General features: G+C 40.1%; 5 protein-coding genes and 1 long non-coding RNA gene across 11 annotated transcripts in view; 3 read left to right on the forward strand and 3 right to left on the reverse strand.

The window, feature by feature from the left end:
- Positions 1–2,879, forward strand: part of SLCO1C1 (solute carrier organic anion transporter family member 1C1) — a 19,448-nt gene extending 16,569 nt beyond the window's left edge. For both annotated transcript variants that reach the window (XM_053977683.1, XM_053977682.1), the window contains 2 exons: positions 867–984; positions 2,043–2,879. In XM_053977683.1, the coding sequence (XP_053833658.1) occupies positions 867–984; positions 2,043–2,265 (341 nt within the window). In that variant the 3' untranslated portion in view covers positions 2,266–2,879. The remainder of the gene's footprint in view (positions 1–866; positions 985–2,042) is intronic.
- Positions 2,880–10,005: 7,126 nt separating this feature from the next.
- LOC128807708 (solute carrier organic anion transporter family member 1B3-like) lies at positions 10,006–25,987 on the forward strand. The gene is made up of 16 exons (XM_053978257.1): positions 10,006–10,108; positions 12,294–12,404; positions 13,355–13,507; positions 14,757–14,898; positions 14,976–15,108; positions 16,413–16,528; positions 17,085–17,231; positions 17,946–18,044; positions 19,459–19,704; positions 20,572–20,736; positions 21,231–21,426; positions 22,319–22,481; positions 23,195–23,379; positions 24,401–24,465; positions 24,611–24,728; positions 25,622–25,987. The coding sequence occupies exons 3-16, from the start codon at positions 13,379–13,381 to the stop codon at positions 25,833–25,835; spliced, it is 2,118 nt and encodes a 705-aa protein (XP_053834232.1). The 5' UTR covers positions 10,006–10,108; positions 12,294–12,404; positions 13,355–13,378; the 3' UTR covers positions 25,836–25,987.
- Positions 25,988–36,817: 10,830 nt separating this feature from the next.
- Positions 36,818–56,160, reverse strand: LOC128807172 (solute carrier organic anion transporter family member 1C1-like). 3 transcript variants are annotated; one of them, XM_053977330.1, is made up of 16 exons: positions 56,075–56,127; positions 55,334–55,364; positions 53,757–53,897; positions 52,403–52,544; positions 52,174–52,306; positions 51,177–51,313; positions 50,826–50,972; positions 48,521–48,619; positions 46,894–47,130; positions 45,601–45,765; positions 44,057–44,252; positions 42,149–42,314; positions 41,206–41,387; positions 39,780–39,844; positions 38,479–38,596; positions 36,818–37,732 (listed from the first exon to the last, which is right to left on the reverse strand). In XM_053977330.1, exons 3-16 carry the CDS (start codon positions 53,865–53,867, stop codon positions 37,510–37,512), a joined length of 2,121 nt encoding a protein of 706 aa, XP_053833305.1. In that variant the 5' UTR covers positions 53,868–53,897; positions 55,334–55,364; positions 56,075–56,127; the 3' UTR covers positions 36,818–37,509. The 3 variants fall into 3 exon arrangements, with proteins under 3 accessions (XP_053833305.1, XP_053833304.1, XP_053833306.1); XM_053977329.1 differs by lacking the exon at positions 55,334–55,364 and adding an exon at positions 55,450–55,471 and having other exon boundaries at positions 56,075–56,103; XM_053977331.1 differs by lacking the exon at positions 55,334–55,364 and having other exon boundaries at positions 56,075–56,160.
- Positions 56,161–64,900: 8,740 nt separating this feature from the next.
- LOC128807179 (uncharacterized) lies at positions 64,901–66,792 on the reverse strand. Its single transcript, XR_008437076.1, has 3 exons — positions 66,637–66,792; positions 66,246–66,310; positions 64,901–64,987 (listed from the first exon to the last, which is right to left on the reverse strand). It is a non-coding gene; the product is annotated as an uncharacterized LOC128807179 (long non-coding RNA).
- A 1,004-nt stretch (positions 66,793–67,796) lies between these two features.
- Positions 67,797–98,281, reverse strand: LOC128807173 (solute carrier organic anion transporter family member 1A2-like). 3 transcript variants are annotated; one of them, XM_053977333.1, is made up of 16 exons: positions 98,236–98,281; positions 95,611–95,656; positions 82,953–83,051; positions 81,743–81,884; positions 80,240–80,372; positions 79,194–79,300; positions 77,193–77,339; positions 76,807–76,905; positions 76,141–76,374; positions 74,231–74,395; positions 73,173–73,368; positions 72,175–72,340; positions 71,407–71,591; positions 70,812–70,876; positions 69,609–69,726; positions 67,797–68,754 (listed from the first exon to the last, which is right to left on the reverse strand). In XM_053977333.1, the coding sequence occupies exons 2-16, from the start codon at positions 95,632–95,634 to the stop codon at positions 68,595–68,597; spliced, it is 2,040 nt and encodes a 679-aa protein (XP_053833308.1). In that variant the 5' UTR covers positions 95,635–95,656; positions 98,236–98,281; the 3' UTR covers positions 67,797–68,594. The 3 variants fall into 3 exon arrangements, with proteins under 3 accessions (XP_053833308.1, XP_053833307.1, XP_053833309.1); XM_053977332.1 differs by lacking the exon at positions 98,236–98,281 and adding an exon at positions 95,925–95,953; XM_053977334.1 differs by lacking the exons at positions 95,611–95,656; positions 98,236–98,281 and adding an exon at positions 86,390–86,442.
- On the forward strand, positions 97,600–100,943 carry IAPP (islet amyloid polypeptide). Its single transcript, XM_053977339.1, has 3 exons — positions 97,600–97,688; positions 97,828–97,962; positions 100,534–100,943. The coding sequence occupies exons 1-3, from the start codon at positions 97,609–97,611 to the stop codon at positions 100,721–100,723; spliced, it is 405 nt and encodes a 134-aa protein (XP_053833314.1). The 5' UTR covers positions 97,600–97,608; the 3' UTR covers positions 100,724–100,943.
- The last annotated feature ends 22,622 nt before the right edge of the window (positions 100,944–123,565 follow it).

Below are 123,565 nucleotides of genomic sequence, written 5' to 3' on the forward strand. Positions count from 1 at the left end.
GATTGCTTTTCAGGCATATATATTCATTAGTTTCTAAGGGAATTAATGTGACTACAGGTGTGCCTGGGGGCAGGGTTCACTGCAGCCTTGTGGTAGAGCCACCTGAAATCAAGGGTGACATGAGATGCCAATGAACTGGAAATTCTAAAATCCTCTAGGTCTTCATGAAAAAAAAAATTAGCAAGAGGCAAGCACCCTATTTACATGAGCAGAGTTAGATGAACTGGATGAAATTAAATCAAAGCAAGCTGTTGGCTTCTTTCTTACACCTTTGCAGGCCACAATTTTCTCTCCGGGCTTACATTCTCCTCCAGCAGCCCAGGTGACACAGAGTGCAGGATGTCCTCATCAGCACAAGAAAAAAAGGCTTTTCCTTTCCATCAGCCCAAGAACTGCAGTTGGTTTGCCCCTGCCACCGCAGGATCTCAAGATACTTGGATGCTTTCTGCAGCCCCACTGTGTCTGTCCCTTCTCATCCCCACCCAGCACACAGGACACCCCTACCCCCAAGCTGAACAGGCTCCATTGCTCTCAAGAAAGGAGATAATTCTCCTTTCTATTTTTTTTTTTTCCCCCAGAGATGTCCCGCAGGGTGAGGAAACCAAACTGTGGCCAGCACTCCTTCCAGGGACTTCCACAGGCTTTTTGATGTTTTGTCATGTTTTCCTGGCTTCCCACAGGGAGGAAAGGGTGGTGTGTGCCTGGGCAGCACAAGGCACGTCTTCTCCAGCCAGCAATCAGTGTGCAAGTGTCATTGCTGTTGGAATGTATTATTGCATGTTCCGCATGAACCTGCCTCTAGATCGAAACTGATCACCCCTGGAAAGTAAATTTCTCACCTCTGTTTATTTGTTAAATACACCCAGCGGGGATCCCAGCCCCAGTGTATTTTGGAGTAGCCATAGACACCACTTGCCTGAAATGGGGAAGCAAAAGATGTGGGGGAAGAGGAGCGTGCAGACTCTATGACTCCAGTGCACTCAGGTAACAGCTCTTCTCCATTCCTTCTTTACCTTTTGTTCTTAAAGTACGTCTACATCTGGCACAGGTGGAAGAATTTCTGTTAGAAGATTCGAGTGAAAGATCTGAAACTGAATGAAAAACTCTGACCAACAATATTAACAATAATACTTACATTTCACTCTTTTGATTTAATCTCTTTTTTTTGAGGGGTGGGGGAAAGGGCTGATCATCTTGTTTCAGTATCAGCTGTAAATAACTGTCACTTAATAATTCACAAAAAAAAAAAGCCTTGTGTTGAAACCTCAATTTTATGCTAAAGTTCCCCTCAGCTTTCAATATCTCTGCTGTCATAGAGTATGTCTGTGTGTGTAAATAAGTTATTAAACCTCATTTTTCTCCATGTTGGAGCTGTTTCAAAAAATGTAAGGCAAAGGTGCCACAGAACATGCTTGGCTTATCTAGAGGCTTAAGTGCAGAGTTGTCTTTATCAATTTATTGCTAGAGGACAGTAATTGTCTGAACTGCATTTGTGAAAGGCTTCTCCAGAAATGAAGAATGGAATAGCAGTGGTAAGAGGAAAATGGGAGAACAGGTTGTCCCTTCTCCCACCACAAGGAAAATAAACATGAGAGAAGGGTATATCCTGTTTTAAAAACTTGAAGGAAAGAGCAAAATCTCAGCTGGGACTCTTTTTGCTAATAAAACATGATGACGTTATTGTTGCTGCTGTTGTTGCTGTCATTATGCCTGTAAAGCAAAAATGCCATCAAATGGTTTTGATATCACTGGTCCTGTTTGTGAGACAACCAAAAAAATAGAGTAACTGCCCTAAAAATATTAGTGCTCTTCTTACTGAAACACATTGGGGTGGAGGTTGCTCAATGCCTGAGATGCTTTCTTGAGCACAGACCACTCTCTACCTGACCCAGGTGAGCTGACAAGCTCCCCTCTCCAGGGTCATCCCCTTGATTGCAGCGTCCTTACCCAGCCTTACCTGATGAAAATATGAATGTGTCCTTGATGCCTTCTAGTCGTGTGTTGCCTTTGACATAGGCTCTGATCAATCATTTCTCTCTCAGGTATGTGTACCTGGGGCTGACTTTGGTCTTGGGCACGGTGTCCATTTTCTTCAGTGTTGCTGTCCTTTGGGTTCTCCGAAAAAGGTCATCTCCACAAGATGAGACCCTCTCAGCCAACGGGGAGAGAGGCGCCTGTGGGACAAAGAGCAGAAAAGATAATTTTGTCAATAGTGACCAGTTAATTCAGTCAACTTACTGGCCAGAAAAGGAGACCAGACTTTAGGAAAACTGAGATCTCCACCATGATTTTACCCAGTGAGTGGTGTTCCAGGCAAAAATCCATCATCAGTGAAGCAGTATCTTAGTAGCCACCCTGAAAATGTTCACCCTCTTGCAATTTTCACTGTGAACCCCAAAAGCAAAGATTTTTTAGCACGTGAACAGCTCTAAAAACACTGCTCACCGTTTTTTTTTCTGCCGAGTGAGGGGATTTCCTCCAGCTGGGGAGGTGCAGTTGTGCCCTCACCCAGACACCGTTTTTGCGGCTGCCCCTCAGCTCCCTCCCTCCTCACGAAGCTGCCAGAGCTGCTGCTGCCCCTCGGTCTCCTCCTGGGTGTGAGGGGCAGTGGGGAGGCTGCCGTGCAGCCATGGGACCAACCAGGCACAAAAACCTGACTTGGCAACCTGGAATGTGGAGGGATCTCCGGCACGGAGCCCGTCCCGGCGAGCAGCGAGGCACGGGCCAGGAGGGAGGTTTGCTGGGAGGAAAAATCAGCCACAGGCTCTGGGCACCTCATGAGTTCAATCCAGAACACACCTAGGATGTCGAGAGTTGTGGTTAGGAACCCGTTCTCCAGTAGCTTTTGTTACAGCACAACAATCAGCAGTAGAAGCTGTCGTTACAAAGAGTGCCATCCAAAGGAAACTGGAATGAAAATAGAGCTTCTTTAGATTTCCAGCAGTTTCTTGCTACTTGCTAGTACTCAGTGTACTAAATGATTCCATGCACTTTATGATGTAATAACAAAATTATACAAGATACATATGATTTATATTTTTAAAAGCTATGAAAAGACAGCTTGGGAAAAATAAAATTAAAATTAATTAAAAGACCAGGTGATCTGGGGCTTTTCCTTTTAATTTATTGTATTTTCTAGCTGAAACTAATACATTTTTGGGCTTTGTCAATAATTTATATTATTGTATTTGGGGTGGGCAATGCAAAGGAGAGCTGTTTAATATGAAAAAGATCTCAAGAAAGCTTGCACTGGAAAAGATAACGGGAGCACCACAGGGATATCCTTTAAAGCAACCAGAATTTTTGAGCACATGATGAAAGGCAGGCTTCATCCTTCACCGTGATATTGGCAAAACAAACCCATGTCACATCATTTGTGTCCCAGCAGTGACTGTAGGTGCCTTACTGCCTCTCCTGTGGGGTTCACTGGCTTGATCAATGATCAATGATCAATGTTTGTCCTGTGCCATCAGGGACCTACCTAACCCACTCAATAGCAACACCAAGAAGGATGGTGCTTAAGCACCAAAAATCTGCAGAAGGTAAAGCTTTAAGCCCGTTACTGGGGAAAATGCATTTGTCAGAGGAAGAACCAGTGTCACCCAGATTTGCCACGTGGGTGAGTGTTGGACAGTGGGCTGGAATTTGGAGACCCAGTCTCCTGTCCCAGATCTTTGTCCTCCCAGGTGAGTGTCAGAGGCTATGGGCAGTGAGGTCCTGCACATCTGTGGCTGTTCCCACTGGCTTCAATATCCCTGGATGTTGTACTAAACAAACATAATTAAAATAATCTGAAGGCTTATGAATATGGGACTAAGGCAAGAGTTGTGGTTGGGGTGAATCACAAAGATCGGCGTTCCCATCTCAGGTCTCATTCATATTAGATCATCATAAAAGCAGCAAAAAATGTCAAACTGCACCAGCACCCAGGAGTAAGAGCAAAGCTGGGAGCCTTCCATAGCCTCCTGAGGAGGGCACTTCCCATAGAAATGAGCTGTCAGATCCCATGAGAGAAAGGAGGAACCCAGCCTAAGTGCACACTGGGGTATAAAGGGAGAGATATCTGCATTTCTCTCAGTGCTTGCTGTGGTGTGTGTGTCAGAGCAACGGGGATGATTCCTACTTTGTGACCCAGTCCTGGCGAGGACACCGCCACTCACCAGCTATGAAGCTGTCACAGCGGCAGTGCTGCACATGCCTGGCAGCAAGAGGGCCAGGAAAATTTCACTGATGTCACCTGGGAGAGAGAAAATTTTCTTCTCAGGAGCTGGAAGAGTGCTGTTATTTGGATTCAGTAGGAGAACAATGTCGAGAGCACACTGATGTTTTAGTTGTGGCTGAATTGTGTTTACCCCAAGTCAAGGACTTTCCAGTTTCTCCTACTCTGCCAGGGAGAAGCTGCACAAGAAGCTGGGAGGGAGCATGGCCAGGGCAGCTGGCCCAAACTAGCCAAAGGGATATTGCCTTCTCTGGAATGCCATTTCCAGTATTTAAACTGGAGGGAATTGGCCAGGAGGAACCAGTGATTGCTAAGGAACAGACTGGATATCAGACAGCAACCATATCATGCATCAAAAAGTTGTCTTTCTCAGGTTTTGTTTCTCTTTTTTTTCCTCCCTTTTCATTACAATTTTTATTATTCTATTTTATTTTATTCTAATTATTAAACTGTTCTTAACCCACAGGGTTTACCTTTCTTTTTTTTTTCAATTCTCCTCCCCACCCCTCTGTGGAGGCAGGGTGAGCAAGCAGCTGCATGGTATTTAATTATTGGCTGGGGTTAAATCACAAGAGGCAAATAAAGAAATTAAGATAAATAAACATATCCTACTCTAATTCAGAAAGAAACAAGGATATAAAAATCAGCTTCATGGGTTATCTCCTTTGTTTATGTATCAAGCCTGTACTTAGTGAATAATTCTTTAAAATACAGGCTTTCCTTCCATAACCCATTTTCTTTACACATAGGAATACCAGAAAACAACTTGTTTCAGTAACCCTTATTTGCACTATAGTTTTAAATTGTCCATTTTTCTCCTCCCTTCCTTCAGCTGTGATAATCCTAAATTAGCGAGCAGATAGAAACCATTCCCACTTTGAACTATTTTTGAGTCTGCTATTTGATTTTAGTGCTTTAAGTAGTAACAGGGATGCATGGATGAATGTCTGACCACAGATACACATTCTGGACTTGTTATAATACTTGAAAAAAAATTATCTCAGCACTATTTGGATCTGTCATCATCTTCCTACCAGAATTCTTCATCCTAAACTAGATCTGCAACAGGTGCTGTCTCACCAAGGTCAACAAACCTGGATCTTTTCTTTCCTTTTTAGAGTTAGAGATCCTAAACCACAGCCAAGAGAGTGCAAAGAAGCAAATGCCTTTCACTTTCAAAGGTGAGACTGCTAAAAGAATTAGCTGAGGTGATTTCCCAACCTTTGCTGTCAGCCTTAGAGGCCAGAGTGGGACTCACCCCCTTTTTAAGGAGTACTGTGTGCCATGTAAAGGTGGGATATTATAGCAAGGTCCCCAGCTGTCACAGGCAGGACAAGGCTGGGCTAACCAGGCCATACCACGTAATAAAACCCCATGACCCAACTTCCTCTCCTACCTCCCAGCAAAAAAATGCAGCTCTGAAATGAAATTACATGTCTTAGTTACAGGCACGTCATTTTTAATCATGTCAGGAGGGAATCCTCAAGAACTTCTAGCAAATAAAAAGGCAAAAAGGAGAGATCAGAAGACTGAGGGAACAATGCATTTTATATAGATATATATAAAATATAGCTAATATAGCTATATATTAGCTATAGCTAATATATAAAATATATATAATAATATATAAATATACAAAATATAGCTATAGAGCTCATGCCATCCCAGCATCAGAGGGAATTACCGAAAAACAGAGAGCAAGGGGTGTGGATCTCTCACAAAGAGTAAACAGGATGCATAATTATAGATTGCCTCCTAGAAATGCTCAAAATAATGAGGAAGATTGATGTATGAAAGCACTATTGCAATATTTTGAAATAACAGCACAACTGATATAATCTGAGAGAAAACACCGACAGCACAACTTTTGGCTGGTTTGACTGATGATGACACAACGTGCAGCTTAATTCTGCAAAACATTAAAAGTTACTAAAAATTCTAGAAGCTATGAAGTGCATAGACTTGCAAGCAGCTAGGTTGCAGGGGTATTTTAAAAGCAACTGCACATAGATAGACATAATAATGAATAAAAATTATTAATTATTAATTTATTTATTAATTTAATTAATAAAAAAGAATAATAATTCTTAATAATCTAGCCCAAAGGCTGTTGCCTAGAGGGATCATAGATCTGACCCAGTCTGATTGTCTTTTTTTGTGCCCTGGAGCATCACTAAGCAGGTGCTGCTTGAGGCAGTTCCTCATCCAGTGCTAATCAACCTCTAGAAGGCAAAAAGTCCATAACTGCTGTAGAAATGATGAGGGGCAAGTTAACTGTGGGGCCCTTTAATGATGATTTAAAGTGCTCATTAAAAGGACCTTACTGAAGCAACATGTGGCTAATATCAGGAGGTTAGTTAAGCAACAGCTCATCCCAGATTAGTGCAGTTCATTGAATTTTGAAGAGAGTAAATAAGGAAAGGATTTAGTGGTGAGCACATTCTCACAGCTGGGTGGTGACCAGGCCAGGAAGCTCTCTCTCTCTCTCTCTCATGGCTCTTGAGCATGGTAAGTTTGAAAGGTTGTTGTACACAACCTCTTGTTGATCCTGTGATGTTGGCACTTCTAAAATAAGATGTGGGAAAACACAAACTTGTTTAAGTAAAAAAAAAACAACCCATGATAAGATTATACAGTCAGCAAAAATCTGTTTATTTAACCATGCAGACAGACTGTTTTCCACTGTCTGGAAATCAAGCAGGATAAAACAATAATATATATATATATATATATATATATATATATATATAATATTTTTTTTTTTTTTTTTTTTTTTTTTTTTTTCACTAAAACAGTCTTTGGGATGTTCCTGACATCTGATAGATTTTTCTGTCAGGAAAAAATCAAGACTCACCCATTCTTGCAAAAGATCTGCTCTAGTGTAACAAGACAGATGAGCAGTTTATTGCAGTGGTTTTGTACATAACACCAGGTACTCAATTACGTGAGCCATATTCATTTTTTCAGTCCTGTTAGCTCAGTTAATATCCCAGACCATGTGAAGGTATTGGGGGGGCTTGCCCTGGGGTTTCACCTGAAGTCAGCATGGTTTTTGTTTCTGATATTCTGTGATGCAGCTCACATTTGGATGGGCTACTAAAAAGGTCTAAGCACTCTCACCTGCCAATGATTCACACTTAATTCTATGTCTGTAGTAACAGCTCCAATCCAAGCTGCTGGTTAAGACTGAATGCAAAGAGAAGCTGTAAAACCAGCGTTAATATCTACCCCTTGTATTTTAAATTGAAAAGAAAAAAAAAAAAAAAGAAAGAAAAATCATTAAAACAGCACATCATCGTCTAGTTTTCCCCAGACAGATGCATGATGCAAATCAATGACAAAATTATCAAGTTCTTTTGAAAGGCAAATGCTCCACTGAGCAGTGGAAGGATAAATTCCCAGACACTGACTAAGATGGAGACCACAGATCAGCTGTTTTTCTCTCTCAGCTCATCAGCACCCAACAGAAACTAGACACGGGGACAGGAGCACCAAAGAATCTTTTTCTGTTGTGGAAAAGGCTATTTTCACCCCCTGAGGATTCCTGTAGTATCTTAACTACCGGAGTATTTGCTTACACTTTCTGTACACTATCCCTTTTATTTAGTTTGCTAACAAAGAGTTAAATTTTAAAATACATTGATTTTCTGTATCTGGGGATTAGCGTCCTGAGAATAAGAAGGGCTCTAATCAAAGCTGCCTACCCCAGCTGGCCCCTGCCTGGCCAGCAGCTCCCTGCTGCTGCCTGCCCCCTGCAAATTGTGCCTTGGCAGCCTCCTTCTGGTGGGATCTGCTGCCACCCTCTGCCTGGAGGAGTCTGCAACCAGCCAAAGGTGACTAAAGGTGACTTACTGTGGTTCTTGTAAGGACTGCTTTTAACCCTCAGCAGAAATCAGAAATTACTGATATCCCGGTGTTCTAAATTAAGGGGATTTTTTACTACCATAATAATTTTATTTTATTTTTTTTCCTGCAAGTGTGAGTAATATGGAGGTGGGTCTTGGATGGAAAAAGAGATATGTCTCTCTTTTTAGGTGTGAGACCATAGTCTGATTTTACTTCAGGAGTTTCCCATTCTGGCAGTTTGAATCAACAGTTCTTGGTTCAAGAGGTCAGCTTTGATTGTGAGTGCTTCCACAGACAGTTTGGACAGCAGCAGGTCTGAAGACAGAAAAATGCTTCTCAGCCATACTGAAAGCAAAGTACAAAAGATATTTTAATCCTGGAAAGTTATAAATTAATGGTATATACAGGGCTAGGAAAAAATAGGAAGAAACTGATTTGTATTCACTTGTCAGAATGCTGAAAACAAAGAAATTTTCATATAAGGGAAACATTCTTTGTTTCTTTGTAAAAAAGAAAGTAGCACCGTTTTCTACAGGTTCTACTGCTCCAAAGTAACAGAGTAATTTTAGCTCCATCCCTTTCCAGATGCTTAGGATTAAAAGGCCAAAAACCCACTTGGGTAGGTCTGCTAATACATCTGAATACAACCTGAAAATGAAACCTTGGGAATGCAAAGCTCCACCACAAAACTTTGTAAAACAACAGGGAATACATGCTTGTCTTGTGACTAGAAGTGGGTAGCTGATGTTTTATGCCACAACAGGGCATGAAGGATCACTAACTCTGAAAAAAGAGGCCCATGAATTTCCATCTCTTGCATTCAGTAATGCTCTGACTGCAAAGACAACTCTTTTAGAAAAATTGCAGTGATGGCAATGTTGATTGTTTTGGGTTTTTTTTTCATTCAGACTTACATATAATGGATGCAATCATAACCTAACACCATGGATTTTCTCTGCAATGATGAATGAAGTCCCCCTTGATCACATTATTGATCAACTAGCCATGGAAAACTAAAAATTGTTCTACACAAAAAGTTACAGCCAAAATGAATCAATAAAATACCAGCAGAGATTTATGGAAGATTATAGAGCAAGTTAACCTTGAGGCCATTATTGGACACAATGGACTGGTGATCTGGAACAGTCAGCATGGATTTATCAAGAGCACATCAAGGTCTGACGAAGCTGTTTGATTCCTGTGAGGAAATGGCTGGTGATGTGGTGAGAGTGCTGGCAGGGAAGCGGGCAGGAGCTACCAGGAGTGGAATATTTTGGTGTAACATCCAGGCAGACAGCAGTCATACCTCACCTGCCTCAAGAATAACTTACCTTTCACGTACACTTACGCTCAAGAATCAGGCAGAATGCACAGCAGGGACACAACCAAACAAACCTGGTGGGGTTTCCTTGAACTAGGGTTGTGAGTGATAAAGGGCTGCTCCAAAGTACACACAGCCCTAATAAACTTTTATATTTCACCTGCCTTTGCTGCTAATAGCAATAAACTATAAATATGATCAGTCTTCGAAGCATGAATGATTCTTGAACACCTTCTTTCTTCCATATACCCAAGGCATTACCTTTTCTCTTCCTGCAAGTTCTTGGCTGGCTCTAGCAGATCTGAACTGAATGGATTTTAGCCATAGACTGTGAAAATAAAACTTCATAAGAAGATGAACTGGAAACAGGAATATTTCTAAAGTTGGAACACCATAATTTTAAACACCAGGAAGGTGTGAACCATTCTAATCTAGACAATTTCAGGGGGGAAAAAAAATGATGCTTCACAAGAATGTACAAGAGGAACACACTTGCATGTCTTCTTCCTAATTAACTTTTGACCTCTGTGGATAAACATGGATTTTGGGACCTTCAACAGAGGGCAGAACTGGGAGGAGACAAGATTAAAACATTGGTTTGAGTTGGAAGTTAATGATTCTTCTACCATGTACCAGCAGAGCTTTGCTTAAGGAGAGAGTTCTCCGGCCTTTGAGCATTTCTGTGGTAGTATAACTGCTGTTGTTGTGGATGCAGAACCTAGGTAGGAACCTCTTCAATACTCTTTCTGTTTGTCTTTGAAATGTTGTTGTTAGTGTTTTCAGCTATCCAGCAGGACCTGTGTAGTTTCCAGTTGCATTTGCTGTTTGGTAGCAGCAGTACCAGTCCTGGTGGAAGTGTCGATGCTTTGGTGGTGGCATCCTGCACTGTGTGTGTGTCTCTGAGCTGTCAGCATGGTGGGTCTTGAGCAATGAGCACTGGGGTCTGCACAGCTCTGTGATACTCATTTTTCATGTTAGCTGAACTTCAAAGCTCTTGCTATGGGTGTACTTAAAAATCAGACAGTTGGATTAGCCCTGCAGTTAGTGTAAATCACTGCAGTTCCATCAGTTGCTGGAGGAAATGTGGCTCTTGGTTTGTGATTTGCTCTACTGCTGGGTGATGTCACAGTCCCTGAGAGTGCAGCTCTGGTGACAATCAGCCCAAAGACTTGGAGTGTCTTTGCTGCATTCTTAAAAGTCCTCAAACATTTTCTTTTTTAAGAGTCCACAAAACCTGCAGCAAACCATTGTCTTGACCTTTGTAAACTTATTACCCGTTATTCATGTGGAGGTTTTTTTTAGTTGATGTTCTTATTCATTATAATTCATGTGTAATTAGGGGGTATAAAACAAAACTGATTTTTTTTTTTAATATCAAATAAGAAACAGATCTACTGAAGAGGCCCAGATCTTATAGGTCATGGCCCCTATAAGATCATGTCCCCTGAAGCACAGGAGAAACCTGTCCTTTGCAAGGCTGGCTGCATTCACTCTGCAGTTGAATTGCAAGTTGCTGCATGATTTCCCGTGGCGTCCTGGCAGCTGGCAGCTCCCAGCAGCACTAACAATACACACTGATTATTAGTTGAGAGCCTTGGTTTCCTCCCACCCAAAGTGGTTCTCAGAAGAGACTGTACTGAGCATAAAATCAAGTGATTTTGTCAAATGTTCCAAAAAGTGAACTGAGTGTTAAATTTCATCTGTCTGTGCTGCTTAGGACTTTTTAGTGGATCTTTCTTTTTTTTTCTTGGTTTTTGGAAAGAGGTTTGTTTTCTTCCCCTAGGAAGAAAGACGGGTTAATTTGTGTTTAGGCTGATTGACTACCTAAACAATACCAATTATTTACTTGCCTAATATTGTCTTTCTGCAAATGCAACTCTCTCAGATCACTATTTCAGACGAGTAGCTCGTGCAGGCAAAGAATGATAGTTTTAGAGAACTCATATTAGTGAAAGGGCACGTTTGGTGCAGAAAGCTTCATACTTTTGCTTTCATACTTCATGTTTTTAACCAGACCCTTTATTTATTAAACATGGAAAAATGCTAATGAAAAAAAAATCTAAAATTTAAAACAACTTTATCAATACTTAAAATTATCAGGCTCAGCAGCTACTGTATGTTGTCATCAATTGTCAATTGACCTTTTATCTTTTTTTCTTATTCTTTTTTGGCCTGGAATTTCCCCAGCCTCATCTCTTCCATCTCCAGCTGATATCTGTGTAGGTCAGGGTCATCTGAGGGTGGGAGGAGATACTGCCACCAGATTCTAAATCATGCTGTACCTTTAAAATCTCAAAAAAAAAAAAAAAAAAAAAAAAAAATTCCACTTCTCCAATTCTGTGCCCTGCAATGATATGCTCCCCCAGCATATTACTGTAGTCATCAATGTACCACAATTATGAGGAGAAGTTTGTATCTTCAGATTACACAGAGACAGGTGAATTTCAGAGGACCAGCTGCTCAAAAATATTTGTGTACTAGCTTTCCCTGAGCACCAGGAATTTTATTTCATAACATTTTTGTTCATAGCTATGCAGTGTTGGAGAAATCCTTTCTCTACTTCTTCTCTATGTCTGAGTAGAGTAGAAGGAGAAGCCAATTTTTTTTTTGTCCTGATACATGTGTTGACCCAGCCTTATAGCATGGCCACAAAAGAGTTTGGGAAGTAGATATTAGCAGTGGGAAAGCAGATGGACATTTTCCAGCGTTGGAAAAGTTCATCCAACTTTTTTCAGCTGCATTCAAGCATATAAAACCTCTCTTTGTGTGATTTGCTCCCCCTCTCTCTCTTTTTCACCCTTTCTCAAATGAGGAGAGTATTGTGAAAGGTGAAACAAATCAGATCATGTGAGCTGTGATTTCTGAGTTCTGATTTGAAGGCATTAATTGCAATACTCCTATCTGCAGATCTGAACATGGCTTGTTTCAAGTGACCCATTTTTTCTGAGGGGCTCTGCAGTGGCTTCTGGATCGTCCTTGAGAAATCTGTTCTGATTGTAGTGGGAGTTGCACAAACAGGCAAGTGTTTTCATTCTTTAAATAAACTTTGCAAACAGATTATATAGACTTCCTTTACAGCTTTTCTCTGAAGTTTCCTTTTTTAGTTGTTGTCCATCTCTCAGATACAGAGTTTTTAAAAGTGTTTGTGTTTTTTTTTTTTTAATGAGGTATTGAACTATCTATTGCAATAAACCAAAATACAGCTTAATAACAAAACAAGGCTTTCAACACTAAAACATTATGATGTGTCAAAGGATATATGCTTGTCTATGGCTACAGGAAGTTCCTGGGGCAACTGGAGCAGTTCTGCTGAACTGCTGAGTGGCAGATCATTTCAAGCACCTGGGCATATAGACAGCACTCTGCAAACAGCAAGAGATCAGGAATACCCTGCATATTATTCAAAAAGAAAAAAAAAAAACCTAATAATATCCTTACAGGAGGTCAGTTCGGTGAAATAATAAACACTTTTGTCACTAAGAATTATTTCCAACAAGCCAGTGCAAATGAATAAATTGGATGGCACAGTGTTGCTACAGATTTTACCAAATCAAAGCCTGAGTTCTAAGCCACATGACCTGCAAATTTAGAGCTTCCTAAGACTCCCTGTGCTTCAGCACTACTGCTTTGTTGACCCTTGTAGTTTATTTTTGGACAGAGACTTTGTCTCTTACTTCTCTGTCAAAGCTGCCTTTTTAGCATTAAAAGACAGGACAGGGTAGAAAGGGGGGGTGCTCATGTCTCTTAAAAAAAAAAGATGTCAAAACTAGATGCTTCAGAAATTAAACAAATATACACTTTGACACATGCAAGTCATTGAGCCAAATCGTTTTAAGCAGAAAGGTTCAGTTTCAACATCTCAGCATTTTCCTGTAATTAGTTTCACCAGATTCATCAGAGAGGTCCTTGAGCAATTCCATTTTGGCAGAAGTGCTTTGGTATTTATTGATGTTTTCTCTTGAGCTCAGATCACTCAAGTAAAGATATCAGCCATGACAGTGGAAACCAAACCCAGCAACATCAATGACTCAAACCAGGAGGCAGAACCTGACCAGCTTTTGGATGATGATGGAAACAAAACCCCACCGGTCAAAAAGACTTCCTCTTGCACTGGATTGAAGGTTTGGAGCCTTAGCAATACCACCATGAATTACCATTGGTTTTTTTTGTTAAGAAATGTTGTTCAAGATGTGACATGCCAAATTCCTTCATTCCTCTTCCTGTCTTTTGAGGAAACTGGGTATGCACTAGAGGTCCAGGGGACAGTCAGATCTTATATTTTTTCTAAAGAAAATAAAAATTCATGATCTACTGTATTTACACACAAGTAACTGTGGGTGGATCCCCTTCTTGGTCACTAGAGAGAGGCAGCAGCTTCCAGTGGAAGAATAGAGCCAGCCTCAATTAGGTGCCTACAATGCACCTGTCTGGAGGTTGTTGTCACCACCAGTCTGTAGGGTCAAAATAAGGTGAGGTGAACCACATTTCATCACATGTTTTGAGGCTTACCTGAGGATTGCATTTGAAAACCCAAACAACCCCAGTGATTTTTTGTGTTTTCATGCTTATCAGCAGTTTGAGACTTCACCCAAACCCTCTGAGAGTACTGCTGGCATAAGGCACAAAGGGTGATTCTCAGAAGTTTTGCCAGTCAAGCTCAGGAAATATAGAACATATCAGGACAAACCCCACACTTGGAAGTTTTTTCATTCCTGACAAAAAGAGAGTAAATATACCAATTTTCAAGGTTTTGCTTCCTGGATTGGCTTCATTTCTTACAATAGATAGCATTGCAATGTCTAAACCTATATTTACTTTGTTTATTTACCCAAGTTTATGTTGTATTAGAGCTCTTGCCCAATGAGCAACAAGTCTATTTGGTTTTTAGACTATGTGGAAATCACTGGATAATATTTAAACAAACTTAAATATTTTTCCAAATAAATCTTTATTTGCAAAACCCACAAGTTGTGTTGGTGGAAGCAACAGTCAAACTACCAGAGAATATTACACTTTTCCTTGTGAGACACATGGTACACAAGCAACATTTCAGAACATATCATATGAGACAGAGATGAGCTCAACCAGTTAGTACCACATTCCTCATACTGATGTATCATAAAAGCTTTCCTAAAGCATCAAAATGATGCCACATGATTGAGTTAGAAGCAGTTATGAATTGGCCTAAAATAAGGGACATGTGACCCAAGCAAGAGGTAATTTGGCTTCAGATTCACTTTGCCACTCCAATTTGAGTAACAGATGCATCATGGTGATGATCGCTCCACACACCATTTTAAATCTATTTGATCCCTCCGTGACCAGTTTTCCTGCCTCTCCCTCCCATTTCCTGTCTGGATCTTTCCCCAGGTGTTTCTGGCTGCTCTGTCCTTCAGCTACTTCAGCAAAGCCCTGTCTGGTACGATAATGAAAAGCTCCATCACTCAGATTGAGCGAAGGTTTGACCTGACCTCCTCTACCGCAGGGCTCATCGACGGGAGCTTCGAGATGGGTAATGGATGTTCCCTAACACCCAGAGAACTGCTCAGGGACAGCACCTGGCACTAATTCTGGTTCTTTACCTTGCAGGCAACTTGCTGGTGATTGCATTCGTAAGCTATTTTGGAGCTAAGCTGCATAGGCCCAAAGTAATAGCTGTGGGATGCTTTACTATGGCTTTGGGATGCTTTTTATCAGCCATGCCTCATTTCTTCATGGGGTAGTAAGTACCAATTATGGTTAATTTGGGTAACCTGACACTGGAGTTGCATTGTGCTTTCTGGTTTTTAGATGAAACTTGTTGAACATTTAGCCTTTAGGCTTCCAAAGGCCTGTGGAACCTCACTTCCAAGTGCAATGAACCCCACGTGACACACACAGCACTGTTGTGATGGGGAATGTTCATTTAAAAAATACAGCTCTTCTGAAGGGAAAGTTCAACTCCTCGAGAAAATGAGAACATCACAGTGCTTTAGTTTCCACTCAGGCTCGTTCAGAAAGGAGGCAAAGAATGCAATGAGCCTGCAGATGGATGAGTGCTGGTAGAACTCACACCAGGTTTTTCCTCTTCCAAATGCACATGCCTGGTTAAATTGATTTTCTGCATCTGGTTAATTTTTATTCACCTTCTCCAGGCTCAGTAAATTACTGCATTATGCTTATATGTGATAATGTTTCAAGCCATAGCTTGAGCACAGGGATAACGAAAAGAGTAACACATATTTCTGTTGATTTCTTAAATATATTAGAATAATTTTAGGTATACTACTGCAAAAAGAAAACTGAGGAATGCTTTCTTTCATGTTAGTGGATCTCGCACTAAAACCAGACTTTTTATCAGATTTTCACTCTCTAAGACAGGCCATGTGTCATGCTCATCTACACTGGGCAACTCATGGACGTGAGCCTGAACGTTGGTAGGGGAACTGCTCTGCACTCTGTCTCCTGATGGCTGCTCTTGGATTCAACCTGAAAAATAAGCCTGCCTGGTCTGACAGAGCCAGGGCAATTCCTTGAAGCAGAATGTGTGCTTTAGCATGTTATTCTGCTAAAGCTAATTGTACTTTGCCCCTCAGCTGCACTCATTTCTGGGAGACAGATCCCGTTGAAGCAGCTGAACAGACCAAACACATATCTAAGATGGAAAGGGGACCTTTACTCAAACTCAAGACATTCATCTTTTTCTCCTTGGCTGTGGGGTCAACACAGGGAGCTCACTTGGACCTGACCCTCAATTTAGACACCAAAAATTCAATCCTCTCTGAAATACTTTCACGAGTCCTTTTGAATTTTCCAGCTTAAAACATTATGCCTTCCAGACAGAGAATTCTAAGTTTCATTTCTCTTAATTTCAGTATTTTAGTTTTCTACAATGTTCTTTAATAATCTTATTTGCTCCTTTGAATTGATATTTAATCAAAGATACCTTTCTGTTTAGGGAAACAGCAGCCAAGGTGGTTCCAGCCCTACCACACTGGTGTTTCCCTGGTGAGCACTGCTTCTAAACCTCCTGTTGTGTGTTTGCAGCTACAAGTATGAGACAACATCACACACAGCTGCTTCAGCCAACTTAACTTCCACCTTAAATCCCTGCTCCCTACATCAAGATGTGAATGACACTGTCCTGGAAGTCTCACGAGCAGGTATGGAACTGTAAATGAAAGTACAAATGCAGGAGTTTTGTTTTGTCCTTGGTTGCAAGGAGCTGGACCTGGAGTTGGAGACAGGACAAGAAACTGCATGGAGTTTAACAGAAATAAATGGAGATTCCTATAATCCTCCTTACAGTATGGAATATAGCTGTTTTATGTGCTGCTTGTATGGGACACAGGTAGAGAATGAGCCAAGCTCTGCCCCAGAAACCATCTCAAACTTCTCACATTAAAGATACATTATATTTGCTAGGTAATATATTTATGAAAATATCATTAAGTTATTTTTTTAATGAGCATTCTTTCTGATGGGTGATGCTTACCTGTGCTTTTAGAAATCAAATGCAATGGAGGTGGAAGAATGTGTTATTAAAAGATCATGAAAAATTATAATGGGATTGACAGGCTTTCATTTATCTTCTATAAGGAAATGTTCTTATTACCTTGATCTCTAATCTGTTATCATTTCATGTGCTACATTTCCTGTGATTTTTCTCTGTTTCCCATTCAAATATTTTATTACAAAGGTGTGAACTCTCCTCTGCAGGCTGTGAGAAGGAGCCATCATCATACATGTGGATATATATCCTACTGGGAAGCATGTTACGTGGGATTGGTGAGACACCGATAACACCGCTGGGCATCTCTTACCTCGACGATTTTACTAAAGAAGAAAATGTTCCTGTGTATGTAGGTAATCTCAACAAGAAGTAAACTGGGAGATTCCTAGTCTAGGAGGTCGAGCACCCTGTGCAGAAGGCAGCATTCAGCCATTAGAGGGTATTAGAATCTGCCTCATTATTTTTTTCCTGCAAGTGTGAGTAATATGGAGGTGGGTCATGGATGGAAAAAGAGATATGTCTCTCTTTTTAGGTGTGAGACCATATTCTGGTTTTACTTCAGTAGCTTCCCATTCTGGCAGTTTGAATCAACAGTTCTTGGTTCAAGAGGTCAGCTTTGATTGTGAGTGCTTCCACAGACAGTTTGGACAGCAGCAGGTCTGAAGACAGAAAAATGCTTCTCAGCCATGCTGAAAGCAAAGTACAAAAGATATTTTAATCCTGGAAAGTTATAAATTAATGGTATATACAGGGCTAAGAAAAAAATAGGGAGAAACTGATTTGTTTTCACTTGTCAGAATGATGAAAACAAAGTGGTTTTTTTTTTCATATAAGGGAAACAAAGAATGTTTCCCTTATGTGAAAAAGAAGGTAGCATCATTTTCTACAGGTTCTACTGCTCCAAAGTAACAGTGTAATTTTAGCTCCATCCCTTTCCAGATGCTTAGGATTAAAAGGCCAAAAACCCACTTGGGTAGGTCTGCTAATACATCTGAATACAACCTGAAAATGAAACCTTGGGAATGCAAAGCTCCACCACAAAACTTTGTAAAACATTGTATTTTCAGCGTGTTTGCACACCGTAGCCATGATGGGCCCGATGTTTGGTTTCCTGCTGGGATCTCTGTGTGCAAAGCTGTATGTGGATATTGGATTTGTGGATCCAGGTAAGCAAAACAGAGGAAAAGTGAAAGTGAGCTAATGATTGTTCGTAAGAATTCCCTATAAACCGCTGCATATGTTTGCATTATATTAATTATATTAATATATGTTGTGTTTGAATTATATTTATTTCATTATTTTTATTGTAGAATTTATTGCAATTTTACTGAATTACTAAAAGCTCTTAGAGTAGAGGCAGAATTAGACTGGGAGCATATTTCAGCACTGTGCTTTAAAGGATTGTAATTACACACTTAACTCTAAGAATTAGTACCAAGAACTCTCACAGAACCAAGATTTTTTTTTTTTTTTAATCTGGAATTTTAACAAAGAGATTCTGCTAGCACAGCAGCTTTACAGTTTGGGGGAATTACCCACCCTTTCCACTGAGTATTTTACATTACTTACATTTCACACAGTTTTTTTGCAGCACAATATACACTTTTTTCCCAGCCCTTGCTTATTCAGATGAAATGAAAACACATGCATGTGTTCACATCTGCACAATGCCAGAGGGGACACAGCAATCCCTGTAAGTTGTAGCTGTTCCTTTTCAGCCACCTTGCTTTTCTAGCAGGACAGAGAAGTTTTCCAATCTTCAGAATCCTGTAGCTAGGTAGGTGAACTATTTTATCTTTGCCCTTTGTTAAGCCAGTGTTTGATTTTATTTAGGAGTAAAGCCAGTGAGCCAGTTTCAGTCATGCAGTGAAAAGTCTTGGTCGCCTACCAAACATGCCAGAATTAAAAACCATAAAAATACAACCAGCTGCTCTCATCTCCCTTGCAGTACATTTAAAGCCATGGGTAATTTCACTGACACTACAGAGAATGTCCAATTGCTTAATAGCAACCTACCCAATTCAGGAAACAGAGCGTGGGCTCAGGAGCCAAAAGCACACTTGAGGCCTGTCTGCCACCCCTTTTGGTTTCCCATGTGTTGGGTAAGGACCTTGGTGTTGCTGTTTGCAAAACATCAGTCAGTGAAAGGTGTAGAATGGCAGATAAAATAACACTGGACAAACAGGAATGGCTTCAAACCAAAAGAGAGTAAGGCTGGGTTAGATGTTAGGAAGAAATTCTTCCCTGCAAGGGTGGTAGGGCACGGGAACCAGTTGTCCAGAGAAGCTGTGGATGCCCCATCCTTGCAAGTGTTCAAGGCCAGGTTGGAGGGTCTCAGACCATCCTGGTCGACCCCAAGGTGTCCCTGACCAGAGGACACCTTCCAGTCCACACCAACCCACGGTTGTGTAACACCATGCAGGGTATGACTCCTGATGCCTTCACTGCATGGCTGGTCCCTCACTAGATGTTTATTGCTGGAAGTCAGACACTATAAAATGTATCTGCCATAGCAGAAAAGGGCTGGGAAGGTTCAGCTTCTTCACTGGGGTGACTTGTGCTTGTTTCCCTCATTTCCAGGGAGCATCACTATCACCCCACAGGATTCCCGCTGGGTGGGTGCATGGTGGCTTGGCTTTTTAATAGGTGGAGCAACCAGTTTCCTATCTGGTATTCCATTTTGCTTCCTGCCAAAGAGTCTGAAAAAGCCAGAGGAAGCCAAGAAGGACAAAACTTCACGTGGGCTCTTGGATAACACAGGTGCCGCGGGGAACAAACTTTCTCCTGAAAACACTAAGCCAAGGAAGTGGTCAGTAATGCTGAAAGGCAAGTGTTTCTCATGTTGTATAAACGTGAAAAGCAACAGGCACAACACACACAGGAAATGTAACAGTATATTTTGCCTCCCCTGCGCTTCCATCTAAAGCAGGCAGCTATCCCCAGGAAAGGAAAGGTCCACCAAAAATTATTAGAAGTGAAAGAGCTTGTTCAGGACACTGAGGTTCTGCGTGCATCACCTGAAATAAATCATCACCTGAGTGGCACCTACCTCTAAAATATTGCACTGGGAGAAATTTGAACAGTAGAAAAGTGCTCCTGTATCTGAACCTAAAGAAAATATTCAAAGGCTCCTTTTGCAATATGGAAAGACAAAAATTCATTTGAGAGAGTTCATGGAGACTGAAGTTCATTGTTGCCTGATGAAAAATACTTCAGTCTTGAATAGCTCTGGTTGTGCAGTCCTTAGGCCAAAAAAAGTGGTGGAAAGGTGATGGAAAGAAGTGGCTTTGCTTCATTTGTCAAGTTTTTTGTTCAGATCCCAGTGGAAGACACTGGACATCCCCAGTGAGGCAGCTCTCACTTAGCCTTGAACCTGTGATAATATTCATGCAAGCTGAACAAAGTCTGTGCTGCTTAATCTGGAGCCCCTTAATCTTCGTGTACATATCTCAATGGAGCAGCCAGGCCTTAACCCATACTTCTGTCTTCTTTTAGGGCTCCCTTCCTGTATCTCAACCTCTGGTGTTTTTCAAGAACCTGATTTTGCTTTCAGATACCCTCATGCAAAAGGAAACCAGCACAGCTTGCACTTGGACAGCTGAGAGCAGGACCTTGCCCTAAGTTTTGCAGGTTACTCACCAGTAATTATGCCATGCATCTTTCAATGCCAACTCATATGTCCCTTTCTTTCAGATTTCTATAACTCCCTGAAAAAAGTGTTGGGTAATCGAATGTACTTTACATTTTTGTGTTGCTCACTGTTACAGTTCAGTAGTTTTATTGGTTTCGTGACTTACAAACCAAAGTACATGGAACAGCAGTATGGACAATCCACATCCAAATCCAACTTTCTAATAGGTGAGTTCCACCGTGCAAGGACTGCTTGTGCTGTCAGCAGTGCATGGGGATGGGTTCTGGTGTGCTTTATCTGGGGCTGAATTCCATGCAGAACAGGTGGAGGTAAATGGTGGTCTGGCCTGAACCTGAATTATAAAAAATACAGGGTTTCTGCCTGGGGGACCATAAGAAATTTTTAAGTTCCATTACATTGCATTGCATTTATATTGTATTTTTACTAAGGGCACCCCAAATATGCAATGAGTGTGGTGTGGAAGCTTTAGTTGCTGAAGCATGTGGCGAGTTCCTTGCAATGGGAGTGGGTTTGGAGGGTTAGGCACTTCACAAACAGCATGTGCAACCCAGGGGCTGGGCTGAACACAAACCCTCCTGAAGTCGTAACACACCATAAAGCTGCCAGGAACAAAAAAAAAAAAAAAAAAACTAAGGAAATACTTTGGCTCTTAAGACTATAATGTTTAATTCTAACATTCCCCTTCTGTAATCTCTTTCAGGAGTGACATCCTTACCTCCTGTAGGTCTTGGAATTTTCCTAGGAGGGCTTATAATGAAAAAGTATAAAATGGGCATCATTGCAGCGACAAAGTTTTCACTTACCATGTCATTTTTGTCCTATGCTGTCAGCTTGTTACACTTTTTTGTTGGCTGTGATAACCATGTGGTGGCAGGAATGACAGTGTCCTATGAAGGGTGAGTATGAAATAGAAAAAGAAATATTGTGTTTTTCTCCATAGTTCTCAAAAAAATGTACTGTGACATCAAGGCTAAAGGAGAAACATGCTTTTGCAATGCTTGAGAGAAAGTGACCACTGCCACATGTCACTGGGGGAGTTTTGTTGGTCAGCAGAGTGTCACCTGACAAAGCCCAACACTGGTTAAAGATTAATTAGGAATCATTTCATTAGCAATGTAGGTTGTTTTGTTGGGGGAGGGAGGGAGTATTGCTGTGCAAGGTTTTCACTAGGAATGTAAATGGTGGACTGGGAATACACTTAGGAAGCACTGGCATGAGAAACTGGCAAGCACATCAGTTTCATTTACCTAGAAAGGAGAAGATGAGTGAAGACATATCTTTTTTGCTCAATACGCAAAGGATGTCTGAAAGCAAAAGATAATACTAAATTCTTCATCTCCTCTATGAAAAGTTAGGCTAGGCTTTAGCAGAGGAGTATTTTTTAACTGCAGAGACCAGGAGATTTGGTTTCTGTCACCAGTGTGTTTTTACCAACTGATAAAGATATATTTGATAAGACTGTGATAACTCTTGCTAGCTCTAAATTCAGTTAGGGGTGAGTCCAAATGACCTCTCCCTCCTTTCTCTTTTCTGTCTACACCTGCAAAATCAGTAGCAATGTATTCATTTGTTTTAAAGTTCTCTATAATCTAGTAATGGCTTTAATGTCAGCGCAAGTAGGATGGAATCTCAAACAGACCCATAGAGATGTAGAAACTCAGCTGTGAAAACACGTCTTGGGCGTATGAGGTGGGGCTCAGAACAGCAACACCGTTGCACAGGAGGGTCTTCACTGACTTCAGCACTGAATTAAAAATGTCTTACACTTGTCTGAACTTAATTTCCAAGCAACCCCATTCCGTACCACAACAATTCCCTCTTTTCGGAATGCAACTCTCACTGCAAATGTGTCTCCAATGTGTGGGATCCTGTGTGTGGAGCCAATGGGATCACCTATGTTTCAGCATGTCTGGCTGGGTGTGGGACTTCCGTGGGACATGGAAAGAACACAGTAAGAGACCCTGCTTTGGTTCCCGAGGTTTCCTACCAGCTTATTTTCCATGTAACATCTGGGATTTAGTAGGATAATGCATTTCAGGAAAGCCGAAGTTACTGGGGACTCGTCAGTAAGGGATTTTTGGTTTCTGGCTACAAACAGCACAGAAAAGATCAATTTCTCTGAGTTATTGCACATTAAGCAAAAGGCCCTAGCTCCTTGTTCTATATATTAACTTTCATCTTCTGTAGGCTGAGCACAAGAGGGGGAAACACACAAATCAAATTGGTTTCATGTTGCCTGAAGGTTGTCCTTAGGTTTTTCCTTTCATAAATGTCATTTTGGCTGCCCTGAGGCTTTACCTAAGAGCTGAAGTACACTAAGGTAGAGTAGTATCTTCCCTGCTACTGATCATTAAAGTAACAAAAATGGGTTAAGGAAAGGCAGCTTTTTTCCTCCATGTGAGACTTTGGGATGTCAGGAAACTGCTTGTTTTTCTCAGTGACGGATTTTTGCTTGGCATGGAAATAATGCCCAGAGTCCTAGAGACAAAGGCCCAGTCCATGGATGTAAACCTTCACTGGGCTGTGCCATTTGCATGTTTCCTGATGCCAGGAGATCACTCCAGAACACAAACGGTCTGGAGCCATCCCTTTACTCTGTTTTCTCTGCAGGTGAATCCCCATTTCATGAGCAGTATCCTACCAAACCTCTTTTGTGTCTTCCAGGTCTTCCATAACTGCAGATGTCTTGAAATCAATAGTTCCTGGACAGGAAACAACTCTGCCACCTTGGGGCAATGTCCAAAAAGTGATGACTGCTCGACAAAGTTCATTTATTACACAGTAATACAAGTCATAGGTGGCTTTTGCTACGCCCTGGGAGCCACTCCTTCATACATGCTTGTATTTAGGTGAGTACAGCTGGCTGTTGACCAAAGGCTTTCTAGGGAGGCTTTCAAAGTCATGTTTGTTTCCTTACCTGAGGAAAAAAAAAGGAGTTTCTTGCTGATCAGGAGCTGTAGTGGTAGGACAAGGAGTAATGACTGAAAGAGGGAAAGTTTAGGTTAGAAGAAATTCCTCCCTGTGAGGGTGGTGAGGGCCTGGCCCAGGGAAGCTGTGGCTGCCCTGTCCCTGGAAGTGTCCAAGGCCAGGTTGGATGGGAGTTGGAGCAACCTGGGACAGTGGAAGGTGTCCCTGCCCATGGTTTTGGAACAAGACAATCTTCAACATCCCTTCCAAACCAAACCATTTTGTGATTCTATGGTTCTGTGATCAGGTTTTCCAGAACATGTCCTTTTTTTTCTGCTTGGATTTTGAAAGTGCCACCCAGTTGCCAGGATTTCTGGATGTGCAAGGAGATGGCAGAGGCAGGAGATATAATGAATTCAAGACCACTGCCCATTTCTGATGCCTGCAGCTCCCCATGAAACAGATGAGCCTATTGCCAGGAGGCTTTGTGCTGTCCAAGATGTGTCCTTGTACAGAGGAATTCTGTTCAAGCACAGAAAGGTGCTGCACTAACCCTGCTACCTGCACTCTTTTGTCTTAGGGCAATAGGATATTTCCCATTAAATATTCCATCAAGTGAGGGAAGTGTATGCCCAAGAGTGAAGGCAGTTGGAGAGATCATTTCCAACAGCTCAGGATAGACTCTGATTATGGCTTTAAAACTTCAATTCCTTAATTATGTATAGGGAATGGACTTGCCAGGAGCTATTTGATGAAAGTCAGTCGATTAATTCACCTTTTTCATACCACTTAACACACTTGAGCAGATGAAGGAAGCGCTCTTCTTCCAAATTTTGGCTTTCCCTCAACAAGAGCATTAAATTCAGGTTATTTAATAGCGGATTAATAGGCAGATTAATAGCAGATTAATGTCTAAGCACTAAATAGGCCAACACTTCTTACTTATCCCTCTTTTTTCCCCAGATGTGTCCAGCCAGAGCTCAAAGCTCTCGCAGTTGGTCTATTCACACTCGTCATGAGAACTCTGGGTAAGAGAAATCATGGCAGGGTCCAACCCACCTCCTGCTGCCCTGGGAGCCCGTAATCACCACTGAGGGAATATAAAGCTGATTTCTAAGAGGATGTCCTCTCCTGTGGAGTTCTGTCCCATTTTTTTTGCTTGTCTCCTTGCAGCTGGGCTTCCAGCGCCGGTTTATTTCGGTGCAGCCATCGACAAGACGTGCCTGAAATGGGGAAGCACCAGCTGTGGGAAGCGAGGGGCTTGCAAGCTCTATGACTCCAATGCAAACAGGTAAAGAAAATCAGGACCCAAAGCTCTGTCTGTGGAAAGACATGCTTGGTTCTCTTACACTGAAGGGCGTGATCCAAAATCATGGTCAGGTACCAGCTCTGGGCTCAGCTTTAAGTCGGTGCAGAATTCCTGAAATTGAACAATCTCAAGATCGAATGTTAAGCTTTCAACTTTTTTTAGTCAGTTTTTTATGTTGTACAAAAGAAATTTAATATCCATGTCAGAGATTTCTGGAACGAATTGTGTATTTTTAATATACTTAGAGCTAATTAAAAATACCTCAGACTTTAGGACTTTAAAGAGGAAAGTTACCCAAATTTACCTTATTTGCAGGTACTTTGTTCACAGTGGCAGTAATGTTAACCCTGTGCATTGTCCACTTTTGAGAGAAAAGTCCATGAAAGAATATTGTACTGAGTAGGTGTTCACTATCAGTCTCCTGGGGGAACGCTCCATAGATTTTTCTCAGTTTCACTCAAGCCTTGGCCACTTCTGATGTGTTTTTTATTTTTACATGCAATAGATCACTCTGGTGACTTCAATATATTTCTAGCCCTAAAGAGTCCAAAGCCTTAAAGTGATCCAAAAATCTTCAAAAAAAAAAAAAAAAAAAAAAAAAAAAAAAAAAAAAAAAAAAAAAGGAAGATGATGGAAGTTTCACTTTAAAATTATCTTCTGCTAATAAGCAAAAAGAATATTATCAGTTCTTTAAGAGAAGTTTTTGCAAGTAAAAATGTCCAGGTTTTGGTATCATTCACAAACAATGAGTTTTAATGTGTTCCCCTAAGCTTTTTCTTGTATATATGAGAGTTTTAAAAGCCATCAAAGTTATTTTCTTTAGTGATTTTGATAAATTCAACACCTGGCCCAATCTTCTATGCTCTGCCCCACAGGTATGTCTACCTTGGTTTAGGAGCGATTTTAAGAGGTCCTTCCTTCTTGATTGGAATAATTTTTTATACGATGATAAAGAAACACTTTCAAAATAAGAACTCCAGGCCTGTAGAGAACGGACAAGAAGATGCTGCTATGAATAAAGAAGACAACTGCAAGCTCAAAGAACGTTTGCCAGGTTCTTCTGATGCAGAGAATGAATCCTCTATTTAGAAAGAAATTTAGACATGTGAATCAGGTCAGCTTATTTTAGAAAGACCATTCAAAATGCTGTGAGTAACTAAATAATAAATAATGACACTGTACAGAGAGCATAACTAATAGCAAAACTGCAAACAACAGCAATAAACACTAACAAACAAGAATGAAAGTGCCTGATGTGTACCTGATTGCCAGTTACAGAACGAGTTACACAACCTGAACCAAATTCCCAGCAGACAAAGGAAAACCTCCTTGGCAGCTCTGACAGAGCCAGTCTGGTTGTTTCAGTGGGACCAAAGATGCTGCCAGAACATCCACGTGCCAAAAGCCCACAAAAAATGACCCTGACCCCATATGCAGATCCATGCAGGGGACTGACACAGCAGGGACAAGCTCAAGGCTAGGACAAGCTTTCTGATTCCATCAAATTCAACCAGAATTCACGGTAAGCCGAAGCATTTAAGCCAAACACCTCACCAAACTGCATCATTGCACCTGCTTTTCATCTCAAAGCTGGCGAAAGCAGTAATTTCCCAAGAAGCATTTTGTCTTACCTCAGCTGAAAAAGTTACGCCTGCTTAAAACTACACCCATGTTTTCATAAAGACAGTGGGTTTTGGTTTGGTTTTTTTGGTCTTTTTTGTTGTTTTTTTTTTTTTTTTTAAGTCTTCGAGTCGTGGAATTTTATTCAAAAATACCTTTTTTTAAAAAAAGTTTTTAAAAGAGATTCTGAAAGCCAAGGATGCGATGCCTCGCAGTGTCCGGCAGAGGACACCCAAAGGACAGCGTTCCTCCCAGCGAGCATCGCAACCATCGATGTGCTTGTCACACTCACTCCTCGTTTTCCCGGGAGAAATTCAGCACCAGCCAGGAAAAACACCCATCCGTGTTTCCACACACCTTAAAATCCCCTCGCCTCATGTGCTTTAGCTCATCTACTCAAAGCTGCATTTATTTGTTGCTTTGCTTTCACTGTACTCGCATCACTTGGAGCTGGGCAACTTGTTATTAAAGTTTTAAATGAAAAAGATGAGCACTTTATATTAAAAAGATGAGCACTTGAGTGCCATTTCAACAACAGGAAGGCTGACACTTTAAAATAGATGCTCAAAGCTCAGTGGGATATGGTTAATAAACGTATTAGATGTAAAATATATGTATATATATGTTGAGAAAAATGCTGAATTGTTCTAAAATGTGTTGTCTGTCATGACAATCACTTAGCAGTGATTGCAGCAGCTGAAGGGAGAAGAATTGGACTTTTTTTCCCAAATGAAGTGATATTTACTGAAGGTAGAGGTTGTCCATCCATCAAAACTAGAGAAGTTCTTTATTCTTCTTTAGCCTGGAGAAAATGAGGCTCAGGGGAGCCTTGTGGCTCTCTGCAGTTCCCCGACAGGAGGGAGCAGCCAGGCTCTTCTCTCAGGTAATCAGCAAGAGGAGCAGGGGAAATGGCCTCAAGCTGGGCCAGGGGAGGTTCAGCTTGGCCATCAGGAATATTTTCTTGACAGAAATGCTTGGAACAGAGTGCCCAGAGTCACCACCCCTAGAAGAAACACACCAAAGGTGACATGCTGTAAGCAGCAAAATAAATTTACATTGTCCACTGCTTGCACAGTGGGCAGGAGAAAAACATGGAAAAAGAAGAAAAGTCTTTTCCCATCTTGCTACTTTCTGTGCCTAAAGCAGGCGAGGGAATTCTTTTTGTCTTTTCTGTCACTGCTCAGAAAAATAACTGTGTGGAATCTTTTCCACTTTTTAAGAAGGACCTGATGTCCAAAATCAATGCAGAAATACTTTTTAGCTAAGCATCTTTTTCTTGTTTCCCCCTCTTTTTTTTGAGTATCTCCTCTTCAAGACAAAGCTAGAACAAAAAGCTAGACCAAGCTAGATTAAAAAAAAAAAAAAAAAAAAAAAAAAAGAAGTTGTTTTCCAAGTCTGTGTGCAGAGCTTTATGTCTGAACCAATGCAAAACATGAGGAAGGCTCATTCTTTTTTTCTGTGGTTCATACCACCCCATTGATGCTGCCATAGGTTTATTCTGGAGTAGAATCTACAGGCAATAAAATACATCACAGACATGCTGCACAAAGACAAAAAAATCTGTCCATTTTGTTTTGGTGACAAGGCCTCTACTGGCCAAATCCATCAGAAATGAATAATTTTACTTTGTCCAAACTGGGAGGTGTCATCTAAAACAGTGTTAAATGTTATCACTATTCTTTTTTTTAAATTTCAGAATTTATCAAGTGAGTTTTTTTGGCAAAAATGCCCATCTGACAAGCATTTTATAGATATAGCTACAGATAGATATAGATATATTATATATCCAGTGCAGCAGAACAACAGACTGACTTTGGTTTCAAACAAACATATTCCTTTTCCTTTCTAATAAAACTCTTGGAATTTGAAAGAAAACATAAATTCACTGCATCAGTGTGAAATATGAAAATATAAGGGACAACCTAGAGTTCTGTGCAGGCCCTGAGGGCCCTGTGGGATTAGGGTCACAACCTGACCAGGGATGGATGCTGTGTTCAACTCCCCTCAAGGATAAATGTCCTATATGCAGTCAGATCTCTCATGTCTTTCAAAATACCTAATGTTTTGCTGCATTCACCTGAAATCCTAGCAGTTATCAATTTTTTTTTTAAAAGACACCTGCAGTAAGAGCACTGATTTGTTTTCTTGGTGCTCCTTCTTGTGCATGCTTTCTGGAATTCCTTACTTACACTAAGTAGCTGCAAGTATTTACTTGCAAAAGCTCCTTAGTTTCCAATTATTCATACCATTCTTTTTTTTTTTTTTTTTTTCCCCTTCTTGAAAACAGATTTTTGAAGGAGAATTCAATAGCTGACTCATTTCTGAATCATCATTAATTTCAGCCCACTAGTCTTTTTTTAATCCTCATTTTAATACACAGGATTTAAAGCTGTTTGTTGTTTCCCTTGACTTCAGGAATGCATTGAGTTGCTTAAAAAGAAGCATTGTGGAGAATAAGAAATGCTTTTGCCATCCAGGTCTCACAAATGCCCTCATTCCTGCCCTGTTTGACAAATCCTCCAGGGATATAGGAATTCAACAGCTACTTCAGAAGGTCACCCAAGCATTAGTAGGGCTGGAAAACCTGGTTTTTGGGTCAGTTGTCATCATCTCTATATTGATGACACTAATGGAGAAGGGGTGCACTTTGCAGTCAATTTGAACTTGCAAAAAATGTCAATATTGGCATGGAAAGAAACAGCAGGCAATTTATTGAACAAATATGCTCCTGTTGATCCTTAAAAGGTTCGGGAGGACTGAACATTTCAACAAATGTAGAACTGCAGAAAACTGACGTGGCAGCACGCACATTAAGGAAGTGTGGATGGGCCGAAAATCAAAATAAAAATGTGTCAAATCGATATATTACCCAAATTATTCTACCTCCTAAAACAGATGAAATGGTGAAAACTGTTATCAAAACACAATGCAGAGAGCACACGTGGGCAGTCTCTGCAAGACATCAGCTCTTTGGTGTTATTTTGAAACCCAAATCAAGAGAGCAAGGAAAAAGGACTGGAAATATCAGAACTGATTAGAGTAACGAGACTAAATCAGTCCAACGTTTGGCATTAACAATGAAAATCTGCAAATTATCCAGCCTGGCTGATTGAAAAAAAGGGAACCTCTGGGGAGGGGCTGCACACAAGTTGTTTTTGTTGGTGCTGGAGTGAGCTCCTGCATGGTGCAGCTTGGAGGAGAAAATCCTGCTGGGGAATTACTCCCCTAGTTGTAATCACTTCTTTCTAAGTTGCTGCAACTTACCCTCTGCAGTGACAGCTCAGTGATCTGCATGAACTATTTTTGTTCCTTTCTGCTCCTCGGTTTTTTCTCTCAGAAGATGGCTTCTGGGATCTATAGGGAAAAAAAAAAAAAAAAAAAAAGGGAAATCATGGTATTTCCACCAAACTTTCCATTTGTGTCTTCAGCTCTTAGGTCAGTCTCCATCAACACGTTGAAGTCAGAGAAGAGAGAAAAACTGAGCTGGAAATAACAATGATATATTACATAAACATTTATATATTACATAAACAATTATATTTGTATACAACAATTACAACAATATAAAAATATAAACATTTACATATAATAATATATACTATTATATCAATGTATTTCTATATAATAATTTATAATATATAATATTATAACAATATATAAATATATAACATATATAACAATTAATGCTACACAAACATTTGAACAATCTGATATGAGAAGAAGTGTTCTTTATTTTCCAAAACTTTGCTTGGAGGATAGGTAGACCTTTTTTGACACACAGAAGTTGAACAGATTACCTTGCCATTTGGGATGCTTGCATTCACTTCCTTACCCTGTTACAGTCTTGTTCTTCAGTTAAGAAATGCAAGCAAGGTAAAACAACATTTTTCCAAAGCATTTATAAACTTGTAAGTCAAACTCCTAAGTCAAAATTTGCCTTTTGGGTTTACTTTATAACGGATGCAGGTTCCAAAAAGCTTAACTCACGTTCAGTAATGAAGCAGGACTGTGTAAGTGCTCTGAAAGCTTCCATTTGTGATAGATGACAGTAAACACACAAGAAAGGAAGTGCTTCAGGATATATTTCCTACTCTAAACAGATACAGCTTCAAAAATCAGGATGTTAATAATATTTATTAACACTTACTGAGATGTTCCCTCATTCTGGGTGAGCTTTGCAGGTCTGAAAATATTATATTATATATGGCTCATAAGTATTTTGGAAACATTATTTTATCTGAAGTTCCCACCCTCTTATTTCTCTCTATATATTATCTCTATCTATATCTCATATCTCTCTATATATTATCTCTATCTGCATCTTATATCACTATATATATTAGTATATAATATTTCTATTATATATATTAGTATATAATATTTCTATTATATATATTATATTATATTATATTATATTATATTATATTATATTATATTATATTATATTATATTATATTATATTATATATTATATTATATTATATTATATTATATTATAAAATAATTTATATTTATAATATGTATTTTAATAATTATAAAATAATTTTTGCCTGGAGACAGCAGCTCTGCTGCTGGAAGTTTAGCTTTGATTCACTTAGCCTCGAGTGACAGTAGCTATGACCATGCCTTTGCCTCTCAGTTTCCAGCTCAGTGTTTTGGTTTTCTGTCCCATCCCCTTCCCAGAATCTGCAGCAGGTGCTTTTTCAGCACCTCAACAGCTGGATTCAGCACCTCAACAGCTGGATTCAGCACCTGAACAGCTGGATTCAGCAGCTTCAGCTCGCTCAGCTGTGACCACACCTCTGCCTGCAATGGAAAGCTCCCCTTGACTCGTCTGCTGGTTTATAACTTTATGGTCCAGCCATTTTTCCAGCCAAAATCAGGACGGGTATTGGCAGGCTAAAGCAAATATGAGATTGGAACAGGCAGGGATTGGCAAACATTCGTTATCTTCAGCAGGGTTGAACCCGTTTGTGTGCTTGCTCTGAAATGACTCCCTAAAAAAACCCTGAAAAATAAAAGTTAAAATGTTTTTGCGGTGTCCTGATTGTTTTGTAAAGAAATTCAGTGAGCCTGGTACTAGATTTTTTTCAGAATTCTGAGTACTAAGGATTTTAAACTCAAAGTTGTTATCCAAATTGCCTAAAATAGGACACCCAAAAATGAAATTTTTCCTCTAAACTCATTATCAACTTTTTAAAATGCAGATCCATACGTATAGGCATTGATGAGAAACTGTTTCACAGTCACCCAAAGCAAATTCCTCTCTTCATGTGCAATTTTATATATATATATATATATAAAACATAATATATTATATATATTATATATATATGTTATATATAAAATTATATATTATATATGAAATAAATATAACTATTATAATTATATTATATTGTTATATATTCTGATATAATTCTTATACTTATTATAATAAGTTATAATGATATGTATTATCATTAATTTTATATATATTATATATATAAAATTATTGCATGTAAAGCTAAATAATAATATTATATAAAAATAGAATACCTAATATATAATATATAATATATAATCATACAAATATATATAACATTTTATATAATATTTTATAACAATATAGATAATGTTATATATATCATATATTATATTATTAGTATGATAGATAATAAATATAATATAACTACTCGATTATATAATTATTATAATTCTTTTATATAATGATATAATTATTATAATATATGCTAAAATATAAATTTATATAATATATTATATACATTATATTTAATATATGAAAAATTACATATAATCATTATTGCATATAAAAGTATTATGTAGGATATAGATAAATTGTATATTATATTATATATCATTTTATGTTATATAGTTATTATAATAATATTAATATTTAAAATATAATTATGTCATATATACTATAATTATATGTATAATGTAATTATATTTTATATAAAATATAATAATTATATATTATATCTAGAATATTTATTATTACATATATTAATTATTATCTATATAATAATTATATGTGAAATATTTTATATATTATATAACAAAAATCTGTATTTATATCTATTTTAATAATTCTATAATAATTTTTTATAATAGAGAATTATATAATATTGTAATAATTATATTTATAATATATATATTATTATAATAGTATAATATTTTAATATAATAGTCTAATATTATAGATATATTTTATAATATAATAAATATAGTATATTTATTATACTATATAATAAATATAGTATATTTATTATACTATAAATAATATAGTATACATAATCATATTGTATATAATATTGAAATATATGATCTATAAAATATTATATATAATATCATAGTATAATATATATAATAGTATATAATATATACTAGATATTATACTATTATATTATATATAATATTTTATATATAATATATTTTGTAATATATATTATATTTATATATATTACAGTTAATATAATATAATATAATATAATATAATATAATATAATATAATATAATATATTCAGTTTGGCCATTATAACCTTTTGTGTCCGTACCTTGTGAGGAATAAAATTCTCTATATTTTTGTTATATATAGCAATATATTATAAATATATAAAATAATAATATATAAAATAATATATATATTTGTTATATATAACAATATATTATAAATATATAAAATAATAATATATAAAATAATATATATATATATTTGTTATTTATATCTATATATATATTGTTATGTTTAGGAGTGCCTTTTCTGACCCATGTACCTGGTGCTTTAAAAACACTGTTGAAGCAATCAATAGCTGGAAGCTTGCAGGACCTCTGAGCTGTTCCAGATTATAATATTGTCATTATTATAATTACTAGGAGCTGTTATTAGTACAGGAGTAATATTTCATTGATGCTGTCAGTTAAGCCAGGACTCAGCCCTGAGTCTGTGATTATGTGACCCTGCGTTACACTAATTTTAGAGGTAATAATATGGAACATCCGTGTTCCATTGATAAGATGATATTAAAATAAATATGCATTCAAAGGAGATTAAGTCATTTATGGGTTTTGCAGATAACAAGAGCACTCATTCATTTTGCAGCAATATCTCCTACTGAGAAACATGAAACTCTTCTGATTATTTTATCTAAATGCCTTATAGTGCAACACAGCTGAGGAGATGAATTATCCAGGTTTGGCAGGCACTGACTTAGAATGTCTCTGGTTTAAGATGCAGATCTGTTATAAGAATTTCAGTAATACTTCCCAGGGTTTTTACTTCCTGCAAAATGCACTTTGTTTTTCTGACCAAATCTCAAAGATTCCATCAGAATATTTTCTCACGAGCTGTATTTCCCTTGTAATAATAATATTTCTTTTTTAAATTAATTATGTTTAAATTTAGTTCTTAAATCAATTATTTTAAATTAATTATTTATTACTTTAAATATATATTATTAATTATATATTTTTAAATATAAATAATTAAATGTAATTATTTTCATTAATTTTTAAAAATTAATCATTATAATATAATTATTTAATAATTACCTTATTAAAGTTCAATTACTCCTTATTAAATGTCAATTATAAATATATACAATTCAAAGTTCAATTATATATATACAATTACTCATTAAAGTTCATTAAACTGATCCACAGAAATCTGACGACATGTTGTTTCCTGATTTTCTCAATCACTCAAGACTTAATTAGTTTTTCACTAAAAGTGGTAATAGCATTACAGCATGTTTAGAACACCTAACTAAAAAAAACAAAAACCAGCGCTTAGTCCCATTGCAAAACAATCCTCAACTTGAACTGTGACTTAGTTATGTTTATGTACCTCAGAATACATTAATTGAATAGAAAGTAACACTGGAAAAAAAGAAAAAAAAAACATATTATTTAGATATATAATGAATTTCAACTGGAAAAACTTTGACCATATTTCAAACTCGAGGAAGGCAAAATGATAACATTCTCCACAGTGAAAACTGGTAGACTAAATCGAGTGTTACCTATGTTACAAAATCATTTCGAATGCTTTAAATTTAAGTTGACAGCCTGAGGTATTTTCTGTTTATTTTGCAACAACTAGTACTTTATTCCCAACTTAGTTTGGTGCCAGGATAGACAGGAGTTGTTGGCAATGGGGACACAATTTGGTTTTTGTAGGGTACATGATCCTAATGCATACAGAAAACCGTGGGTTTAGGGATGCTGGGGGTTTTTTTTCTATTTTTTTGATAAACAGCTAGAAAACATCACAAAACCAGGTAGTCATAGGTCATTATGTCTGCTCGACTGTACATCTAAAAGCCAAGAGCTGCCAGATAACTGAGATGTCTTCTGTCTTGTGTAGTTTTTCTGACAGAAGGACTTTGAAAATGCCATTAAAGAACTTTTTGATATCCTCAAGGAAGAGTTGGGTAGGCACAAGGCTCATGCCCTTAAATGTCCCACAGTCTGATGAAAACTCACTGCCTTTTTTATTTGTCCATTAATTTTCCTGGACTTACTATGATTTATATATTATGATCCCTAAACTACATGGTTTGCAGTCTGCATTTGAAAGCACGCCTGGCTTAGCAGAGTTGCAAATTTGCCTCCAAAATGGCTTTCTTGGTTAACAATTTCTCTTATGAACTTGGAAAGCCACAGGCTGCTCTTCTTTCCTGGAGGATTTTCCCAGTGATGGAGCTCAGACACAGGACAAAGATCCCAGTTTTGATCCTAAAGTCAGTAATGTGATTTTGCAATCAAAGCAAAGCCTCCCAGGCTGGTGAAGCCTTGCCTTTGGAGCAGGAGGAATTAGAAGGGAGAGTGTCTTTACTGCTTTTCTGTTGTGAGAAACAAGGAGATAAACTTTTGGGAAAATGCCACTTGGTTGACCACCTATTTAATTTTTTGCACGTTCTGTACCAGTTGGCTGTTGAAGTACGAGCTGCTTTCTTGAAGAAATTTCTACCTTCTGTTCACAGGAGAGTGCTAGATTTGCTCTCAAAAACCAGGGAAACACAGGGAAGTGAGACAGCCTTGGAGTTGTCAGAATACTGAGTGAGAGGCTCATTTAAACTTCCTACCTGTGGCAGGGCTGGTGCTATTGTCAGTTCAGGACTGCTCTGAAGAGTGATGCTAATTCTTATGTGTTTGAAAAACCTCGCTTTGCTAAGTTTCATCTGGGGTAAATATCTGGGCATGAATCATCAGATCTGACCAGAATCTCATTTCCAGTCTGACATCAATTATCGAAGTACCTTTGATAAAACATTACCCCCTGGGAAAATCAAGATGCTCCCATCAAAAAACACCCTATAATGTTAAAAAAAAAAAAAAAAAAAAAAAAAAACAAAAAAACAAAAAAAAAAAAAAAAACACCAAAAAACAGTGTACAGAAATAAATACCCAAACAACAGAAGCAAAAGGGAAATGATGTTAGCATGAGTCACCTGACTGACTCTGTGTCTGGCGTAGATCAGGAGTGTTTCTAGAGCTGCCAGAGCATTTATTCAATGTTAAAATACTGCTTACAGAAGAGGAATGACACACCATTATTGTCTCTGTGCACAGTTCCTGAGCTTTCTGGAACTTAGATTTTTCTTTAATAATTTCCAGCCCTAGATGCAGTACTGATATCTTCTGTACTAGATTGCCTTTCATTTCATCTCTTACAGTAGACACACCTTGCCCAGATCTGCTGGCAGTTTATAATCAGAGCTGTGAATATAAAAAAAAAACAATGTCTACATGTGCTGGTCATTGTCTTTAAGCAATAAAATAAAATCAAACCCATCCCCAAAGGCCAGGATGTGAGGAACTTCCTCTCAGTGAGTATCATGCCAACCCTTTTCCCATCTCCCATCTGGGGCAGATGGTAGAAGAAAGGCCAGAAAATCATTTAATACAGAGAATCCCTCTCTTTAGCCCTCTGATCTGCTACTTTCTCACATAAAGTGTGGTAGATTTTCTTTATGTCCATTATCTTTAGTCCATATCCTAAGGAAGTTTAAAATTAGGAAAGAAACTTTGTTCCCTAGTTTTACGTTTCTGCACAGCACTGCAGGGAGAAGAAAATAAAGCAAAATTTTCAGCATCACCAGAAAACCTCTGTGGTGATGGAGACAAAATCTACAGTGATCTTACTAAGTAGGTTTCATCCTATTGCAAAGGTACTTCCTGAGAGCTGTCAACAAAATAATCACACTAATAATCTTTTTAGAGATTTCTTTCCCTTTTTAATAACTGTTGTGAGCTTCCTTTAATAAAGCTTTAATCTGGACAAGGCTGCCAGTGGAAAGCTGTGAATTTTCAATATTCAGTACTGCGTTTCAAGGTTTCCTGAAGGTTCCTTAAACAAGGAAGGAAATTTTTATATATCTGGTACAAATATAGTGGTCCTTTGGATAAAAATGCCCTCCACACAAACACCAAAAAAAAAAAAAAAATCAAATAAACTGAAACACCTATCACTTTATTGCATCAGTTCAGAGTAATCTTTCTCAAACCCATTACTGAGATGTGCTGCAAAAATTAATACACCGCTTCATTTGCTTTCCACTTTGACTGGTGAGCTCTTGCAAGCCAAACCCCAGAGCTGCAGTGCAGTTTGAGTTCTGAGGGTGCCCAGTGACAGCCCTGGGGTCTCACCTGGCCATGGCACATGGGACCAAGCCTGGAACAACGAGCTCTGCTCGTGAAAGGCCATCAGAGAAGCCCAAGTGAAACCTGATTGCCCATGTAGAGCTGTAGGGTAAATACAGAGCAAGAGGACTTGAAATAAAGTCAGTGGAAAATGTCAAAGCAGCTTATTGTGGATTTCCTCTTCTTAATTTTTCAATCATTTTATCATCAATCATTAAATCCAAATTTATGACACTTGCAAAATTTTGGCTTGTCCTACTGTTGGCCTAGAAAGGGACTGAGAGCAAGAAGATGAGAGTTCCCCAAAATTTTGATCACCTTTTCCCCTTATTGTTGTTTCAGATGTAATAGTGTAAAGCAAATAAAAAGCCAATGTTCAAAGATACATTTTGAACTCCCAAAATGTAAACTAGTCATTGAAGTCTGTAATTAGACCCCTTCTGTGCTCAGAAAAACTGGAGCACAGGCAAAGTTACAAAAGACTTTGTTTTTCTGGGGTTTTTTTACATATAAGTTTCCTCGCTCTCCTCTGAGGTTCTTGAACCAGGAAGAATTTCTCTTTTGTTGGCAGTATCTGGTTCTTTGCTGGTTGAACTTTCTGCATTTTTACTGTCTGTCATCTCTTTGCCATCTGGTTTGAAGCGTTTCATAATTAAAGCAGAGAGCACTATGTACAAGAGACAGCATCCTGCCCGTAGTCCTGCAATGAGGCCAAGATAGACATTCCTAGGGGGGAAAAAAGGGACAGAATACATTTATATTAATAAAACTTCCCAATTCACTATGGAGCCAAGTAGGATATAAAGAGCAGCTCGACAAAACCGTCTATTCTCAGCCAGGTATTGCTTCACATTTGAAAATAAGAAATAACAGGCAGAAAGCAAATGACCTTATGATATTTAGCCCCAGACAGGCTCTAATCAGGTCTTAGAGTTCCAGCAGAAATGTCTGGAGTGTGCTGCCATTCAGCAGACTCTATTTTAGGGCTGTCAAAAGAGGAGCTGCACCAGCTGGGACTTTTTGCCTGCTGTCCCTGTCCTTCCCCAGCTCCTCACTGGCACACTCAGTGCTCCTGGCCACAGTTCCCCAGCCATTTGTGTCCTCCCTCCAAGGGGAATTTGTGAGATTTCTTATACAATAAATAAATGAGGGATGAGGGGGAGAATCTGCAGAGCTACACGTACTCCAGAGTTTTTCAGCACCCCACAAAGCCAAAGTGTCACAGAGTTACTCAGTGCACTTATTTCATTATTCAGGGCAGACAAAAGAACTAATTCTCGTGACTTCAGGCAGCGCCCTGCAATTTTAGGTGTCAGAGTGAATAAAAACAAAAATTATTTGGTTTGTTTCCCTATTAAGGTCCAGTCAGAGTAAGGAGCAGGGGTGCTGTTAGACCCTAATCAGACAGTTGGCATGAGGGAAGTCCACCTTGGTCCTTGCTGCCCAGACTCCCAAACCCTAATGAGGATTACCTGAACTCTTTTGTGTCGTACACTCGGCAGGATCCTGATCCCCCGCAGCTTTTTGTCCCCCATTTCAAGCAGGTCTCGTCTATCAAGGCACCAAAATAAATAGGGGCTGGGAGTCCTCCTGCAATGAAAATTCTCGTTGCATGATCTCTCAAACATGGGGAGCTCACCACTCAATGGCATGTAGAGAAATGAGGAAGTGAATCTCCAGGTTTTTGAATTATGCCTGCATAGAATGGGACTAAACATCCAGTTCCAGCTTTGAGATGACAAGATTGGTGAAAATATTTATGCAAGTACTTAAAGGGAGTTGAGAAGATGGACGATTATAGCTTAATAATATCCAGCAAGGGAAATGTCAGCAATTCCCTTTAATGGTATTTTTATTAGAATTTTAACTTCCTTTGTTTAAAGAAATAATATAACAAGCATTTCTTTTTCAATCCCTGGTGTGGAATTACATGCCATGACATATTAATATTTATGTATATTGATGTATATATTCAGGTCTTGCCATTAAAAGGTGATTAGTGCAGTGCAGTGCAGTGCAAAGGGATGAAATTAAGCACTTGCTCCACAGAAACTGGGTAATAAGTGTACTATTTATGTAGTACTGAAAGAATTTCTTTTAGACAGACAATAATGTTTTAGTATCATCAGTGTGAGGGAGAGTGTGCAATTTTCTGAAGTTAACTGTCTCATAAAAGTAGAAGATTGATTCTCTGCAGTCTTCAGCTAAAATAGGGAGATTGGAAAAGAGATCCTTGGGCTTTTCTGCAAGGCAGAAAATCAGCAAACAAGGGAACATGAGGCAAGGTTCATTTGAGGCAGGGCAGACTATGTGTCTGAATAATTAAATTATTGTTTATTGCAGATAAACTCAAGAAACAAAATAATAGGCAAAGTACATGGGAGCTTTAAGTGAATAATGGTCAGCAAAAGGGAGAATGGGTGTAGCTGTGTCCACAATTAAAAAAAAAAGAAGCTCAACATTAAAATGAAATTTCCTTCCTTTGCCTCATTTATTTTCAGTGTAGAGAAAAAATCTGAAGAGTTAATCATAATATGTAAATACATCATAATAATAATATGTAAATACCAGGTAATCATAATATGTAAATACCTGGAAATATGTAGTAAGCTCCTCCAAACATTATGAAATGTATAGTCTGCTTACAAAGAGAAATTTTGGAAAATTTCTTTTGTTTTTCTCTGCAGCGAGGGCACTGCAAGGGCTACCTTTGGTCAACCTCTTTGGCATCTTTGGCTACCCACTTGAAAACCACAAAGAAATGAAATCTTACCTAATACTCTACCACCCAAAGTTTCTATTCCAACAGCAAAGGATTTCAGGTCTGGCGAAACAGATCTGGAAAGGAAACAAAACTAGCGTGTTGAGGAACAGAGAAATGTACCCACAGCCATGCTGAGAACATCTGCACGTGCCCCACTGCAAGAGTTCTGTGCCTTACCCAGCACAGCCCACTGGAACCCTGACTGAAAACATCCACCAAAGTTAGAGTTCAGATGTAGACTCTCCTTCCACAGAACAACACCCATTGAAATAAGTGGAAGAATCTACAGAAACTCATCTTGAGCCAAAGGAAAACAGGTTGTGAATACATCTGGGAGATGATGCACAGGGACATGAAAGTGAACCCACCAAAAGAAGATAGTTCAGGCCCATAAGTTAAGCTCAAGCCTGGCTTTACGGGGGCTGCACTGTGCAGTGATGACCAGAGGGATCAAGGGTGTGCAGTCCTTGTTGATGAAACCCACCTCTGCCTCCAGCATTTTCCAGAGAGACAGCGAATGTGAGTGACCTGGCTATAAAAACACCTCATTCCTACCAGTGGAAAGCAGCCTGTGTCCATCAGGTGAGCTGGAGAATTGGCAAAACCCAGAGGGGCAGGAGGGAGCCTTGCTGTGCCCAGCCTGCCCCCTGCACTGGAGTTTATACACCAGTACATTGTCTCTTCAGCATCACCATCAAAGGCTTCTCATCACACAAATTAGGGCTCTGAAAACTGGCCAGCCAGGTGAGCTTTGCCCATAACCCAGGCGTGCACTGCACTTAGAAATACTGCTGGAAATCAGCAGCTTAGCCAAGTTATTTATTTCATGTACACTGACCATTGTGATTCACCCATGAGCAGGAGGACAAAGACACTTCCACACGACAGGCACAAAACATTGTCTTTTCTTCAGAATGTAAAATAGTGGCGCTGCTTTCCAAGTGAAGGAAGGAAAATGTAAAAAAAAAATATTCCTGCTATAATTCTGCTTCTACCAGCTGGCCAAAAAAATGGGAGTTTCAGACTCCTCCCAACACAGAAGATATTGTGGCTTAAGGCTTAACAAAGGTACCTGTTTATCTCTGAATAATGTGAACAGCATTGGCTATGGCTTAGCATTGCATCTTATTTCAAGTCCAATGCTCTGGTAAAAACCTCCCTAGCACTGGAATTGAAACCCAGTATTCAGGATCAGCATAATGCCCCCCCTTTCATCACAAAAGTATCTACTCAGCATCAAATTAGAATTAAGTTTCTGGACAGATATTTTGCTCTGCCTCTGAAAAGAGCTGGATTTCAGAGTACAGGCAAATAAATCCTCAGGGGCACAATTTGATCCACATGCCATTCCTCACAGCAGGAATGGAACAGTAGATAGCATTTTCTGTTTCTCTTTCCCCAAGCTTTATGGTCAAGGTAAGGTAAAGTATTTCACCTAAACATAATCATGTATGTAGGAGTGCCTCCTAAGGCTAAAATAAATGCACATGCAGTCTGTAATGCTAAAAAATAGGGAAAGGCTTTGGTACAGCTTTCTCTTTGGCATTGTCCCAAAACTGCAGAGGAATTGCCAAGCCCGAGCCCTTGTCCTTCCACACAGCTGCAATTGTGAAACACCTGAAAGGAGAAGATGAGAAGAAGAATTTATTTCTTCAGAATTCAGCATCAGCTAGATTTTTCACTCCCCCTACCAGCCAGGCTGTTGCTGATGCTGCAAACACTTCTGTAACCACCTCTGCAGACTGATGGCCAGGTCACTGATATGCTCCAGCCTCTCTGAGCTGCCCCAGAGACACAAAGCAACTGGAGTTCTAGTTTCAGCCATGCCACTGCTAGAACAGAAGGTGCTCTGTGTGTGTTTGAAATGGGGCCAAGCTACCAAAATCAGATGTGAACTGCTATACAGCCATTCTGCTCAGGTATCCCATGAAGATGTGCAACAACAGCAACAAGAAAAAATAGAGGTGTGGACCAAATATGCATCATGCATGTAGGTCATTATGTGCTTAAACAGCATTTGGATTGATAGTGGGCTTTGAAGTTAGCAGGACACATGGCTTTGAAGGCCAATTTCCCTGAAGTGAAGCCAGACAATATTGATGGGATGTTTAAATACAAGCCTGGTAATGCTGCTTGTCTTTTTCAGTATTGAAATGAAGAAATGTCAATGAAGACAATTCTGCTTCTGTCAGAAGATAGAAGCATTTGGACACTCTTCTGCAAACATAGTGCTTTTAACAGTCCTGCTCAGGCAGGATTATTTGCTTTGCTGCTGATAAAAGTGTCTTCCCTATATCTAATCTAAAGCTGCCTTCTTTTAACTTAAAACCATTGCTCCTTGTCCTGTTGCAGAGTCATCTCTCCCCCTGGATACTTGCCATATTCCTTCCTGTCCCAGATGATGATTTACACCCTGCAAAGCAGGCTGTCATGTATGTGATCCCGTTATCCCCACAGACAGGGTCCCACTGGTCCACCTTGCAGCTGCACTCAGCATTGCAGCTGGCCATGTAGATGTGCTTGCTGGAGGAAAGGTGCTTCATTCTGGAGGATAACAGGAAGAAATTAAGGAATTATTTAGTGGAACTTTATAGTAAAAAAAAAAAAAAAATATTAGGGAGTAGGCAGGAAAAACATGGAGAAAGTGAAGTAATCAAAATGAACAGATGTCTGCACTGTGAAGTTGTCGTATGGACACTAAGGGGATTTCAGCTAAAGCAAAGCCCTCTTGGGATTTTTCATCAAGCATTAACATTTCTATAGATTGTCATTGAAAAGGCATGGAAATGAAAAGGCTGGGTGGGAATATGTGGTATTAATTTTGCATTTTGAAAGCTCACCCCAAGAAAAAGAAAATCATACCTAGAATCTCTAATCACAGAGACATGACCCAAGTAAAAAACATCATTTCCTCAGCAGTGGATATCACGGATATCATACCATATCCAGGTGTAAAAGTAAAAAAAACTACATAAAACCAAAACAGCACTCGACATTTTTTTCACTGGATCCAGGTCACTGTATCAGGACACTCTGAGCACATGTTAGCAGTGCTCAGGTTCCAGAAAGCGTTAGGAACCCACCAGCTACAAATCATCCTTGCTGTGAGGTCAAATGTAAGGTAAAAATGTTCAAAAGTTGCCTTTACTTCCTCCTTCTTCCTTCCCTCAGCCAAAAGCACATATTATGTGGGCTACATTTCCCCTAAGTCTCTTAGAAGGGAAGATAACTGAGGGATTTAGCCCTCATAAGGCTGTTGCTTGTCTTCAAAATAGAAATTGTTAAATAGGTAAAAGACTAAATGGGTCACTTAATGAGAAACAGCCCTGGCATGTGCCAAAATCCTCCAGGCTCAGTTTCTCTTAGAGAAACTGTAAATGCTCTTTCAATATATGCTCTCTTGCTGTTTATACTTATTTTTAATTCACTCTGAATATTTAAATATTCACTTAAATATTTAAGTATTTAAATACTTAAATAATTATGTATTTCATTAATACTTAATTAAATAAGTATTTAATTAAGAATTAAAATACTTAATTTTAATTCACTCAACCCTATCAGATGTAGGGTTATCTCCACTGCACAAACCTCTGAAATATTTCCATGGCAAAAACTAAGCTCAAAGCTGAACTGGACATCAGGTTCACCAAGATAACTCAGATACTTCCCCGAGCATAGGCTCGGTTTCAAAAAACACAGGGCTGAGTTTCTGTCTGAACTAAAAATGCAGCAAGTCCCGCTGGGTTCAGTTGAATATATATGTTATATATATTTATATATTATATATTATATATTAGATATTAGATATTAGATATTAATATTTATTATATATAATATATTATATACTTCAAAGTTTATAAAATCTATAAATATATATAATGTAAACAGTAAACAACTTCTACTTAATCCTATTAGTCAATTATACAGGAGTCCTACATTTCCCACAATACCTTAAATCAAAGCTTTGAAAGCGAATAAAGAAATTTAATTTGCCTGTAATAAATGTCATCTTTTTTTAGCAGTTTGCCGGAATATATAGGTATATTGTCAGAAATAGAGAATTTAGGGAAAAGAGAAGCTAGGAAAAAGAAATGTCCAGAAAATTAAAATAAATTTTAACCAAATTCGGAAAACAAAATTGGAATATTTTCGCCATCCCACCTTTAGGTATGATATCAGGCTGACAGTTCTGTCCCAAACCCTAGGATTTTTTTCTGTGCATCACCCCCAGAGAAGCAGCTGTGACAAACGACTCAAGCAGCCCAAAGGGAGGGGGTACAAACCCAGAGTAGGGCGCTGTCAGACCGGCCACCTGCAGCACCTCGCAGCCGCACGTGAAGTACAGGAGGTTCAGCAAATATGCCACTACAAAGGTGATGCACGCAAACTTGGCCATTTCAGCTACGTGAAGCTTGAATTTCTTGATCAGGAAGCCTCCTAGAAACATGCCCAGGATTGTGACAGGTAGAAGTATCACACCTGCAAATAGAGGGCAAGAACAAGTGTCAACTGCTCTCACTTGCATTGGCTCTTTTAGAATAAATTTCTGGTTCTAGTGTTTTCAAAATATCAGATACCTCATATTTTTGGGCTGATTCTTTGGGGTTTTAAGATTTATCTAGTAATTCCACATTTATCTAGTAAAACCTTCTAGTAATTTCACATCCCCATTTTCTTTTTCAAATCCTGTTATGACTTCAGAAAGCTCAATTCCTAAATATTCATTTTTACTATATTGTTGTTTGTATGTAGATATGATAAAACCTGTACAGGTGCCTGTTAGAAACTGGAGTACATGATGATGTCTTAGCTCATACTCACTTCATATAAAATAAAACATAAAACTTTATGAAAGCTACAAAAAAAGTCTCTGAATGGAACATAAAAGGAAGTTGCATCTGGTTCTGCACTGGATTGCATTTTGACCCGAGAGTGAATAATGAGATGATTTGCATTTAGATTTAATCTGCTCAGTATTTCACAAACACCAGCCCTTACTTATACTTGCTGAACAGAGAGGTTTGACAAGGTGTTATTGGCAGGGGCTTGCCTTTCTCTGGTTTTTACTGCTGGTTGGTTTTCTTGGTCATTTCTGTAACATTTTTTCAGCATTCAGAAAAAAAAAAAAAGATAGGAAAAAGAAAGTTCTTCCCACATTTGTAGCTAAGGCATTGTGTCTTCAGCTCAAAGTAATGCAATATCAGTTCTGCAATGCCCTCACACAGCCTGACTTTCCTTCCAGATTATGAGACCATATCAATCACTGTAAGATTAATATAATTTCAGTATTCTTTTTTTGTAGAACACTACAAAGTATTTATTTCTGAAGGAAATGGTAAATAGAAAAACAGCTTTGAAATTAATGAAGTTATTCAAACTTTTATATTTTGGTTTCTTATTGCTTATAAAAATTGGATTTGTAATCAAAAGGAAAGAAGATTTATACCAATATGTTACTCCAAAAGGAAAAAAAAAATCACACATTTCATTAAACATTTTAAAATTTCTTTCCTATTAGTTTTTACTTAATTGCAGCTGATGTCTGATGTGTGGTTTTTACTCATTAAAACAGACACAGCCCAAATCTCACTATGAAAAAAAACTTCCACCCAGTTTTAATAATCCTCTAACTCACTGCATTAGGAGCACTAGGAAAATTAACACTAAAATTAACATTTGCAAAGTACAGTAAGAAAATTAGGAAACCTCTACATGCTTTCTTTTTAACTAAAAAAAAAGTTCACATAAGCTCCTTCTAAAACAGAAGGCAAAATAACAAATAAAAGCTTCCTTTTTGACACTGGAATTTGAAAAGTCAGGTACCTACCAATTAGAAAGATGGCTTTTGCCACTGATACATTGAATTGCTGCTCCATAAACTTTGTCTCATAGGTTATTATCCCAACAAGGGAATTGTACTGCAGAATAGTGAGGAAGATGAACACCACAAAAACTGGATTTCCAAACAGCTTCCTGAGCGCTGGCAAGAAATCTGCAACGGAGAGGTAAATGCTGTACACCCTGCTAAACACAGAGAAGAGTTGTTTTGGCATCCTTTAGACAGTGAAATTAACTTTGATTTAATCGCTGGCTGCGTTGGTGCAGGTTATAATTCCGTGCTTATCACAACACATGATTGCTCAGGTGAGAGTTCTCATTGCCAGCACGTGCCTGACAGGGGGAGCAGAGCCAAACAGCACAGTGGGGGCTGAGCTGGGAATCAGGGATCCTGGATTATCTTGTGTGTGGCACAGGGCTCCTCAGGCTCACAACTCACCTTCTCAATGCCTGCACAGAGCATCAAGACCCTCCACCAAGAGTAAAAATGTGGCTCCTAAAGCAGGAGCCATCACCAACCACACAAGAACCCCACAAGAGGGTGATGTTTAGAGAACAAAGCACCTGGCCCCCAAAAAAGGCTGGAATTATTTCTGGGACCCTTGGTTAGAATATTAAAATCCATTAAAATAAAGTGAACATAAACACCTTCATTTAGACTCTAGTCTGGCTCTTGGCACAGCTGCCTGAAAGGAGGGAGTTCAAAACACATCTGCTGTAGGTGTGCACATATATACAAACAAAACCTTGGGTCTAATAATAAAAATATAAAAATAAAAGCAATGGCTGGTTGGATCTGGTGTTTCCTGTATGAGATGAATTCAGCATCCCTGAGCTCACACACAGGAGCTACAAATCCAGTGGAGTGCCCCCAACATCTAAGGTTGTCATAATGAGCTCCATGTTTCCTTCCCAAACATTTGCCTCAGTTTCCTTGCCAAGCCTGCCCACTATGCACTGGGCATTAACAAGGGATGGGATGTTTTCCCCACTCTCTCTTCATAACCATGGGGTTGTAGCTGTAATACATCACCTCACAACTACGATCTGAGGATCTCTGGTGCTCAGAGAAAGAGCACAAGTTTTTTCCAGCTGACATAAGGAAAGAACTGAAACTTGCCCTTAGCATGTAATTATAATAGCACAAATTAAAGAGATTTTTGTCCATAGTTTGCACTGCAGAAACGTGCACTTTGCTGAAGGTTGCGTGAGCCCATGCTCTGCTCACGATGCATCCATGAGACAGAATCCATATGCAAACATTTGGGCAACAATATTTCACCTTTTACTGCCTCTGAGAACTTTAACTGTGGCTGAGCTGGGGGGTCTATTTTGCAGGGATCTCCTTGAACAGACAAGTGACCAATCTTCAAGTTTTCATTGTCTCCTTCTTTTGGTAAGGAATAGGGCAAAAACCAGAAAGGCAAGGAAGCAATGAAGTTGACTGCTCCACAGATAAGCAATCCAAGCCACCAGGCACCAACCCAACGAGTGTCCTTAGGATTTATGCTGATGGCATCTATAAAATATAGAAAGACAGGAAAATAGGGTAAATATTATGCAGAGCAATTATTATACATTACTGTATATCCTCATACATATGATTAAAAAGCCAGAACAGAGGTGATCTATGTTCCCTATGTAGAATTCAAATGCAGCTTGTTTCAAATTATAGAATCATAGAATATTTTATGTTGGAAGGAATCTTTAAAATCATCTCGTTCCAACCCCCTGCCTTGGGCAGAGACACCTTCCACTCCCCCAGGTTGCTCAGAGCCCCATCCAGCCTGGCCTTGGACACTTCCAGGGATGGGGCAGCCACAGCTTCTCTGGGTAAGTTGTGAATGACACATCCCTGAAGGGAATCAGTCCCATGCAGTCAAAAATAAATGTGTCCATTTAGGCCCATGGTGGCATTTCCTCGCCACAATCCTCCAATACTCTCTGGGGGAATGAGCAAAAGGACCCTTTACCACAAAAAAAAAAACCCTTCCCTTTCTCAATTTCCCTCCTTCTCCATCCCCAAAACTCTACAGTTTTTCCCCAGATTTCCTCAATTTTTCCCTGGGATTAGAGACTTTTAAGTGATTTGAACAACGACATGAATTTTGAGATGAATCTTCGCTACATGCTTTTTAAGAGAACATACTTTTTTGCTAAGTATGGAAACTGTCCATGAGCCTTTCCCTGTTCCCTCAACATGGGAATGGCCTTTTATTCAACCAATCATTTGTTCCCAGCTGCACAGCAAGGGTGTAACAAGTGTGTGTGCAAGCAAAAAAAAAAAAAAAACAGTGGGGGTTTTTCAAGGGCTATTCCAACCATGCTACTGTGGCATTCACATTCTCTGGACAGAGAGACATAATTCTGTCTCTCAAGAGAAGCACAGAGAGCAGAAGAGAAAACAATCTTTATCTCTGCTCCTTTGTTTTCCCCATGTAGAATTTAGTATGGAGATTGTTTACCTGAAGTAATTGCTTGATTAAATTTTAGTAAAGGTTGTTTGGGTTCAATGACCCATCAGATCCAGCTGTGTCTCAGACGCTCAGCAGGCAGTCACAAGTTTGTTAGTTAATTAATAGATAAGTAAGTAAAAAGTATATATGTAAAATAAGATAAACTCTCTTTAAATAGTATATTAATGTAATATAGTGTAATTTTAATAAAGCTATCCTTCAGCCTTCTGATCTAGAACCAGACATCATCATTTCTTCCCCGTCTGAGTTACCTGATTTACTATACTCTACAACACCTGATTTTAAAACATTTTTGAGCAGGAAAAGCTCTCCAGAGAGCCCCTGCTTTTGGGGCAGCGAGCTGGGAAGGTGCTTCTTGGTGTGGGGGTTCCTACACCCAGACACCTTCTGGCTGGATGTGCCACCCCACGGTGGTGGCCGCTGGTGCCTCACCGATGTCCACGACGCCGACGTCGACCCAGAGGCTGGCACAGAAGGAGCCCAGCAGGAAGCCCAGCGTTGGCCCAAACATGCCCGAGGATCTCACCAGGCCTGCAGGAGAGGGGAGACTGAGCAAAAAAACTGCATGGACAAGGCAAGCCTTCCTCTCTGAGGGCAAGGAAATGAGAGAGGAAGGAGCAGGCTGTTAGGGAATGTCCTGAGGTGCAAGCTGCCCTAACCAGATGCTGGGATTTCCCGAGGAGCAAATGAATAAGTTGTGAAGGCTGCCACAAACCCAGAAACCCACACTGCGTTTTGTTGACCTGATGTGCAAATAAAGCACGATTTGATTCTGGTTACCACTACTAGTAATCAACCAAAAAAAAAAAAAATATATCTTCTAAGTAATTCAAGCATAGGTTCTCACCTTCCCTCGCCACTTTGTGTTGTTCTGTTGAAATTTAGTTGTGAGCAGCTGACGGGACCAAACTACAACTCAGTAATTTGGGTTCCTGAATTCTACTGCAGAGCTGACACCTTGAATTTGCAGAAAGACTCATTCCATTAGAAAAGAAGGAATTCTTTACCAATTTGCTGTAAGTTCTTGCCCACATCCAGCACTGTGCTCTGTAAATCCTATTGTGTTCTACTACCGCAGGGATTTTCCTCCTGAGAGAGACTGGTTTTGCAAACTCTCTTCTGAATGTAGTGATTGCTCAGTTATCACCCAGAACTTCTGTAATAAACTATTAAATCTTAACAAATACGCAAAATTTTCTGTTCCTTCCCATGGCAACTCTAGTATTATTGCTGTCACCACAACTATACCAAAATTATTTTAGTTCATTCTATTAAGAAAATGCTGTCTCTGCCTCAAAATAACTTATGTTCTTACTCAACAAAACATTAAAGGACAAGGGAAAAAGGAGAGACAAAGCTGAGATTTCTTGTTCAGGGTAAAACAATGAGATTAATACTCAAAATTCATTAGCAAGGCTTGACTGGCTTTTGTTATTATAGGACAATTTTGTTGTTGTTGTTTGTATTTACAAGAACACTGATTATAAATTGATTCAGCCAGATGATGAAAAATAAGATATAGAAAAGAATTAAAGTTAGCCAAAGAAGAAACTTCTGTTCTGTGGAAAAGACTGTTTCAACTTTCACTTTTTTTGCAAGGTGGTTCAGGCCACCAAAATGGAATAAGTGACCGAAAACTGGTATTCTGAATGTAAAAATGAAATATTTTAATAAACTGTAAACTAAATACTTTATTTCTCTGGTGTAAATGAATTCCCATTTTGGTTGAATCCATGTTTACCTTATCTTTTTGATCCCGCTTACCCAGTAGTCCCCAGCCTGTCTCAATCTCTCCCAGATTAAATTCAGACAAGAAAAAAATTTAGCTAAACTTTTTTAAATGCCTTTAATCAGACTCTCAGAGGCGATTACAAGTAGTTTGGATAACTGCTGGGTGGAATGCTTGTTTTTGACAGCTAACTCCACAATACTTCCATTTTCTTCAACCTGCAGATTTCCTCATTCCCAAAGGAAGACATTGGCCATGGCCTTACCCTGTAGCATTACGTGCTGAGCTCTTCCTGAAACTGTGTCTTACTGTCTTTCTGACCCTCTCAGTTTCACCAAAACGACTTCAGGCCACACAAACACCCCATGCTACCAAATCAGTTTGCCAACAAATTAATTAGCTTGGGTGTAAGTCTCTCTGTCTTGGGCAATAGGTTATGTGCCGTCAAAACAAGATCAAAACCCCAATTAGAAAGGATTTGTTACAACACCCTGCCAAGGTGTTGCTTTTCCTTCAGCAAAGAGTGACTTTAAAAAGCTTTCAACAGGAAGTGTGCTGCGTGTGAAATACAAAAAGTTGGGTAAGAGCTCCTGAAACACATTCCTATTGCTGTAATTAATTGTGACTTCATTACAGATCCTCACATTCCCTTAGCTCTGAAATAGTGATTAGGAAGAATTTGGTTCTCTGGACATGTGGTACTGAGGCTGATATGCCAGATAAGACAGATATCACTTTGCACTTTGGGGAAACGAGTATTTGATTATGCTTCTTTTCATCACAGAAGCTCCTCTGGGAAAGCAAAAAGACCATCCTGGAGTTATCCCTAGAAAATAAATATGAGACCTCTTTGGCACTGCCTGGGTTTTTGGTTTTTTGTTTTTTTTTTTTTGTCTCTGTACAGCTCAAAATTACCCAGATACATTTCTTTTTGTTGAGTATTTGCTTGACTATTGAAATGATAAAGAACAGAATGTCTAGCATAAAAATGGCTCGTTTGTACATTACCTATGTAAAATGCTGAGTTTTCTTCTTTAGAAAAATCATCAATATATGAAACTCCCAGAGGCATAATTGGTGCTTCCCCGATTCCACGTAGAAGGTTCCCCACCAACACAAAAAGCCACAGATAGGAATTTGTTGTTTTCTCACATCCTGCAAGCCATAAACATTTGTACTTCTGTGAACATAATTCTGTCAATTTACAGCAGCAGTAAAATAACATTAAATATGGGGATTAACAATCATTATAGGGTGGGTTTATGTATAGCATGGTTCCTAGCAGGGGTTTTACTGCTTTCCACTAAAAAAAAGGGTGTCACAAGCAGAAGAGAATCCAGCATCAGAGTTTTATCTTACCAGCATTTACCACTGTGCCGAGTGTTTCTGTAGCATCTGTGGCTGGAGGGCTGGAGGGCTGGAGAGCCCCTGGGGAGCAAGCTGACACACTCATGGAGGAGTTGTCCACACTAACAGTTATCCTTTCATAATTGTAACTGGAAAACAACTGTGTGAAATACAGCTGACACACGAAGGACTTTGCTTTGCAGGAAGCGTGTCTGAGCCCTGTGTTCACATGTGTTCATTCCTGCCTCGCACACACAGAGTGGAGGGGAGGCCCATTCCCAGTGCTTTGCTTTAAAAAAAATGGGTATCATCTTCATACCATTTTCAAGTGCTCTGGTGATTCCAACCCCAATATTTTCCTGAGCTAAAATCTGCTTCCAGGGATCATTCTTTAGACTGCAGGACAGAGGCAGAGTTCATCCACATCTGTCTACATACAGCAGGGCTGATTTTTTTCCATAATGGCACCTCTTTCTTACCTTTGTGGCAGATGCAGGCATGCCAAAGGATTGGAAAGGTATGACCTGTGTCTGACAATTATGTGTTATAGCTTAAATGTGAACGGGGTATTTAGATATTTAATTTTTCCCAACTTTAGATTAAAATCTTCAGCATTTTGAAGTGCTTATCATGAGTAGCCACCATGGAGAAATAAACCTTTTCCATCAAGACCTAATTACAGTTCTCTTAAACATAAAAAAGGGAACATAATTTAAAAAAATATATATATGTGTGTATCTATTTTTATATATATCCATCCCAAGTGAAAAATTCAGCTTTATCCTCTAGTTATAAGTTCTGTAGAAATCTGAGGTTTCTCTCCTGCAGCAAGAGGTAAGCTTTCAGAGAGGAAATCAGAGAGCCAAGATTTAAAAATCCACCCATTTTCCTGTTGGAATAGCTGGAAGAAACTACTACTGCCAGGCTTTTAACTCAGATGCATGCTCTAAAAAACACTTTGTATGATCAGGTTCCATTAGTGCATAACGTGAAAAGTCTCCATATTTACCGTCCCATTAGGAACTGAGGCATCACTGACAAAAAAGCTCCTACAGCCATGATGAGACACCCAACAGCAATTATTTTTGGCCTGTGAACTCTTGGTCCAAGGTAGCTCACCAACACCATCACCATTAAGTTACCTGCATCAACAGGAGAGAGAGCAAGCACAAAAAATAGGTTTCTTTTGGGAGTGAAAGTTACTGAGAAGCACTTATCCACTTCTGAAGTACATATACCTATCTCAAAGCTGCCATCAATAATGCCAACAATCGATGATGAGATTTCAAATCTCCTTTCAATCTGACTGGACATGCTCTTCATGTAGCTTCCAGAAAATCCTTTGGCAAAAAAGGAAAAAGCTAGAGCTCCAAGAAATATCTGAAGAGAGAAAATAATTGAGTTTGCAAAGTAGCATTTTTTGCTTTATGGCTGGATGCCTGAACAACCCACTCAAGAAGCACAAAAATCATATGCTTTGCTTTCTAATTCTCTGTGAGGAGAATCTTCCTATTGTTATCATTAAAACAAATTTTATTTTCTTTTTCAGAGTGGCCTCAAAACCTCTGCTACTTCAAAGAGAAGGAAAATTGACACTGATGGTGTGCACCTTCTAACTGTCTAGTATATATTGGTGCAGCTGTTTCCTTCCTCAGGAAAAACTTGCAGCATAATGTTGCTTATTTCTGGTACTTATCTCACATACTCATATCTGGTACTTATATCTTATTACCTCTCCTTCTCCTGTTCTAAAAAACGTGAATAAAAATATGTATCTGCAACTGCCACTGTGACTAAAGCACACCTCTAAATGAATTGTTAGCAAAATATGACCTCATTTTTTAACTTCTGAGCACATTTAACTTCTCTGTGCTTGGAATCACAACCACAGAATAAGAATGGTTTGGGTTGGAAGGGACCTTAAAGATAATCTTGTCCCACCCCTTGCCATGGGCAGAGACACCTTTCACTAGACCAGGGTGCTCAGAGCCCCATCCAAGCTGGCCTTGGACACTTCCAGGGATGGGGCAACCACAGATTCTGTGGGCGGCCTGTGCCAGGGCATCACCACCCTCAAAAAGAAGAATTTCTTCCTAATATCCCAACTAAACCTACTCTCTGTGAGTTTGAAGCCATTCCCCCTTGTCCTGCCACTCCAGGCCCTTGTCAATATTCTCTCTTCACCTTTCTTGCTGGCTGCTTCAGGTATTTGAAGGCCACAAGGAGGTCACCCCTTGGGTATGAGCCTTCTCCAGTCCCAATTCTCCAGCCTTTCCTCACAGCAGAGCTGCTCCATCCCTCTGTGTCCCTCCTCTGGGCTGGCTCAGCAGCTCCATGTCCTTCCTGTGCTGGGACCCCAGGGCTGGAGGCAGCTCTGCAGGTGGAATTTCAGCAGAGCAGGGCAGAGGGGCAGAATCCCCTCCCTCCCCTGCTGCCCAAATCCCTCCCATCCCCCTATGGATGCAGCCCAGATCATTTTCCCCACCACATACAGTGCCAAACAGTGCCATACGTAACTAACTGAATTTTGAGAGGGCTTCAAATGGCAATTCAGCCTTCCAGAGAAAATATGTGGTGAGGGCTCCTCCATACCTTTAGCTTTGAACAATTATGGCACACGGTCTTGGCAGGAGCTGCAGTGCCATCACTGTCCTGGAACAGTGATTTCTCTTTAAGCTGGCCAGCAGTCATTGGTCTGTCCATGGTTTTCCTTCTCCAGGTCTGAAATGTTTCCTGTTTGAAAAGTATTGCCATGTTTAACTATTATTGGCATAAGAATTGCAAATTCCAATGTTTTTCAGACATACTCAGTGGCGAGACACTACTTGAGATATCTGCACATTGACATCTTTTCTCAGGAAGGACATTAAAGAGTGCTCAGAGTAACTACTGCAACTAATTAAGGACTGGTGCACCTGATTTGTGACATCTGCTTTCTAAAAAGCTCCAGGACTTTCTTGGACAGATGGAAAAGTTACAAATAACTCGCTGAAGATTTTTAGATGTCTCTGTGGAAAAGGAAAGTCCCCAGGCAGCTGGAGGCTGGGACAGTTTGTCAGAAAAACACCTTCACCACACTCGAGCCAATCCTTTCTGAGATATTCATTTTTGATCCCTGTTCCAGAATAAATGGACCTTTGGTGTGATCAAGTAGGTTTCTGCTATTATATTTCTGAGGATTTTCTTAGTGAACACTACCATTCTGTCAGCATTTGGATGAGTAACATTATTTACTGGATAAATCTTTGTGGAATCAGACCACAAATGATGACAGGGTAGAAAATAGGGTGAGCAGAATGGTAGGTAAAGATGTATTAAGGGGAAAGAGAGCACTGATTAAAAGAAACAAATAATGACTATCTGTAAGCCCACAAGCCTTCCCAAGCTCCTACAGGACAGATGATAAATGTAGATATTCTGATAAGACTGATAAAGTTTTAAGTTTAAAAATTGGCTCTGATTCAAGGACTCAGCTGTGTTGGCTGGTGTAGATTAAGCTGATCAGGGGAAAGCAGCTAACACTGGGACATCTGGAATAATAATATGTGAATAAAAATTCCAAGTTTGTTGGAAAACTGGTGCAATAGTACCAAAATCAACCAGTTAGCTCCTATATATACATTTGCACATATATTAAAGGAATATAGAGAAATATATATCAAGAAATTGGCCTTTTTTTCAAGAAAAAAAGAAACATTTTCCCCCCAATCCACTGGAATCTTAAACATTGGGAACTTTCCAGGTTTCCCTCCTGCAGGCCCCTGAGGCCAAATGACCCATGAGTGGAGCCCACCGAGGTGTTGTGGGAGATTTTTGACACCTGGCTTGTGGGGATGTGGCAGGGTCCCAGGATACCCCACAAACATCATCGGGTTCCTCTGAGGAGTTCACCTCTCCCAAGCGAGATGCCCAGGGCTACCTGGATTCCCTGGGAAATGTCCACCCATGCCAGAAAGGAAAACACATTTAGAAACCCAACAATCCCCCAGAAATTACTCCTAACCACTCAAAACAGGCACTAATGTCTCACAAAGAGATATAAAGCCTCATAAGGGCTCTAACTTGATTTTTGTAAATTTTAGTTCCAAATCCTACTCCAGTAGGAGGGGACTGTGAAAAGCAAACATGTATATTTCAGACAAAGCCACAGATGAAATTTCTAAAGGTACCTAATCTTCCTTAGACCATCTTCAGCAGCTTCTAAATTAAAAAAAAAAAAAAAAAAAAAAAAAAAAGTTTTAAAAGTAAGCTATAGATAATTAAAGTATGGTGAAGTCAGACTTACCCCAGTCTTTATAGGAAAGGAGCTGAAAGACAAAGCAAATACTGAAGCAAATACTTCTTTATTGATTTGTATTTTGCTGATGATTAACTTTGTGAACCATCTGACTCTGGTAAATAAATAGTATCTAAATCAGTGACATGGTTTTCTTTTCAATATATCAAATTTTAAATATAAAATTTTATTTACGGTGCCAGGCTAATAATCTACCTGAAACTCATAGCAAATGTTAAATTGTAGAAACATTTTTCTTACACCTAATTTAGCAATTACATTTTCCATAACCTCTCTATGAGAATCTGAACTTTGGCAAAGCAGTGAATCATTGACACCAGTAGTATTTAAAATTAAATGAAGCAACAAAACTGATAAAAGATTTAATTTATGAATTAGGGGTAATGGATAGTTTTTCTACGGAGGGATAAAATACGCAACAGCACTTATCCTTAAAAAAAAAAAAAAAAAAAATTAAAAATTGAACTGGCAGAATTGTACCGTTGCACTTTACGTAAAGTTTTTCAAGTTTAGTGACAACGAGATGTGCAGAAAGGCTGCGCTGGCAGCTCACAGCAGAGCAAAGAAGCGGAGTAAGGAGCAAATGGAAGGGAGGGACAGAGAGAGCACTTACTCGGTGTCAGAGCGCTGTCAGGCTGTTTCTCTCCCGTGCCCCAGGGCTCCGGGCTCGGGGCCAGCGCAGCGTCACGGCCAAAGCGCTGCCTGCTCCCAGAAGCGGAGCACCTCACCGCACGGCTTTTAAACCTCGGATTTCCTTCTTACGGTGATTGCAAAACTTTCCCACAGTCAGCGGCACAGGAGCCGTGCAGAAGAAGGCAGGTCTGGTGCTGTCACTGCTTTGGCAGCCTACCTGCCGCCGGTGCCAGCCTCTCCTGGGTGGAACAGCTTGTTTTCTTCACTCTTTCTTCTTTTTTTTTTTTTTTTTATTTTTTTAATTTTTTTTATTTTTTTTTTTTTTTTCCCCCCTGATGTCTAAACATTGGAGCTGCATTAAGCGCCTCTCAAAGGGAACTCCCAGCCATCCACCCAACAACCACGGAGTGGTTCAGCTCAGGCACAAGAGCCCTGGGAGGGCAGGCTCAGCTTTTCCAAGCACCTGGAGCCTCCTGGCTTTCACTCCTTGGTGCCTTGGAGGAGGCTCACAGAGACACCAAGGGGTGGCTGAGCTCCTGGAAGGGCATGAACGGCCCATGGGCATCGGCCAGTTTTGGGTATGAGCCCTCTGTGTCACAACCCCAATGCAGAGGTTTGCGTGGAGAGCCTTGATTATCTTCTTTTCTATAAAAACACATTAAGGGATTTGCTAAGGACTAAATGAACTCAGTTAACCATATGGAATCATTACATTTAGTCAGAACTAAATAAACGTTACGAAAGCTAAAAGAAATTATAAGCTTGCTAAGTCCATAAATATGCAAGCTCTCATTGCCCCCCTGAAGCTTGCAGGCTAACTGCAGACAATCATTTTATCTGCCATATTTGCACTTGTTATTGGATTTTGCTCAATAGAATTTTACACATTTTGCTGTGATCATTATATCTTTATTGACTTAATTTAAAATTTCTTAATTTAAAGTTTCAATTTTTATGTTTTACCTGCAGGACTATATGCTCTCAATATTTGCTCTCAGTGAGCAAATCAAAACACAGCTTATTTCTACCATTTCATAAGAATATTTGCAACAGAACAAAGTGTTATTTTCTATGATCATTTTAATGCAGTGTTCCTGCATTACTATTTATACTGCTGACTTCTTGCTTAATTAATTTAGCTTCAATACAAGGGAACAATGTACATGTTTAAACTCACCTTCTCTTAAAAGAGTTCAGAATATGGAAAATCCATCAAACCTATCCTTCAGATAAATTGATTCTCATTTGCATACTTTTACTCAGGCATAGAACACTTATCTTTGCCTACTTCCTAATGCCTTAATTATTTTAATTTTTTTAATGTTTAAAAAGCTCAGATTCATTTACCAGAATATCATTAGAATGAGGCAGATTTTGCATCATCTGACAACGTCAAATTTGCACGTACTGCAACCTGTATTTGGACTGCTTTTAACTATTCCAGTATTGCAAAGTTTGCAGGAAAAAGATGCATGAACATTAGCAATGGGTTCCCTATTTATTCTTGTCAGTCTGCAACCAGGTGGGAAAAGTGAAGTTTGTTGGAAAGGCCCCTGCAAGCCCATTGTCTGTCAGGAGAGCAGGCTCTTAAACACAGTTCCCAAGGTGAGACACCCACAAGAAATGTGTTTTAAAGTTGAATACACAGAAGTTTATCTACAGGGGACATGATCCTGTGATCCTTGCATGCAGATGGCAATGTCCACTCACAAGGCAGCACCACATGGATTCAGTGCAGACACGTCCAGATGAGCCACTCAGGTTCACCTTATAGTCAGAGGAGGACAAAGAAGTATTTCCAAAGGCCTGGGCCCTTTGACCTATTCTAGATACTTACTTTAGGTAGGAGATGGGATGAACTCCAGATATGGATGTGAAAGGCTAGCCAAGATCAGCTTTTGGCAAGAGAAAGTCAGGAGAGATGAATCTCACCATAAAAGAATTCATAAAAAGTCTTCTGCAGCTTTTGCAACCAGAGCTCCAGTGCCTGTGGCAGCATTTGCCATCGTGCCTTGTCCAAATCAGCTGTGATACAGCAGCTGCTGGCAGGTGAGGAACTTCCTTCCTTGCTAGGGAAGGGCAGTCCTGGAGGGGCAAGGCACATCTGCCAGATCCTGACCAGCTCAGGGGCACATGCTGGAGGAGCACAGCACCAGCAGCACACACCTGAGCCAAAAAAAAAAAAAAAAAAAAAAAAAAAAAAAAGAAAAGACCCAAGAGGAAAAAGAAAAGGATATCTGCACATGCCACACCGTGGGCTGCTGTGTCAGCCACCAGCCTGACAACTGGCTGTGCTGGGAACCTGTTCTGCAAGGCCCATGGCAGCACAGAAACTCAAAAACAGGAGAGGAGGTTACCAATGAGGAAGTGTTTGCTGCTGCTGCTGCTGGAGTGCTGCTGTTTCCAGCGTGAGCAGGGCTGGCTGGGACAGGCTGCATGCCCAGGGGTGGCTGCAAGAGCCCCCTCCAACAGCCCCAGGAGCTGCCTCCCCCCAGCCTGGCTGTGCAGCACCACCTTCCACCTGCCCAAAGCAGGACGTGGTGTCCCTGATGGGACGTGCCTGGCTGCCTGCAGAGCAGCACCCGTGTGTGGTGAGCCACATCTGAAGGGTGCAAGGTGCTCTGCGGCCAGGGACACACAAGGACACCGAGACAGAGAGTGCCCAGCCATCTTCTTCTTCCAAGAGGTTCTTTTGTGTGGCAGTCACTTCAGAAACTGCAGAATTTCCAGCCCTGGCCTCCTGCCACGCTGAGGTGAAGCAGATGGCAGCTGCCACTCCGGAGCTGCCTCTGGCTCATCGGCAGAGAAAGCTCTGTCACTGCTTTAGCTGTGCTTGGCTGCACTGATGGACCTTTCCTGCCAAACACAGCCCCAGCCTGGAGCAGCACAATCCCAAGGGCCAAGCTGGCAGCCAGAACACTCTGCGTGTGATGGGGTTGCAAGGGAGCTCGGTCTGCAAGTCACATCAGGAGTTTCCTCAGTCACAGAGGGAGGAGGAACATGAATTCTGATAGATTGTACCCTACTCCTGCTGAAACATTGAAGGACAGCACGTACAAGAGGGGATGAAAACAGTTAGTCCTGTGCTTCAATACAAAAGGAGTTCTTAGAGGTATGATTTGTACATGAGTTGTTCTGTCTTTTCCCTGACAACAATTTTTTTGCCTCTGAAAAAGCACACAGAGGATTTGGGATTGCTAAGCCAAGCAACCATTTGATCTTATTTCACTAATTCCAGCCTCTTTAGGTCCCAAAGAAAACTCACAAAAGACAAAGATACAAGTGGCAAAAATAATTTCTAAGAGCTCTTCTATGAGAATTTTCTCCTGTAAAACTTAATTCGGCAACTTTTCACAGGCATCCTGCAAAATTGATGCCATCTAACTCTGCAGTAAGGGAATTTACCCCCCACCAGGGATGGGACCCAACTGAGTAGTCTTGTGTAGAAACCTCCAACAATAACAGTAGTAGGTGAGGAGTGTTATGATCTCTTCAAACTGTTAAGACAGGTATTACATGTATGCTTATATGGGAAACAATACTATTAACCTTGGAGAAATAGACATTAAAAATTATTCCAACCCGTAACATTGCTTAGCAAGTTGTGCTTTGCATTTAGATATAATTTGTGCTTGAATTAATTAGGCTTCTGAAAAAGAAAAGGATATCTGAAAAAAACTATGGTTTTTGTCAGAATTGACGTAAGAGTTCCAGCCTGAATCTCCAGCACATGCTGGAACAATGCTTTAACCTGGATAAAGGAATTATTGTTTAGATACAGCCTAGTCTTACAAATAAAACATCACAAGAGTTGAACAGCCCAAAGAGGGGAATGCTTTCAAAGCTGAAAAGGAGAAGTTTAACTGCCACTGACAACCTTTGGAAAAGGGATGCCCACTTCAATGTATGCCTTTGAAAATCACCTTCTTCAAGTGTCTTATGGGCAAGCTGAATTAATAATGAACCTAATTAGCTGATGGAGAAATTTAGCTTCCAAAAATCACAGCTCTCTTTTTGCCACAGAAAGTTTGTACCAAAAGAAAATAAACAAGCAAGTCTACAGTGGAGTATGACCCAAAGGAAATCATCTTCAAGTACGTTGCTACTGATAGTAACAAGATCTCTGATGACCTCTCCAAGCTCCAGCTCAGAGTGGGAGCTGCCCACTGCCTGTGCCAGCCCTGTGGGAATGCAAAATGTGCCTGAGCCAGGGTGAAAGGAGCAGGGAGCTGGAGAAGTGTAAATAGCTGACTCTGGGCACTTCCAGTGGCACCTCTGTGCAAGGAGTACACTTTCAATCTCATCTCCCTCTGGATGGTAACAGAAGAAATTCCCTAGAGGATTGCAAATCCCCTGGATTCCAGTACATTTGACCAAAGCCATAGGAAGAACTCTTGTGAGCATTATGATGGGCCTACACAGCTGTGGTTTATCAAGGTGGTGGATGTTTAAGTGCTAGCCAGCTCTGGTGTTCAAAAGTACAATAACAACTCATTAAAAAATTCTTAAAAAGTTTTCATCATGTCCTTGGTGGGAAACGTAGAAGGAACATCTCAACACCAATTTGTTTGTGTATTTGGATATTATAAACTTATCTTTGCTTTTTTTTAAATATGAAGAAACCTTAAAGTACTTTTACATGCAAGACTATTATTACTTATGCAACCTAGAGCTGTTTTTCCACTAAATGGTGTTTCAAAAGTCATTAAAAAAAACGTATACCTTTGTGCTTTCTCTTAAAAAGAGACAGACGTGGGAAGCTTCAAGGAAAACATTTCCTAAATTATTCTCAGATCATTAGTTCCCTTTGCAGTTCCAAAGAAGGCTGCTTTTCTTGCAGTCACTTTTTGAAAAAAAAAAATTTTATGTAGAGTTTTGTTTTTTAATAAAACTATGCATAAAGAATGTTTTAAGCATTAGTTTCAGTAATTGGTTTGAGCAAGCTGGGTTTTTACACAAGAGCTACCTGAAACAAACGCACTGTGAGCTATCATTAACATTGCTGAGCAGCATAAACTTGGGCAAACATGCCATGAGAATTTTTTTTCCTACGACTGAGGAATGTAAACAGATCACCCTCTATGATCTGGAAGAAAAGTCAGAGCTATCATGGGCACAGCTAGAGCTCTAATCACTGCTTTGGTGCTCCACTCCAGGAAGCAGCATGGCTCTTTTCCACTCATGTTTATTTTCTTTGTAAAGCAAAAAAAGGAGTCCCTGAGACAAGTTTCTGACACTCAGCTACGCAGGAGCAGTGACAGCCCAATTTGCTAAAAATACTTCTTTCCTTTTTGTTTTGTTAACGTCCCAAACTATTGAAAAATCTCAAAGGTAAAAAAAAAAATCCACACAGTATCAAAATGTTAAAGCAATGTACAGTATGTACAGACATCTTTCAAGGAAGCAAAATAAAATGCAACCAAGCAGCAGTTTTCAGAGCAATAGAATGTTAAGCGTGACACAAACTTCATGAATTCTTGAGAAAAATCATAATGCACCTAGTACACATAGGGAAGGTACAGCCTTACTTTAGGGAGATTGACACTAGTAAATACCTGAAGAATGTAAAAATATCAAAGAAAAAAAAATGTTAAATTGGATGAGAAACTCTGTATAAAAATTAAAAAAAAAAAAAAAATTAACACAACAGGGTGCCTGTGACACACTGGGAAATGTTCCAAGATAGCAAAATTAACAGAGTATAAAACAATCTCCAGAGAAGTAATAGAAGTCATGCCACCTATATTTTAAAATTTGACTTGGCAAACATCAATAAATATGTGCCAAGAAATAATCTTTTACTGATGGTAAGGAATGTAATTTATTTACTGTACTCAATTTATAAAGCCAAAAGTGCTAAACCAACTCAGTCAGGACTCGAGTTAGAGGCCTGGGACACTGAATTGTTCCCATCTGTTCATTACCATCCCTGCCTGCATTCTCCAGCAGGAGCACTTTAGAAAGGGATTTTATAAAGGGATTTTTAAATCCCCTTTGACAGTCCCTGAGCTCCCACTTGCAGCTCGCAGTGCAACTGTACCCGAGGCAGATGCTCCAGATGTTTTTTCTCCTGCTGTAGTGTCAGTGCCAGGGGTGTCAGGCACAGCATCCTCTGCTTTTTGCCCTCTCCTCCCAGTGACCACAGGCACCAGCTTTTATCCCAGAGAATTTCCTGCCAGCCTCTTGATACCTCTTCTCCTGCCTGTTGACTGTGGTTTTGCACTAAAGGCATATTCAGGCTAACCTCAGTCTCTCTTCCTGTCTCTTTATTTAAATCTATTATTGTGAGTTTGTGACAAAACACATGCAAATGAGCACTGACAGCTCAGCTGTCATTTAGGGCACTCAGGCCTCTGAATTTTACAGAGCAATTCCCCATCAGGGATCTCTGCACCTGGAAGACTGAACTGCAGCCCTGTGTTGGCTCCTGTGAAAAATTCACACATCAGAAAAGGGGAGGGGGGGAAGGTACCAATTACACCTCCCACACTGAGTGATTGCAATGGCTCACCCCCAGAACCAGAAAGGTTTCTGTGTGAAATGGATTTCCTTGGGATTTATCAGCCTGCAGTACTGAAGGAAAGCAGCTTTCCCACACCTACCACTCTTCATGTCTCCAGGTGTTTACTGAAGTCATAATTCTTTTTTTTAACAATACCACTGCCTGACTCTGTGTGTGCATAATATCAAGTTCATGATGTCCACACAGAAATAAGATTTGGAGAAAAACCAGCTCTTCTCTTCCCTACACAGACTTGTCTAATTAAAACAAGAAAATCCCATACTGGCTCTTAAGGTCTCTGTGAGAACAGTGAATAACTGAATCCAGCCTCTGCTCCTCACCTGAAAATATAACAGGATAAATTAACAGAGGAACTTGGAAACAATGAATAGTTTTGTCTTTCCTATATTTGATCCTAGAAATAACTTCTCCAGCTCCCAGGATGGGATTTCAGATGCCAGGTTTCTACAGAAAAGGAATGCAAATGGAAAGGGAAGTCCTTTAGTAGACTCCATCTGATAAATTGGAATTTTGGAAAACTGGAAAATTGATAGAGGGCATAAAAAGTTGTCAATGTCTGAAACAAGGTGTCTGTGTGCACAAACATATATAAATAAAAATATTTCTATATAAAAAATATATATACATCTATTTCTATGTGTATATATGCATATATCTATTTTTATATATAAATACTATCTGCATTATATATATTTATGTATATTATATATAAATATGTATTTATATATAAATAATATCTATATTTATGCACACATAGATATCTGAAAGGAATATTCCTGCAAGATCCTGGTCATGGAAGTAGAACTCACAAAGCAGCAGCAGCAGCAGCATTGCAAATGCTACTGTCCTATTATACAGACTCACCAGGAAGAACATGGGAGGTAAGAAACTACATCACCACCACTACCAAAAGCAAAACAAAACAAAAATCAAACAAAACTAAAAGAATAACAAAAAAAAAAAAAAAAAAAAAAAAAAAAAAAAGAACCAAAACAAAAAGAAAAATAAAAACCTCACGAGTCTTGCGCTCTCTTGGGAATTTTTTTTTTTAATTCTGAAAAATTCTGCAGAAACTGGAGCTTGTTTTCCATGTGATTGTGTCTTTATACCAGAAAGTTTCCTTGGGAAGAAGGAAAAGCCATGGGGCACCAGGCAGCTGCCTGCACTCTGCCATCCAGAGAGCTGCCTTGGAACAATGGGAGCAGCCAAGGTACAGCATGAACTGGCCCACTCTGTGTCTCATTAACCTCAAATGAGAAGTTTGTTTTTTTCAAAGCTGGTTTTGGAGCCATTTAAGTGATAGCCTCACAAAGGCAGGCAGCCTTTCCACCAACACAGGGGGGCAAGACCTTTTAAAAAGCCAAACCTCCTTCTTTCAAACCACCATTCCCCACCTGTAATGGGGCTTTCTGCCCTCCAGGTAAGGACTTTCCTCTGGCTCTGCCCAGGCTGTAAGGTTCCAGCAAGCTGCCACCCAAGGTCACACCACCTGAGCAAAATCCCACCTCCCCTGGAAATTAATAGGCACATTTGTAGTGGTTTTGGTTTGCTAATTTGAGATTCTTTAGGTTAATGTACTAATGAGTGTGGTGGGTTTAGTGTTGGCTAATTACTAGTGCACTTATTGGAATGTATTTACTTATTTTTTGTTGTGATATAGGGTTAGGGGAAAGGTTTAAAACTTTAAAAGGGTATAAAGAAAAATTTATTAACAGTAAATAAAAGAGAGAGCAATGAGAATTAGAATAAAACTTTTAGGATACTTCTCTTTTTTTTTTTTTTAACAAATTTTTCTTTCTTAATGACAATGTAAAGGAGCAAAACTTAAAATTTTAGTTAGTTTACTACTTTTAGAATAGTCACACTTCTGGCCTGGTGCTACAGAATGGTCTCTTCTAGAAGGGAAGTCAGTCATTGCAATAACTAAGATTGCACCTTCCAAAGGGATCCTGTGTGTTTTATCCTGTGATTTCAGCCTGCTGTGATTTAGGAAATGTATGCCCTTGATTCCCTGGACAAAGCAAGAGAGGGGCAATTACCAAGTAATTTTCTACATTCTCAGAGAAAGTCCTAAACAAAGAAAGTTCAAAATCCCAAGCATCATAACTGGGAACACTTCATGCCTTGTTAAGAAAGGAAAAGACTAACAACAATTCTGTGTGGAAGAAAAAAAAAAAAAAAGCAGCAATAGCCAAGAAGTTGTTGCTGGACATATCCAGTTTGTGTCACATGAGCAGACTTACATAAACTAAAAAGTGATTTGGCTTCTTTGCATGCCAAATCCCATCCCAGGTATTCTCAGGGTGTTCCTCTCCACAGCCACAGGCTGAATTAGCTTCTGGTACCATGGTTTGCTTGGATGAGAAAAGCCTGTAGGGAAGAGTTAGCTGCTGAAACTCCACTTGAGACAGAAAGGTCACAAAAACAGCCCGCTGTCCACCACAGATGGAATTACAGAAAAAGGAAGTAAACTTCAGCTGTCAGTAAAACTTACCCAAAATTTTGATGCTCATGTGCTCAGAGGCTACACATGTTTGTATCACAAACAAAGCCAGCATCATATCACAATCAGACATGACCTCAACCAAATTACAGTGTAAGGATGCAGCTTTGGTCATCACACCTCCCTTCTGTCCACTTATTAAAACCAGCTTGTCAGGTAACATATTAGCCTCCCAAATGAGTCATTTTCTCTCAAGAAAAAAAAAAAAGAAAAAAAACCATGATCATAGCACAGGCAACATGTATAATCAGAAGTGTTTATCACGTGCATCAAGAATAGGTTTCAATTCTTAAAAGTTGGAAGCAGCAGGGCAACAATGAAGTTTATACCAGACACAAGACTTTTTAGGATACAGATAAGACTGTAAAATAATGAGAGGCTTGGCAATTAAGTAACTGATGAAATTAAAATACAGAGAAAATAATGAAAACAAAAAACACATAGCCTGCTCAGAGATGTGCATTTTACAAAGCATTGACATTTTTCAGTGAGACTGAAGATTTGTTATTTCTTTGAAAATGATGGCTCAACAGCTGGTCACAGTCAAAAAAAAACCCCAATGGAACATCAAAGATCATTACAAAAACCTTGAGTACAAAATGATAGATAAATACATGTCAAAAATGCTAGATAAACACTTGTGTGCACAGTTGGTGTATCATTGCCTTTAAAATACCTCCAAGATTGCTACATTACCTGAAAAACTTCAAGTGTTTGTTTCCTGGTGTTTGATAGCATCCATATCCAGGCACCAACACCCAGCCTTCCACTTGGTAGGCTCAAGGATCAAAATTCAGCTCCTGGGCACTCTTTACTGGGTTGAAACTTCAGTGCCAGAGTGGTTGGTAGTGAAAGCCATGTGCTGGGCTCCCAGGCACTCAGAAAAGAAACCTACCACCCATTTTTATAATTTAATATTGGGCTTTATCAGCTCAGACACTCATCTGTTGCTGCTTTATAAACTTTACACCACTGTTACTTCTACTGCCATTACTCCCACTTGTGGCTTGTGCTACCCCAGTGCTGACACAGCTCTTGGTGCTTGAAACATCAGACCAGGACCAGAGCAGAACATTCAAGCACAATGAAAGCCCTCTGAGTACCTTCAGTACCCCTGTTCAATACCTCTGTTCAAATGGGGGTCACAACAGTGTCAGTTTGGGGTTCACTCTTGCAATGTCCAGTGTCACCTATTTAAACAAAAAACATCAATAAGGCCACTCATTTTTCAGCCTGTGTTTAAATGGTTTGCTGAATCGAGGTCAGCATGCTAAAACTTGAAGGAATCCAGTCCAAAACTTGGCTTTGCATTTAAAGGACTAGCTTTAAGAGTCATTTTCTAACCTCCAAACCCAGTCCTAGGAAGGAATGCCTGTGGTGCCAGGATTTCTGAGGATCACCTTGGCACAACCCAGCACTCCCTGTTTCCTGGCTCTGCTCTGGAGAAGCAATTCCCACCACAGGTTTATGCCCAGAAGTTTCTCTAAGGAGGCATCACCCACCCAGCACTGCCTACCTGGACACACAGCCTGGGTCTTTTTCACTGCTACAGTCTCAGGCAGGTGAAGTAGAACAATTAAACACAACGTTAATATATCCACTGAAATGCTAAATTTAAGACTTGGAGACATTCCTGCAGGAATGCTAATTTTAAAACTTGGAAACACTCCTATCTGCTTCCTTCCACTTCAAAACGCAGGGATTTCACTAGGTCTGACCCTTTGGCAGTGCTCCATGTAAGTGGCACAGATTTGCCTACCTAACAAAGCCCTTTTGTTTCCCACAGCTGTGAAATTCTGCTGCTCTGTAACTCTTCGTGTTTCCCAGGTTACCTTGGCACCAAGCTGTGATTAAATGCCTGCAAAGGGTTTTTAACTCCAGCTTTGGAGGAATGTGACCACAAGGAAGAATGATGGCTTCCAGTGAGTACCCCATGCTAGCAAGAGCAATGCTCAAAATCAGCTTCAAATGTCCACAAAGGTTCTGGGATATCTGTGGTTGAACAGGGAGCTGCATTCTCTGCTCTGCTCCTGCCTGCATCATGTTTGTATTTCTGCCATTCCCCTTCCTCATGCTCAGCTCTATCATCTAATACAGAGGGACACAGGGGCCAGGACAGACCATTTCAAAAGAATCAGTTTTAAGGATCACTTGTATTTGAAGAAACTTTTAAATTTCAGAGCTGATTTCCTGCTCTGTGGAAGGAAATGGATCTTTTCTCACTGACTCCACAAGGACAGGAAGCAATTCCAAGCACATACACACATCTGATGTCCAAAAGACACCTGGAAGCAATCAGATTGTAAACTGAAAGAAAAGATTGTAACTGAACTAATGAACAACTGTGGCAGAATATCCTTCCCACTTTTTGGTGGCTGCAGAAGGTCCCAGGTGGTTCAAATGGGAGCAGGTCTGTGCCATAAAGAATAAATTAGTAGGAAATATTTGCAGGCCCTGGAGCATTGGTCTGTGGTAGTTCCACAAACTCCCTGCATGCCTTATGCAGTAGGATAACCAGGACCTGTAATAAATTAAATAGGATAACCAGGGCCTGTAATAAATTAAATAAAATAACCAGGACCTGTAATAAAAAGCCTCAAGAAGTTATTGTGTGGACACTGGCAGACAGACCTAAGGCTCCTCTGCACTGGGGCCCAGCATGAGGCAGTGCCAAATTAGATGCCAAACATGAATGCATTAAACCAGAGAGACAGCTTGTATAACTTATATCAGCAGGGTTTTCTTTAATTTTTTTTACTTAAGACATTTAGGGTTTTATTTCCCTAGATATTTAAGACATCCCAGGGCAGCAGGCAACTGAAGTAACGATTCCTGATGACCTTTCCTTGTCAATGCTCTATGCAAATCTTAAAACATCACCATAACACAGCACTTTTTAAAAATGTAATTTTTAAAATTTATTGTTATTACCACAACACCCAGACCATGTCATAAACCAGGTTTCCAATATATTGACCATCTATACTATACAGAATAACAAATAATCCCTGCCTGAAAGGACTAATAATATCATTAAATAAATTTATGGAAAACTGGGGCCCAAAGAAGCCACAAATGCTGTCTACAGTCAATGACACTCTGACAGAAACCATGTGAGAATTCCTAGATGAAATCTGGCCTCGCTCAGAGTCAAATGCAAAATTCTCTCTATTTTCAGTGAAACAGGACTGAACACATATGTTCCTGCTTATAGCCCTTTGCTCAGACAACTCAAACCTGGCATTTCATAAGTTTTCTTACTTCTAGTCCTTGTTCTTTTGCACCAAACATATTTTTCCCATGCCTTGTGTTTATAGACTGATACTTTTATAATGTAAGTAGGACACAACTATGTGTAATTCTATTCATCTCTGTCCAAGTGTTCCTTACTTAAAGTAAAAAATTTTTCACAAGGATATATCCGATATTTACACTGCAGTGTTTTTTTTCCCCAACATGTCCTTCTGTGAAATGCTATTTCACTGCTTCTTGTCCTTTATCCTGCATTTCTATTGGTTCATTTAATAAGACTGGCTTTTCAGATTTAAGTTTCTTCTTTAAAATGAGGAGAACTAGTGTGCTTGGGATGTAGGACACTCCACGTAACACTGCTGGCAGGCCAAGATAGAGCCACCTGAAATAAATAACGAGTTCCATTAAATACATGCATTTGTAAAAAAAAAAAAGGGCAAAACTATTCAGCAAACATTGTTTTGTGAAGGTTACACAGCCACTCCAAAGCGTGTGCCCTGATGCTTTTGGGTCTCACAGAAGATGAGAATGTGAGATCAGAGGATATGTCAGTCAGCAAAATGGCCTTTTACATCTCCCAGTTTCAGGCAAATGATTTGGCCAGTCAGGTCAGGCACCTGGTACTCTTATGGCTCTTTCCATAGGGAAAAGAGAGAGTCCTGAAAGGGCTCAGACTACCTGGTTAAAATTTCTAAGTATTCCTAAGAATACCCTTCCAAAGCAACCTCAACACAGTGTTACAAGGAATTGGTATGAGGCCAAAGTTCAAGAAGATCTTTCTTTTAAAATCGCACATTGATCCTTGAAGGAGTACAAAAACATGATGTGCAGTATTCTGGGCCAACTTCCAACTTGAGTAACTGTATCTTCTCCATAAAAGTCTTCTTTTTTAAAGTCAAGTACTGTTTCAACCATTTCCTGTTCAAAGATATTGCCCATTGAACCTTTTTCCCATATAAGCTAACTGCTTTTCAGTATTTTTATCATAATTCAGTGCTTTCAGAGCCTGTTCTCATGTTATTGGTGAATATTATGGAACTAGAACATTTCTGTTCAAAGGTTTTTCCAATGTCTGTGTCAAAGGTTGCACTTTGCAAATAAAGCCAAATCAAATTGTCATATCTCTATCACAGGAGCAGTTTGTGTGCTAGGGAGACATGAAGTGCATAAAATTACATCTCTGTGCATGCAATAATAGAGTAAGAAGGAGAAATTAAAATAAGGCACAAAACATACCTGTATGTGACAATATCATACATCCTACATGCTCCTTCTCCACCACAAGTCATAGAACCCCACTTCAAGCAGGTGGTATCTATCAAAGCTCCAAAATAAATGGGAGATGGAATTCCAGCTAAAAAGAACATTAGCAACGTTTCTGTGAACAGCAATTTTCTTCTGGTTATCAGATACACCACAGAGCCTGTGCTGCTTGTCACCTACTCCATCTGTACTGTCCTCTTGCAGCACGAGCCTCATTCTCTGCATATCTTGTGCTCCCTCTCCTTCCTCACCCTCAGCCAAAGATTTTCTTCCCTGCTGCCTGTTAAAGAATAGCCACATGCAGCAGCATGGACTGTGTTTCCTATTCAGAACTCAAGGTTCTCTCATCAATGAGAGGCAATGCTGCCTCCAATAAACATAAACAACAAGCAGGAGTGAAGGAATGCCAAATGGCTTTCCAGTGAGCAGCAGATGCAGTCCTGTGTCCTGGCTTCTGCTGGAATACAGTTAATTTTCTTCCTAGCAGCTGGTACAGTGCTGTGGCTTGGATTTAATATCAGAATAATGTCCATAACACACCGATGTTTTAGTTGCTGCTGAGGAGTGCTGACATCAAGGAGTTTTCTGTGTTTGTGAGGAGCTGCACAGGAAACCAGGACAGCTAATCCAAACTGGCCAAAGGGAAATTCCACAGCCTGCAGTGTCATGCTTAGCACACAGAGTGGAGAGAAGTGGCAGGGAGGGACCGACTGCTGCTTGGGAGTGGGATGGGTATTGGTCAACAGCCCACAAACAATTTTATTCTGCATCACTTTTCTTTCTTTTGTTTTATTCCTCTCTCTATCTTTCCTACTATTATTATATTTTACTTTATTTCATTACTAAACTATTCTTTTCTTGACCTGTGTGTTCTACCTAACTCTCCCCCCTATTCCATGTGGGAAGAGAACAAGTGGATGCATAGTACTTAGATACTGACTGGGGTTAAACCAAGATACCATCCTCTTACCCAGTATATAAAAAAAATGTTAACTGCAAGCAGTTCTATTTTGCCATGCTCTGAGAGCTGTAAAAAAAAATCCTACATGCTTCCTGATCAAAGGCACTCCATAGAAGCAATGACTCCTGTGCCATGCCCATAGCCCTGATGTGATCCTTCTCTAGCTCTAGGTCAGCCCTAACTCTTCTTCTGAAGTGTGTAAGATATTTTCTTACCAAATACTCTTGAAGCCAGCCCATGGATACCCACTCCAAATGACTTCTCTTCAGGCTTCAGAGACCTGCATGATAATTGCATTGTACACTTATTCGTAGAGCTGACATTAGGAACAGATGTTTTACCCTTTTTTTAAATCGAGTTCTTCATCACATTAGGCCCAAACCATTCTAATAATGAGCTCATTATGCTCATTAGGTGATGTTTGCTGAAAAGTTCCTTATCTAGGACTGCCAAATCACAAAATGAAAAGCTACTGTCAAGGTATGGTGCTGAGGCCAACACAAAGTGCAGGGAAGTTGTGCCTTAATTAACATCAAGTTCCTGTGATTGATAAACACACGAGTATCACACACCACTCAATATCCCAATGCCTGACTCAGGGGTCCTGCATTCATTCAGGATAAAGCTGACAGCCAGAAGCAGCATCAGATTACAAAGGTGACTAAACCTTAACAGCATAGAAATGACATCGGATTTTTCAGCTCTTTCTCCTTCCATATGCAAACTAAACACCTTTTAATTCCCTGAAGAATTAAAACCTCAGAATAAGAAGTCCAGTAGATTTCGTAAGACAAGGAAATTTTACTGTACCTTATTAAGACCATGTATCCAGGCATGGCTGCTAAGGAAAAAATGAAGCTGCAGACTAAAGTCAATATTAAAAAATAATGGAGCATCTTGTCACAGCTTTCATGTCCATCACACTGGCCCAGAGTTGCAGAGATGTTTGGAGAAGAAAACCCTGAGGCTGCAACACAGGTACAGTTCTCAAATACCTATCAAAAGAGTATTTTAATCACACAGATTGTCCAAACTCAAACTCTGAGTGGCAAACCCACACTGTTGGCACCCATCTGGCTGTCTCCTGCCCTTGAGCCTGTTACTCACGAGCAGCACTGCACTGTGGCCTCTCTCCCAGTCTGCCAGGCACAGGTCCAGCCATCCCCTGTATTTGGGGATAAAAGTTCTATAATACCTGGTCACTTGTTTAAATCTACAGGGTAAAAGAGATTATTAAGTCCATGCTATAGACTTTCTTTTTGTCTGAAATGTTCTTGGGCACTCAGGTTTCCAATTGGCAACACCTTCAGAATAATTTCTCACTCCACGTTAAGCATTTAAGATTCCTTAGTTCTTAGTAGAGAATAGTTCTTCTTTATTATATTTTTTAATTTAAACTTAAACTGATTTTCATATGCAGTTTGAAATTTCTGGTGCTACTCAATGAATTTGTTCAAATCTTTCACCTTATATATTCAATTAAATGTACATGCATGGATATTCCCCACCATATATTGGTATAAAAATTTGCCACCTACTATGTTTCATAGTTACAGTACAATAAAATGTATGCTTTACCACACTCCTTCCAGCTCCTCTTGAGGATTTACACCCAGCAAGACATGGTGACACGTAAGTGATTCCATTGTTCCCACAAACAGGGTCCCATATTTTAAGTGGGCAATCACAATCCACGTTGCAGCCAGCCAGTAGAGTATTTTCTGCATATGAAACTTGCTCTATTCTGAAACACATTTAGAAGATGAATAAATATTTCAGTAATGAGATACCCACAGTAACCCTCTGCAATGCTTAAGATTCTATTCTGGCTCAAGTGTTGAATCAGGACCCAATCCTACATGCTCCTACCCTGAAGTCATGCCTTTCTGTCTTTCTATAGGACACTAAACTGTATTATATTACATTAATACTATAAATTAGGTATTCATACCCCACAGCTTTTTTCTCATCTATGGCATGTATGCTCTTGATTGTCCATAAGAGTTGCATCTACACCTCCATGGCCATTTTACAGACACAACCTGCTCTAGTGGAAGGTGTCCCTGCCCATGGGACAGGGAGGGAGGTTGGAAATAGAGGCTCTTTAAGATCCCTTCCAACCCAAACCATTCTGTGATTCCCAGTGACCAAAGGCAGGCTTCAAATCAAGAAACTGCAGATAAAATATGCTCTGATAACTTGATAGTAATCAAATTCGAGTAAACCAGTGTAAGATCAAGAAGGGGATTTTTTTCCTCACTTATTCTGAAATTGCACTCACGTATGCCTGATTTGACCAACAATTTTTATTTTCACCTGCAGTTACATTGCTCCACTAATTGTATTAGTAAAAGAATTAATATGGGCGTGCAATTGCATGAGTCTTGACATGGATATCTTTTTTTAATACACTTTTGTTGTTTGAAACAGGCATAACAGACCTACTGTCTAATGCAGGCAAAAAGCCTTGAGAATTTAGAATAGGGAACTGAAATGGAGCTCCTGGCTGATTCTTGACAAGAAAAATCATCCTGGTGTCTTAAGACTGAAGTCCTGCTGAGTCCCAAAGAACATACCCTTGATAGGAAACTGTTAGACCAGCAACTGGTGAGGTATCACAGACAGTCCAATAGGCAGCAAAGTAGAGAAGGTATTCCAGTAAAGATACCCAAAATGCTATGTTCGCAGCCTGATAGAGATTTATCTTGAATTTCTTCATGAATAAGCCGCCAGAAAAATACCCAACGCATAGAACTGGCAAGTTGTAAACACCTATTTAAACAAGTGAAACTTCCATGTTAAAACAAAGGAGACCATCAAAGCTACTCTACTACAGGGCAGCTAGAGAAGTAGCCACTATAGCTGCTGTAAGGGAAGGTTGTGTTTGGCAAAGACTCAAAGAGGGCCTGGGACTGAATAATTTAACTCCAATCAGAAATGGGTCTCTGCTAATTTCCTTTCGCACCCAAAACCTCTGCCAAAGTCAACAGCAGGTGAGAACTGCTTGGGGAGTGAGCTACAGGGTAGGGCTAAAATTATTAATTGGAAAATGGCAATCTAGAATTGCACTGTAGGTCCAACTCAAAAAAAAAAAAAAAAAAAAAAAAAAAAAAGAGAAAGAAAAAAAATGAAATTATTTCAATCCAGCCTCTCCAGCTGACTGAGAAACTCAACAGAAAGATCTGTGCACATTCTAATTAAGTGCACATCTTAATGCACTCTAAGCATGACAGAAAGGAGGAACAGGCTTTCAGTTTTGAGATGAGATTACTGAATGTGCTCTCACACTGCTTTGATGATTGATGCTTAAAAGAAGTAAATTCTGACTGAAAGACACGTTGTAAGTGGTTTTACACAAACATCAAATGGCTTAGTTTCATATCAGCTGAATTTTCTGAGCCAATTCAAAAGATGGAAATTAGATTATAAAATTGTGCACAAAAAAATTAGGTGTTTAGCAGAAAATGCATTGACATTTAGAAATGCTTTTTAATGTGATATCCCTCACCTGTAGAAGCTTTTAACCTTAGTATGCATGTGTAAATACACATGAACATATGTATATATGTAAAAAAACAAGTAATTTGAATAGAGACATCACTAATTGATAGAACAAAGCAAAATGCAAACATACCAATTAAAAAGATGGCATCTGCTGCAGATTTTCCAAACTGCTGTTCCAGATATTTGGGCATGAAGGATATCATGCCATCAAAGGCACTGAACTGCAACACAGTTATGCATATAAATAACATATACACGGGGTTGTGGAGCAGAGCCTTGAGGAAGGGGATGAAATCTGCAATGAAATAATGCCATCAGTTAGTGTGATGCTTTATGAAAAGAATGACCCATTGCTCAGCATGTCTGTGGAGGAAAGAAATGGTCCTGAACTGGATCAGGCTAAATCTGAGACCTGAGCACTGATTTTGGGGTTTGCTGCTGGAGCAGAGGAGGCCTGAAGAGAGCTGTGAGCACAGTTACTCCCACCATCCTCTCAAAATCTGTATCAGCCAGTTGTCAGCCAAGTAAGCATCTGAGAAACTGATTTACACAGGTCTTTTCTCTGAGTAATGCCCATTAAGTCAGGGTTTGAACCATAAGAAAAGCCCCACAGTTCCCCTTTGCCTAAGGTTCTCTGTTAATCAATGTGCTGAGCTATTGTCAAGAAACCCTGCAGATAAATATAAGCATCTACAAAACAATGAAAGTGGGCACCACTTAGGATGGGTGTATATCTTCCAGAGCTAAGCAAGTACATTATTAGAAGAAGATCTGTATGAAAATCTGTCAAAAATTGGTCAAGTATTAGAAACACTATAAATAGGGTGCATTATTTACAGAAGCAGTGACATTTTTGATCAGAGCTTCTTAAGGAAATGTTATTGTTATTAAATTGATTTTATTTTAGGTTATTTTTAACTATAAAAACATCAAGTTTCAACTTGAAATCCCTGGTGGTTAAAAAGTTGTGTGAATAAGTCCTGGTCAATAGGCTGCAAGTGGTTGAACAGGGGTTGGACCAGGTGTCCTCCAGAAGTCCCTTGCAACCACGACCATCCTGTGGAATGAAAACTTTCTGCATTCAGGATATTCAGGGACAGTGAACATCCCCACCAGCACAGGCAGGGAAAGGCCATGAAAACACAAGCTCTGAAGGGACCCTGGAGCACTAAGGACCCACATCTGAGCTGGGAGAACGGTGTTTTATTCATGGATTCATTTAAGGCTAGGTGACAGCAGAAAGAGACGCTCTGTTTATCAAAATGAAGCTGCAATATCAGCCAAGACCTAAGGACCCAGCTGGAAACAGCACAGAGAGGGAGCTGCCACTTGGCACTTGCTTGCTGAAAATGAAGGTCCTGTCAGAGGCCCCGAGCAGGACAGGCTACTCTGAAGATCATAGCCTTTGATGTAGTTTATTCACTTACATTTCCAACCAGGAAATGTAGGAGGGATTTTTCCTTAAAAAAAAAAGGAAGGGAAAAAAAATACCCTTCTACAAATGCATAGATTTGAAAGACAGCAGATGTGAAAGCTGCCAGTGGTAACATGAATAAATGTGAATCAAATACATCTTTGTTGAGCATAATCTAATGTTTGTGAGACACTTAAGCACCTGTCAGTTCCCTTTTAGGGCTTACAGTTGGACTCGAGAAATGCACAAGATTTATGCTGGGTTTCTGCTTTTCTGCACAGGGAATGTGGGGTACAAGCAACCAATATCTGCACCTCACCCGCAGCTGGCTGAGTTGTAATATTCCTAACCAGATTTCAGAGTCTCAACCCTCTCATGGGAAGAAAATATCTACAATCACCTGAATTGCAGGAGGGGAAAAGGAAGGATCCAGACCCTAGATCTATGAAATCAGCTTTCTTCCTCTGCAAGGAACCATTCTAAATTCCTGCACAAATCCCTTGAACTACAGAGACATCAAAACACAGCAGGCACTGCATATCTTGGACCCATCTTTAATTACACAACACACAGAGTTCACACCTTAGGAGTAAAGTTAGAAAGAAATAAAATGCAATGTAACTTACCTTTAGCAATTTCATACATGGTCTGTTTGGTTTCATTTTTATCATTTTCTTGCAATGGTGTTGCACTTTTTTCACTTGTCTCTTCAGGTTCATTGGTTTCACCTTCCTTCACAAGTGACTTGGGCAAAAACCAAAATGGTATTGCCACGAGGAGATTGAGCAGCGCACAAATCAAAATGCCCAGCCACCATGCTCCAACCCAGCGGGCATCAGTAGCTGTTATAGTTATCTCATCTAGAATAAAACACAAAACCAGACCTCTTGGATCACTTCAGAAACATTCTTTGCTGTCATTTTGTGCTTTCCCAGTCATCTCTGACATAAAAGCTTTTTAATGATTCTTAAAACGAGGCTCGTGAAGGAGAATAGTCTCCAACCTTCTTTTCTAATGTTGCTAATTTTCTGGCAAATTTCAGCAGCTTGTATTAAATTATTTCTAGTCCTTTCCTCTGTTAAGCCAGATGACACAATTTTTCATCAAATAATTTGTAAGCAGATTGATTTGTGTATATATGAATTGAATATTACACACAAATCTTCCATTCTAAAGGAAACACCAACAAACTCAAGTGGGATTAACTCATATTAGCAAGGAAACATCTTTTAGCCCTGAAACCTACACCATCTACAGACTTAAAAATAAGGTTTTATATGTTCACCCATTACCTGCACCAACTGATCCAATGTCAACAAACAGCTCTGCACAGAATGAAGCCAACAATAAACCAAGGAAGGGGCCGATCACAGTTGCTGTATGTAGACATGCTAGAGTAGGAAAAAGAGAAAACATTCTCAATTAGAACCCAGTCACAATTACCTTCTTAGAATTGTTACATATGGTTAGGACAGCTCTACTGGAAAAGCACTGCTTCATTCCAACAAGTTTCTCTCTGGTTAAATTACAAGTTCTACAATACTATTATTTTGATTAGGCAGCAATTTGCTGCCTTCCTTTATTGGACTGAAGGGCATCATATTAATCCTTTCTTTTGTTTTTGTTTGTGTGTGTGTGTGTTTGGAGAAGGGGAATTATCACAACAGGGTGGATTTACCCAGGTAGAAAGGTGAATTCTCTGCTTTGGCAAAATCCTCCAAATAGGAAATGCCTAAAGGCATGATGGGAGTCTCACCCATTCCTCGCACTATGTTTCCAACCATCACAAAAATCCACAGCAGGGACCCAGGCTCTTTTTCACACTCTGTGGATAAAACAAAAAGTCAGAATGGATGTTTTAGTCTCAACTGCTAATGAAAATCTAGAGACAAAGAACTGACCAATAGCTTAAGCTTTAGTGGGTAGGCCTGTCCTACCAAAAAAAAAAAAAATAATAATAACTGGTCACAATACGGTTTTACTTCCTTTCTCTCCTTGAACTGGGATTTCTTCATCCCATAGTCTGCTTCAAATTCCACTACTCTCTCCCACTTTGTCATGCTGAAATTTCTCAGTGCAAATTCATTAACCAATAAAAACCAGCTTTGTTAGCAGCAGCTGCTGCCTTTCCAGGTGACTGACCACAGATGAAACCCAGATCTCCTGTTTCAGTGTCAGGTTGCTGTCAGCAAATACAGGTGAAGCCATCCACATGCAGATGTGGTGACATTCAGTCCAGTTTTCACACAGGAAATGGATTCATATCTATGAATATCACAGTCTTGCTTGTCCATAAACCAATAAAGAAACAATCATCTTACCCAAGTATTTTCATAGGTATGAGGATCTATGAGCATATTGAGTGGTTGTACATCATTTAGATGAAAATTATTTAATAAAGAAACAATCACCTTACCCAAATATATTCATAGGCATAAGGATCTATGTGCATATTGAGGGGTTGTACATCATTTGGATGAAAATTATTTACCTTTCTACACCTTTATTTTTGCATTTATAAAATGGGAAAAATTTTAGAAAGTATCTGAAGCCTTCGAGTGAAAGGTTAATGCTGTTAGGTGTGCAGGTTTCACTTCTTTTTTGCAAAGATGCAAATATTATTATCTTAACTGACGTGTAGCCTTGGAAAGCTTGGAAGCTGCATCCATCACTAAATGGAGAGCCAGAAAAACCCAGCACAAGGCTGTGGTTTGATGCCACCACACTCAGTATTAATTACAGCAGTGGGATTCAGCTTCAGCACACCCTGATGGAACTCCATCCCCACGTTTAGCAATGAGCTCTGGGGTTCAGGTCACCTCACTTTTACCATCCAGCAAAGTTTCCAGCAGTCAGAGGCCCACCCACGAAGTAATCTGATCCACCCTAGGGTACAGAGCATGAATGTCTGTCCTGGGGAGACTTCATGATGCTGTCCCCCTTTGTCAGTTCTCTTGCCCCTTACAGCAAGCTCTGCAGGAGCTCTGTGGTCTCCTCTGCCCAGCTATCAAGGGAGTCTAAAGGGATGGCTCAGACTGAATGCTTCCCTTTGAGGTAGCTAAAGGCCCAGGAGATTAATCCCAGCCTCAGCAGGAGAATTTTGTGTGTGTTCATTAAATGGTTTTCCTCTGAGCCCTTTCACTTCCCAGTCGTTCCTTTACATGCACATTGCCAGTGCACATACATGTTTCAGTCTCACAGATAAGTTTTAGCCTAGTTCAAACTATTTTCTCTAAAGGGAAGCGAGATCTATATTTTAGTTCTAGCTCTATTTCTCATTCTTTTATTTCCCACATGGTACAATAAAAAAATATCCTTATGCCTCTTACCCATTGCTGAAATATGCTTTCCATCTCCTCATGTTATAGAATTTCAAGTTAAAAAGAGGAATAATTGTGAGAACAACTTGGTGTTATACTGTCCCAAAGTGGACTGCCAGGGATATTAATTGAACTGCCTGGATAATGTGAAAACTACATGAAAGAAATGTTTTAGCTCTGGAGTCACAGACCAAAGAAACACAAAGGCCAGGAAACTTCCTCACCTGTAGTTTCTAGGTCTTCACAAAGTACTGGTCAAAAGCAGAACCCTGAAGTGATTGCTAATAAAAATAAAAATCTATTTATTTAGACACTATAGACACAGATAAAAATATTAACAGGCATAGGAAAAGTCTTACCTGTTGATGGTTCCTCTGTAGGCAAAGAGGACAAGTTTTGATTAACAAGGCACAGAGGCATCACTGAATCATTTTCCCGTTGTGAAATGCTGCTTTCAATATGATACCTGTTGGAAACAAAGGAACATTTGTCTGTGCTGGACTAATGGGGCTGCCTATAAGGGTGTGCAGCTGTAGAAAGAAGGGAATCCATGTCAAAAGTTGCCAGAGGGTGCTGCCAAGGCTGTCAGAGCCATTCCACACTGCACACAACAAGATTGAAGGACCAAAAAATACTGTGCTGATTAAAGCCTACACAAGCTTACATTATTATTTTTTTTTAAGCCAAGCAAAAAATCATTTAAAAGAAATTGAAGGATCATTATGGTCAGTACAAAATGGTCAGCACTACATTTGCTTTTAGCTATTCTTTCAGTCAGAACAGGTAGACATAAGAAATTGTGGACATAAGAAATTAATTTGGCAGTGAAAATAGCTTGAGAAACATCTATTTCTTGTCCTCTGGGAGGTCTCTTTCTCTGAATAAATTCCTAGAAGTGTGAAGAAGACAGAATCCCAATTTTCACTCTGCATTGTTCGGGTTAAAAAAAATATTTACATAACATTGTCATTTTGTTGTGCCAGTCTGTGATGATTGATAATACCCAATTTAGAGAATTTCATTCTTGTCAACACAGTGACCAGGTGTGATCTGTCATCCAGGTTCCAGACCAAGAGATCTTTAAAAGTCACAATTGCCATTGCCCATCCAAGCAGAGAAGAGCTAAAAGTGACAGTATCACAGCTTTGTCACTTGGGAGAGCCCATGCAAGGGGCAGCAAAAGGATGAAGGCAGAGGCAGGTGCCCAGGAGAGGGGTGACTCTCCTCAGGAGGTGGTGACTGACTTTTGAAGCTGTCTCAGGAGCAAACCCAAAGAAACTGCAGTGATCATTCTGCAGAATCCATGCTCTGCAATGTCTCTGCCCATAAGCAACACCCTCAGTGGAAGGATGTAATGTGTGAGTAAAGAACACAGAAGCTGCTGTGGGTTCAGCAGAACACTCACCTCCCAAACAGAAAATGAGGAAGTGATATCAAAAGACATCCAAAAGACAGAACTGTGCAGCCCAAAGCAATTATCCTGGGTCTGTGAAGCTTTGCTCCAAAGTAACTCACAAATGCTATCAGCAGCAAGTTACCTGCAAAGAGAACCTGGGTCAGCATCCACAAACCAAGGCATCCCATAATCGTTACAAATCTGAGCATGTCTTGTGAGCTCAGCTTCTGTTTCTTTCTTTGTCTTGTAAAAAGTGCCACGAGACAGGGAACTGCCTACATGGTGCAGTAATTCCCTGCTATGTACAATCTTTTTTTGGAAGAGTTACATCACATGAAGGGAACATGAGAATAAAAGGCAGGATGGAAAAGAGGTCACAGTGAGAGAGATTTCTGAGTGCACCTTTACAGAGGAGAAATTTCCCACTACTTTGCACAGAGATCAGGCCCAAGGACTGCAGAATAAAATAGGAATATTATTAGGAATATTCCCCTAGGATACTGTATTTGGTAATGTGTAGGGAAATAAAGAAGTGGTTTTGTAGTGAAAATAATAAACACAAGAGGACAATCATATAAAAAAAAAGGAATAATAATTTAATATTAATTGCAGTAATTGTTTAAGAATAAAAAAGTTAAAAAAAAAAACCACCCAGGTTTTTATACCTAGTGCCATTTAAAAACAAAAATGTACTAAAAATCTTCATTTTCCTCTCCTCCACTTTCACTTAGAAGCACCTAATTTTCTCCACTTATTGCTATGCAACTAAGAAAAGAATCAAGCTTCATGTTATGAATCAGGCCCTATAAAAATAGCAATTTAATAATTTTGCACCTTCTAATTTTATGATCTTTTTGTCAGGAGAACAAAATCATGTCTCTGAGCGATGAGCGTCACGCTCTGAAAGAAAATAATGCCTTTTTTACGTATAATTTCTAAACAGGCTGTGTTGAATCAGTGGCTTGAATGACACTTAAAGATGTTCATTTATATTTATCACTGGACAATAAAACTTACTGACAGGTAAAGTAAGGGGCACTAAAAGTAAAACTGGAAACTTTCTTTGCAAGGACAGTTGTACAGGTGCAAAACCTTAAAATATGATTGAGTTTAGGTAAGGAGTCACAATCCACTCCAACCAAGTTTAATTAAAGGAACTGCAAAATGCTAAATATGACCTTAAATTCAAACAAAGTTTATATAGTTGTGGGGGATTTTTTTTGTGTTCTTCAGAAAGATTCAATACACATCTCATAAACTAGCTCTATTTTGTTAGTTGCTCTGTCATATCTTATGATAGTGCAGAAATTAGCTGAACCATTTGCCCAATTTGCCCATTTAAGTGGTCCTATTAATTTCCAAGATATGAAATGGTTACATATCAGCTCAAAAGAATGAGAGTTGGCCACTGTTGTCACACAGAGTAGCTGAGAGCAGATGAGAGTCACTAATACATGCTCAGACCACACGTTACATTTTCAAAGAACCCGAAATATTAAAATGAAAGATTACCAATTTCAAAGCTTCCATTAATGATGCCCACTAAAGAAGCTGGGATATTAAATTGTTTCTCTATCTGTGTGTACATGCTGTTCATGTAAGCACCAGACATCGTTTTCCCAAGGAATGCAAGTGACAGTGCCAGCAGAAATACCTAGGAAGCAAAGAGAGGGATACATAAACAAGTCAAAATTACATATTTATTAATATCCCCTGGTTATTTCCTCTTCCAGATAAAAAAGTGGGCAATTCTGTTCCACTGATGTGCGTGTAAATCACATCATCTCTTCTTTTCTAGAGTTATGGCTTTGCTAAACAAACAAACAATAAAAAAACCAAAAACAACAAACCAAAAACAAACAAACTTTGTTCTTAATCTTCTCTAATTGACCAAGACTGTCCTGAGAAACCCCAAGTCCCATGTACCCAGCCAAGGCAGCAGTGCCTGCTGCAAGGTTGCCACCTGCAGGACCTTCCCACCCTCTGTTCACCCAAATGACAAATTGCTTGCAGAATTAAGATCCTTTCCTTTGGCCAAATTACTCGATCCAGGATCTGCTGTCCCACCTCAGCAGAGGTCATGAGGCCAGAACAAGTAATTTCAACCAAAAGGATTAAATAACATGTCCTTTTTACAAGACAATTAGTAGCAACTGACAGCTAAAAAGTTAAAATTAATGAGTGCAGTAGTATTCAAACCCTTTTAACTTCAGGCTTCTTTAGAAACAGCATCTAGGAAATGAAAACAATATTAATTTTAAATACATCTGCTGCAAAAGCTAAAAAGCAAAAGAAATTTATTTGGGTTTTTAATTACTATTTTTAAAAAGTTATTTTACAAGATTTTCCAGCATTTCTTGACAACTTGAATTACTATTCAAGATCAACAGCAAGTTTTTACTGCCACATCCCAGTCAGTAAAGCTTATTTCATAGCTTTAAGAAGGAAGGGTAAACGTGTTTGACTGTGGGGGGATTATAAAAAGTCAGTGGTGGAGCTTCAAAGCAGCAATGAATCAATACTCCAACATATCACAGAGTGGAAAGTTCAGGGAGAGCAAAAACCAGCACAGTTATTTACAAACTTTTCTAAGGGCATTAAGGGGAAAAAAAAGAACAGCTCATGCATTCATTTAATCTAGGCTGTAACTTCTACCAAAACACTGTCAATGCAAGCAATTTCAGCTGTGTGTTCCTACAAAATCACTAAAATATTGCTGTACCTTCAGCTTGGAAATGCAGCAGAACTTGTCCTCTGCACGTGGCTTCTCAGGCTCCCTCATGTTGTCTTTTTTAATTGACACTGGTGTCTGTTTCTGAGTCTGTCAGCCATCCCATTGCAGTGTTGAAAAAAAAAAAAAGAGAGAAAAGAACAAAAGTTTTTGTCCCATGTTTGCAAAAATAAGATATTCCTTCCAAGATATTTAATATTTTAGCATTTTCCTTAAATATTTGCAAACCGGATTGCAACAAATCCTACAAGTTGATGGATTTTATTCTAAATGAAGTAACTTGGTTAGAGTAGAGACATTAATCTCTTGGCATCAAAATTAGACGAAAACAAAATAAAACCAAAACCACCAGACCAGCTCAAGCTCTAAATGGACACAAAACAGACTCCATTCTCCTTCCCCTCCCAAGATTTTCAAAAATATTCCTCTTTATTCGTCCGCCTACTTTTGCTTATCTCCATCTCAACTTGATGATTAGAGTGTCTCACAGTGCTAAGCTGCCTGCTTTCTTAACATTTTACATGTATTCCAAAAAAGCGTTCAAAGAGGGAGCAGTGTATTCCAGGGACTTGGATATACTGACCTGTAAAAGCCCTGACACATCTGAGGGTTTGCACAAGGAATCCAACAGCTTTTTATTCTATTCATTCTAAGGGCTCCTACAGAGACTCCATTAAATAAAGTTCTGCAATACAGTTCCCTGAGATCCGGTGGAGTAAGCTGAAGAAAACCAGGGCAAGCCAGAGCCCTACCTGAGAGGCAGGATGGATACAGGTTAATTTCCTCTTTTTTTGTCTGGGGTACACTTTCCAAGTGGTCCTGCAGCACCTGCTCTGCTCTGTGCTTGCCACTTCATGGGTCCAGCTTGACCAGCCCACCAACAGGACTCAGCTGCGCTTCAAATTCTTCACCTCAGCACCCTCCTGGCCAATCTCTCCAAACATTAATTTCTACAACAATGTTAATCCTCTCAAGTGCGTTTCCTAACTAGCTTGATTCCTAGCAAATCCACAGGCATTAACTCCTTCTGTGGCTACCTTCTCACCTGCAGTTTGTAAAAGCACAATGCATTGTTCCAGCGTTGCTGGAAATACTTTACAATTAACTGTAGGTGGTCAGCACTTAGACAATTAGCTATAATAGATACAGAGATTGTATTTCTGCTTTGCTCACAGATACTTCTACAAACTGTGTTCAGTCACAGGACTGAACTGTGCTAGTACAGTCTTTTTTTTTTTAATTTGAAATAAAATTTATATCCCAGGGAATCATTTATGCCTTATCTAAATACTGCTTTTGTCTGAAGCCCACCAGCAATACCAAAACTTAACAGCAGTGCCCTATATTTGTCCTCTTCTAGGAGCTGGCAAAGGGATTCTTTCCCTTTCTGTACCAGTCCCTGCATTTCACTGTCACACACAGGGAACATCATCTGGCTAATTGTAGGTTTTTTCTCCTGGTGCTACAAGATACCAGACAGCAACCTGTTACCATTTGGTTTGGGGAATCAGACACGTCACACTGCTCCTCATGCAATTACAGCAGTCAAAAGAGCATTGTTTGCCTTTAATTATTCACACCTTCCCTCAGAGCACAAATTATGATCCAGGAAAATAAAAAAAGCATTTCAATCAATTTGTTACTGGGAAGATTATTAAGATTATTAATTGAATAACAAAATAGACAGGATCATTATTTCCAGCTCTTTTTCTGAAATTGCTTTCCCTAGTTTTATAATATTTTGTGGTCACACTTTATCAAATGTTACTGACGCCAAGACAGACTAACAGCCTAAATTATCAGAAAGACACAGGTGCATAACTCACTCAGCTCAGGTGCATTCACACCACTCTTTAAGTCCAGGTTAGAATTTAAATTACCATTTCTGTGCCTCAAGATGAACCAAGTGTGCTCATGCTCCCTACTTCCATCTACCTGCTCTCCATTGTACATTCCTCTTGTGTACCTTGTCTACACTCTTGGGCTCTTCAGACTCATCTGCAAACCTCTTTAGCTCCATTAACAGTCCAATATATAGCTCTATTAAGATACAATTATATTAAAATGGGCATGCAAACGTTTGCCCTTGGGTTCTTTCTGACCTACCAGCTGTCATGTGAACACCTGCACCACAATCCCACTCATAAGCCTGCAATGTTCACTGAAATTTCAGGGAAAAGGGCAGTAAAACTCCTCCCTCCACTTCTGCATTGAGCTGGTGACATATTTATGGCAGGCTGGGAAGTTGGCAATGGCACCACAACTGCCCCTTCCAGTCATCTGCAGTGTCTGAGTAAATCTCCAGGGGCAGCCAGAAGGACAGACCAGAGATCAGAAGAACCCACTCTGCCCATGCACAGACATTTCTCACAGTGGGGGCAGCTCAAAGCAGCTGGAGGACACACAGCACCCAGGGTAACCTGGGCTGAACAAGGCTGGCTTAAAACCAGAGCTCATCCTTCCTGCCTGGACCAAAACAGGCTTGTTTGGTGCAGCTGCCAACAGCAGGCAGGCAAGCACTGAGACATCACTTTGGACCCACGTGTCCCACACAAACCCATCACATTAAATCACATTTCACTGATGCCTCAGGTTTAGCTTTTATATTTTTCACATTCTGTGCTGCTTTAGTGTGCACTTCTGAGCTTCATATGAGGGGATGGTGAGCTCTCTGCACAGAGCAGGGAGACAAAACAATTCCTTCTCCAGCTGGGCACCAAGGACAAATGATCCAAAGCTCAGGCCCAGGAGCACAAACAACGTGGGCTGGAGAGAGAAAAACAAGCAGGATGGGAGTGCCTGGGCTAAAGCTGGAATGGGACAATGAACTGCAAGGTGCAAATGGAGCAGAGCTGATCCCAGTGAGAGCCCCCGGGAGCGCTCGTGCATTTTGGGACCATTTTGGTTCCTCTTGGGTGCAGCCCTGGCTGGGCTCTGGTGCTGCCCAAGGTGGGTCCATGGAGGAGATCCTTTGAATAAATCCCTGCTTTATTCTTTAGCTCTGCCCAGCCTCTGCTCTAGGGCAGCCTTCACAAGGCATCATCACTCTAGCTAACTAATAAAAAGGAAAAAAGCACCCAAATACCTGCATTTAAAGTTGACGATGCAATGTTTTGCAAGTTGCCTTGCCTAACTCCCAAGAGGACATGCTACTTTCAAAGTACAACTCATCTTCCATTTAGCTCAGCTTAGTCATACAGATTAAACTGCCACATCTTTATTTTGTTTACAGGGTTAAAAATCACAAAACATAACGATTCAGAAAGCAATTATGGTGGCAGAATTTTTAACTATTTTTCTGGTTGCAAAAAGCTTTTTGAAATCTTGTTTTACTAGGTAGAGCTCAAACTATTACTCAAATGCAATTACATTAATGTTAGACTGAGACAAGGGAAAATATTCTCATGGCAAAACAATTAGGTACTTACAGTTTTGAAAAGGTTTCTGCTAGAAATCACTGATACGGGACACTTGAACTTTGACTTTAAATCTACATTGTTGAAAATTAACCAAGTGTGGGGCAACTTGTGTTTTTGCCAAATTGTTTCAGCTGTGCATTTTAGAGTGCTCAGATGTGACAGATATGGACTGAGTTCTCAAAAGAAAAATTAAGCCCATCTCTTTTTTTCTTCCCTGAAAAAAAAAAAAAAAAAGGCTAAGGGCTACATCTGTGTCAGATCTCTGAGTGTGAGATGCTGACACTCCTGTCCACTGAAGACATCCAGAGAGCACCCACAAGCAAGAAAAGAACTTTAGGAGTGCACCTAAGTGTGTAAATTTACAGGCTGGGTGGACTTTAGGAAAGGGTGACACAGGGTCAGAAGGGAAGAGGGGAATGAGATTAGGTTATTGATTACTGGACGTTGCAAAATCAGGGAGTAATTTGTCCAAGAGCAAATATTTCTGGTTAACACGACAGGAAGAGACCATTTGACTTCAATTAAGTCCATTAGGCATCTCATCTAAGAACCAGTAGATACACCTTCAAGTCCTGGTGCTGAGACAGGTTTCATTTGTGACCTCAAACCTCTTGTTGAAACTTGTGTTTGTCCCCTTCCCAGAAAGAACTACTAATGCACGCCAAAATCCTAAATGCCATGTCCCAGGGTGGGACTGGGATTCACGAAAGCCTCAATTTCTGATACAGTATCTTCTCAGTCCTCACACATGGGAAAAACTCTCAAGCAAAAAGCTCTTTACTTGCTTCTGATACGTGAAAAGCCTCATACTTCCTCAGAAAAGACACATTTGGTTAGAGCTAGAGCACTGCTTTCTGTTTTCGCTTCCTAATGGTCTCCAAATCACCCCTGATGTCTGCCTGTACTGGGATTTGGCTTATACATCTTAACAAGAAATAGAAAGTATGTTTCCCCCTATGGCCCTCTAACAAAAACCTGAGGTAAATTTTTTATTTCAACAGTTTTCTTGCATTTTCTTGCATTTTATATTTTCTTTACTTACCCACTGCCACTTTTAGGAAATTACAACATCCTCTGACAAGATAATAAGACAAAAACCCGCGGTCCGAGCTGTGAGGATACTGCCCACTGAAATAAGCAAAATGGGGAAACAAAAGCCATTGTCCTGGAGTTTAATAAATTATTACATAAATAACCATTAAACAAACTTTACTGACATTAAAAAAAATCATAATAACATCACATCCAAGCCTGTGTAATTCTACAGTCTCTGTAATATTATTTTGTTCAACAATAATTTCAGCTCAGGGCAAGTAAGGTTGAAGATTCAGACCCAACAAAGGAATTACAAAAAAATGAAAATCAAAGTTTCCAGTCAAATAAACACTACCTTGTAGTAGGCACTTAAAAATTTCCTTCAAATACTTATGTCCGTGGCAGAAAAATTAACCCAGTTTTTTTTTTAAGGGGCAGTTTAAGTGATTTATAATTGGCAACAGGTACGTATTAAATACCTCTCCAAGAAGAGAGGAGTAGATATGTGAAGTTATCATATGCTCATAAATGCACAGTTTAATATTCAGGCAATTTATGTAAAATTCAAGACACAGTGAATTCAGCATTGTTCTTGATTGTGAGTAATTCATGGGTTATAGAGCATTACAGAGAGTCTGTGATGTCTTAGCATACAGAATTCCCTTCTTCTCCACGGGGTTTCTGCTAAAGGCAATGTTCTCACTAAGTTCACTACCTCCTGCATTATCAACCTTCTGTTGGAGAAACTGAGAGACCACAAGTATTTTATCCTGTCTGGAGAGATTTTGTTTGAGGGGTTGCTCTAATCATTCCGATGCTTCATTGCAAGGAATGTATCTCGAGAACATCAAGTGTTTGTCCAGAATCAGGAATAACCTTTTCTTAGCAAGGAGTTGTGTTGAAGAGCCTCATCCAGAGTCTCACAACAGGCACTAGAGTCAGATATTTCCAGAGAGTAATTTATCCCACTTTAAGACAGCTACAGAAAATAAGTGGGAGGAAGAAGGTCTCTGGAGGTGCTTCTTTCTTCCCTTTGATTTGGAAGTCCCAGGAGCTTAGATTGGTCTGGATAAAAAACTTTCTGTCCAGTTTGAGCCTGAATTCAGATTTACTTTGACCATCCAGTAAGGTTTCCTTCCCTTTCACCTCAATGGAACTCATGTCAGCTGCAGGCTAAATAAAAATTCAGATCTGTCCTCAACTCTGCCATCGACTCTACTCATCCCTTTCAACTCATGACTGACTCAATTTTTTCCCATGTAACACAATAAAAAAATTAAAAACAATAAAAATAAAACAAAAACAATCAACATACTTTTCTAAAAAACATTCAGACCCATTCCTTGGAGATAATACTGCATAGGTTCAAAACATTATTCCTGTCTGGTTTCACAGCTAGTTATTTATTTAATCCAGTGATACTGACATAACAGTTTCTCCCTTAAGAAAGCAGTTTAGCACATTGATTTGCACTTGTATGGATTTGGGGGCTTTGCTTTTGTTTTGCCAAACCATGTTGATGCCTTCTAGCCTTGCAGCAAAATTTATGAGGACATAAATTTCTTTATTCTTCATAAAATTCGCTGCAAGTCTGGAAGATATTCTGTTGTACAAACCTCTGGTTTTAAATGTTAGGAAACAAATGTTTCAATTGTCAAAACAGCTTTTCAGTATAATTATATACTTTCGGGCAGTACTTCCAGGGATTTGTTGTGTGATCAGGTCGTCAGCTTTCCACCAACGAGGCAAATTGTCTCAGGAACATACTCTGAGAAAAGCTAAAGGAACAAACTGCAAGGCTGACTGGCAGCTCCAAGCTTCAAAGTCTCTCTGGAGCCTTTTCCTCTGAAAAAATGACATTACCTATGATTCATCGATCAGTGCTTTATGTAACCTGATAGCATCTCACTTTCACTATCCATCAATCCACGAGGATTTCGGGGTGTGATAATGTGTTTTGTGTGCAGAGACACCATCAGGCTAGATGGTTAAAGGTGATATTCCTGGCCTTTCCAGGCACACTGTACTCAGCTCACTCCTAAAAGGTGTGAAACATCTGAGGGGAAGGTCCAGGATCTTTTGGGAATCAGGGACATAGCTAGGCATGCACCTGTGAGCACAGCTTTTCTATAGACATCCTGTTTTTCAAACATGGGAAATTTTCACAGGATCCCCTGAAATAGATACTCTTACTCAGAAAGAAATAATATACTCTTACTCAGAAAGTTGCATGAAATATACATCCTCTTTTGGCAGCGAAAATTAAAGTGCTGGCTTCAAATAACAGTGTAGCTTTAAGAGTTTCTGATAAAAAACGCGTCGCCTCTACGGTGGCAATTTCTACAGTTCTTTCAAGAGTGGCTTTTTTCACTTCTGCAAATTGTTATGGGTATTATAAAAGGCAGCAGGGTGATATATGACTTAAGGCAGTGGGCTGTAGTGATCCACAACACCATGAAGATTATGCCTGCTAATGACAACATCCTAAAAAATAATTGAAGAATGTGCTAACCCGTCGTTTACGTGAAGTATGAAATGTGCTGCTGGCGTGAAATTATGTATGACATTGTCAACATTGCTCATTTTTACACTAAGCATGAACACAATTCCAATATGGGAGTGTGAAAACTCTCTAAAATCAAAAGAGCCATTTGCAGCCCATGGGAGCTCTGTGAAAACAAAGAAAATCAAGCCTACAGTCACTAGAATCGTGGTCACTAGCCAGAGTGGAAATGTGTAGGAGTCCTGCAAATCAAGAAAAATAATAAAAACTACTTATGCAGACAGTAATTTATGTAACAGAAAATACTCTGAAATCAAAAGCAGAATTCAAGATACCCACTCCAAATGTACAGTAGGCATCCAACACCTATGGATTTTAAGGACACTTCTCCTGAAGTCTGTGCACAAGGCTCTTTTCTCAATCAAATGCTTTCATAAGGTGACTTTTCAACTTTTTCCCATTGAAATGTTATCATTCATTAGCACAATGACTTAATATGAAATTATTTCAATATGTTAATGAGTGAAATGTTCCAGAGCCTCATTTCCCCCCACCCCTCACAATAATGCCATGCTTTCAATTTTCCACTGAGTGTTTGGCTCAAAAACAATTTATCACAAAAAAACACCCCTGTTTGGACTAACCATGTCACTTGTAGCTCCTAAATTATTTGTGAGAGCTCACATTTAAGTACTGACTTCTTCACACCATTCCTGAATTCTTATTAAGGATGCTCTCAACCAAAAGTGGATTTGCTGCTAAATGGAAGGAAACAGCAATATTTGGTGTAAAAGACACTCCCAAAACAGACCAAAAACACACTAAAGGTTTTCAGATGCCTATGCTGAACTTCTAATGAATTTTTAATGACTTCTTACAGTAGAAAGACAGTTTCATGTACCTATTCAAGTTCCTTGTGCTTATCAAAGTCTTTTCTCATCTCCAAGTAGAATGAAAAGGTCAGGTCTTGCACTCACACACACAGTGATTCAGGCACGCTGTAAATTCAGCCCTACTGCACTTCTTCTTGAAGAAGGGCTATCTTATTTTGCAGCTACGTGTGATGACATGCCATAAATAAGTTAATTAATGTTTCATGATATTGTCAATGTAAATTCTCCTACGTAAGCTCATAGACTGCATCTACCCTTAGTGAAAAATTATTACGAACATGACTGATGCTCAGTTCAGCACAAGTCTCCTTTTTAAACAGCAGGGAAAATGCCACTATTAATAGCAGAGCTGTCAAGACAGCATCATCTAAAAGACTCAGAGTGTTTCAAGACAAAGCCAGATTGTCATTCTCTTGCAGCAGTTTGCAGAGAAGAAAAAAAAAATCTGATTTTTTTAAAAGTGGGATAGCTTAAAAGAAAACTTCATTAAAACTTTTGCACTGCATCAGGTGTGGAGGGCTGACATGAATCTGTGTGGAATTCTTTTGGAAACCAGCAGTTTCTCTGAGAGGTGACTGATTTCATTAGCTTTGCATTTCCCAGTGATTCAGCTGCAGTGGAATGAGGCTGGGGAGCACGGAGGCTGGTTCCTGGTCTCCCTGCACCTTCTGCAGATGTCTGTGCTCTTTATCAAAGATGCTGGGGTGGGGAAGAAGGGGTGGAGAGTTCTCACAGTTACTAAATCAGAAACAGCACTTCCACACATGCCTAATTCCTCTCTTTGTTCCCCTAACAGGAGCATTTAGGGAGACTTCATTCTGTCATTCAGTAGCTATGGGCTGCCCAAATTGAGGCCTCCCAGGACCTGAAGGGAACCCACAAGAAAGATGGAGATGGACTGTTTACAAAAGTATGGAATGACAGGACATGGGGGAATGGCTTCACACTGGCAGAGAGTAGGTTTAGTTGGGATATTAGGAAGAAATTCTTCCCTGTGAGGGTGGTGATGCCCTGGCACAGCTTGCCCAGAGCAGCTGTGGATGTTCCATCCATCCCTGGAAGTGTCCAAGGCCAGCTTGGATGGGGCTCTGAGCACCCTGGGATAGTGGAAGCTGGGGGTTGGAATTGGATGATTTTTAATGTCTCTTCCAAGCCAGGCCATTCTATGATTCTGTAATTCAATATATTCACCCTGCCCTTCCTTTCAGCAAGGCTTTTTGTTCTGCTTTGAAGTACACATGAATACAACACGTTAGAGAACTCCCTATGCTATTACAGAAGTGGCAGGTATACATTCCAACAATATCTTCGGAACCTGAACACCTTTTTCTACATTAATTGCTACAGAAAGTGACCAAGGAGAATTAATTAGCATAGCAGGAAGCAATGGATGACTACCAGAAAGGAAGAACAGTTTTTCTATTCCATAGTCCTATTTACCATCAGCACTGTTTAGAGCCCTTGAGAGTGACATTGGTAACCAAAAGGGAGTCCTGCTTTTGCTTTTAACTTCTGGAAACAGGTTGCAGGAGAGACAGGGGGGAAAAAAATCAAAAAGTTAAACCTTCTGTTGTATTCAAAGGTAAATTGTTGGATGCAATTAAAACTCTATAAAGTGTAAGTAAGAATGGCACTAGGAACTACAATTCACCAACCAGTGGGCTGTCAGTTCTGCCTTTTCTGATCTAAACATGGAGTTTATTCCCCCTGCTTGAGGGATTCCCAGCTACAGGCACTGATTCAGCACAAGCTGCTGAGCTCATTCTCAGAGCAATCCTTAGCAATAGTCCTGTCAGGCTACGTCATTGTTCTGTCAATGGCGTGAGCTGAGTAACAAAATACATCATAAAAGTTGGTTTGAAACACTCTTGACTACCCAAATTACTCCTTTTCATTTGCTCATCAATTCCAGGGATGGACACTGTTTATTTCTGAATCATCTTTTTTTTCCACTGGGGGAGAAATGAGTAACTTTCCACCTCTTACCTCTCAGCTGCTTCTTACATATTTCTCCCTCAGGTTTAACATCAGTTTTGGGATCAACAGGAACAGCTCTTTGTGTTTTTATCAGCACTGAAATGGCCCACATGCAACAGGGGTAACAAAGAAAGTTGTGCTAGCAAAAGCATATTTAATGAAACACTATTTGAACAAAGCAGTTACACACAGCTTAAGTGCTAACAGTAGAAAATTACAACTCCACACACACCAGAAAGTGCAAACACTGTAGTATTCAACAACACAGCACCAAGCAAGAAATACTGGGAAGAGAGCATTATAGCTAAAATTTATGGACTTTGCCATCCAAAAGTAAAAATTTAGGGAACAATCAAGGTTCCTAATCATAATTCTCTAGAGTGATTTTACACTCCCTCTGATGTTCCACACAGTTTTTGGCTCACAGAATGACTAGGTTGAAAGAGACCCACGAGTTACAATAGTGCCCTGATAGCCAGGACAATCCTGGATATTTTAGGACATAAAAAATGACAGCAGAAAACCTGATTTACTCTTCTAATTTCAGATTTGGCCATATGGGGTACTCTGACTTTTTCAGAGGTGCTAACACTGTCAATGAAACCTCTTTTTTTTAATGCTTTATTTTTGGTTTGCATCTTAATTAAAAAAGAATGAAAGGCTACTAAAATTGGTATAAACAATTGCATTAAACATTGTGCTCAGCTCACGTAACAGCTACAAGCTGTGACACACACACCACTCTGTGTCATTGCTGGCAATGTTTACACTGATGGATGGCAATGCTGCTGCTGTTCTGATTGCTGGTTTATTCAAAAAATTGAAATAAGTACTGAAATAGTTGAAACTGAAATTGCAAGTTAATGACTAAACCTGTCCTTTTTTCCATTTTGATACAACAGGCCAAGTAATCCACAAGTTATTCACACACTTCCAGCTCCTGGTAACTGAGCAACAGGGTAATTTACTGGAGACATCTGCCTCACACAGCTGCACAGCAGCTGGGGAAACACCTGCACCAGGTAAGGCGGCCCTGACACTCCTGAATGGGGGAGAGCAAGAGTCTTAACGCGTCTCATTAACGTTCTTAAGCAAAGGTAGAACTCAGACATTGAAAAGCAGCCATTAAAAGTGGGAACCAGCTGCCCAGCAGGTGCCAAGAACAGCCTAAGGCAAAGGAAAATGTGAGAAAGAGGGAGACAACCTTTAATCTCAGGCACTGAGCACAGAAGAGAGTTGAAGCAGCCCGGTGGAATTCATTTTATTTGCATTTTGTAAACACCTGCACCTGAGCGAGTCACCCAAGGCTACTTTTGTAGGCAAGAAAAGAGAAACAGGCACAGCCCATCTCAGCTGGCTTAGACTCCTGCATTAGAAACAGGCACTAGGATGGTGTCCCTATTCCCCAGACATTTAGTGACACAAATCCCACTCCCCAGGACATGAAAGCAGCAGACACTTGAGCCAAGGCTGCTTCCCCTGTTCCTCTGCTGCCAGGGCACCCCCGTGCAGAGCAAGGGCAGCATTCTGCAGTTCCAGACTTCTAGGCAGCTTCCAGAAGGAATCAGGGAACTGGCAAAACACATCTGGATTGTTTTTGAACCTCAGCTCTGGTGTCAGCTAACAGGCACATTTCTTTAGACAAATCTTTGCATAAAGACTTAAACACCAGTATAAATATCTAAAATTACCTTTACTACTCAGAATAGAAGTGATCACAGATTTCTTTAATGAGAACACTTGATTTTCTTTTTCCTTAGGCTGACACAACACGTGTTAGAGAACTCTGTGTTGTCAACAACTATATGTTGTCATGCACAGGAATAAAGGGTTTTTTCTAAGATCAAGGTTGAGGAACTTTGTCAGTGGTAAAAACAGCTTTCCAACCACTCACTGAATGGCACTGACTGTAAAGTATTTAGTGCCACCATCTTGAAATTCGAGTTATGAACTGTTCTGCTGTCAAAGAGATTCCACAATTTAATATTCCATTCCTGTTTGTGTAGGAAAACACTGCTCCTGCTTAAGAGAACTTGCAGCAGGAGCTGCAAAACCTTACTTTTGTTAACTTTACATGTGACTAATGGCTGGATAGACTTCTTGCTGACCCTGCCAAGATGCTGTGCAGCCCAGGAGGCTGGCAATGCTCCTGGGACATCATGAGCCTACTTTCATTTCCACAATGCACTCAAGAAGGAGCCTTTCTCTTCTTCTCTCAAAGCATTAGGGGCTCCCCCCCCGCCCCAATCTACTTTGCAGGACAGCTGCAATTAGGAATTTGGGATCAATACTTATTTGAAAATTGGTATTTCATTTTATTTCTCTCAAGCCATAGTTTAATTCAAGTTTGATACAGAAACCACTCAGTTGCCTTAAAACAGAAGAGATTGAGTAGTGAGTGAAGTCTTTTAAAGTCTTAAACACAAACTGATCTATCCATTGCTTTCCAGGATTTGAAACAACACCTCTCACACAGGCTAAGCATAAAGACCACTGCTGAGTGTCAGTGGCACACAGATCTCTTTCCACCCAGGAAAAAGCACAATAAGGCATTTTCAAGTTCAATATCCAAGCAGTGAAGATTGGCTGATGTCAATCCCCAGGCAGAGTATCTGTGTAATTATTTTTCAGCACAATACAATCTCTGTAAAATGGGTTTAATCATGCCTTCACGTCAGAGGAGCGAAATTGCCACTGTGAAATTAACACCAGAATGTTATTTCATCATAGTCAAATTCTACAGTGAGTCTTTGGAGAGATAAACTTGTTTCAGATGTTGCACAGAACTTACTGTCACGGCGAAGATAAAACACTGCACTTACTTCTCTTACACTGGGACTGTCCATCCAGAGAGGGAATAACAGGAACCTGGTGAAAAGAAGTGTATGATCATATAAAAACAGAGAGAAAAATATCCAGCAGTAGCTGCCTCTAAACAAACAAACAAACAAAAAAAAAAAAAAAAAAACCACAACACACACACAAAAAAAAAAAAAAAAAAAAAACAAAAACAACACCAAGGCAACACCTACAACAATTAACAAAACATTTTGTCACTTTCTAGAGCCTCATTTGCAGACTGCTGTAATCAAATTAAGAAGCTACTATCCCAGCTAAATATTCCTTCTGTATTCACCTCGAGTAGCCTGAAGTGAGCCAGCTCTGGAACTTGAGCCATTGCAAGGAAAACCTGCTACTACAGACTAAACCAACAAAGAAGGGGGTTTCCAGTTCAGGCAATGCACTTGGCACTGAAGCAGCTCTGAACGAATTCGTGTTCCTGGGGGTAGAAAAGATGCACATGGTAACATCTTATCACAGAGAACTTTTGCTCAGCTTTTGTGACAGAGCCTTGACCTTTATAAAGAATTAAAAGACCTGTTTTCCAAAGGCACTGGGGTTCCTAGCAGAAATTAAGGAGACAGAGGGGGGAAAAAACCTGATTTGCCTAATTTCCACTGAAATCAGAGGTAAATGGCTCTAATCTGTATCCTTGGAAATCTGCAATTAGGTAATCCATTAACACTGGATTTAGTCTATTAAAAGCTGTACATTTTTCCCCTGAGCCATACTCAAGGCATACTAGACAAATAAATTTGCACAGGTAGTTTTATTCTGACATTTCCTGGCTTTTTAATCCTAGTCTTTGCCTTCTGAAAAGTATTAATTGACTCAATTTTCACGCACGACAAAGAACCTGTGTTAGTAAAACATGAGACTTTACATTCATAGTGACAGAATTTTCATTCACATTTAGACTTGACTGAAAAATGTACATGATTTCTACCATGTTACCCTGAATGAGAACTCCAGCTGTCAATTTGAACAACTTTCACTCTTTTCTTATTCGTCATACAGCTTTTCTCCCTTCAGACACCTTTTCTTTCTGATCTATACTCTGCAGCAAAACTCCACAATTTTAACCCTTCCATCTTTCCTGAGATACGTTTTCCTGCATTTCAATTACCAGTGGCCTGGTGTTTCATTTGCTCTGTAACTTTTGTTACCTTATTTAGCCCTCGAAAACACCCACAGGGAATATTACCTCAGCAGCTCATCAGAGCTGCAAAATTGAGGCTACGTTTCTGATGTGCAGGATGCTACTGCAGCACCTTCAGCAGGGCATTCTGCACACACCAGGTGAATATTTCCTGATGCTCTAGTGCAATAATGACCCACCTGCCTCTGCTCCTCTCTGGGGCACTTTCTGTCTATAGGGACTGGAACTAACGACAGTCTCTCTGTGCTGCCTGATGTCAGAGCTGAGAAAGGTGTCAAGGATATATAAGAGCCAGAAAGGAAGAGGGAAAAGGATACTCCAGAGCTAGATGCAAGCGTGGAATTGTTGCATGCACACTTCTTGCTAACCAAGAGGGCTTGCTGGCTTCTCCAGTTAGATCCGTGGCCACAACAAGGTAAATAATTTCCCTTTTTTCTTACCTTACCTGCAGTGCAACAGATGTGCTTTAAAAAGCACAGTATTATTAATCACGAGCATTTTTCAGGAAAAACATAGACAACTTTAAAGTAAACTGCACTGGGGACCAGAATTTGAGACTGGGATGTGTCAGGGAATGCAAACCAGAGGTAAGGGATAGGATTGAAACTACTGGATGGAAAATGAGCATTTATTCCTGAGAGCTATATTTCTGAAACTCAGTTTTGTCACTAAACTTGAGGGGATCATTTTTCTCACTCCAGCCTGTGAAAAAGCCTAGCTGCTCTTGATTTATGGCATCAATAAGAGGATATGCTGAAGAGTATTTGGGTTAGCTTTCAGTTTTGAATCATTGTTCTTTTCAGAAAGTTTGGAAGGAAAGATGTGCAACCTAAAGCTGTCAGTTTTCTTCATTGCACTTTCTGTCACTCTGAGCTGTTTGGAAGCTACACCTATTGAGAGGTGAGTAACAAATAATCATGTTTATTTCTCTTTAGGGAAAAAGGTGTTCAGATTAGTGCATGAGTTGCTTTTGCTTTTCACGTCTCAAATATTATAAAATTAGAGTTATTAAAGCTCACTCTTTTATTGTTGCTCAAAGATTACTGTCTGTGGCTGATGATCTATCTGATGGTACTTCCAAGAGACAAGGATGGATGTTGCCTGTAATGTCACATAATACACTCTCAGCACTTAGTGAGGAAATGCCAGAACAACCAGCAGCAAAGGCAAAAAGGTATTGATTTTCCCTTTTTTCTTCCAGCCATATCAGATTGAGCCATGAAGCAAACTTTGTTCCAGTGATATCCTGCTACTTGAGAGACTTCAGCTGTTTCTCTCAAAAAAAGAGATTAAAATATCCTTCTACTAAATAGAGTAAGCATAAAGATCAGCTTTTCTGTAACATAAAGATCAAAGTGTTCAGGGTAGAAAGTGAAATCCAGGGACAAAGCTGCAAACACAATTATAACACTTTCATAAATTAAAGAGGCTGTAAATAGTACATTACCTTGAGAAGAAAGGTGTATATTGCAAGTGCCTTCCTTTTTAAAAAAATTGTCAGATTTCCAAGCCTGAAGAGGAAAAAAAAACCAAAAGCATACCCTTCTTAATAATACTAGCATTCTCTGCTAGAATGGAATTATTTTATAGTATAAATGCTTTCAGTCAGTAATTAAGCAATTTTTTAAATCACAGAATTAAATATTAATTTAATCACGGGAAGAAGGAAAAGAAGAAATTGGTTCTGATAGAGTTTCACTTGTCTGAAACACATTCTTACTTATAAATTTATAAATTCAATTTCAGGCAACTTTTTAATGAATAAAAAAAACATTTCAAGATTTATTTGCAATTTCTACTAAAAAATAAGCAGCACTGAACTATTCTACTTTTCACTATTCTACTTGATGATTTTCACAGTCATCAAGGTTGGAAGAGACCTTCAAGTTCATCTAGTTTTGTCAGGCTTTTGAGTGAATTTCTTTCAATGGCAATTCTGTTATAGATGAATTCAGTAAATACATATGTATATATAGTTGCCTGTTACTCTCTCTTTGAATATATATTTAAAAAATACTATTACATGACAATTTTTGTACCTTCCAAAGTATTTTTATAACAGAGACGAAGTTCTAACATTCTTTACAGCTATCACTTTAAAAAAAAAATACAAACCCCCCCCAAAATAACTGCAATATTCAAACACAAGGCATCACCTTGATGGGTGTGGTGTGCCTTATCTGCTTTTCTGGGGCCTTAGAACCATGTCTCACTGGGTGAGTTGTCTCCTGGCTGCAAATATTCATTTAAAGCTAAAAGGGGTGGTGGGTTCAGCCAGGCTGGACATGAGGTAGAAACCCAGCAGCTTCCTGTAAGGGCTGGAGTTTTCAACTTGATTTTGTAGCTTTAATGGAAAAGAGAATTCTGCCTCCACGAATAAAGCAGGATCTCTGTGAGAACCACCTGCTCTTTGAACCTTGTATGTTAAAGGCTTGATTAAACCCAATAGAAATACCCACGAAAGTCAATGAGAGGTTATATAAAGCCATGTCCAACAATTTTCTTTTAATGCAATTACACATTTAAAATATTAATTGCTTAAAAATTGCTGCATGTCTACTAATGGAGAGCCAGTATAATACAGACACTCCTTTCACAGCTGCTATTCCACTTGGATTCTCAGATCAACACAAATAACTGCAAAAGGTTATAGGACATTTTAGATGATAGATTTAATAATCAGTAAGCAAAGGAACATATTGGTAACTGCTCAGAGTTTGAAACTAGGATATTGTTGCTTTTCACAGTAAATTTTAGCCACAAACTGGTGTCTAACTCATGCCATATCAGCATGAAGAAGTCCAAGAAAATAAGCAATAACTCAGTAGGAATCTCAGCAAGCATTTCTGTCTGAAGGAACAACACAGCAGTCTAAGGAACAAATGTGGAAACTCAAGTTCTCTCAAGCTAGCAATTTTATTACTATTTAAAAAAAACCCTCACGTTACATAAATTTTACATGGAGTTCTGCAAATGGTCTGTTGGTTCAGATCACAAAATGTTACTTTTAGATAGGATTCCTCCTTGGACACTCTTTTTAAAGTATCAGTCAGCAGAGGATTCTCTCTCACCACAACAGAACTTCCAAGCTGCTGGTGTTCCAAAAAAAGATGTGGCAGTTTAGCCAGAGCGAAGTGGTGGAGAGACAGAGCAAAAGACCATCCTAAGTGGTACTGAGGCTGGCAGAAGCTGGCAATGCCTGCTGCCTCTCATGAGATGTGGTGCAGATGGGAGAAAAGCTTTGGGTTTAGCCCACTTGGTGTGGACTGGAATATCACCAGTCCCTTCAGTGAGAGCAGGATAGAGATTCTGTGGAAACACGAGAACTAAATCAATGTTAGTGATCATCACTATGTTAGTAATCCTCATGATATCAGCAAGAGCTCTAAATAGAGTTTAGAAGTTCAGCTGAAAGTTAAACATTTAGTCATTGCTTTCACTTAGTGTCTTACCTATACTATCATTACAGGTTTTCTGGGTGTCATAAACTGCTGTGCAGGATATCAATAAAAACGACAGGTCTCTGCATTTGAATAACCCCCATCATTAAAACTGATAATAGCACCCAGCACAAGGAATTTTTTTCAGGCACAAAGTAGGTGGTGGGAAGATTCTAACGTTCCCGTATTTGCGCACACGTTAAAAGAACTCCCACGTTAGCAGAGCTCAAATGACTGTGAGGAGCGGCACGCTCGATTGCTCATCGCTTGGCTTAACCTTGGCTCTCTCTGCTCCACCTCGGCAGCCACCAGCTGGAGAAGAGGAAATGCAACACGGCCACGTGTGTGACACAGCGCCTGGCCGCCTTCCTGGTGCGCTCCAGCAGCAGCCTGGGGGCCCTTTACCCACCCACCAACGTGGGCTCCAACACCTACGGCAAGAGGGACACGGCAGGGCTGCCAAGCACGCAGCCCCAAAACCATGCACGGCTCTAGGGCCGTGAGGCAGCTCTTGAGAAGCTCAGTTTTTAATGTATCAGCAACCTCTTGGTCGTTTATTACCTGTACAGTCTTAGCAGTGCCTTGTTCTCTGTGTGTGTGTGTGTGTGATTTATGTTCACCATCCCGCTGTGCATGTACAAGGACATGCACAGGCTACCCTTCCAACACTCCACTAAGAGCTCCAGAAATCTGCTTGGTAAATTCCTTTGTAAAAATCCACCATGAAAATAAATGGAAGAGTAATTGCAACAAGGGTTTTTTTTAAATCATCGTTATTATTATTATTAAAAGGATGAAAAAAATAACCCATGATGTGTATGTCTTTATAATCACAGCTCGGTAAGAGAAAGAAATCACCTTAAATAAAAAACAAGTATCAGAATGCTAGCAGAAGTTATGCTCTAATGGAAGTAAAATAAGAATCTTCTGGTTTTGAAACATCTCCAGCATCTTGTTTTGTACAGCTGCAGGAACAGCTAGATGAGAAAAGATGCTGCATCATGCACCATGATCATAGAATTATGCAGTTTACTGGCTGGCCTGCTTCCACTATAACATACAACAAGCAAAGAAACGTGGACTTGCAGCACTTCTGTGCCTACTTTAAGAATTTGCACTTCGTATGTAAAGATGGCATCAGAAAAATGTAAGCATAATAAGTGCTTTTAAATATGAATAAGACAAAGGTCTGATAACAATCTAGCAGGAACTCCCATCCTTGGATATTCCTTTCCTTGAACTAAAGTAACAAAGGGAAGAGAAAAAAAAACAATGAGTAGTTCAAGAAGCAAAATGCTTCATAGAAACTCAGTATTTTTTTTCACTGGCTTACTTACATTGCTACCAAAATCCAGAGAAAATATTTCACAGATGGGCAGACCTTAATGAGAATATGACATTGTTATTTTCTCCTACCTCAGCCCAGGATCAGTGCAGGCTTAAAAATCTTTAAAATCCTTTAAATTGTTAAGCAAATTTTCCTAAAGGTGACATCCTATATCACAGAAATGATGTAGTGTGGGATAAAGTGTGGGTTTGCCCACACTTCCTCAGTGAAGGGTTCACTGCCATCTGAAAAACATTATTATCCAATTAGGAAAAACATTCAGCATAACCTTGGTTCTGGAGAGGCAAATGAAAGTTTAATAACTGCCTTCAGTTGGTTTGTTTCTGTTATAAAATATACCTCCAAATAGAAACATTTTTGCTAAATTTAATGTTAAATGGCATATTCACTTCATTTCACAAAAAAAACCACATGGGAATAAAAATTACTGCTCAGGAGTCTTACTGTAAAAGTGTTACTAATTACTCTATTGAGGAAAGTTTCAACCTTCATTAATGTTCTAATTAATGATATCCATTCTGAATTTTATTGAGAAAACCATTTATAGGGTATTAAATTAGTCCAGTATTTCTGCCAGCTTGAAATGCTTTCCATCCCAGTTACTTTTGAGTTATGTTGCACACACACTGTGTGCTTAATTTGTGTTTCAGTTAGAATATTTATGTTTCAGAAAACAAATAAAGTGAGAGGAGAGCTGTGAATTGTCACTGTGACACCGTTTGTACAGAGGAGCAACCAAGTGGAGCCTTCCCTGTGGGTGGATGCTGATCCCTGGCTGATCCCAGGCTGGAATATGAGCAAGGCTTTATGCACCAGCTTTTGTGTTTTCAGCTGCCTTTTGGCAAACCCCAGCAAAGCACAGGCTGCCCGTGCACAGAACCAGTGCAACTGGGAACATTCATTTCTGCCTTCTGCACTCCTGAATCGGGTGGATTTGATACCAGCATCTGTTTCACGTGGTCAAACTATTCCACAAACACTGAAGGATGGAACTCCTATCCTAAATTCAGTGAAAGCACAGAGAGAGAGAAGAGGGGGACCATCTCACCTGTCTTCAGCTCCTCTGTGTCTACCCAGCTGTCAGTGCTCTCCTGCTGTTTGGTGGAGGAAGACAGCTTCTTCCAATTCATCCCAGCTTAGACATCTATTTTAGGATGGGATTAATCACTGCTGAAGTGCCTCTATTGCTTCATTGATGATACAGAGTGTCTAGACAATTAGCTGAAAACGAGCACTTAACTTTCAGATAACTAGAGTTAGGTGACAGGGATCTCATCTGCATTTGGTATCAACTGCTCAAACTAAAATCAAAGAGAAAAAATTTGGTAAAAAAAAAAAAAAAAAAAAACCCACACCACCAACACCTCAGACTCCAAATCACCTTTTACTCTGAGCTACCTTAGTTAATTCATCAGCTGGAGCATCTCGAGAAACTTCCTTCAGTGAGACTTGTTTTCCCTCCCCCAAATTCCCTTGGGAACACAGCTCTGCTCCCCTTCCTCCTGCTGTTGCTGCACTTGGGCCTCTCAGAAAAGAAGGATCTAGCCATAGTAAGCCTGGATACAAGCACAATCCTGAGCAAATGAGCCAGGGAAAGAAAGGATTGAAAAGGAGAAAAAAAAAAAATTAATAATTAATTAATAGTAAGCATTGCTTCATCAGCTCTGCGAACAGCATAACCAGAATTTTCAGAATATTTAAGAAAAAAATAAGTGCCTCTGTGCATTTTTTTAAATCCCAGGATGTATTTCTCAACTTCTTCAGGGATGTAAATATTACCTGAGAATCCAGCCTTACATAGCTTGGGCTCTTTTTCAATTCATCTGAACTCCCTACATCTTTCAGAGAACGTGCAAGCAAACAAAAAAATACAAGAAAGGAAAATTAAGAATGCAGACAATGTGATAAATGTGGCTATATTCCCTTTTAAAAAATACTAAACCCCTGCCTTTTAGTATGTTCTATGAAGTTGTGTTTAAAAAAAACCAGAATAATATTGAATTTCACTAAATGAGAAGGGGAAGAGTAAAAGTCATCAAACAAGCAAAAGGATTGTTAAAAAAAAAAAAAAAGATTGTAGGAACATGAAGAATGTTTTAAATGGAGTAGTGGGCCCTAGGGTCTAATATTTCTTAGGAACTATGACAGCTTCATAAAAGACAGGATTTATATTTTCTCATGATGAATAGAGTTGAGGAAAGAAATTGATTTCACTTGTAAAAGCTTGGGCTAAAACTAAGAAAGCACACAATATTCATGAAACATAAAATGTATTTTCCCAAACAGCAAATTTGGAATTAATAATTTCAATTGCTATTAAAGAAATTAGCTATTTTTCAAATAAATAAGTCTCTTGATGAGAGTTTTAAACACTAGGCTGACAAAGCTTCCATTTATTAGGAAGCTTTAATTTAATGGGATTAGGTATTAGAAAGTCTGGATTTTACTGAATGGCTTTCACTATTTGAAAGGCAATATATTGATACCCTGAATAAAATCCTTTTCCTGTAATGCACTACTGAATATCTTCAATTTCTAGATTTATGCAGGCTTTGAGCCAAGGAGCTCATTTACAAACACAGTTCAACAGGCGTGGTGTTCCCAGTGACAGGGCTGGGCAATTTTGTTGTTCTTACACAGAAAAGGGACAGCTCTGCATTCCTTCTGCAGTGCAATCAGCAAAAAAGCTGTGCTTGGGAGTGACACATCTCCCTGCTCTGCACAGAATAATGGCTGAAGTCACACGAAACTGAATCCTCCTAGGGGATGTGACAACTTCTGTCCAAATCATCCTACTCTGCTTTTTTTGTTATCTCTGTTTTCCCACACTCATAAAAAATCCCACGCTGAAAAACAAAGTATTTTTGTGGAGCTGTGTAAGGCTCCAGAACCAGACTCAAGCTCAGATGTGAAATCCACCATTTAAATTAAGCTTCAGTTTAGGAACACAAATCTGGATTCTCTAGTTTCCCTGAAATTAGAAAAATTGGTTTCCAGCTACAATTGCTATGAAAACTATTTATCCTTTATTAGATTCAGTTAAGAATACTTTCTCTAACTAAAACCTACCTTAAAATCAAAATGATAACAAAAAAAGTCTCAAAGGAGGAATCATGAATGCTAAAAGTCAAGTCATCAAAAGCTCACTAAAGAACAAGACAGTGATGATAAAACAATAGTTAAAATTGGTGTTCATTGTGCAAAAAAAATGTCTCCTTGAATGCTAAAACCTCTGAATAAAAAGAATAAATTCAAATGCATTTTAAGCCTAACAATAGGGCTGACTTGAGTAACAATCATGCCATAAAGTCATAATTTCCTAGAAATGCTCTTAAAAATACAAAATAGGTTTAATTACTCAAATTAAGAATCTTAGATCTGCCCCTACTATAATAACTTTTTTCCTCTCCACCTTAAAAGGCTCTTTTTGATCCTGCATTAGAGACAGTGAAACTGTTTCTTATAGGCTCTTTTACAATATCCTTAATGTAAATAATCATAGCACAGGTAACCTGTGCTCTGCTGCAGAACAGCTAGTGACATTTATTATTTTTCTTTTCAAAAGGGATTAATATACTGGGGTGCATCGAAATAATTGGAGTTGCAATAAATAAATCATTACACAAGTGAATTTAAATAGTTAGAATCGATTTTAAATGAAGTGCTCCTCAACAGGATTAAAATAGCATTAAACCCAGAACGTGCTTATTATTATTTACACTCTCAACAGAGGCAGATCAGTTTGTTTTTTTTTTTTTCAAACAGAATCAGCCCTTATTCATTAAGCAGTCCCTTTGGAAGGAGTCAAAGTGGGACCTGCTTCCACTGGAGGAATTGTGTTAAAATTTCAGCAGCCTGTGATTGATTGTCAGTCCAGCACTGAGGAAGCTGAGCTCTCAGAATATGGGGCATTTTTACACATCACTCATTTTAAATACCATTCTGTGCTGCACGTCAAACCATACAACAGAGAAAAGGATTTTTTTGTAATTTCTCTATTTGTTTGTTTTACAGAAGGAAGAAAGAAAGGGGTTATATAAAAGGAGGAGGGGATAAATAATGTTAAGGTTGCAAAATACATAATACTTTGTCCATGATCAATAAGCAACTGGCAGCTATTTTTTTTTTTTTAATTTCTAAATTGTCTGCTTGCTATGGTACAGGAAGGAGAGGGGAAAAACCAAGACTGTGGGACAGAATATTCTTTGTCTCAGGGAAAATACAAATCTGAAACAGCCTGAGATAGCAGGGGATGGTCAAGAAGAACTTCAGAGGAAAGATCACCTCACTGACTCCAAGTACTGCTTCTGATTTCAGGATGACCACAGTGATATTAGAAACATTCAGGTTGGAAAGGACTAAAATCATCAACTCTTAATCCAGCAAGTCCCTAAATGGCACAATCCACACGTGGTTTTTGAGCATTTCAGTGCCAGTTCTGTAAACACAAACACCCTGAGTGAGCCTAACATGGCACAGAACTGATTAAAAAATGTTATCTGGAGTTGAATGGCTGCAGAATAAGTCTCTTATTCACCCTAGTATTATTCCCCTTCATTCCACATCTTAACAAATATAACTTCTGTGATTCACCACTCACAGCTGTGAACAGAACTCATTTAAACCCCAAGTTTTCCCCTATTTTTCACATTAAACAATAAGCACTGGAGATGAATGAATGGCTCTGCAGGATGATTTCTATCAACTACACCCCAAGCATCAAAGAATCACAGAACATCCTGAGCTGGCAGGGTCCCACGAGAATCACCAAAGTCCTGGCTGTGCAGAGAACAAGAATCCCACCCTGGGCTTGAAAGCACTGTCCAAGTGCTCCTTGAGCTCTGGCAGCCTTGGGGCTGTCACCACGTCCCTGGGGAGCCTGTTCAGTGCCCAGCCACCCTCTGGGTGAAAAACCTTTCCCTAATATCCAACCTAACCCTCTCCTTGCACAGCTGATCCCGTGGATCACCTTGAGCTGGAGCAGCCTCCATGTCTGAAAGGCAGCTGTACTCTGGAAGACAGCTAAGCAAGGGCTTTTTCCAGAACAAAAAAAGACATCACTGTGTCCCCAGAAGGGTATGCATGAGTTCAGGCCTCAATCCAGCAGACACAATATTTTACTGGACTTTCCTGTCCCTTATGGGATGCTGACCTAAGCACAGGGGCCCTCCTGTCATCTTCTGGCACATCCCTAATTTCATCATCATCCTTCTGCACCCCAGAATCCTCAGCAAAGATAAGCCCACAGACCACCCTAACTCGGGGCTGTGCTGCAGGACTTCCCAAGAGCTTTTCCAGAAGGATTTCTCCCACCAGGAGGGTTTCCCCTCTGGCTGCACAGCACAGCACAGCAGAACCTGAACTTCAAATGCTTTCCTCCACACCTTTGGAGGTGACAGGCTGCCTCTAGGAAGTGCTGCTTGATTCTATAACAGGCAAATCTCCTCCTTAAGGCACTATTAATTTCCAGCCTGGCTTTTTCTCCTTTTTTTTTTTTTTTTTCTCTCCCCTTCTTGTTTTGGGAAAGTTTGAAGGGAGGAGAGAATTGGTGAACTAAACATTGCTTTGGAAACAGCAGAGCACAGACAGGAAAAGCAGCTGGGGAAAAGATAGCAGAATGTTTTCCAAATCTGCACGCAGACACAGCTTCACACAGATTCTCAGTCACAAAAACAGCCTGACCTCAATGTACAGCTCAAGCAGCTGTGCACAAACACAGATTCATCTAGTGACCACATAAGGCAGCATGGCACAAAAGAGTTTTCCAACACTGAGGCCAAAAACAAAATTTTGAAGAAGAGGGTGAATACATTTTTGTTGCTTAAAAAAAAAAAAAAAAAAAAAGTCACAGAGACTTCCGGACTTGTATCAGAGTTTTCAACCTTAAGGAATCTGAACTCTCCTTCAAAAGCATTCTACCACATGTTCAGGCAGGTATTTCCTAGTTCCTTTAACAAACTGGAGGGCACGTATTTCTGGTGTGATTGCTCAGGAAAATAATAATTATGTTGAGATGACTGTCAAGCCATGCAGTAGAAATCACAGAATCATGGGCTATCCTGAGTTGGAAGGGCCCCACAAGGATCACTGAAGTCCAACTTCTGGACCTGCACAGGGCAGCTCCAAGAATCCCATCACGTGCCCCAGAGCATTTTCCAAATGCTTCTTTCTACAAAACCTGGCTAGAATAAGAAACACTTGCAAACCAGGAAATAACTTGAGTCAATTTAAAACCCCGAAACAGAGTTATTTCAGATCACTTGCACCACTAATAAAAGCAAATCTGACATCTGTGAGAGTTCTGCAGCACAGCAGCAGCAAAAGAGCCTTGGCACTCAGGCCATTTCCTTCTCACTCTGTGTGTAAGTGTGTGCATGCACATGGTTAAACTCAGCACAGCACAAAATTCTGCAGCTTCAGGTAAATAGGAATTCCCTCCTTGCATTTCATTTGTGGGAAAACCCACTGAAGTTGCCAGTTTCTGCTGGGCCTCAGCTCACTAACCCAACATTTTATTATTTATAATAGGTTTGCCAGAACTAATATTAAAATTTATTTTTTATCTTTTATCAATTAATTTTATCAATTATCAAATTGTTTTTGTCAAAATTCTCTGTGATGAGTGCCAAAAAAAATAAGAATATCAAAAGAGTTGTAAATCAGGACACATGTTATTACCTGCTTTTGGGAGATGGGGAAGAGTGAGGTAAGAAGCATAATTTATTAATATTGTGATCACTAGCCTTGCAGGTAAAAGAGGAAAAAGTGGAGGATAACATGATTCAATTCAGGAGGCACCTAATCAGCAGCCTGGAAAATATGCCAGAGATGTGAGTGAAAACAGAACAACTAAAGTAAAGGGATGTCCATAGGTGGTAGAGCTAACTTTTGCAATTTTGAGACCAAAATGCATCTCAGGGACTCACCAGGCCACTTCTGTCTGACTCTCAGGATTCAAAGAACGTCATATGCTATGGACAGGTTTTCTAGACAAGAACTAGTTTCATTCTAGAGGTGAAAATCTCATTTTCTTAATTTAATCATCACATTGGGTAACAAGTTTGAGTAAAGGCTGCAGGATTTAGCCTACTGCTGCTAAATATTTACAGAAAAAAATCAAGACTGCATATTTTAAGAAATGGTTTTCTTAAATGGTTTTCTTTCTATTCAGCATGACAAGAAAGAGACACGAGTGACATCAACCAATGACCATAAATTTCACTGCTGGTAGATTACACTATATTTATTTATACATCCTGAAAGGGACTGGAGATTGGCTAGGTGACTAATGCTTAGGTTATAAATTGCTGAGAGGAGAAAACCAAACATAACTGTTAACTTCCTCCTCATACAAACACATCCGTCACATTCTAATAATATGAACTGCAGTTCTAATCAAAACTGATCTGAACTATGTTTTTTTAATCCAAATATCTGCATCCAGTGCATCTTCACTCACCAAGCAAGACTCTTTTGGGGTTTGTTGGGTTGTATTTCTACAGAATTAAAGAAATAGAGAACTAGCATAAATCTCTGTGGCATCAGCTTTTCTTGTGTCTTCCATATCCCATAAAAATCTCTTTTTTCCCCCTTCAAAGTTTGCATAATATCTGATCACTGGAATCAAAATATCCATCAAATGTGTTGCCACAGACTGTGATCCTGGTATTTTACATGCTGGGTGCTACTCTGTGCCTCACAATCTCTCTCTGAAATACCTGTTTGAAAAATGCCTGGTGTTTCAAACTGAAAAAGATAAGCTGAAGACCTAAAGAAATTGTGTACCTGCCCTGTTGTTTCCCATGGTGTTTCACTCTCAAACCTATTAAACACTGCTTATAAATAAACACTGTTAGCTATTTTCACTGTGGCTGTAAGCAGGCAAGAATGTAGACATAAAAGTTCCAGTGGTGGTGTGAATGTGCCTATAAAGCCATTTTCTTTGGGTAACATGTTCTGCTATCACTACCAGCTTGGGTTGTCAGAGCACAGTGGAATTCTTCTTTGCAAAAGAGCAAGTTTGATAGTGAAATCCACACAAGTCCTTCAGACTTTTCAAAAAAGTCACACACATCACATATCGGGCAATGTTTGAACACAAAGCCAGTCCCAGCAAAGCCCAGGTGCACAAGCATAGGATAAAGCAGGAATGCTTTCTCTCAGGATGTATCACTCAAGATCACCCATCATCATTCTCTGTTCCACCTTTTAGTGCATCTGCTTGTGTCAGTCACTTACACACTCCTTAAACCTCTGCTGTTTCCCCCCACTTTCTGTATTATGCCTTTACTTTTCAATGCAGCCACAGAACACTCCCATTGCACTTGTCTATGCCATGCCAAATATGCAATAAATAGATAGAAGAGAGCCTTCTCCTGCTGGTATGAGCCCTGCTCTCCTGGCCTGATAGGTTTCTTTTTGAGCTAGGTCTTATGAGCTTAGAGAATGTACCACACCCAAAATAGCCCAGCTACTCTGAATGGCATAAAATGAGTAGGATGGTTTTTGAGGTAGTGTTGGAAACAGCAAAAGATTTAATAAAAGATAAAATAATAAAGTTATTACAGAGAAAAACTGAGTTAGGGGCAAGAGGTTTTTGCTCCTGCTAAAGCACACCACAATTTTTTTTTTTTTTTTTTTTTTTTTGTTTGGTTGGGTTTTTTTTGTTTTGTTTTGGTTTTTTTTCTAGTGAATTAGCTAGGTGGGACTTCTTGGCTTCTGTCTAATTGGACAGCCTCAGGTCTGAGGTGAAATCTAAAAGGTCCTACGAGGTGTTTTTGTCCTAAATTGGGAGATAAACTTTTGGGCTTTTTTTGTCTTTTTAAGCAGACAAAGAATAACTTAGTTACTCTATTAACAGAGAGCACATTCCTACACTGGCCCTGCAGCCTCTTGCCCCCAAACCCTTCTAGACCCATGGCCACTGTCCTGCTATGCTGTTCCTCAGCACAAACACGTCACCTGAAATCTATAAATCAGGACCACCTGGACTAGCATTCTGCAGCCAGCAGCTGCTGCTGCCCAAGGAATCAAAAGAAAAGAGAGGTGGCCAGACTGGCTGCACACTTGAGTACAATTACACAGCTGAATTCACACACAACTGAAATATAACCCAAAGGAAAGGAAAAACACCGGTTTTTTAGTGAAGCACAGAACAGCATCGATTTCCACAAATGAGCCTTAGCCTGAACTGGACAGGGAATGATTGCTCTGAGCCTGTGGCATGACAAGAGCAGGAAAAGTCACTTCTGGTGGGAACCCAGAGCCCTGCTCACCTCCCCATTACCAAAACTGACCCCTTCCCCCCTTCTACCTCCACACCACCAGTTCCTCAGTGGCAAGCCACGGGGTACTGATGGCCACCCACACTCACCCTTGCTCCAGGCTGCACCTGACAGGAGGCTCAGAACTGACTGAGGAAGAGCTGCAGCCCCAGAGAGTTCTTCCCTCTTCCCACACCCAGGTCCCCTCTCTCCAGCAGAGCAGCAACGTCCAGGCTCAGTGCTCCAGCTGCTCATCTCTCTTTCAAAGAAAACTTAGGGATAAAAGCAGCTGGGAGTCAGGAAGACAGCCAAGTTTGTTTGCCCTTGAAAGAAGGTGGTCACACTCAGTGAAAGGCAAAATGCACAGAGAACTCCTAAGGAAATAAATCCACCCTGCTGTCCCCTCTGGGCATTAGTCAAAAGCTCCACAAGCTGGGCAGCAAGGTGCCATTGTCACAGTCCTGAGGTACATTTCTTTTGTGCTTTTTCACCACATACCCAACCTAAGGGCACACACGTTGCAAGGAGGAAACACCTTACTCGTGGGCCAGGCTTCCCTCTCACTGTGTGTAAAAGTCAAACTGGCAGTTTCTTCACTTAGTGCCAGAAACCTCCTCAGAATCTCCTGAAGTGCTACTGAGATCAAAAATTTGCACCAAACACTCGGAACCCTTTTATGTCAGGTGAGATACGTGATACCTGGCAGTGCAATTTTAATTTTATATCAATTACTTGTCTTTCCTTTTTTAAACACACAAAATACCTTTCACTCAGGCAACATTTGTGTGATAGCTTTTGCTGACACCTCTGAATATAAATAGCTTCTTCCATACTCACATGTGCATTTCAACACTCATAGACATGCAAGGATTGAGAACACCTCTAAAATTCTTTCTATAGCTTGTTAACTGAATGAATTTGCTGGGAAAGACAAGAAAATGCTAGTCAGAACAAAATTCTGGAACTGAACAGCCTTACAGGGAGTTAATACAATCCCCAAATAACCAGCATTAGCTAGCCCTCAGACCAGCTCTCCCCATTAACAAGTGATAGGACTAAAGGAAATGGCCTCAAGTTGCCCCAGGGGAGGCTTAGACTGGACATTAGGGAAATTTTCTTCACCAAAAAGGTTATCAAGCATGGGACCAGGCTGCCCAGGGGTTGAGCCACCATCCTTGAAGTGTTTAAAAGATGTGTCATGTAAAGACATGGTTTAGTGCTGGGTTTAACAGCTGGACTCAATGGCTTTGAAGGTCTTTTCAAACCTAATTGACTCTATGCTTCTATAATTCCTGGGGAATGCTTCCAACAGTCAGGTTTACACTCACATTTCCCCAGTTTTCTCCAGTTCTAAGTTAAACAACCAACATGGATAACATCCACACAAATAGACATCTCCCTCTTACTAACCCCACCTAAACACCAGCAGGTCCAGCTGAATTTTGTCCTTGATACAGATTTCCCTCTACATGATTGTTGTTAGTAGGAACTTTACAGGACTTCTTTAAAAGTGAGGGCTGAGGGGTTTTTTTAGCCCATGAGAAGAGATCACAAAGAAAAGCTAAGAGAAACAAAAAATTGAGGACATTTTGCTTCAACCCTTCCTTGATGATAATCAATTCTGCTTTATAGAATGCTTTGGATTGGAAGAGACCTTAAAGATCATCCAGTTCCACCTCTGCAATGGCAGGGACACCTTCCACTATCCCAGGCTGCTCCAAGCCCTGTCCAACCTGGTCTTGGGCACCTCCAGGGATCCAGGGGCACCCACAGCTGCTCTGGGCACCCTGTGCCAGGGCTTCACCACCCTCACAGCAAAGAATTTCTTCCTAATACCCAGTCTAAACTCACTCTGTGTCAGTTTGAAGCCATTCCTCCTGTCCTGTCACTCCAGACCCTTGTCAAGAGCCTCTCTCCACCCTTCCTGTAGGCTCCCTTCAGATACTGGAAGGCTGCATTTAGGTCACTCCAAAGCCTTCTCCAGGCTGAGCAATCCCAATTCTCTCAGCCTTTCCTCACAGGAGAAGTGCTCCATCCCTCTGATTCCCTTGGTGCCTCCTCTGGACTTGTTCCTACTTCAGCAGGTGCTGTTTCCTCTTTCTATCCCGAGAAAAAATGAAAAATCCACAGGATGCATCAGCACTCCTGCATGGAGTGATGGATCCATACTGATGCATCCATCACTCTGATAGTCTGGAGTCCCTCACTGCAATAAATACTGCAGTCCCTCACTGCAATAAATACTGCAGTCCCTCACTGCAATAAATACTGCAGCCTCTCACTGCAATAAATACTGCAGTCCCTCACTGCAATAAATTACTTTTGCAGTAAATCACTTACTGCAGTCCCTCACTGCAATAAATACTGCAGTCCCTCACTGCAATAAATTACTTTTGCAGTAAATCACTTACTGCAGTCCCTCACTGCAATAAATGCTCTTTCCTGCCTGAGAATTGGAGCAGGATTCAGGCACCAAATGGGCTGCAGGACAGTAAGAAAATTTTCATCACTGAATGTATTGCTATAATGACAATATCATTTATTATGATGCTTGATCTTCAGTTACCTTTGAGTAACCTTTTTTCACCAGAGATACACCTGGAATTGTAAGCCTCCAATCCATACAGTCAGCAATAAACAATAATTGGATTTATATAGTTTTTTTTTAATACTTTTCAAATGTTCAGAAATAGTATCAGGATATTTCATTTATCAACAATACTGTTTGGCTATAGAAATTATTGCTATAGAATATGCTACATGCTTATTTTCTAACAAACTATTTCAAAAATACTTCTGTGAATGTATGCTGTGGTAAATCATATTTCTAAATTGACTTGTACTTAACCTGTGATGAAACTTTTATAAAATGTGAATACTTCTTCCTCTGAAAAATGTGATTATTAAGCAAGGGCCTTAGGGTGCCCAACAAAGTCAACAAGTGTTTTGCTTTTGCTTTAAACCACACAATTCTCTTATTATTCTCTGCACTGAAAAGAACACTGTTTGCTGTGTCAACATAGCAAATGTCCAACAGTAAATACTGGAGTATGTGAAATAGCATATTTATTTGTCATAATACTTTTGAGGAGAAAGGCTTGTTTGTGGATGTGAAAAGACCAAGGGACAGTTTCCAGTTTCTCCCTGGTTTTTTGTGGCAATTTTAAAGAGTAATACCCAAATAAGGCAAACACTCACAGAATCAGGTTGCAAAAGATGTGCTATTTAACACACATGTATTTTTTTTTAATCATATATTGAAAAGAAAGGAAAGTCACAGATAATTCAAAAGCAGAAATCTGTTCCTTGACTATGTAAGCTAAGGTGGCTCACAGCCAGAACAACTGTGCCAACTTACATTCCTGACTCAGTCCTTCATTTTGCCACCAGTAAATTCACAGGCATTCTGTATTTACTGGAGAATATTTTCCAAAAAATTATAAACAAATGCAAAAGTTGTCTGTAATTTGAAAGAGGTTTTCTAAATGTGGATTTTTTCAAAGTTAATGCCCTTATTATTCATACTTACATAAGTCCCCATTTTCAGATCCCAACAAGGTGATTGTTAAGCTCATGCTTTTTCTGTCACACAAGATTTTGATTTTAAAACTAGACAAACATATTTATAATTTCATGAATTCTGCCCTGAAGATAGGGTCATGCTGACCTTTTCAGAGAAATTATATGACAAAGGAGAAAGTGATCCTGATACCATCGTGCAACTAGAAAAAAAAAATTCATGTTCCAAAAACTTGAATCAAGTACAAACCTCTGATGCACCAGCAGAGTTAAATGATAGGAAAATGAATCATCAAAAGGGACTGATGAAAAAAACACTGCAGAAGAGTTTCTCCTTCTGCAAGAGAGAGAGACAGAGAGAAGTTATGCAGTCAGAAAGCAAGAGGCCAGAAGACAAAGTCTGCTTTTCTTTATGTGCAGCATTTTGATGGCTAGATGCATACTGGCCACACTCGCTCAGAACAGGAAAATTTGTTTACTTTGTTGGTTACTGCAAAGCTTTATGATAAATTCATTTAATTTCCAACATTCTTTCTTCCACTTCAATACCATTTACAGATCAGCCTAAGCAGAGCTCATCTTAAAATGCCACACCTCCAAATGTGTTCCCTGCAAACACCAGAGAAACATTTGCCATTTTCCTGTAAATCAAACTGGTCAGAAGCTTAAGGCAGGCAATACTCAGCCCTCATCGTGTCAGAATTACAATCTCTGTCCCTCTGCTGCTATTCACGTGGGAATTCCTAAGGCACTCACTCCTACAAGAGTAGGTTTAGATTAGATATGAGGAGGAAATTCTTCTCTGTGAGGGGGGTGAGGCCCTGGCACAGGGCTGTGGCTGCCTCATCTCTGGAAGTGTCCAAGGCCAGGTGGGATGGGGCTCTGAGATGTGTGGTCTAGCAAAAAGGTGACCCTGACCATGGCAGGGGTTTGGAACAAGATGAATTTTAAGGTCCCTTCTAACCCAAATTATTCTATCATTCTAAATATTTCTATGAAGTTGCTAAGCACAATTTTCCTTTCAGCCTGTCTTGTGCTGTTGGAATTATGATTTGTCAGACATAAAAATATTTTTTTTTTAGAATAAGAGCCTTAAAATGTGGCAGGGTTTTCTGGTGTGTTTTGTTTCATTCTGTGTGTGGGAGTACACAATTCTTCTAATGGGATTTCTATGCCAAAGACAAAGATGCCACAAGTGATTTACAGCCCATCCATGTAAGTAAGCCACCAGGTGTTTCCAATAACTGACAGTTAAACCATGAGATTTTCTAAGCCCATTGTTCTGAAGAAGTAATGGTGATTCCTGAATTCATCTCCAGTTGCAAAGCTCTCTTGATGCCTCCTGAGCAAACTCTGCATGTGTTAAAAAACACCACTAGTTATACCTCTCACTCAATTTTTATCCACAAGGGATTACTCCTGGGGCTATTCTATTCTGCAAGAATGAGATTTGAGTTGCACATGACGCTTGCAGAAGTCTCCCATCCCAAATTATTTCTGCATTATGTAGTATTTAAACTGTCACTGCTGTAAGAAATCAAGGTCGGGGAGAAGGATCAACTTCCGGGTAAGAAGAACAATACATTGAAATTTTGGATTTTAAAATATGCTTCTATGTATCTACTTAGCAGTGGAGTGGCATTTTCCCCTAGCTAGCAACCTTTGTTCAGTTTGGTCTGAATTCCACATCAGCCAGTGCTGCTTTTTCAGGTGCAAGCATGGTATTTATCCAGAGACACGTGTTGGCAAACAGATATGTTTGATGGGAAAACATGCAGAGCCATCAAACCATGCAAAACTTGGTAACATGCCAGGAAAAGTTTTGTTTTGTGGAGTGCAGGAGGTGACCCCACAAAGGAAGGAATAAATTTGTCAGAAGGAAAGAAGAATGTGGCCTACAAAGATCCTGCAAGAAAACTACAGTCACTACAGAATATCCTTATCTCTGCAGATAACAGCATTTGCACTCATTTCATTAAGTCCTCAGAGCAACTTTAGATAAGCTCACCATTTCTGTGCAGTCAAAATAAAGTCACACAGAAAAATAAAAATATTATCTTGGTTCCGTTCCTTACTCAGAATGATCAAGCTCCATTTCCAGAACTACAAATCACAGCATGACTTTTTACCATCATTTACTTACCTGTGAAACATGGAAAGGATTTTGAGATCCTGAGATGAAAGTTAAAAAAAAAAAAAAAAAAAAAAAAAAAAAAAAAAAAAAACAGAAAAATAAATTGTTTAAGCAAATGTATTTAAAGTAAATCTAGTTTATAGTCACAATGCTATTAAATCCCCTGGTTTAGACTGCAACTTCTTACTTATGGAAAAACTACAGCCAGAGTTTTATAAGTATCCATACATAGAATTATCTGTCTTATCCCATGGTGTCACACATCACAGATACCACCACAGAGCACGGTGCTCTCTGTTGCAGTAAGAAGCCACATAAAATAACAAAAGTTTAGATTTTTAAAACACTACATAGAAATCATGTACTGAATGAAATTCTCAATGACAAGGCACATGTGATAGAAAAGCAGGAGATAAGCTCATGCATAATAAGCACTACAGTTGTTCATCATAAGCCCCTGAAGAAATGACAGAAAAACAAAGCAGTTCACAGAAGAATTCTCTGTCTCAGTTCTTATAGTTTTATTTATCAACAAACAAGTTTAGCTCTGTGACAAGACTACGTTAAGGGAACTATTAAGCTAAATGTGCCCAAATGTTATTTGTTTTACCTATCAAAAGTTATTAGTGTCAGAACCACTGCCAACATACAGGCTTGGAAAGAGACACACAAAGCTGGTTGTTTTAGGCTATTCTTTTAAAGCACAGTTAAGACTTGGATAGAAGCTTTTTCCCTTACCCAACACTCACACAGCAAGTCAGAAGACAGCACAAAACCTCAAAAAATTAAAGGTTAAATCTTTATCTTAGATGAAAATTACCCTGGGGAGAATCACATGTACATAACTAAATCACCAGTGAACATTATATATATATATATACAATGTGTGGATACCCTGGGCTGCCTGGCAACATCAGCACAGGGACATTGCTGGGCCCAGCTGGCTGGAGTGGATACCCAAAAATGATCTGCAGACACAAGGTGTTTGAAGCACCTGCTTTAGAATTATCCACAATACTCACTTACATGCTATTTCTTCCAGAGTGTAGATGATTCAAGTCTTGGCCCTTGAGCAGAGGAACAAGGGGCATCTCTGCCCACATCTAAACTACCAGCTCCCTCCTGCATTGATGGTGTGTTGAAACTTTGCAGAGAGGGGCAGCAAACCCATTTGAAGGGTGGCTCCTAACAACTTTTGGCAGCAGCCCCTGCATCAAAATACACCCAGCATTGCACCAGGGATTGATCTCAGCTGGAACTTGTTGCCCAAATCCAGGAGGCAGCCCAGAGGCAATCTTCTACACAATGAGTATGACCAGAGGTGCAAAGAACTGGAGATGTACAAAAAGCTGCAGATAAAGACATTTCTGGCAGGCACTCACAGGCTGGAATTCCCTGGTGGTCCCTCACTGGGACCTCCAATGCTGTCTGCCTGGGAGCCCTGTGGAAGCTCTGGCTGTGCATGTACCTGTCCCTGGTGGGTCTGTGCCCTTCCCTGGAGCTGTGCCTCCTGGTGGGATTCCCTGGATGCACCTGGCTCGCCACATGCAATGCCTGGGGCTGCTGATCAGCCCCTCACCCAGGACCCACAAACTGCATGAGGTTCACCCCAGCTTCAAGGCTTGTTCCCCCCCCGAGGGCAGCTCTACTTCCACGGCCCCCTCAAGCAACACTGCTCTCCTCACATGCCCCTGCTCTGCCAAAAAAAGTGTTGCTATACCTCAGAAAAATCTAGATTCTTTTATTAATAGTTCAGAGAAAGCACTGCTGTGGGAGCAGCATCTGTAAGTGCTCAGGACAGCAGGAAATACGCAGATGAAGTGACGCTGGCCGTCACAAGGATGCTGGAGGGGAGGGAGGGGGAAACACATACACAAATATAAACCTATATGGGGAAAAACAAATTTCCTACCCTGAACGCTTATCACTCCCCAAAGCTGAATTTCCAGCCAGATGCTGAGGTGGCTCTGTGCTTGACCTAGCTGGAGGCTTCGCTTCACTGATGACCATCTGTCCAGGGGCAGTGCAGGTGACAAGGGAAGAGGGTGCCTGCAAAGGGAGCAGTGTCATGACCCCTAATACTGTAAATTTCCCTGGAAGAACTAATCTAGGCTGCCACAGGCAGTGACAATTATTGGGAAGTGACAAAACTGTGGTCTGAAAATGAGGCAACAGAATAGAACTGTCACTGTGCTTCCCAGGGCAATGATGAATGATGTCATCTCTGTTTCAGCACGTTCTAGGTGAGAAGCAAGCTTTAACCACAGAAATTAGAGAAGGAGAATGAAAAGGTATTATACCCAAGAATAAAAAAAATTAGGTGACTGTTATATTGCATACATTTGGCTTGCATTCTTGCTATGTACCACCTCATTGTGCACACTGAAAATCTTGGTGCTCTTCTCCCTGAGCAAACAGGCCTTGCTCCACATCTAAGAACAAATCCATTCCAACTATTATTTTGCTCTCCACATGGTTGACTCACAATGGGTGGGTTACAGAATGGCTACAAGACTCAGTTAATCCTTAAATGTTATTCACAGGTTTCCCCATTTCTGGGGAAACTATATTGGCTTCCCTCAGCAGTCAGTTGGTCCAGTTATACTTTTCATATGTCTTTTATCCTGTTTCTAAATTCTAAGATTGTTTAGGTATTTGCTTTTGTCCAGACAATCCCAAAGAAATGGGGAGCTGTTTTCATTTTGAAAAGCTAGCACACACGCCACACAAAGGGTGTTACATTAATATTTTATTTGGCAAATACACCAATCCCAAAACAAATCATACTATTCATAAAGTAAAATATTCTCCATGTGGATTAGCAGTCCCTTCACACCAGGAGGTTAAAAAATGAGTACATTGTCTGCTTCCAAGAAAAAAAGTCCTGCAAAATGGTAGGAGAATTGAAAAATGCAAAATTTGCATTTTTCTCCCAGTCAGCTACTCACATACAGGCACCTTACAAAAAAACAATTAGAAGGGCTTCATGTGGCATGCTTAAGTGTATACAAGACAATACTGATTTCTTTTATTTTAATTGAAGCACTTTCTGACTGTGAATTAGCTAAAGAGACCATCAGAATCACTGGTCACCTCAGACACGTGGAGATTCATGAAAAGTGGTCATGAATGAAGTGCTCTTTAGAGGCTCACATATTTTCTGCTTTCTCCTAACAAAGGCAAGCTTGAAGATTAATGCTCCAGTAAGAGCCATAGGAAAATAAACTTCTCACAGATCCATGGTAATAATGTTTACTCTCACTCACAGAAATGAAAGCAGAACCCAGTCAACATATTTTCACTGGCAAACTCCTGAATGTTTTTGCTAACTGCTGTAGTTTCAACTAATAAAAATATTATGACAGCACAAAACATTCATTTAGCTAGTATTTAACTAGGCATTAATTTATTTTCAAGTCCAATGTGTTAAAATTGCAATGCTTGGCACACAAATGTTTCTAGAGAGAAAATCCTAGTAGTAATCATTGGAGAAATAAAGAAAACATACTAATCTCTGGATATCTTGTTGAAGAATACACCAAAAGCAGCTAAACTCTGCTTTTGAATGCAGTGAAATGACAATAGAATGCATAAGCACATTACAGAGGCATTTCCAGGCAGCCTAGTGAACATTTAGGAGTCAGCATTGCACAGAGCAGCTGTCCTGGCTCGGCAGGTTCAGGTGTGTGCTGCAGTGCAGGTACAGCCTGGTCTCCATCCTGCACACATCCCTGGGCCTCAGGATGAATTGTAGCTCGAAAATGTAGAAAATGTAGCGAGGAGTCTCTTGTCGGCTCCCACTCAGCACGGGCGATTGCACCAACCGCATGGCCTTGCGTTTATCTAAAACTGCAGCGAGTTCTCATGAGAACATCTTTTTGTTTGACAGTAGAAATGATTAACAGGAATGTTTTCAGCTAGGAGAACCCTATAAGAGCCCAAAAGACCACGGCGCCGGGTAACCCTTCCGCCGACCAGACCAACACAGTGTCCCGACTCGATGGCAGCCCGGACCGGCCCCGCACCGCCCGGCGTTCCCAGCTCCTGCAGAGCCGTAAGATTATCCGCAGTTCTCCCCTCCTAGCTCGGGCCATGGGGGTTTACTCGATAGTACAGCCATGAGGGTTCGGCTCATGCGGGGGCCATAGCCCCAGGCATCACTCCCAGCCTGCTGCAGGCTGCATGCCCTGGAAACAGCGCTCCGGAGAGGGGACAGGGAGGGATCCCCTGGAAACAGCGCTCTGGAGCGGGGACAGGGAGGGATCCCCTGGAAACACCGTTCCGTAGCGGGGGCAGGGAGGGATCCCCTGGAAACACCGCTCGGGAGCGGGGACAGGGAGAGATCACCTAGAAACACCGCTCGGGAGCGGGGACAGGGAGGGATCCCCCTGGAAACACCGCTCCGGAGCGGGCACAGGGAGGGATCCCCAGGAAACACCGCTCGGGAGCGGGGACAGGGAGGTATCACCTAGAAACACCGCTCGGGAGCGGGGACAGGGAGGGATCCCCTGGAAACAGCGCTCCGGAGCGGGACAGGGATGGATCCCGCGGGAAACAGCGCTCCGGAGCGGGACAGGGATGGATCCCGCTGGAAACAGCGCTCCGGAGCGGGCACGGCGCCCCGGGCGGGCAGGGCCTTTGGCGCGGGGGCTGTCCCCAGGCTGTCCCCGTGGTTCGGGGACAGTGACACTGCAGCCCCGCAGAGCCCGGCTCAGCGCGGCCCTGGCGGCCGGGACCGAGCTGCGCTGACCCGAACACGGCCCGGCTCCATCACGCCCGGCTCCATCACGCCCGGCCGGCAGCCGCTTGCCCTGGCTCGGGAGCTCCGGACACGGCGGTGCCTCCCTGGATGGCGGCTGCCAGGGACGAGCGGAGCGGGGCGCACCCGTCGCCCCGGGCCGCTTGCAGAGGCGCTGCTGCGATCACGGGCGGGGACGCGCCGTCAGGAAAGACCCGACGGTCCTTCGGGAAAGAGACGGGGGAAAGGGGGGTGGGTTTGGGTGTGGGGAGGTGCCTCTTTAGCCTCCCAGCCTCTCCCGGCTGTGCGTAGTAGGAAGAGGATGAGGGCGGCGGGCGGACCCTTCCCGGGATGGCTGGGTGCTGGCAGGTCGGCAGTGGGCTGTGCCTCTCCTGCAGCTCATCTCTCGAGGGTATCCAGACCCTGAGGGATGGAAATACGTGGCCATTGCACCAAGAATAAAGGGATGAATGTTAACCTGCTGGGGGGAATGGGGCGGGGGGAGCCGAAAAATCGGATTAAGAAGTTTCTCGCAGCCTGAAGGCTGCCCAGTCTATCGTGGGTGACGATCACCACTGGTGAGAAATGCATGATTTAGTGCTTACTAGTATTTAACTAGGTCTAGGGAAAATAGTCCTTTAGGATATCAGGGAAAATCAGGAAAATCCACAAACGCCAGAGATTTATGTCCAAAGAGGAGACAGAGGAGTCCTGCAACTTTATTTGAATAAAGGGAGAGAGGCCACTGGGGGAATTTTGGAGGGCACAGCCTCCGTTAATCCTGAAGTCCCGGCCGCATGTTGCCCTCTCACTTTCCCCATTGGCTGAGGTATAAGGAAGGTAAAGCCTACCCGAACCTATCACATACCCCCCCTGAACCTGTCATTTTACCCCGAAGTTGGAAAATTCAGGTTTGTGCACACCCTGCTTCAGGAGCCAAGCTGTCTGGGCTCTGCAACAAACTTGCTGCAGTAGAGACATTTCAAGACCCGTTTCAAAGCCGTTAACACTCATAGCTTCACCCATGGAATTGTTTGAAAAGATATTAGCTTTCCTCTCAAGAGTATCAGGCACTCAAGCCCAGGCGCTGGCTGTGGGAGACATGAGGGTGCTGTGTTGGAAAATCCCAGCTCCATAGAGACGGGGCAACGGAGAGGCATTTTAAAAGATTTTACTCCTTTATCAGTCTCATAGAAGAGTGAGACATAAGAGATGTAAAACTCAACGCCATTCGATCAGAAGCCACCCTAGTTCCTGGTTACAATACTTTATGTTTTTCAGCCTATTAGCTTTGCCAAACAATGCTGCTAACACTTCTAACACCTACTTCTAGCACCTAACACTTCTAATCACCTATTGTTTTATCCCACGTGGTCCTGCTGCAATGCATCTTTCACAGTTCTAATTCTTCAAAATATCCGGTCTTTTTGTAAGGCCATCTTTTGGAACTTTTTTCTAGTTCAATCTCTCTCTCAACAACGTCATTTCGATTCCATGGCTTTCCTAAATCAGCACACCTTATCTCAGAGTTTGCATACAGATGTGAAAGGCTGTGTGAGCTTTCAGTCAGGTTTTGAGAATCCTTTACAAATCCATTGCTCACATGGCTGCACTGTGCCAACTCCGTGGCTCAGACTGCATGGCTGAGACCATAATCCTGGACCACAACACAGGGCTGCCAATGGGCAATGTCCTAGTTTAGGGCAAAATTTGGGAGAAGACCTCCAGAAGGAGCCCCCAGAAAGCAAACCCCCCATGGCCCCTCCCCCACCTGGTTCGGGAAGGATTTCCTCAGAGAGAAGTGGAAAAAACCTGTTTATTTAACAAGCTAAAACACTCCCCAATAAAAAAAAAAAAAAAAAGAAAAAAAAAAAAATCAACACCAGATGACAAAACCCTTTCACCATTCTGAAGAGATGACAAATTCAGAAAGTCTCTCCTGGGAGTGGTCGCCCAGCTATCAGTCTCCGGCGCTGGGGATGGCTGCTGCAGGTCACAGAATGCAGACTCTCGGTGTTTCTTGATGTTTCCCTGGTCCAGGTCCAGAGCAGGTTCAGATGATATTCAGGAAAGGGAAAGGGAAGGGAAAAAGAAACAGTCCAGGGTAAAAATTGGAATGCCTAGCTAAACTAACTAATAAGCAAAAGCAAAAGCAAGCAAGCCAGCAAGCAAGCAAGCAAGCAAGCAAGCCCAAGCCAGCCAAGCCTCTCCTAGACACAGACCATGGGGGGAGGTGAGCCGGCTGATAACAAGACAAAACAATCCTTCACTTTCAGAGTCAGTCCTGAAGGCACAGAACATAATATCAGGCATAAACAGAACACACGATTTGGGA

Source organism: Vidua macroura, chromosome 5, assembly GCF_024509145.1.
Source record: "Vidua macroura isolate BioBank_ID:100142 chromosome 5, ASM2450914v1, whole genome shotgun sequence".
In the NCBI taxonomy this organism is placed as follows: domain Eukaryota; kingdom Metazoa; phylum Chordata; class Aves; order Passeriformes; family Viduidae; genus Vidua; species Vidua macroura.

Coding starts and splice junctions, on each gene's coding strand:
- IAPP (XM_053977339.1), top strand. CDS start 97,609: ATGTGCAACCTAAAGCTGTCAGTTTTCTTCATTGCACTTTCTGTCACT. Junction 97,689..97,827: donor GAAGCTACACCTATTGAGAG/GTGAGTAACAAA, acceptor TGTTGCTCAAAG/ATTACTGTCTGTGGCTGATG. Junction 97,963..100,533: donor CCAGCAGCAAAGGCAAAAAG/GTATTGATTTTC, acceptor CCACCTCGGCAG/CCACCAGCTGGAGAAGAGGA.
- LOC128807173 (XM_053977333.1), bottom strand. CDS start 95,634: ATGGACAGTCCCAGTGTAAGAGAA. Junction 76,375..76,806: donor CATTGGATCAGTTGGTGCAG/GTAATGGGTGAA, acceptor GTTTTATTCTAG/ATGAGATAACTATAACAGCT. Junction 69,727..70,811: donor GCTGGCTTCAAGAGTATTTG/GTAAGAAAATAT, acceptor TGTTCTTTTTAG/CTGGAATTCCATCTCCCATT.
- LOC128807172 (XM_053977331.1), bottom strand. CDS start 53,867: ATGGACAGACCAATGACTGCTGGCCAGCTTAAAGAGAAATCACTGTTC. Junction 48,620..50,825: donor AAACTCAGCATTTTACATAG/GTAATGTACAAA, acceptor CCTCTCCTGCAG/GCCTGGTGAGATCCTCGGGC. Junction 38,597..39,779: donor TTTGGGTGGTAGAGTATTAG/GTAAGATTTCAT, acceptor TTTTCATTGCAG/GAGGACTCCCAGCCCCTATT.
- LOC128807708 (XM_053978257.1), top strand. CDS start 13,379: ATGACAGTGGAAACCAAACCCAGCAACATCAATGACTCAAACCAGGAG. Junction 18,045..19,458: donor TATTGGATTTGTGGATCCAG/GTAAGCAAAACA, acceptor CCTCATTTCCAG/GGAGCATCACTATCACCCCA. Junction 23,380..24,400: donor TCATACATGCTTGTATTTAG/GTGAGTACAGCT, acceptor TTTTTTCCCCAG/ATGTGTCCAGCCAGAGCTCA.